Below are 144179 nucleotides of genomic sequence, written 5' to 3' on the forward strand. Positions count from 1 at the left end.
GTCACGTTTTTTTAACAACTTCCTAGACGCCATGCTCCAGCACATACACCAGCACATCTACATGCCTAGGGACAACCAGGAAATGCAGCATAACAAAACTCAATTCTAACAGATTGAGGGATTCCACCAAGTTACCAGCTGCATAGATGGGACCCATGAGCCCATATGTCCCCATCCCGTCTAGAATACATATTTCGGAACCGTAAGATCACACATTCCACGAACACACAAGTTGTGTGCAATGCTCAGAACATCATCACAGACCTTGTAGCTAGGTACCCAGGGAGCATGCATGGCTCATTTATATTCAGGCACAGTGGTATTTACCAGTTACTAGAAAGAGACAACTTTGATGAAGGACTCATATTAGGTGATTGAATGGCTGTGCACATAAATGTTTAGTTGTAAATACGTAGAACTTCATGTTTTTTAACCCACATATGTGTCTCTAAAGATGACAGTGCATATGCCCTGCATCCTTGGATCATGACACCCTACTTGACTCCCAACACTTCCCAGTAAAGGCTCCACAACATGGCACATAGCTGCACAAGGACTGTGACTGAACGTATATTTGTCCTCCTTAAGATACGTTTCCGGTATCTACACAAGAGTGGGGGAGCCTGGCAGTATTGAACCTGAAACAGTGTGCAAGATAGTGGGAGCCTACGCAATATTGCACAACATAGCCTTTAGGTATGAACACATGTAGAGGTTTCTGGATCTGAATCTGAAGAGGATAGCCCAGCTCCATCTACGCAACAGCCAGTCAAAGGAAGCAGAGCAGCAGCGGGGAGAAGGCGCAGGCACCACATAGCAGGGCATTATTTTGCACTGTAAGAAATCTACATGTACCCACTACCCTCCAAGAATGACAAAAACAACTATTGTTATTAAATGCCAATAGGCAACACTTTAATATAAGTGTTGGCAAAAACAGGGCTGGACACCTGGTCCATCATAGTGCAACGCAAGATGTGCTTGCATGGGTTGTGCGGTTATGTCCCCGCATGGGGGAACATAAAGGAAAAAACAAAACAGGCACAATATCAGTCTGCAGTCACCTTTTAGCACTTTGTCCACCATATGGGGTGCCAGATGTAGTAGGTGCTGACTGGCGGCTGCTGCTGCATTGAAGGACACGTGGCTCAGCAGCAGACACACTCCTCAAGCTAGACAGCTCACAGATGCTGCCTCACCTGCAGCACCACTGGCAATGCTGGCAGTTTCTATTGCCTCTACTGCTGCAGTAATCTGTAATCTGATGCAGTCCTCTGGCCACATTGCCACTGAAGTGGCCCATCTCCACCTGCAGGGCCAGCATGCATCTTCTGTGTTTCGTCATTTCCAGGGCTAGCCTGCCAATTGCCTTGGTGGGGGCATCCATTCTTGTAGCACGGCTGTGCTCACGGTGCCTTAACAGGTGTCTGTCTTCTGCCATCTCCCTGCAGAGTTGGTCAAGTGAGCCATTGATGGCAGACAATTTTGTATTGAGGTCTTACTGGTTGGCAGACATCTGCAGGATGAAATTATCAAACCCCTGGGATATTTTGTGGCTAATAATGCACATTTGTTTGTTTTGCAGGTGCTGAACCCTCAACATGGCCTGCTCTATGTTTCCAGACTGGAAGTCGGTTCCTCTCTGGGAGCATGCAGCCTGCAGTGTCTTCTGGCACCTTTCCGCCCTTTGGGTTGGACGCAGATGCTGTACCCTGGTCATGGGGATGCGTAGAGGGGTGGTTTGATGTGGATCTGCTTGACACCCAATTTCGGCTGCATGGGATGGAGTAACAGCTGCACTGCTATGGGCCAGCGATGATGCAGGTAGACTCTTGGGCACATCACCCTGCCCTTCCTCCAGCAAAGACTCAGACTGGTCCTCTCCCTCTTCCCATTCCCCTTCCTGTGTTTCTCCAGGTGCATCTATTTGGAAAATGGGACATAGAATAAAAAGAATGCGTGGGACACTGGCTCATTTGTTTTGATACAGTATGAGTGGAGTGGAGAGGTGTGGAGTGGTGCAGAGTGGAGTATTCATGGTGTGGTAGCACACTAATATTACAAAAGAGGCCCAGCTAAAAGAACTACCACAGGATGGACAAGAAAAAGGATTTTCCTGTTAGAAAAACTCTCACACACCAGGGTTAGCCCTTGGTGGCATGCTTCATCATTGAATTTCTTCCCATTCCGCTACAGACCGGGACGTGCTGCGACGTACAGGATACGTGGGAGCACTGATGTACTCTCATCAGTGTGAATCACAGGAGGGATGGGAGTGGTGGAGTCTTGGGTGAGTTAAAAATACCTGTCTCCTAGTACTTCCAAGGATTTAATGGATCTCTTGGAGGCGTTATGATTTAAAAAGGGCTGCGGAAGTGGGGGATGTAATGTACCTAACTTCCTAGTCTACATGTTTCGGAACCTTACCCCTAGGACCAAGGTGGACTCCCTGGTGCCACTCCTTGTTTGACTACCTCTAATGAAAGCATACATAATACATGCTCTGTGACGTGGTGCAAATCACCTTACTAATGTGGTGTCATAAGATAATACTAATCGTTTATGGTGTCCGTCTGTCTGAAAAGTTTCAGACCCCAGGGAGGTGAGCATTAGGTACAGAGCGGGAGTGTCAATATGAGGAAAGTGTGATTGCAAGCACACACGCCTCCCAGAGGAGCTATGATATGAGAATCCAAATACTACTGAGTATCAATGACGGACACCAAGTATCCAGCAAGATTGTCAAACAAATACTCTCACTTTGAAGTCAGAGAAAGAAAAGTAAACAAGTGCCCTTCGAAGACAGCACCTGACATTTGACCTCAGTCTTTGAATGCACAGCAAATGTCACGAGATAAAAACAAGAAGGCCTGTTAACTGAAGGTGAGTTCATGGAAGAATACAGAAAACATGATTCAGGCAACGGGAGGGACAAACTGAACCAGGGGAGCCTAGAGCAAATAAAGCCAACAAATGGAAAGCCAGAAAGTGTGAGTTATAAACCACAAAGCTAATGTTAACCAATGAGTGGAATACATTTCTACATCAACTTTCTGAAAGTCCCCAAGATGCCATTAGCAAACCAGACAGCTGTGCTGACTGGTTGGCTGTGAACTAATGAAACTTAAGCATTTCATTTTTTTTATCTTTAAAGCATTATGTTTACCTTTAAGGAAAATAGGCTGTATTTAAAAAAAAAGTTGTTATATTAAAAACCAATCACAGACATGGTGACTGACTGCAGCAGGCCACCATCCCTGTGATGGCTGCAATTTCTAATGGCTTGTGAACTGCACCCCACCTAATTACTAATATTTATGAGGTAGGATGATTTGCTACCCATTAGGAATCACTAAATGAAAAGCAATGTGTTTCATACATTAGGAATAGCAATTTCCTAATTCTGATTCTAATAAAATTGCTTCACACCAGCCCCCAGCAATACAAAAATTTGTGCCCCCCCATCTCAACCTCACTTTTGGAGGGCCGAATTGGCCATTCATCCCATCTGCATTTCCCAGGGTGCTGGAGTTATTGGCTTTTGAAAGCCCATGACTGCTGCTGGCATCTCTATCACTTACTCCAGCTTTCTGAGATAACCGTTTGAGGGTGAGATCTTGAGACAGTGGAAGGGAGAGATAGTGGAAAATAAACCTTCACACCACTGACGTGGTGTTACCAGTTACCAGCCACTACTGGACTCAATCAATCAATCAATAATCAATAATTTATTATTAAAGCGCGCTATGTACCCGTTAGGGTTTCGAGGCGCTGGGGGGGGGGGTGCTGCTATCGTTTGAAGAGCCATGTCTTGAGGAGTCTCCTGAAGGTGAGGAGGTCCTGGGTCTGGCGCAGTGAGGTCGGGAGTGAGTTCCAGGTTTTGGCGGCGAGGTAGGAGAAGGATCTGCCGCCAGAGGTCTTGCGCTGGATTCGGGGGACGATGGCGAGGGCAAGGTTGGCAGAGCGTAGTTGACGTGAGGGAACGTAGAAGTTGAGTTTGGTGTTCAGGTAGGCGGGTCCGGTGTCGTGTAGAGCCTTGTGTGCGTGGGTGAGAAGTTTAAAGGTGATCCTCTTGTCCACGGGGAGCCAGTGGAGGTCCTTCAGGTGAGGGGAGATGTGACATCGGCGGGGTATGTCGAGGATCAGGCGGGCGGATGCGTTCTGGATGCGTTGGAGTCGTTTGATGTCTTTTGTTGGGATGCCTGTGTAGAGAGCGTTGCCGTAGTCGAGTCTGCTACTGACGAGGGCTTGGGTCACTGTCTTTCTGGTTCCTGTTGGAATCCACTTGAAGATCCTGCGGAGCATTCGGAGGGTGTTAAAACAGGAGGATGAGACTGCGTTGACCTGTTTGGACATGGTGAGGGTGGACTCAATGTTGGTGGTGCCATGCGCAAGTCAGCAAGGACATGTAAATCCCGATTTTACTTAATTGAATACTTTTGGTGCTGTATTACAGAAAGGCCACACTGTCCACGTGCATCTCAGCAAGGGAACATAAATCCCAATTTAATTTAATCCTTTTGGTGCTGTATTACAGAAAGACAACACTGTCCCTCCTTGCTTAGCAGTGCACCTTTAATTTGGTGCATTAGATGTAAGCAGGGATAATTAATCCTAATATTGATGATGTGTGGCCCCCACGCAGACGGGAACGTGTGGATGGCGTGGGGCAGCATATTAGTGTAGAACATAGAGGCTGTGTGAAGCAGCCGCTCATTCTTTCCCGTGCATGTGGCACCCACCTGCACTTAAAAGGTGAATAGTGAGTGACTGCACCCACCTGAAGAGGGATGTCCGGGGGGTACATGGAACCCTCTTTCCCCCTCCAGAAGGATGCCCTTGGGGGGCACACTGACTGTATCACCTTTTTGTGGCACACACTCTGTGTGCTTCCTAACAGTCGCAGGCAAAGAGGCAAACAATGTTTCTCTCATTTGCATGGGGCCATGTCCCATGCAAATGAGGTAATGCCCCCTTGAGATAGCGCCATGCTACATGTCGCATTGCCAATGCTGTCTGCATCATAGAAGAGGTGCACAAGCATTCGAGGCCCTAGAAGGACTGCACACGCATTCAAGGCCCTCCAGGAATACAACAGTGACTCAGGGGTGCAGACAATAGGCGCACATGCCTATTGAGCCCACGGGGCCCTGTATGTCAGAAGACCCTTTGGAGCACAGTGTACAGCCCATCATGATTTGCACTACAACAACAATTTCAGCACGAGGATCTGCACAGTGCACATCAATCCGGACCTGCAGAATCCTTCGTAATTGAACTATCATGGCCTCATCACAACTCTCCCAATCTATTCCAGTCCTGATGGGCACGGATACCTTGAGCCAGATTTGCAAAAGGTAAGTTTACACTCACCTGCACATTCACGTGTAGATTTTCTGCTACACGTAGGTGTAAATTTCAACTTTTTTGCTAGTACCATTTCTAGTGGAGATTTATAGCTAGATGTAGACTTTAGAGTCTCGGCCACCTCAAATGAGGGAGTGGACTCTCCCAGGGGCGGCTCCTCTGCAATGGCGGAGGGGGGTTGCCCCCCGGCTAAGAGCCAGAAGATAAAAAACAAAACCATAGCTTGCTATGGTTTTATTTTTTATCTGCTGGTTCAGCCAGCCGTGCGGGGGGGAGGGCAGGGCTGGGCCTCAGGAGGTGGGGGGGGGGGAGGAGGAGAGAGTGCACCCAAGTGTGCATTTGGCCAGCTGTCTGAGGCTGACCAAAACACATACCCCAGGGCTGTGTCTTAGCGGCAGTCCAAGCCGCTTAGACCAATCCTGATGCTGCTTTCATGCTAGATTTAGCATGAAAGCAGCGCAAGGATTGCTGGGGAGCCTGTGCTGGTGTCCAGTGAATGCTGGGACACCAGAAGTGGAGGGAGGCGGCAGGAAGAGTCAGCGACGAGAACTGTAAGTGTTTTATTTTTTGTTTTGTTTCCCCTGTCCCAGTCGTCCCCTACCCTTGACATTTGCGACAGCCACCGCTGGACTCTCCTACAACTGATAATACGTGTGTAACGTTACTATTAGTAACTCTCCACTTGTGTGTAGAGATCGCCATACAGAAAAGAGAGGCAGAGCTCTCCGTCCGTAGGTTTGTGAATTGCATGCCTTTTTAGTATGTGAAGTAGTACTAGTTACTGGAGTACTACTTTTACATACTCCAAAATGCCATTTGTGAATCAAGTGCCATGGCTTCCCAGCAGTGGTAAACATGCCTTACATCTGACCTGCTCCGTGCGTCAGTGCTGAAACTTTAACAGAGCTTTATCAATGTACATCTAACCCGTTGTGTACCTTTCCCAGGCGCTCATAACTCCACCGATGTACCTCAAACCTCACCTGCAGGACTCCTTATATTTAATTAAGGGAGACCCACACACAGCTCTAAGCATCTCATTCCTAATCTGCAGAAGAGCCTCTCCTTTTCCAGTACCTAAGCACAGAAGTGGCAGCTCCACAAATGCACCTCTAACCTCACCTGGAGTACCACATACTGCCTCAGCACTGAAACCAAAACACTCAACACTGGCATGCAATACTACTCAAGGGCAGAAATCAGAGCACAGATTTATCAGTGCTCTCATGGCTCTCTCAATGTAACTCAAATTTTAGCTGAGGAGCAGCTGCTGGTCAATCATTGTCCATCAAAGCACCTCAGTCCTAACTTGCAGAATCCCCCTTTTTCCATTATGGAAACCCTGGGGCTGCAGCTCTGTCAGAGCTCCCACATCCACTTGGTCAATAAGTAAATTCACATATAGTTTTCCAAAATACTAAAACTTTCAGCTTGGTGATTATAGGGCGGTTGGATGACTATAAGGGGTTGTCCGCAGAGCCTGGCTGCAGGCAAAGACCCTGCGGCCAACCCCCGCCACGCCTGGCTAAAGGCCATGCGTGGCGGTGGTTGAATTAATGTATTGTAATTCAAATTACTCAACTTGCGGAAGCTAAAGCTACCCTGCTATTGCAACACTGGGTACACACAGCTCTACATAGCAACATTATCTTGATCTGTAGCACATCTGTTAATCCAACATTGGATACACACAACTATAAAAAGCAACCATATCCTTATCTACAGTACATCTATTTCTCCGGCTTTGGATATGCGCAGCTCCAGAAACAGTGCTTAATTTGTAAATAAAAAGTTGCTGGTGCCCAAAGCCCTCTTCTTAAACACGCGGCAGCTGCAATTAAATGTGCGAACACGGAATACTGAGGCAGCGTAATCCTGAAGCCATCTCGGGCCTTTTCAATCCATTTACGGCCACTCCCTGCCCCTTCAGCTCACTCCTGCAGCTTTCTGCTTTCTTCTTTGTGACGCTTTTCCATTTTTCTCTTCCTCTGTCTTTCCCAAACGTGTCTTTTGCTGGCAGCAAATGCTTGAGGCAGGAGACTAAGCGCCGGCCCACAAAAATAAGTGCCTGTGCTCCGCACCGGAAACAGCAAGCACAAATTAAGCACTGTCCAGAGAGCACCCCTATCCTGAGCTGTAGCGCATCTGTCAATCCAGCTTTGGATAGACACTGTTCTACCAAGCAGCACTATCCGGATCTGTATCACATTTACTACCACAGCTTTGAATACATGCAGCTCTATAAAGCACCCCTATCCCGATCTGTGCCGTGTCTGCATCTCCAGCTTTGGATACACACAGCTCTACAACGCACTTCATCCTGATCTGTAGCGCGTCTACTACCTCAGCTTTGGGTATGCACAACTCTACAAAACCACTTTTATCCTGATCTGTAGCACGTCTACACCTCCAGCTTTGGATACATACAGATCTGCTAATGCACCTCACTCTTGACCTGCAGCACATTAACTACACCTGCAATGGGAAAGCATAGCTCTATCAATGCACTCCAATCATGATGTGCAGCACAACTGCTATTCCTGCACACAGCTCCACCGATGCACCTCAGACCTGACATGCATTACCTCTGCTACAAAACTTTGAATACACATGTCCATAACAGATGCTGGCTGACAGCAACCCTATTCGATTGGTGTTAAGAATGGCAAAGAGGGGCTAGGACAAAACAATTGTGTCTCACTTCCTGGCCTTGTAATGCCAGGACCTGCATCTAGTGCTACCGCTGAATGACACAAAGCAACTATGTCTCACCTGTGTCACTGTGGCCAGGATATACACCCAGTACTACTACAAAAGCACCTGAAATGATTAAAGCTACCATGTTAGTGAAGAAAAAGATACTTACCTGTAACTACAGTACTTCTGTGTTGGTACACTTCATAAGTTCATATGAGACTGTGAGACTATTGAAAACATATCTGCATATTTCCTATGCTTACAAGATGGTACCTGGCCACAGGGGGTGAGGATTACGGCCTTTTGACCCATTAGCCGGGATGAAACTAGTCAAAATGATGTTGCGGGGATCCTGGAGGAAATAGTGCATGTGATCTATGAAAGACACCAACACTGGAAAATGGAAATCAGTGAAAAGTAGTGTTTTCTTTGTGATGAGGAAACCATAAAGAAAAAAGTCTCTCTGATTTTGAGATCCTGATGGCATTGCATTACAAGCTTCTACACTCATCTTTGAAATAGTCAAAAGGTATTCCTCAAGACACCATTAGCCAGAATTAAAGGAAGAAGAAAGACTAGAGAGGGGAGGAGTAAAAGAGAACAACAAGAGCACACAACAGAAAGCAGTAAAGAGCAAGATCAAGAGAGCAAGGAATTAAGGACCGAGGGGCCGTTTTTAAGAAGCCCCTAGCGCCACCTTACACCAAATTAGTGCAATTTTGTTTTACGCTAATGTGGCGTTAGGTTAGCAAAACGCCACTCCATATTTACAAAGTGGGGCAATGAACTCACTGAACCACTTTGTAAACCCTTGTGCCACATTATGCCTGCATAATGTATGCAAGGGGGGCGTTCCAGCATTAGGAGGCCCAGAAAAGCGGCACAGTGGAATCTATGAGATTACACTGCACCATTTTTAGCTTCATTTTTAACGTCTGCCTAAGGCAGGCACTAAAATGATACTCCCATTGTTTTCAATGGGCCTCCTTTAACTTTGCAGGATTAGCGTCAAACTTTTTGGTGCTAATCCTGCAAAGCACCAAACTAGATGCTAGTTCCCTAATGTGCACCATAGTACGCCGTATCATAAATATGGCGCATACATGGTGGCGTTAGGGAGCGCAATGGGGTGTAAGAAAAGTAGCGCATCATGACATGATGCGCCACTTTTCATAAATCTGGCCCTAAGAGAGAGAGAGAGAGAGAGAGAGAGAGAAAGGTTGAACACTGATAAAAAAAACACTTATACAGGGAAAAAAAGTGAAGAGAGGGAAAGGGAAAGAAACATATAGAGAGAAGTAAAGAGAAAAGAGATATGGGGAGCCAAAGACACCTAGGAACTGGCTGAGAAAAAGTAACAGGCAAAAAGCTAGAGTTTGGGAATTCAGGAAAAAGAAGAAAAGAAAAAAACAATCAAGAAATAGAAACAAACTATAAATAGAAGAGAAATAGACACATGGAAAAAAAGAAACTGGAAATATAGGGAAGACAAACAGGGGAAGGGAATGGGAATACATCAGAAAGAAGAACAAAGGTTGACAGAAGAAGGAAAGTAAGACAAAGAAATGAAAGAAAAGAGAGAAAGAAAATCTAAGTGGTCAAAGGACAAAAAATCAAACCAAAGACGAGGAGAATGAAAAATGAAGAAATAAAGAGAGGCAGAGACATAGAGAGACTGGAGAGAAAACGACAAAGACAACAGAGTGGTAAGAAGAACAAACAGAAACAAGCAGAGGAAGAAAAACGGCACGGTGTAAACGATAAGCAATGAAAGAGGGGAAGCAGTCAGAACGAAACGAAAATACAGTTTAAAAGTAAGAAAAACAACATTAAAAATAATGGCAAATTGCAATAAAGCAACAAAGCGCACACGTGAAAAAAGACAGACAGAAGGATAAAACGAGAAAAATAGTAGAATAATCGTTATTAACACAAACATATCCGTGTCCTCTTGACCTCCTTTGCCTGCTATTATAACAGCTTGAGAGAGAAAAGTAAAGCCAAGGAAAGAGGCAGGGCGGAGGAGAGAGACGGAGACAGAAAATGATAGAGGGATGATTTGTTTTCTGTATTTGGGCGTCTGCAGCCTAAGTGAAGTCCCGGCGTCCCGAGTGACACAGTGTGATCCCGAGTTCACTGCCGGGTTACGTCAAGTTCAGTGAAGGGCCTCGAAAGACCCTTCAACAAAACATGTCCATTCATTTAGTCGTAAAAAAACCCTGAAAAGCATGAAGCCAAACTTTGCCACAGCCCCTCTTTTTGTGGAATTTCTTGGCACCGGGGGAGAGGCGAAAAGAACATGTGCAGGATTTGGCGCAGTGATGCTGGGAGTTAACACCCCACCCACCCACGCACACACACACACACTCCAACTCCTGGAAGAACAGTCGGGGGCGTAGCTGGGCACAGGTGCTTTCATGCGGGGATTGTGAGATTTCAGCCCTATTTCACCAGGAATTTTTACATACACAGACAACAAAAGCACACCCACTTCTTTATTTTTTAAGCCCTCAAAAGTGTTGGCTATTTTACAAATATTGGCCCATATTTATACCTTTTTAGCGCTGCATTTGCGTCATTTTTTTGACACAAAAGCGGCGCAAAGTTACAAAATACAATTGTATTTTGTAAGTTTACTCCGCTTTTGCGTTAAAAAGCGGGGCAAATGCGGCACTAATAAAGTATAAATATGGGCCATTGTGTTTTTATTTCTTAGTACTCCAACAAATTGGCATCCCCATCCCTTTCCACTGCCCCACAGGCCCCTCTCATGCACCTGCTTATCGTTTAATGTATTTAAACATCATATGCCAGCCTGATTGTTGAAAAATCTGATGTTCACACCCCCACAATCTTACCTTCTAAGCTACACCCCTGAAACGGTATTAAGATACATAGACATGGAGGGCACATTTGTGGGAATAAATGTAGCACACTATCAGGGGCGTAGACTCAGGGGGGGTGCTTGGGGTGTTACAAACCCCCAATCAGTGTATTCTGTTGTAAAAAGTTGGGTACAGGTGCTTTAAGTCGGGTATGGTGAAGTATCTATCGGATTTCATTTAGGATTTTTACATGCACAAGCAGATAAAAAAAACATGCACACAAGCTCTCTGTTTTAATGGTCTTAAGAAATGGTTATATTACAAAATATTAATTTCTAAGTAATCTTCAAAATCCGCATTCTTCTCCCTTCCTGCTGCTCTTTACGGCCCCCTACTGCCCTGCTTCTCATATAATATATTTTAACTAGGCTGATTATTGGGAAATCTGAAGCTCACACCCCCCAAATCTGACTGACCAAGCCACACCCCTGCACCCTAACATGTAACGCTGCTATAGGGTGTCACACGCTCACATGTTAGTTGTGGGAATCCCACTCTGTCCCCACTCTGCATGGAGTGTGGAGTTCCAAAAAACTCTTTGAAGTGATGTGGAGCACAGTTTTTTCTCACGCTTATGATCGCCAATGTTAAATTGGCAAGCGCGAGAGAGAGAAACGGCTGAGTTGGCGAGCATGAGCAAGATTTCTTAACGTGAGTGGTCGCGGTAGGCCGCGAACGCTCTCAATAAGAAAGCTGCCGCTCGAGTAGAAAATGTACTCGAGCAGCAGAAAAAGGTTAGCACCCTCTGGCGCTCCGCGTGATGCAGTTCGCGCTGATTTTACAGCACGGGAGAAACTCCTTCGCTTAAAATCAGTGCGAACAGCACGACTTACCCAAACTCCACCACTCGCAGAACTCCACGTAGCAAGAAAGAGGTTTTTTTTACACTTTGCAGAGTTCCACCGAGCAGAACTCAGTGAACTCCACTCTGGGCTGATACATATGGGCATGGAGAGCTCCCTCTGTCCTAAGATTAATAGATGACTCTACATAAGTCATGGGAAGCCCACTCTGTTCTAATATCAATAGATGACACACATGTGGTATGAAAAGCTCACTCTGTCCTAAGGTCTCTGGATGATTCCATGCACAGCAGTGGAAGCTCATTCTGTCTTAGGTCACCAATTCCCTCCCTTTCAGGCATGCAAAGCTCAACTCACTCTGTTTTAAGGTTACCAGAACACTGTATGTCATGCATGTGCTATTGTGTCTTGGAAGTGGCATTCTGGATCCAGCATATCAGAGGAAATCATAAACCGTGTATCACTCAGATGCGTAATGCAAAAAGAAAGGGCCCACTGTATAATGTGATGAGGGTCCTCCGATTCTCCCATATCACACAGATATTCATTGCCCTTGGTCTGAATGAGACTCCCCTTGAAGGGCTGGGAGACCCTGAATGGTTAGGGCTCCACTTCCGAGCCACAAGGGCTGCAGGGTCCTGTGTTGCACCCCTGATCATACTTTAGAGCAAAAATAGGACTGTACAAGGCCAGGTTTAGGGCAATGTGACTGGTGGTGAGCTTAGGGCGGGTACGGGGGATGGGAACGCTGTGTTTTGAAATATATTATGGGTTTAAAAACACCTCCTGCAGAGTTACTTGCATGGCCAGCAATTTTCAGGCAACAACAAAAATGTTAAGTTAATTCTGGTGATTAATGTACCCCCTGGAAAGGGATGCAGTTTTGCCACTGTGTTACATTTTAGATCCTGAGTTAGTGCTTCTGGAAACCAGTGGCGGCCAGTGATTCAAGCAGAGGGGCGTGCGAGTCACTAACGAACACACATAGTCACATTCACCCATCTACATGCACATTCACCCATACCCATCCATTCACAATTGCACACACACAAACCCACCATTTACAAGTACATACGCTCACATCCATTCACAGCACGGACATACAAATACACAAACATTCATACAGAGACACATACATGCACACACTAAATAATAAAAAAAACACAGAACAAACAAAGCCGCAGCAGTGATTTTAGGTGGTGGGAGTGAATCCTCATTGGTTCGTGGAGGATTGGGCTGCCGCTCTCTCTCAACAGCTGACCTTATTATGGGTCAGTCAGTGAAAGGAGTCAGCAGTCCCTTACTTGTCACAGAGTGGGATGTGGTCAGTGAAGCTGCTGTCAATAACCCCAGCACTTCAGGGATTAAAAGTGAAGAGTCAAGGTCCGAGATTATCTGTGATGTGCCCCCTCATGAGGGAAAGGACCTTCTAGTGCTTTGCCGTGCTGAGGAGGTCACGCCCACAGGGCTGTGAAATCTTCAGCCTGAAAAAAAGTTCAGCTGAGGCAGCCAGAGGCCTGCACATTTAGCGCATGTACAGCACCTGGTTGTCTGACCTCACCATGAACAGCGTTTGTCAGACTGAGGTTCGCTCAGCCTAACAGACACACTTAATGTTTGCAAAAAAGTGGGAGGGCCGGACAAGCCACAACTTCTGTACAACAAGCACTCCTATCATATATTGCCTATAAGTATGGATGATATCTGACTCCTATACCTTGTAGTCCTCTTTGTCTTATGTAAAATTTCCTATACACTGATTTACACAAATATGATTAATTGTCTCTGTATATTGTGTGTGTGTGATGTAAAGTGCTCGGACACCCTACACTGGTTTGAGTAGCGCTATAAAACAAAAGAAACACATGTGAGAGAGAGGTATGGAAAGATGAGGGGCATTGTTGTAAGGTGGTAGTGAGGGAATATGTAGAGGAGTTCACTAGGGGGCGCCAACGATGATTGTTGCACCAGGCACTACCAGTGCTAAAGCCTGATCAGGGACTGAGTGAACTGCTGCCACCCACAATGGGACAACCCTGGACAACTTTGGTTTTCTGTTTGCAACATACAAACATCTCAGTACCACACGTTTCGGTTCTTTCAGAAGTTTGATGGTTGCCAAGGGAAAGGCCATAAAAATAACATACTCTCCCCGCCCATGTCCCATTTTCCATATGACAATGAGTGAGCCGAGCAAGGTTGGCCCTCGTTACAAGGGTTGCTGCCCCCTTGAGGAAATCTGAAAATGATATGGCAAAATGGTGCAGTTTTGCAGCTCAGTTCTCAATTCTATGTCAGGACCGGAGGCTCCGATTATGCTTTCTCTTTCTTTACTTATACAGCAGCCAATGAAATACAAGTAACAGAAAAAACTACAATACCCAGGACACCTAATATCCTGTCACATGGTCCAATCACCTTCCATGTCCTTGCTATAAGTCCTTTGACCTATGAAGTCACTTCCTCTTTCTTTGCTGCTTCGCAGCAGATAAGTACATGATTATTTTCTCTCCGACATTATTGATGTTTTATGAGTGTTATTGCTTGTGTATTTGTGTTTCTGAAGCGTCGCGATTCAGCGCGCTGTTACTGTAGTAGTTTAAGCGCTCTCGCGCTTTGTCTTATGGGCGTTTTGCCAAACTTTGTTAGCCCGATATTATTGTGGAGCGGGAGCTGGACTGCCCTCGAGCCGTCTGTTTTCCATTTTTAGTGCGCACGCATTTCGAGCCGGTTTCTTTCTGTTTCAGAAATCGATCGACTCGTGTGTGCTGCGTGCTCGTTTGGGTCTCCTTTTCCCTTCTAACAAATTGCTCTCTGACGCCCAGCAGCCTGAAAGCTGACTGGGTTGTAAAATAAGTACCAGGCTTCTGCCTAGAGTGTCTTTCAGGTCGCTCCCTCCACACTTTATTTCAGGGGCTCCTTTTTTCCTGACCTGAACTTGGGGTTTTTGCACTCCCCCAATTGGTATCTGCAAGCAAATAGTTTTAAATAATTTTCTAAACAAAGTTATTACTACTTCACCACATCATGGCTCAATGGGATGAACATGAAGCCAAATACTACCCAGAGGAGCTGGGCAATCAACTTGAAGTTGATCTGGTGGAAGCCCTTGATACCAGGGTCCAACAATCAGTCAATGATGCATTAGTGAGAGCTCTAGGCCCATTCTCTGGGCAAATATTTGATCTCGCTCGATCACAAGCTTGGTCTCAGGGACAACCAGAGCCAAAAAAGGTAAAAGATAAAGCAAAAAATCTGGAACCAGGTGCAGAGGTCAGTGCTATCCACGCTGACGCTTTTGAGAAACTGCAGAAAAAACGCAGTGGTGAACATAATTATAGTTAGAAAAAAAGGAACTCCCCTTTCTACCTCCTCCTCTGATAAAACCTCCTCTTCAGACGACTCAGATGCTTCTGACGAACCGATTCCGAGTAAGAAAAGCAAGAAAATGCCCCCCCCCATCCCAAGTCCTGGACTTTGACCCTACAGAAATTATTCACCCTAGATCTTCTAATTGGCTTCCCCCTCCAGAAGTACCACAGTATGTCCAATCCAACTTACGTAAAAGTTTTGATAAAGAGGTTAGGTCGCGTCTGAAAGCGGAGTGCCCCAGACCTGATCTGGAGGGTAAAGTTTCTGAGACTCCAGAGATAGACCCCACTATGGTCACTTTTATGAAGAAGTTCGCTAAGGATCCTAAAAAAGGTTTAGACCGCTCATGGCGTAGCTGCCAAGACAAACTACTGGACCTGTCCGGTCCTTTGACCAAGATCCTGGAACTGGCATATATAGCCAAGGAATCTGGTACCCCGGTGGACACCGATGTCCTTTTCGGGTGGGCACAAAGAGCAGTGTGTCTGTTAGGAAATTCCAACTGTGCCATTTCGGCAGAACGAAGGAAATCAGTGCTTATGAGCATTGATCCCAAGCTATTGGATCTTGCATCCTCAGAGGCGGGACCTTCGGCTGAAGGACTACTCTTTGGATCCTCATTCATCAAGGACTTAGCAAAGTTCTGCTCCACTTTTACTTCCCTGGACAAAGCACAAATGTCACTCAAAAAAGTTTTCAAGCGAGGCCTTTTTGGCAGGGCCGGTCATTTCGGAGGACGTATGTCCGGCCGCAGCTCCTTTAACAGTCCCCAAAACTACTACCCTAGAGGCAGAGGTGGTTGGTACGGAGAACAAGATTCCACCTTCTATCCCACCAGACACAGAGGTGGTCGTCCCCACTTCCGCAGAGGTCAGCGCAGGGGGCAGCAAGGAGCCATCCAAGATTCAAGTTTCACAGGTGAGCATTATTCATTATTCTCAGGTCAAACTTGGGGGCAGAATTGCATCTTGGTTAATAAATTGGAAATGGATATCCAGAGATCCGTGGATTCTTCAAACAGTAGAGGGATTTCGTCTAGAGTTTGTCAGTACCCCCAAACAACTCTTCCCTCCTTTACAAATGTGTTTTTCCCAAACAAATCAAGATTTTATAGACAAAGAAGTCTATAGACAAAGGAGCCGTACAATTTGCCTCCCCTCATCCTTTCGGTTTCCTCAGTCCTATTTCTGTAGTAGACAAAAAGGGAGGAGGTCATCATCTAGTCTTGAATCTAAAGGATTTCAACCAGTGGATACTATACAGGCATTTCAAGATGGAGGGTATCCACATGCTAAGAGACATCCTGTTAGAAGGGGATTGGATGGTGCGTCTGGATCTAAAAGATGCCTATCTCTCAATTCCAAATTTTCCTCCGCACCGGAGGTTTCTGCAATTTCAATGGAAGGGTCAATGTCTAGAATTCCTTGCACTCCCATTCGGTCTATCGTCAGCCCCTTGGTGCTTCACGAAGTTACTGAGACCAGTGATGGAATATCTCAGAACCAAAGGAGTCAGATTGATTATATATCTGGACGATATTCTACTGATGGCTCAGTCCCCTCAAGTCCTAATCTTGCACTTGGATTGGACCATCAGTCTCCTACAAGATTTAGGTTTCCTGATCAATGTACAGAAGTCGTTGTTGAAACCTTCTCAGATAGTAGAGTTTCTGGGATTCCAGATAAATTCCATTTTATGCCAACTTCTTCTTCCCTCTCAGAAGATTCCCAACATCAAGAGGGAATTGAGATCAATCTTGACATCTCAGACTGTATCATTGAGGACCATAGCCAGGGTAGTGGGCTTATTAGCTTCATCTATTCAGGCGATTTTCCCTGCTCCACTACATTATCGGGCACTTCAGAGGCTCAAGATCAGACACTTACAACAGGGTCTGAGCTACTCAGAACAAATTCCGTTGACTACCGAAGTAAGATCGGAAATTCAATGGTGGCTTCATCACATAGAAGCGTGGAATGGCAGAGCGATCTTCGGCTCTCGCCCGGAAGTAGTGACAGAATCCGATGCCAGCAGATGGGGGTGGGGGGGCTCGCTGCAACTCCCTAGTGACGGGGGGCAGATGGTCAGAATGGGAACAATCCCTTCACATCAATTGCTTGGAGCTTTTAGCGGGATCTTTTGCTATAAAGAGCCTCTCCCTGCAGAAAACAGATTGTTGCATACTACTACGGATGGACAATGTTTCGGCAGTGAGGTATGTCAACAAGTTGGGAGGCACGAAGTCCAGAATTCTGGCGGAGATTGCCAAAGATTTCTGGCATTTTTGCCTAACTAAGCGTTTAGTGGTCATAGCGGAATATTTACCTGGGGACCAGAATGTCATAGCAGATTGGAACTCCAGGTACCTATCAGACTCCAGCGATTGGAAGTTGGATCCTCTGATTTTTGCCCGGATAGTTCAGGAATGGGGCAATTGCGAAGTGGACCTATTTGCCTCTCGTCTCAATTGCCAGATTCAAAAGTTTTACAATTGGCGTCCAGACCCTTAGGCTCTAAAGACAGATGCTTTTCTGCAGGACTGGTCCCAGTTTCGGGGTTATGCGTTTCCTCCATTTCTGATGATTGCCAGGGTCCTGGCTCAAGTGCGGAGACAGAAAACAGAGATTGTTCTGGTGACTCCGTTCTGGAGAGCACAACCTTGGTTCCCCAGTGCTCTACATTTAGCTTCTGCCTCTCCTCTTCTGATTCCTCCTCGTCCAAATCTTCTTTTGAGTCCAGAGGGCCTTCAACATCCTCTGATCTTGTCAGGGAAGTTGACACTTCTAGTTTGGTTAATTTCAGGTCGAGATGGAATACCCCAGATGTTTTGCAACAAGCTGCGGACTTCATTAAACAAGCCTGGGCCAGTAGTACCCATAAGAGATATGATTCAGCCTGGCGCAGATGGTCTAGTTGGTGTGATGGAAGGGGTGCCAATCCAGTGGAAGCACATATTGACTTGATTGTTAATTTTCTAGCAGAATTAGCCAGCTCGGGATTGGCCTACCGGACGGTCAATAATTTTAGATCTGCCATTTCAGCAGGACATTCACAGCTAGAAGGTAAACCCATTGGTGAACATCCATTAATTTGTAAACTTTTGAGGGATATACGTCTTTCTAAACCACCTCAGGCTAAATATACCGTTTTATGGGATGGTAATATTATATTAAAATTCCTTGATTCGTGGCCTGCCAACAGATATTTATCTCGTAAACAGATTTCAGCTAAGTTAACCACGCTGTTATGCCTTGTCTCTTGTAAAAGAGTATCGGACGTCAGAGCTTTAGATTTAGCAGGTAGAACTTTTTCACCGGAAGGAGTCTCCTTTTCAGTGACAAGAAGAACCAAAACGAATTGCAGGTCAGTATCATATCCGATTTATACAGAAAATTCAAAATTATGTGTGGTTCAATGTTTGAAAGATTATGAAATTGTCACAGAAGAATTTCGACAGGATTCTAAAGGTCAATTATTAATTGCTTTACAAAAGCCTTTTAAACCCGTTTCCTCAGCTACTTTAGCTAGATGGATGAGATGGTTGATGAGTGAAGCAGGTATTGATACCTCTATTGTTGGGGCCCATTCTGCTAGAGGAGCTATGGCTTCAAAATCATTTGCCTTAGGTTCTCGATTAGAGGACATAATGAAAGCTGCAGATTGGTCTTCAGAAAATACTTTTCGTAAGTTTTATCATAAACCTGTATTGGATGTTGCTAGTGTGGTGATGGAACAGCTTTAACTAGCATAATCGGAGCCTCCGGTCCTGACATAGAATAAAAGAAATTCTAGCTATTGCGTCAAGAATTTTCAATTCTATTAAGGACACGGAGGCGAGGATTAACCCTCCCTTATTATATTTATGCAATATTTATTATCAATTAGTATCTATATCTGATGTGATATTGTCATTTAACCCCCCCATTATATGCATTTATAAAGTTTGAGATAACGTATATTTTATGAGATATTACCTACCTGTTTATTGTTACAGCTTCTGATCAGAAGGATGCCTGAAAGTCGTAACTTCAAGGGAAGTTTGAGTTATGTGTTCTACTGGTTGTTCCCCGGCATGGAGCCTTTCAAGTTTCGGTTCTTCAGTATGGAGAAGAAGTTTATGACACTGGATTCGGGCTGGCGTAAGAAGTTTGCGTTTTCAAGTTGACATTATCTATTTGAACAAAGAAAGAGGAAGTGACTTCATAGGTCAAAGGACTTATAGCAAGGACATGGATGGTGATTGGACCATGTGGCAGGATATTAGGTGTACTGGGTACTGGGTATTGTAGTTTTTTCTGTTACTTGTATTTCATTGGCTGCTGTTTAAGTAAGTGAAGAAAGAGAAAGCATAATCCTCGCCTCCGTGTCCTTAATAGAATTGAAAATTCTTGACGCAATAGCTAGAATTTTTTTTATTCTTTTTTCCAACCAGTTAGTGATTTTCAGTAGATGTGTATGTCCACTAATGAAATACTCGCATTCATGGAAGGCTGCCTACCGACCTTGGTCCGAGGTATGGGAGGGATCACTCTCTCTAAAGAACATTTTGAAACAATGGGGCAACACTGTGCGGTGTACACAATCATTTTCAAATAAATTGTCAAAAAGTTGTGAGAGGGCACTCTTTCCCAAAAAAAGGCTTCCTTCGACGTCCTAGGGATAGTGGGATGGAAGGTTTGTATCATTCCATCTGCAATTCTTTTCATCTGTCTCTCTTGTTTTTTTTATCTTGCTTTCGACATGTCTTTTCACCTTCCAATGTTCTTCCTTTTTTGTTGTTTTTCATTTTTGTATTACCGATAATAGCTAATAATTCCCTTTAAGGTTGCAATGTATATATTAACATTTGTGTGGAATTTCGCTACGATTAATTAGAAGTGCTTCAGTCACAACACTCCTCCTCTTAACAATTTAGGGAATGAACCATATCTTGAACCATTTTAACTGTTCAGGGCCTCCCTTACATAGGACACTCCCTTAGCCACACTCTGTCCTTGCTCTTTTGTGTTCTACACCCCATCAACGGTGCTTTGTAACCTGTGTATCCGTTCTGAGTATCTCCTTTGGCCGTACTGTCCCCATCCTTGGCAGCACTCTGCAAAATAATTGGCCACTCCCAGGCTCTCCATACTACTTAAGCAGAAAATTGTGATTTGCCAATGTGACCTACTATTTTTAGGTCTCGCCACTGCTAGCGCTTGAGCTCTCGCTTACGAGAAATATTACATACACAAAAGGCGCTTGCAGCCCACCCATTAGTTACTATTGGATGGCTTGATCATCACTTCCATTTCCTTGCTTCTCATTGGTAAACGCATGGGTGCTTCACTTCCTTTTTGTGCGTTTCTCTCTTTGCTGGAACATGAACCAAGTAAGGATTACTTACTTTTCCTTCCGCTGATCCTGCTCCGATTGAGTATTTTTTTGTTTCCTCTTCATTGTTGCTTCCTACTGCCCTCCCCACCTCCTGCTGCTTCACTGTTTGACGTGCTTCCCCCCACTGCTTCCCTCATCACTGCTGCTTGCCCTGTATATCTATCTATCTATCTATCTATCTATCTATCTATCTATCTATCTATCTATCTATCTATCTATCTATCTATCTATCTATCTATCTATCTATCTAACTATCTATCTATCCAGGAAAGAAGTTTCTTTCTTGGATATTTAATTTTCTTGTGACTCATTGTATCCTTTGGGATCCAGATTTTTTTCCTGTGATCCTTCTTCTTCCAGATTATATATATATATATATATATATATATATATATATATATATATACACACATATATATATATTTATATATATATATAGAGAGAGAGAGAGCAAAAGGAAGCAGACCTGTGTGACTCGATTTCATTGTCACATATCGAACAACAGGATTGATTTATTTTCAGCAAAACCTGCTAAATGTACTTTGAATTCACCCACTGGGGTTACAAAATGTGCAATATTGTGATGTTTGACTACAGCAATTTGAAAGGGATGTAAAGTGGAGACGCAAATATCAATTGTGGGACTGCTGTTACCAGGATGCACTTCGGAACTCACTAAGAGACTCACCGAAGGCAACAGTAGTATTTAACAGAGTAAACAGGTGCCTGCAATTATCTGCTGAACTTGAACATTTGGCCTGGGATCAAGGACGGTGATGTCTGAAAAGCGTAAGGCTTCAAGATATGAGAAAGAATTCACTGTATGTTGCTGGGTTTGCTGTTTTTCTAATAAACCTGTTGAGAGTGCGCCGTTCGTCCGAGGACAACTTCGTTTATATATATATATATATATATATATATATATATATATATATATATATATTTATATATATAGCTTAGCAGTTACATAATCATTCCCACATTTCAAATTCCTTCAGAATTTTGGTCATTTTTGTTTCGCTTTGCAGTTTTATATGCTGTGTTGTATCTGTCTATGTATAGTAATTGTAGTATTATACCTTTAAATATATTGGTAGAATTTTATGAAGTAATTGTAAATTCTATGACGCAGTGGTGATCTTGTCAGTTGTGAGTTGGTTAGACTAGGAGCACCAATTGCAGTCCTTGTGTGTAGATGAGACAGTAGATGTGTTTGTTGTGAGGTTATGGGGTTATCTGTTAAATGTCAGTTTGGGACAATGAGAGAGGAGTTTATCCGTGACCAACTAATAATACAATTTAGAAGTAAGAAGATGCAGGAGACGTTATGGGCAGCAAACAATCCATCACTAAAAGATGCCATTTAGATTGCAAAGTTGGTGGAGCAATCTGCTCAAGGTATGAAAGAAAATGAGAAAAAAGAAGGTAGCAATAGTGTATCTTGTGTTAAACAAGATGATACAGAGGTACTAAATACAGGCAAAGGACATCTTAAATGCAAAAAGTAGGGTACAGTTAATTGACAAAATGTCAATAGTTCTGTGAATAACACCAAACAGACATAAAAAATGTGTAGAAGGTGTGGAAATAGTTTTCATAATGCATATTTTAACAACTGTTATGCCATTGGATAAGAGTGCAGACAATGCGGCCAAAAGGGCAATTTTTCACACATGTGTAAATCTAATCTCAAATCCAAATTAGCAGCAATAGAGGAAAATAGAGAAGAAGAACAAGAAGTAGAAAGAATTCTATGTATAACTGATGGTCAAGACGGTATAGGAAGGCGATGTAAACCAAAGGCTGCATTTAAAATGAAAGGGAAGGTAGTTAATTTTATGGTGGACTTGGGATCCTTGTACACAATTATACCTAAAGAAATGTTTGCACTGCACTAGCCCAAAGTATGCTTGATTCCTAAGGACATTAACCCGAGTGGGTACCGAGGGGAGAAAATCATCATAATAAGATATATGCCAGCAAAAATTGAGTTCCAAGAGAGATGTGTAAAAGAGAAAGTTTGTGTGGTTGAAAGGGGTGCCCTGATATTAGGATGGGAACACCAGTATGATATACATATAATTATCAACCCTAGGGCTCCCAATCAAGTTATGGTAGTGGATGAAATCACAGTGGATGAGACAGCAGGTGGATCTACTAAGACGTTTTCTGATGAGGTGGGAGAGCTCAAAAAATATGTTCACAAAATAATGGTCAAACCAGGCGCCAACCTGTTCAACATAAAGTGTGCAAAGTGCAGATCACTGCCAGACAAGAAGTTAAACAGATGTTGAAGGACATAGTTGATCACGGAATAATAGAACTCAAAGAAATATCTAGCTGGATTTCTTCCATGGGAATCACAGGAAAATCTGATGTCAGTTTCAGATTTTGTGTGGATTTGCACACTTTGAATCAGAACATCATCGCAGACAATTACCCACTACCAAACATCAATGAACTGGTGTTATCACTTAAAGGTGGTAGGTTGTTTTCTAAACTTGATCTTAGAAGTGCCTACCATCAGATAAGGTTACATAAAGATTCAAAGCATCTAACGGCGTACAACAGAACAAACAGAGTTTTTAAATTCACTAGAATGCCTTTTGGCCTTTCATCAGCAGCTAATGTGTTTCGGAGAATGATAATTCAAATCTTGAAAGAGGGTGTAGTCTACTTTCAAGATGACACCTTAGATGTTGGAGAGGGAGTTGAGGGTCACAATATATTTCTAACAAAAGTTTTCTACAAGATTGCAAAGGCAGGTTTGGCAATCAAGAAGGAAAGGTGTAACTTTTGTGTGGAAGAGGTTGAATACCTGGGGTATACATTGTGAGCCTCAGGTGTTCAACCAAAGAAAGATTTACTAGAGACAAAAGGAAAAGCTTCTGTTCATAGGGATGAGGATCAATTGAGGTAATTTCTAGGCCTAATTGAATAAAATGCAAAATTTGTAAAGAATTTTGTGGACAAGACAGAGCATATAAAAAAATTGTTGAGGAAAAGATGCAAGTATGTATGGGGTGAGGATCAACAGAAGTCATTGGAGAACATAAAACATGATATTTGTTCTGCTAAAGTGTTGACCCCTTTTGACACCAATCTCACGTCTATTTTCACAGTAGATATGAGTGCAGTAGGCGTGGGAACTGTATTATCTCAAGTTCACAAAGGGGGAAAACATTTGCTTTTGCCTCCTTCTCTTTAACCATTTCCCAAATAAATTATTTGGTTTTAAAAAAGAGAGAGTTATTGGCAGCCGTATAAGCGTAGGAGTATTTGAGTATTTACTTATGGGGTTTTCCATGATTCTATTCACAGATTATAAACCTTTGCTAAACATTTTATACCCAGGTAAAGCGGGCAAAGGGTCTGCGGGATTATCTTGTTTAGCATCCCGTTTACAGGGTTACCAATATAAATTGGAATACATACCAGTTGGAGGAATGCCCAAGCTGATGGCTTATCTGGATTACCACTACCATAGCTAGGCGTGGACAAAGCAAAGGTATAACCATTTGACAAAGAAGGGATGTTGCAAATGTTTATGATTTGTTGGAATGGAGTCAAGGAGCAATTGGAGAACAACAGTGGTTGAAGGCATGGAAAAAGAAGAAGTCTATAGCAGGTGTTGAGGATAATTTCTAAAGGGTGTTGGTGAGCAAGTTCTGTACCACTACCCAGAAGACCACATGTCAAAATAGATGATGGAATATCAATGTATGATGGCGAAGTCAAATCAAGAGGGGATAAATTCATACCCCCAGAGGATTTAAGATTTAAACTCTTCAAAAGGCCATTTAAGGCAAACCCTGACAAGCAAAAGATTGTGTGAGAATTTTTGGTGGCCGGGTCTGACCGAATGGTTGGAGAGATGTAAGGAATGTAAAGAGGTTGAGAAATTGAGAGAATCAATCAGTAATGGGTTCAATTGCCCATCCAGGTTTACCTTGGCATATAGTGTGTATGGATTTTATTGGGCCCATGGGAGGAGTTGCATCTAAGCTGAGGTTTTCACTATCATTGAGGATGTATATTCCAGATGGCTAGTGGTGAAATGTACATGAGAGATGAACAACTAAGAACATGATCAAGGTGTTGGATTAAGTATTTAAAGAAGAAGGTTATCCTGCAGAACTCATCACATATAATGAAACTCAATGAACATCTGATGAAATGAAGTGATATCTGAAATTTTGCAGCATACTACACTCATGCACCTCATTGTACAACCCCCAGGCTAATGGTGCTGCTGAGAGGGCAAATTGCATGTTAAAGGGAGTAATACAAATGGCTGTGGAAAGGAGGGGTGATGTCAAACACATAGTGAATGATTTAGTATGGGCATATCGGACAACAGAAAGCAGCATAGCAAAGAAAATCCCCTTCGGTGTCATGAGGAGGCAAAAGGCCAACACCAAGACGTCACCTGCCTGGAGGAAGGTTTTGAGTAGGTAGGAGGGTTATGAGAATACCAGTAAGAACAATGGGAAAAATGGGAAAAAAATGAAGGTGGGTGATTCAGTCAAAGTGAAGTCTGTGTGCATTGAAGGTAGCCTAACAAAATTTTCAATTGGTCAATTTAGAGCAAAAGAAGTACATGGATTGTTTGTAGTCTTGGAGAATGATGAATGGTGGAATATGAGAAGAGTAGTATTGTATGAGAGGGAATGAAACCAGAGTAGCAGGAGTCAGAAGTAGAGAATTGCAGCAGTTTCATGTTAATGGATGATGGAGACATATTGGATGGAAAGAGTGTCATACACCAAGGTCTTGAAGAAAGGGAGGAAGGTAGAGTCAATGATCAAGGAAATTAAGGAAACAATGAGCAGAGGATGAGAAGTCAAATGTCATTAAGGCCCCAAATACCACCTAGATATGTGCATGACTACGTAGGTAGTGTATACTTTGAACATCTTAGAGTGCCATTAACATTATTTCATATCTCTCAGTGTCTTTCTATACTGTATATTGCATTTAAGTATTACTTCAGTTCTGTAAAGGTAAGAAGATGTGTCTTTGCTATTTATGTATAGTAATTGTAGTTATTGTACCTTTAATTACAGTATTAGAATGTTATGAAGTAATTGTAAGCTCTATGACGAAGTTTTTCTTGGGATAGTCAGTTGTGAGTTGGCTAGACTGGGAAGACCGACAGCAGTCCTATGTGTGTCCTAATAAACTTATCTGTTAAACCTCTCCACTGGATTGTGAAGTCCTATCACAATAATGTTGCTTTGCAGTATTATATAGTGTGAATTTGACCTGAATGTATTGGAACACTTTGCATGCGTGGCAGTTACATCACACAATTGCAAATTCATTTTTGTAGGCACGGGGACAGTAAGTTATTTGTCCAAAATCACAGGCTCTTGAGCCGAAGCCAAGACTTGAACCTGGTTCCCCAGCTTCAAAGTCGGCAATTCTGGCTGTTAATTCACAACCTCTCTCCCAGGTATTGCTCCAGCAGATCACTGGTTACAGCTATGCTGAAAGTATAGGCAAGAAAATGGCAACAGTTACGTTATTTTACACTGTTACCACCTCTAACATACAAAGTATACATAAACAATCAGAATACCATATGCCTCTTTAAGCGTTACTTTTAGCCATGCTACACAGCCACATTGTTAAAAAAAACATTAGCAAAGCCAGCAGCTCTCGCGTATGCGAGACCTATTGGCTTTGCCAATGCTTGTTTGATATGCGGGCCCATTTTTCATCTTACGCTGACCTTGCTTCATTACCCTTTCTTTTATGTAGATTACATTTGGAAGATCTTTCATGTTTTCCAGGCCCTGAGGAGATGAGAATAACTCATCATTCTGGGATTTGTAGTCTGTCTTTTTTATCCCACTATTAAATACCAGCTTGGAGTCTCAGAAATCAATGAAAACATAACCTGGAAGAGCTACTAATGCGAGGGCCCAGGAAACGTGAGAGCCCTTTGTTAGATTTCTGATTCAGTCAATGATTTCCACCAAGTGGATATAGTGCAGCAATTCAATGTTTTTCTTGCACATCCTCCTTTTTGGCATTCCAGCCCTAAACACAGGAGAAGAGCTCCCAAGTTTCCCAGTCACATCCATGAGTAGGTTGTCCAGTCCAGGTTTTAAAATGTTGCATTCTAGGTTTTGTAGTTCTATGTGCCCATTTTTTGTAGTTTTATATAGCACAAACTTGGCCCAAGAGCACTAGATGCATTACATTAACACCAAATTATATTACACAAAGTCAGGTTCATTTTTTTCCCAGGCACGGTGAGATTATGTAATTTGACCAGAATTACAGGATGTTGAGCCAGTGCTGGATTGAAACCTGGTTCCTCAGTTCCAGAGTCAGAAGCTCTGGCCCTTAGGCCACATCTCCACCTCATTGCAAAATAAGGGGTTCAAATCCCGGAAACCAAAGCAAAAACATGAACTGGATGAGCTACTCATGCAAGGGAAATACGAAATGAGACTGCAATTGATGTGCATATTCTCCTTGTCCCTACTCCCTAAACATGAACACCTTATAGCACTTTGAATACTGAGAGATATAGGCAGGGCCACTGGAATTATGCAGCAGGGAAGCACCAAATTATGTTCAAAGTTGACTAAATTATGCAGCAAAAAAGGGAAATTGTGTGGCATAAGGCATCACTTTTTATATTATCAATTCATTATTTTGTCATTTTTACACATGTTAATACTGTCTGGGCAAGATTTCACCTCATTAGCATCCGTTTCCCAAACAAATACAGAAAACACACTGGAAAGATGACCAGTTAAGCTTTGCAAAGGGCCTTCCACTGCATGCGAACAAAGGGAGACACTTTTTTTTTAGTAACCTTTTATCTTTTTGTCTTTGAAACTATTTTTTGTTAAAATCTGCTGATTATGCAGCAGATGATGTATTATGTGGCAAATGCGGTAAATCCATCATTATGCAAAAAAAAAGCTGCCGCAGCGGAATCGCATAATACCAGTGGCCTTAGCTATACGCCTAGCAAACATTCACAAAGCAGAAAGAAGGAGATATAAAGAAAAAAATAGGGGGGGGGGGGGTTCAAAATTGGGAGTCTCCCTCCCGAATCGGGTCTCTTGGCATGTATACCATAGATACAACGGAAAAAACAAACTCAGAAGCCCAGTATGCAATACGTCTGTAACTTGAAAGTACGATCAGGAAAAAGGTGTTTTTCGTGACAGGGCCAGGTAATGCAGTGATTTACGTGGGCAGGTACTGTATCAAGAAGAAAGTGATTTTCGTTACGAAAACAGTAAAAAAAAAACTGCCACTAATGCAGTGCTTTAAATGGAATGGTGCCGTCAGGCTCTGAGCACCGAAGCTTCTTTCATTTTTAAAGGGAAAATACTCGCACTTCACAGCGGAGGTCCAATACTTTTAAGAGGAGCACTTGGCAGTAGCAAACAAGCACATTTCAAGCACTGATAGACATATGTGCGATTGCAACACTCCGTTCAGACAATGCAAAGATGAAATTAAGAAAAAGAAATACTCCCCCCCACCCCCGCCCGCCGTGTCCTGGACAAACGACGTCAGGTGTGCGTCTGAGCCTCGGCTCGTGCGTGTGGATGATACAATAATGCACTTTCTGCTACTTGTTGTCGCTGTGCCGCGGCGGGTTCAAGCATCAGTGCTTTGAAATGATCAGTTCTTAGAAATCACCTGCAAAACGGGCCTCTCGGCAAAGCTGTCGCTCTGCTGCCACCTGCTGCCGCTGCGTCAGGCACGTGCACCCCCGGGGCTTTCAAGGCACACCGTCTCGGTGTCAGGACTTCCAGAGCTTGCACAGCGGCGTAACGAAACGTGAGGGGGGCCCTCTGGAAAGTACATGGAGGGGACCCCTTCCTGGGCCAAGTCAGGAGCTCTCAGGCCAGGGGTCTGCCCAGGGGCGGCTCCTTCGCTATGGGGAAGGAGCGTCGCTCAGCTAGTCAAGAGCCAGGAGATGAAAAATACAGGGGTAATTGCACTATTGTTTTATTATTCATCTGCTGGCTCAGCCAGCAGTACAGGGAGGGGCGGGGCAGGACCATGGGAGGGGGGGAGGAGAGAGTGCACCTAAGTGCGCATGTGTGTTTGGCTGGCCGCCTCAGGCTGGCCAAACACACATCAGGCTGGCCAAACACACATGCGCAGTTAGGTTTTTCCAGACCTGATGTGTTGAACAGCCAGGCTGGAGAAACCGCTCAGACCCCAGGGATGTGTCTGAGCGGCAGTCACTGCTCCTCAGACCAATCTTGATGCTGCTTTCATGCTATGTTTAGCATGAAAGCAGCACCAGGATTGCTGGGGAGCCTGTGCTAGTGTCCCAGTGAATGCTGGGACCCCACACGGAGGGAAGAGGAGCGAGGCGGCAGGAGACAAAGACAGCAGTAAGGTAAGTTTATTATATTTTATTTTTTTATTTTCCCCTTTCCGTCTCCGTTTCCTCATCCTGCACCTCCCCTTGAGATTTGCGGTGGCCACTGCTGGTGTACTGTGCAGAGAGAGCATCTCTGGAGCTCCCATCACTCAGTGGGCCGTGGGGGCTAATGTCACGTCACTGCCTCTCTGTAGAGCGCACAGAGCAACAGCCACTTATTCAGTTCCAATTGTGATTCTGTGTAAATGTGTGTGAAGGATGTAAATAGTTGTCAAAAATACTGACAAGAGAAAAATAAAAGAAAATACAGGGTTTAGAGGTGCGCTGTGTGTTTGGGGGTGTGATTAAAACACTCTGAAGATCACTACAACAGCCTCCACAGGTCTCACAGTTACAGAAGCGAAGCATTTTCACTTCTAATTATTTACAACAAAATCATTGCTGGTACTCATTTGCCTTTAAGAGCTAACGATCATTAACCAGGCCAATAGTCCAGGCTGCGTTTAAGGTACGCCACTTATTATGTTATATATCTGTATACAATAACAGAAAGCTCAGAGAGGAGCGAAAATACTGGGCACACTATCAAAATCACAGAAATTTAGTTTATTTCTTTAAGTCAAACCCTTAATTACATAGGCCACACCCACTTCAGACAGACACCCCTCCCCCACATCACTCTTTGCATTCCACTTAAAGCCTTGGTCAGGAGCCTCAGGGAGGAACCTCAGAGAACTGGCTGCATCTTTCTGTACTAGGCTGGTCGGCACACCTTCCTCTGCAAATATGAGCTGTTTCTCGATAGTATGTGAAGTCATTTATAGCGCCCAGCAGCGGCGCGTCAGTTTTTCTACCTTTTTCCTGACGTGAAGCGTATCTGTCATTCTGAACAAAAGTCAGCCTGACAGATACTCTTCTGGTTCAGGTCAGGCAGCCAGGAACTGGACATGCTCTAAATGCGCAGCCTTCTGGCTCCCTGAGCTCAACTTTGCTGGGCTGAAGAAGTCACAGCCCAGTGGGTGGGACCTCTTCAACCTAACAAGGGTTCCCCGAGGCCCTCCTCTCATGACCAGAAGGAACATCACTGATTGCTTTGGAACTGTGTGCTTCAGTTTTAAGTCCTAAAGCACCCAGGGCGGAGTGTCAAGCAGATACCTCATCACAGAGTGGGGTGGGGTCAACTGTCCCACTGACCCCATCCCACTCTGTGACAAGCTGGGACTGCTGCCTTCCCTCATTGGCTGACCTGAAGAAGTCCTAACCATCCTGGGACCTCTGAGACTTCTCTGTCGGAGCTGCTGGATTTTTTTTTTTTTTAATGTTTGGTGCGTGCATGTGTGTATGAATGTAAGTGTATCTGTTAGTGAGTGTTGTGAGTGGATGTGTGAGTGCATGTGTGAATGAATGGGTGTGAGTGAGGTGTATGTGTACAGGTATAACCTACACCCTCCCCTGATCCCTTCCCTCTTAAAATTAATGGCAGCCCCTGATAGAGACTCCCAGATGCCTTAATCCGCTCCAGTGGAGTCAAGTGGATTTCGTTTCTCAGTTAAAATATGCATTCTTTTTTTTTTACAGAGCACAAAATGCAAAGCCAACCAGTTAAATGTGTATATTTAGTAGTATATGTTTGTAAAACTCAAACACACACCAGGTCTGCTTTTAATTATTTTAGGTTTTCTCAAAACAAAGAAGGGTGTTTGATGTATTTCTTCCATGATTGTGTTGTATGATACATTCTTGATTATATTGTTAATTCTATATCTACACTAAATTATACTGACTCTGTTTTCCTTGCATTTAGCCCATGAAAATTTTGGCGACTTTACAGATGCTATCATTTTTACCATTGATAAAAGACGTAAAATCTCCATGATTGGCCCACACTTGTGTATGACCTAATATATTTTTTTTTACACAGGTGAAGTAGTGTATCCTTTAGAGTTATTTTTACACAGGTTAAGGGAGTGGCTACTTTGGAGTTACTTTTCCAGGAGTAACAGGACTGCTTGACAGTGGTGTAATGAAATTTGAGCCCCCCCCTCTTGCAAGGAACATGAATGCAGTCAGGAGCTCTCAGGCCAAGGGCCCACCACCCGTGCACACTGTGCTGAGTGAGCCCCCTGGAGGATGGGGTCCCCCCACACCAGGGGCCCTGTGGGGGCTATTGTTACATCTGTGGCTTGGCGCAGACGGGCCCACTTTCAGCCTGAGGAGCATATTTACAAGCCATGTGCGCCACTGATGTGTCACTTTTTTGTGACGCACTGGCGGAGCATAGGGCAGGCCTATATCTCCAAGGCCACGCAAAGCCACTTTGTGTGACTTTTCATTGCCTTGTAGATATGGTGTAAGGCAACGGAGCGCAAGTTGCTGCGTTGCCTTATACAGCATCAGGGAGGCATTCCATGGGTGTTGCGGTGGGTTTTCCCACACAACACCCACAGATTTTCACACATTCCCAGATTTACAAGAATCTATAAACCTTGGAATGCGTCAAAAGTGTACGCCTCCCCAGGGGACGCACAACAAGGAAAAATATCTTTCCATGTGGTGCTGGGCAGCGCAGCAAGGTTACTTGCTGCGCTGCCCTGCGTCATGGGGCCTGTAAATATGCACCTAAGTTTATAAGTATCTGTAAGATATGGGACAGCAGGGCTCCGTCACCGCATTCTTCAGGGGGGGGGGGTCAGCATGTTTCATTACACCACTACCTCTCATGTGTATCATACACGGTGATGCAGTTGTAACTTGGAAGTAGAGGTGGGTGTGCCAACAAATTAGCAGGATCAGCTGAGCCAGATCCAAGACAAGGGTCTGGCTCGGCTCGTAAGGCAAGGCAGTTGTCATGTAAACCCTGTAAATGGCTCAGATTCTTATAGAGCAACATTATAGTCTATTACATCAAGCACAATAGGTTTTGTACAACTGGTATTCTGAACTCACATATTTGAAAGCGCTTTCATAAACCATGATTCTGAAAAAGGATATTTGGTGAAATAAATATTTACTTGAGATCAGACAATTCAAACAGGGAATCCACAATTTATGCAGGTTTTCTGTTTTCATTTTGTACAAATCACCCACTAAATGGGTATCTATTTGTCTCTTGATTGTTCTGTTAATGCTTTATTTTTATCTCTTTGTGCACTTTATATGTAGTGTGAACACCACCCAAAGTTATCTTAGCACTTTACATGAGCACCATTTACATTACACAAGGTCACGTTCATTTGTTATGGGCACGGGGAGATTATCTGATTTGCAAAGAAGCACAAGATGTTGAACCGATGCAGAGACTTGAATCTCATTTCTAGCGCCAAAGTCGGTAGCTCTGGTCGTAATGCCACATCCTGGGTACAGGGAGGATGGCAGGTAGAAGCCACTTGAAAAGTTCAGCTCATTATGGGCTTGAGGTTTCAACAGAACCTTGAGCTGAGCTAGAACCAGACTTCAGACTCGAGCTTGGCTCACACTTTCAGTGGCTTTCCCACCTCTTGTTGGAAGCATGTGATAGAGAAAAGCCAATGAGCAATAGGGACAGTGTTTGACTGGCATAAGAGACACAGTGGGAAACCTGCGGTAAGCTGCTATTTATATCTCCCCAAGATAGTGCATGCACTGTCACTTCGAGACCTTTCATTTTCTAACAGTGCACTCATAGAACGCCCTTTGCTTACCATTGGTTGGCTTCATTGTCAATATCAGTTGCTTGCTTCTTGGTCAGCTGCCATAAGCTTCCCTCCTCTTTGTGTGTTTGTCCCTCCCCTAGAGCATAGATGCCTTTGTTTGTGTCCCTTCACTATTTTTTTAGGAGTTACTTTTTTGTGTTTATGCATTCAACCACTGTGTGTGTTTTTTTCAGCTGGCTCCCTTGTGTATTTCTCCCAATCTGTGTTCCTCCTTCCCACATCTGTGTTGCTTCCAAACAGCTGCCCTTCCTCATCTGTGTTGCTTGCCCCCACTCAGCATCCCTCCTTCTCTTGTTGTCTGTTTTTTGCTTGCCTTCACCGGTCCTCCCTACTTCTGTTGTTGTCCGTGTTGTTGCTTCCCCCAGCCCCTCCTTCCATTGTCAGTCAGCTTGCTCCTCTCCCACCCTCCATTGCCCATTGACTTGCTCCTACATCCTCCTTCCCACCCCCAATTGTCCATGTTGGCCCCTAAACAGCCTCTGTTTTCCACCAGCAATAATAAAAGCAGTATGAACATCTTTTCTTTTACTTCCAGTCATGCTGCACAGTAGCTCCAGTGCTATACAACATGGCTTAAAGACATTGATAAAGCCAGTAGCTCTCTCGTAGGCAAGACCTTTTGTCTTAGCAACGCTTGCAGGGTGACTCCTGGCTGTCCAGAGGGACTCTTCACCCATCTAACCAGGAAAATAGCAGAAAGGAGCAAGCACAACTTTCTTGTAGAAAGGTGTGTAGTCCCTACCCACCACCCCTCACTCTCCTCACTCCCTAGGTACAATATCAGGCTGGTATGCGCACATTTCCAGAGCTGCTTTTCAGAAGTCACCTTTCCACTAGGATGTTGGGACTGAGTGCTCTTATGGCCTGCATTACGTTCTAATATCTGATGTCATGCATCCGACACTGAAATCCACATATTCCATACCCACGGCTCTGCTCAACACCAGCGAGGAGTATAAAGGGGACTTTTGGCGTGCTAGCTTAGGTCACCAATCTTGGTACCAGTGAACAGGGCCATGTACGATAAAACACTGGGAACGAGGCTGTGTAACCACAGGAATATGCTGAGTTTTGATTTTCCTCTGTCCACATGGCTGAATATGACAGTTGTTTGCACGCTTGACCTATCACGTTCCAGGCCATAGAGAGGGAATGTAACCTCACCCATATGACCATTAAGCAGAAATCAAACCAAACTGTGAGTGCACTGGTAGAAAGGATTACAAGGACTACTCGTTGAACCCAACAGGTCTTTGGGCAACTCACACCAGAGAGTCAGCCAAGACAACGTCACCACACAAGGATGGGCTTCAATCACATTTGGATGGCACGTGTCTGGCACAAGGTAAAACATGAACAAGCGAGTGCACAGGACATTTTGCTGTGCGTGTAAAGTTGCATGTCGATGGAGCAATGCGGAAATGCACCCCTAGAAGAGTCTAGGCTGTGACCAACTATCACTAGGACTGAATACAACTACTCCAAGCACTGTTCCATCCTAATTTGTGAAAGAGGATGAGAAAGAAATCATCTGTTGATTTCACAGTAAAATGAAATGTAGATTTATACAGCACTGCTTATCACCCGTGAAAGTCTCAAGGCGACGTCCACAGGCACAGGGAGATTAAGGCCCTCATTATGACATTGGCGGTAAATCCCACTTACCGCCATGCTGACTGCCGCCAACATACCGCCGTTCAGCGGAAATCCGTCCACCATATTATGACACACACACCAATCCGTCACTATTCAGCCACACACACAAGTCCGCCACTCCAAAGGTCAGTGATAAACTGGCGGTATCAAAACCCACACTGTTACGCCAACAGAACAACGCCCACAACATTATGACCCACAAATCACCCCGGCGGACATTCAATACGCGTTCAAATACACACACTCAAACAAAACTACACCACATTGGACAATTCAAACTATACACACCTGACACACACCACACCACTATAAAACACACACCCACATTACCCACAGCCATTTACCATTACAAACAATTGCCACAAGATAGACACCACCACCACAGACAAGACCAGAGACACACACCACCATCACCTATACACCACCCAAGCACCTCACAACACACACCCCAACACATCACCCTACACACCCTTACCCACACCAATCACACAACACCCATGGCCCCACAACAACACCCCAGATTCTCTGAGGAGGAGCTAAGGGTCATGGTGGAGGAAATCATCCTGGTAGAGCCACAGTTATTTGAAGCACAGGTGCAGCAGATATCCATTGCTAGGAAGATGGAGCTATGGCGGAGGATCGTGGACAGGGTCAACGCCGTGGGACAACACCCAAGAACAAGGGATGATATCAGGAAGAGGTGGAACAACCTACTGGGGAAGATATGTTCCATTGCAGCAAGACACCACCTAGCTGTACAGAGGACTGGCGGTGGCCCCCACAACTAACAACATGGGAGGAGCAAGTCTTGGCAATCCTGCATCCTGAGGGCCTGGCAGGAGTAGGAGGAGGACTGGACTCTGGTAAATCAACTCTCTATTACAATCACCCCCCCCACCTGCATGCCATCACATACCTCCACCCTCACCCTCAATCCCATCACTCCACCACCTCCCACACACCCCACAATCACATATCACTCATCCCAATGCCAAGCCCTGCATGCACCACCAATGCATGGACATCACTCACAGCCCTGCATGGACAACTATCACTAAAGCATGCACACTAGAGAGAATCACCTAGCCCACCACATAACAACTCACACAAGGAAAAGCTTCCAGGGCAATAACAACCATAGAGGGCAACACACCCATGCACAATATGTCACACACAGAAACAATAACACTGCATTTACATCCCCACAGGCATCCCAGCCAATGTCACCGGAGAAGAGGTGCCAGCACAATCCAGACCCCTCACAGAAGAGGCCCACAGTGATGACAGTGACTCTGCTCGTCTGGATCTGGATGTCCAACCTGGCCCATCAGGGATCTCCGGACAGTTGGTTACCCAGGCACAGTCCCACACCACCACAGAGCCTTCTCCCTCAGGAAACACCACCACAGCACCCACCCCCTGTGCCCATACCTCTGTCCACAGGACACATCAATCAGCAGTGTGTCCACCACTGGGGTCAGTGGCAGTGGGCACAAGGTTCAGGGGACAGAGACACAGGACAACAGGGAAGCTGGGAGGACTGCTGTGCGCCAGGGGGAGTACAGCCCCAGGGAACTGACTCTCCAGGAGGCACTCATCGAGATCCTGGGAGCATACCAAAATTCCCAGGATACGCTGGGCCACCAGATCATGGACAAGTTGCAGGAGAACATGCGGCTGCAGGAGGGACAGTATCAGGGGATCAGGGGATCAGGGAGGACTTGAAGGCAGGGGTGCTGGTAGACATGGCCAACACTATGAGGGAGGCAGTATCACAACAGCGGGCCCCCGCCACTAGCCAGACAACTGAACAACCTTCCACCTCCGCTGCCGCTAGTGGACAGGAGGCACCGCCACAGGACCAACAGGCCACCAGCACCCCTCCCCCTGCAAAAGGAGAACCACCCCTCAAACGTTCCCTGCAATCCAGACAGAAGCCAGAGACTATTGCCAAGCCCTCCCCCCTCACCCCAGGAAATAAGACTCTCCTGATTGTCACCCTTGTGTCCCACTGTGTCACCCTGTCCACCTTGAACTGCCATTGCTCCCCTTCCTATGCCCCTTTGGACAATGCACCTGTGCTACAAATAGACTGGACTCTACCCTGGACTTTCCTCCATCATCTCCCTAGCCCATTGCACTTCCCCCTCTTCTTCAGAGTACTGCAATAAACACACTTTGAAAAAATATGGAGTATGTCAAATGATTTAAGTATGTATTCGTTTAAGAAGGTTCAAACATTGCAGTTCAACTGTACAGTAATGTATATATAGGAAAGACCTGTAGTTTGCTGCAGTGAACACACCAGGAGCGATAGTGGGGCACCAACATCTGCAAAAAGAGTTGCCAAAGGGTACAGTGAGTGGGCATAGAAATGGGAATTCACAGCCTGGCAGTGACAATGTCAAACATAAAACTGTAATGGAAATGTGAAGTTACACTGTCTTCCCTGTGTGTCATTGGAAGTATTGACAAATCACTGCAGTTTTGTTGTCCTCATCCTCTGGCTCCTCATCTTCACTGTCCACAGGGTCCACTGCTGCCACACGGTCATCTCCAGCCTCCTCCTCCTGCAGAAAAGGCACATTGCATCTCAAGGCAAGGTTGTGCAACATACAGCATGCCACGATGATGTGGCAGACCTTCTTGGGTGAGTAGCACAGGGATCTACCTGTTAGACGGATGCACCTGAACCTGGCCTTCAGGAGGCCAAAGGTTCTCTCTATTATCCTTCTTGTTCGCCCATGTGCCTCATTGTAATGTTCCTCTTCCCTTGTCCTGGGATTCCTCACAGGGGTCAGTAGCCATGAGAGGTTGGGGTAACCAGAGTCACCTGCAAATATCGAGGGACAACTGTTAGCCACACACTGCCCGTTAGGGCCCACACTATACCCATACCCATACGCCAACATCCACTGGGTGGGAACCAGGGCTTCCTTGTTAGCCACGCCCTGTGCCTCTGGATTTGGCCCATCACATTTGGAATGCTGCTATTCCTCAGGATAAAAACATCATGCACTGACCCAGGATACTTAGCATTGACATGGGAGATGTACTGGTCCGCCAAACACACCATCTGCACATTCATCGAGTGAAAACGTTTTCGATTTCTGTAGACCTGTTCATTTTGCCGGTTTGGGACAAATGCAATATGTGTTACATCAATTGCCCCAATGATGTTGGGGATATGTCCCATTGCATAGAAGTCAGCCTTCACTGATCAAATCCTCAACCTGGGGGAAAACAATGTAGCTGCACATGCGTTTAATCAGGGGAGACAACACTCTGGTCAGCACTATTGAGAACATTGGCTGTGAAATTCCTGCTGCCAAGCCCACTGTCACTTAGAAAGTGCCAGTTGCAAAGAAATGGAGCACAGATAGGACTTGCACAAGAGGGAGGATCCCAGTGGGGTGACGGAGAGCAGATATCAGGTCAGGCTCCAGTTGGGCACACAGCTCTGTGATTGTGGCCCTGGCAAGTCTTTAGGTGAGGATAATGTGCCTGTCCTTCATTGTTGCCAAGTCCACCAGGGGTCTGTACACGGGGGGATGTCTCTATGTTTATTCAGCCGCAGCGGTTGCAGTCTAAGGGACAAAAGAGTGAGGAGACGGTCACAAACTTAACATCGGAGCCACAACATTACAATGCATGATGTGTTCATTTGTAATGGGTAAGTGGTATTTGCCCTGTATGTCCTGTTTTGAATTGTGATGCAGTTATTATCCAGGGCCTGCACCCCCCCCTGAAATGGTGTCCGCCTGTCCTGTGTGGAGGGACAGGTGGAAGTGAAGTAATTCCGCTGACGTACTGCGCCATTGCGGGAGTTGGCCGTGAACCGCCGTGCAACTTCTCATTGGATAACATTGGGCCCTATGGGTTGCAGTGGCCAATGGTGATGTATGCCAGCAGTGACGAAATGCACCGCTGTGGACGTGACCGCCATTTTCTATCTCTTCACTCACTTGCTACCTGACCTTCAACAGGAGAGGACCTACACTGCATGTGCTGCTGTGACCTGTGTCTGGAACCTACCATGGCCCGTGTGACTGGGGAAAGGGCCCCTGCCTTCACCTTGGTGGAGTTGGAGAGACTAGTGTATGGGGTCCTGCCCCAGTACAGACTGCTGTATGGGCCTCCAGACCAACGGGTGAGTACACTGTGAGCATGATACATGGGGCATGAATGCACGGAGTGGTGTGTGTGAAGGACTCGTGTAGGGGGGCGTTAGTGAATGGGCCCTGGGCAGCGTGCAGCATGTATTCTGGGGCATTTCTGTGAGTAAGGGGATGGGAACGGCTATGGTGGGCCATGACTGTAACAGGCAGGACGGTCTAACTAATACTTTCCCCTGTGTATATTTCCTCTGCAGGTCAGCGCCCATCTAAAGAAGGGTATATGGTGTGCCATCGCCACAGAAGTGCGGACCCTGGGGTTCTGCACAGGCGGAGCACCCACTGTCGGAAACGGTGGGATCACCTGAGACGCTGGGCATGGAAGATGGCGGAGGCCCAACTGGCGATGGCCTCCCAACGAGGAAGGGGTGCCCGTTGAACTCTGACCCCCCTGATAGCCCGCATACTGGTGGTGGCCTAACTGGAGCTGGATGGGCACTTGGGGGCATCACAGCAGCAACAAGGGGGTGAGTACAGTGCCCATCATTGCAACTTAAGCATGGTTGGGTGGTATCCGGGTGGGGGATGTGTGCCTGTGGGCGCCCCTAGGCCAGGCCTGACATTGCAGAGTAGGTCCCATGTTGGGCAGGGTTCTGATGTGAAATTGTTCCAACCTAGCTAGTAGGCATTCAGTACTGGGCAGGGGTGTGTGGATCCCAGGTATGATGCAGTTGGTGGTATGTGTCACTCCCCATGCCCTGGTGGCTAGCATTGTTAATGGTAGTGCAGTGCATAGTGCGTAGGGCTGTTCCTTGTGTGTGAGTGTGTTGTGTTCACCAACAGTGGTGTTTGTGCAGCCATTGACCAAGTATATCCTTTGTCTCACTCCCCCCTTTTTGTTTGGTCACCCTATCCTTATGTGCATTAGCATCATCTGGCGGAGGAGTAGAGGCACCGGTGACGGAGGGAGCTGCATCCCACAGGACCCAGGAACCAGAGTCCACCAACGGTGAGGGCACCAGTGGTATGGAGGGCGAGGGGAGCACCACGGCAGATACAGGAGGGGACAGTTCAGGCATGGATACCTCCTCCGATGGAAGCTTCCTGGTGGTGGCAAACACCTCTGTGTCCACCCCAGCTACAGCCGCCCCCCCCGTACCAGTACCACCCTCCCAGCAGCCCCTCAGCGAGTTGCCCGTGCCCGCTCACCCAGGAGGGTGGGCATCTCCTTTGCCCAAGGCACCTCAGGCCCTGCCCCAGTGATCCCTGCTGCCCTGAGTAAGGAGGCTATTGACCTCCTGAGATCCATCTCTGTAGGGCAGTCAACCATTGTGAATGCCATCCAGGGGCTGGCAGCCCAAATGCAACTAACAAATGCATTTCTGGAGGGCATTCACACTGGCTTGGTGGCCCATCAGAGATCAATCCAGGCTCTGGCCTCCTCTCTGATGGCAGCCATTGTCCCTCTTTCCACCGTCACCCCTTCAACTTCCTCTACCCAATACCATTCCCATCAACCCCATCCTATCCCAAGCACGAAGGCAGACGAGCATGCAAACAGAACAACACACAAGAGTGGCATATGCAAACACAGGCACCACACGTCCTCCCACAGGCACTCACACAAGCACCATCCAAATGCAGACATACCAACATCCACTGCCTCCACTGTGGCCCCCTTCTCCTCGTCCTCCTCCTCCCTCCCAGTTGCATCAACACTCACACCTGCATGCACTACATCCTCATCTACTACCTCCATCACAGAACCCCTATCATAACACACACCTCACTGGCAGTCACCACCCCAACAGCCATGCACACGTCCCCTTTGTCCTCTCCCACTGTGTCTGTCCCCCCCTCTCCCAAGATACGGAAATGCAAGCACTCAGACACCCAACAGCCATCCACCTCACAACAGCATCCAGCCCATGCACCTGCACCCAAACACAGCAGACAGACACCTTCTACAACCACTTCCTCTTTCTCCACTCCCAAACCTCCTCCCTCTTCCCACCCAAAGTCCCTAAGAAGCTTTTCCTCTCCACCATTGATCTCTTACCTACCCCTACCCCTCCCCGTCCTTCACGTCTGGCCGGGGTGACTAAAACCCAGGCAAGCACCTCAGCCACCCCGTCCACTGGCCCAGTAGTGTCCACAGCAACTCCTGGCGGGAAAGGATCCAGGGCACCAAGCAGCCACTCTGAAAGGGTGTCGACCCCAAGTGCTGACAGGAAGGTCAAGGTGCCACCCCCAGCTGCTGGCAAGAGGACCAAGGAGCCACCCCCAGCTGCTGCTAAGAGGACCAAGGAGCCACCACCAGCTGCTGCCAAGAGGACCAAGGAGCCACCCCCAGCCGCTACCAAGAGGACCAAGGGGCCATCCCCAGCTGCTGCCAGGAAGGGCAAGGGTCCTGGTGCTGGGACTCAGTTGGAGCCCACTCCACCAACCATGATGGTGCAGCCATCCGAGGCTGCAGGGGATGGGCAGGAGCTTCCCCCCACCACCATCAGCACCAGCAGCAGCACTACCACCACCAGTGGGCAGCCGTCCAAGGCTTCAGTGGATGGGCAGGAGCTTCCCCCTACCACGACCAGTAGCAGCAGCACCAGTGGTCAGCTGTCCGAGGCTGCAGGGGATGGGCAGGAGCTTCCCCCCCCCCACCACCACCAGCGGCACCAGTGGTCCGCCGCCCGAGGCTGCAGGAGATGGGCAGGAGCCTCCACCACCAGCACCACCAGCAGCACGACCACCAGCAGTGGTCAGCTGTCCAAGGCTGCAGGGGATGGGCTGGATCTTCCCCCCACCACCACCACCATCAGAAGCAGCACCAGTGGTCAGCCAACGGAGGCTGCAGGGGATGGGCTGGAGCTTCCCCCCACCACCACCAGCAGCAGCAGCATCACCACCACTGAGCAGCCGTCACCGTCGGCGGACAGTGTGTAGTCCTGCGTCCATGGGCTGTTGTGCAACCTGCCCCTGCAAATCCTGTGGGTATAACACCCAGCTGAGAGACTTATGACCTTGCACTCCCCAAGACCTGCATCACAGGGCACAATGCCCCCTCCAGAACCAGTGGGTATGGCACACGCTCACCCCATCCTCCCCAGGATGAAGATCACAGGGCAGATGCTTCCTTCCAGAACCAGTGGAGAAGCCATCCACTCACCCCATCCTCCCCAGGATGAAGATCACAGGACACGATGCCCCTCCAGAGCATGTGGGCAAGTCACCTACTTGAGGGCCTTGCACTCCCTAGGACAGCGCACAGGGCATGTTGCCCCCTCCAGGAGCAGTGGTGTTGTTCCATCTGACGGCTGAGGTGCCCCCCGTTCCCCGTCCCCCTGAGGTGCCTGCCTTTTTTTGACTTGATTTCCCTGCAGTGTTCTCTCCATGTTGTTGCCGGAGTCAAGTGGGGCCTGGGACTTTGTAATGTGGCCCTATGGCCCACGGACAATGAGGACTGGGCAGTATCCCTTGATTTGTAAATATGTAAATACTTTTAGATTGGATGCACATATTACTACTTTATTTATCTTATTACACTCACTTTAATCTATTTGTGTTGTCCTTGCATTATTCCTGAAGGGTACGGGGTACATATGTTATGTTACTGCATTTGGTTGTGTGTATGGTGTTGGGGTGGGGGTGTTGCGTGTTGCACGTGGATGTCACTCTCTTTTTCCTCCAACCCTCCTCTGTGTGCTAGGTGGCTGAACTCACCGTGGTCATCTTCGCCATCGTTTGTGTTCATGGTGGAGCAGGACGTAGAACAGCATTGGAAATATATGCAGATCGGGCTCCATTGCGGCCTGGTCCTTCCCTGAGTCTCCACAGGTGAGTTGTTTCCCTTCTCTGCAGTGGTTCCGCCAGGCTTTTGATGTTGTTGTTACCACACCGGAAAAGGGGGCAGTTTCCTGTGTCTTAATACAGTGGGCAGAACACTGGCTTCCGCCTGGCTGTAGGCGATATCGCCGTGGTGGCTGTTGTTTCTGCCCTGGCGGTCGGTGTGGTAAAGTGGCTGTCTAGGGGAGTTATAACAGCCATGGTCATATTGTGGCGGTAGTTACTGCCAGCCTGTTGGCGGTATTACCACCGCTTTATCACTGACCGCCTGGGTTGTAATGAGGGCCTAAGTGATTTCCCCAGAATCACAGGACATTGCGCCGACGATTGAACCTGGATCTCCGGCTCCCAAGGCAGTCGCTCTGACCTCTGCGCTACACCATCTCCCAATAATAAAGATCAAATAATCACAGTCCAAATGCAGAGTCATGGCGAATGGTTTGTAAAAGGTGACACAACAGACACAGGGATGCCAAATCCTTGTCCCAAAATAGCATAACAATACATACCAATGAAGACTCTTTGGTGCGCACATTTGAGACTTTTGTGAGAAATGAGGAGGGGTAGGTGAGGTTGAGGTTTTTCATAGATAAAGGTGAAACAAGGGCCTGAGTCACCTCTTATTCTGCTGAAGCATGAAAGTTGATGAATACTATAATATTTTGAACTGACTTTGACATCCTACAAAGTTGAGAACTTGTTTTCAGGCCTGTGGGGCTCAGTACAAGCCAGTCAGTCTTAACATCAACTTCACTATTCATCCGGTGGCACTTCACACACCTGCAAGTAGGTGGAGCAAATGCAAAAAAAAACATTAAAATGATGAGACAACAAAACAGATAGGTGGCCCTACACTCTGGGTGTGTTCAGGTCTAGATTCATACTTGTAATCTGGATCCACGTCTTCTATTGTCCAGTGTATGGGCAACTGTTTCTGGTAGCCACAGTGTCACCAGATAGGGGACTATGGGGCAGGCAAATACCTATAAGAGGCTGTCAAAGATTTAAAAAACTCATTGGTGTAGAAAGGCTGCAAGAGCTGAAGAAAAACAGGAAAGCAATAGTGAAAGTTTTCAGGAGTAAAAAGTCTGGATCAGCAAGTGGCGGAAGCAAGGAAACACAAAAAGGAACACAGCTTTGATGCGCTGCACCCTCCAACCAGACTGAAACCTTTATATAGAAAAAAAAAACAGGAAAAGTAAATGACATCAAACATCACACAACAAGAAGCACAAAGGATTGGGAAACTCCCAAAAAAATCAAGGAAGAAACAGCCATGATGGAAAAGGAAAAGAAACAGGAATGAAAACCTGAACTGGATTAGCTTTGAAAGGCAGCTGCAAAGCCTCAGGCAGGTGATTGCCATTTCGGAGCTGAAGGAGCAAGAGGCAGCAGCGAGCAGCCCAGAAGCTTGAGGGAAGGCACCCCCAGGCAAGTGGAAGTCACAGCCCACAGCTGTGGGCTTCTTGCAGAATAGCCTGAGACCGAGGAACTGCAGGGCCACGCAAAGTACCACGGTCCTTGGGTGCCCAGGCAGTAGTAATAGGGTTTTACTAATGGTAGTGACAATAAAACCTAAGCAGCACACTTCAGTTCTAATATTCCTCACCAGGCATTTGCCAAACAAGGCCATCACAATAGAAAGGCATTTAACACTCACCATTGATGACATAATGGCCTACTTTAATGGCTCAAGATTCGCTAAATTAGACGACAGTGAGTGATATAATCAACATGAACTGGATGATAGAAGTCAATAAATAAAGAGCTATAGACTCTCATGTCACTCCAATGAAGAAAGAGGCTGAGTTACGACCTTTCTTCAGCAGCCGAGGTGTTCCAAATTGCCATCTGAGACACCCTAGCGGGCTCCAGGGAGAGATGAATGTTAGTGATGGCATTTTATCAGAGAATCTCAGAATGTTAGCTCACAATGTATAACAAGAAGTGTAAATTCCTTTAAGGCAAGTTGAAATTGTTGGACAAGCTGTACAAGTAGATCCCAAAAAAAGGTTTATGGGCATGAAATCCATCCTGAAAATGTGACAGCGGCTTCCTAGGGATTGTCACATACTGTGGTCACTTTGTAGTGAATCTAGCACCACCCGTGGACCCACTGAGGGTTCTCTCCAAATCAGAACACAATAGGCATTGACTGGAAAGAGGTAAAGGCATTTTAAAACACTAAGGCCCAGATTTTAGCGGGCCTAGTGCCTCTTTGCACTACATTAGCGTATTTTTTTTTACGCTAATGTGGCCCAACAAGGCCAAAAATGCCACGCCTGATTTACAAAGTGGCGCAATGCTTGAATTGCGCCACTTCGTTACCCTTTGTGCCACAGTATACCTGCGCCAGGCATAATGTATGCAAAGGGGGCTTTCCCCCGTTAGGGGTGCCGCAAAAATGGTGCAAAGAAATCTAAGAGATTTCTTAGCATCATTTTTTCGGGCATTGTTAACGCCTGCTCAGAGCAGGCATTAAAAGAAGGCTCCCATTGGTTTCAAGGGGCCTCTGGGTGCTTTGCAGGATTGGCCTCAACATTTTTTATACTAATCCTGCAATGCGCCGAACTTACATCAAAAATTCTGGTACTAGTTCCCTAACTTACTGCCATGGTGCGCCGAAATATTAAATGAAGAGCACACATAGTGGCATTAGGGGGGCTCTAAGGGGCACAAGAAAAGTGCCGCTGCACTAGGTACAGCACCACTTTTCATAAATCTGCTTCTAAGGATGCCCTTTTGCATGGTACCATAGTGCTGTACCTGGATCCCAGTAAGACCAGTTAACTAGTGGCTGATGACAGACCCTATGGTCTGGGCACTGTCTTTAAAAAAAAAGACCAGGACATCAGGACTTCAATCACATTTGCCGAACGAGCGCTCACTGAGAGTGAGAACAGATATTTACAAATTGTGTGACAAGCCACAGCGATAAAATGTGGGTGTCAGTATTTCCATCTGTATTTATGTGGACACATTTTCCAAGTGGTGACTACCCACAAGCTGCTCAGACCTTAGTTTCATGTTACCGTCCACAAAACGCTCCTCAAACAGAAAAAATGGGCTTTGCAGCTGCAGACTGTGCCTTTCAGGTACAGCATGGGCTGTGGTCAAGAATCCAGAGTGAGACCTCACACTGGACGGACTGCAAAGCTGCAGTGGCACACGCTACGAACAATCGCATTTGGGATATTTCTTGGAGGTAATGCCCCTTTCGGACATCTGGCACTTGTTCTACCAACAGGAGAGCCGATATGCTTTTCACTCCAGGACACATGACACTTTCCCATTTAGACTACCTTTTTCTCCCCAAGACAGAAATCAATAGGGTAAGAGACGAACAAACCCTAGCCATAGCCTCTCTGACCACTTCGCAATAACTATCCGCATTTGGACAGGAGTCCGTAGAGCTCCACTACATTGGAGACTGTCGGTGTGGTCCATCCATGGCACCAAACTCACCTCCCTCAAGGGGAATCAATAGATACTTATTTTTCCCATAACTGGCAACTCTCCGAGGGGGATTTTTTTGCTATTCCACGGAGAAAACCCCCCCACAAAAAACAACACTAAGTATAGGAGATTGAAGCTCAAATAAGCTCCTTGTGAACGCAAGTCAGAAGCAACCCAGACCACAGGCTAGATAGAGAATTTGCCCATGTCTCAACTGCAGCAGATTCTACTTGTCGAGGCCAAAATAGTGTGGTTAGCTGCACAGTTATTCCTACATCAAGGGGGAAACAATCAGTAGCGGCTGCTGCCAGGAAGAAGTGGGGGTGCGGAGGGCAGCACGCAGAGCAGGGTACGCAGGGGGCAATGAAAAAATAAACTTACCTGCCGCCTCCATGTTCCACTGCTCCAGCCACCTCTCATCTTCTTTCTCCCTCCTCACCTAATCCAGATGCTGTTACACATCATGAAAGAAGCGCTGGGATTGGCCTGAGCGGGCAGAAATGCTGCTCAGGAAGGGAGTGGGATACTGCGCTTGGTCTCCACCAGGCTGTGCAACGAAGCTGGGTGGAAAGTCGAAGTGCGCATGTCAGTTTGGGCGGCCATCTGAGGCAGGCCAAACTGACATGCGCTCTTAGAAGCACCACCAGTCCTCCTCCACTTGTTGAGGTGGAGGATGTTAGCCCCCCCATGAAAGCTGAGAAATAAAGGGAAAGTAAAATATTGTTACTATCCCTTTATTTTTCTGCTTTCAGCAGCAGGGCAAAGTTCCTCTGCCATAGCAGAGGGGCTGCCCCTAGAGACAAGGCTAGTAAACTACTGCATTGTGCCTGTTCAAATAGTAGACACTGTGCCCCAATTGCATATATTATTTTACTCATTGGGCCGAAAAACTCACTTGGGATAGATCCATAGCGAGAAATTACCTCTATAGCTACGCCCATGGCAGCTCTCTGTCAGAGACCCAAATCATAATTTTGTATGAGATCTGCCACTTCAGTGCCTCTCAGACTTAGAATGGCAATCCTTGGAAGTTGGACAAGTGAGGAAAATGCCGGGCCTGAACGGGTTTCCAATCAAATTCTTCAAGACATGCATGCAGAGGCTAGGCAAACCTCTTCAGGAAGTCCTGGAGGAAGCACTAAGACAGAAACGTATACTAACCCCCAACTTCCACAAAGCTGAATAATAGTTATCCCTAAACCAGAAAGGCTACTGGATACATGCTCCTCCTTTCGTCCTATTTCTCTTCTGAATATGGAGGTCAAAAACATCACCATTTTGCTGGCTGACTAACTGCTGTGGGTTATTACCTCTCTCACTTTCTCAGATCAAGTATGCTTTATGCCCAAAAGAGCCACTCACCACAATATACAGCAAATGCGCAGTGCCATTGCCCTGGCAGATAAACTTAAAAGACCAGCAGCTATACTGCTGACAGACATAGAAAAGGCCTTCGACAGGATGGGCATAAAGATTCACCCTCCTTCATTGGCTTAACTTTGGGACCAAATTCATTGCTTATGTCAAACTCTTTTACACAAACCTGATGGCACAAGTTTGGGCGAAAACATTTGTGTCACTAACTATAGAGAGAGGGACACGTCAGGGCTGCCCACTGTGCCCACTGCTATTTGCTATTGCCATAGAACCACCAGCAGAATGAATCAGCATTGATGCACATGTGGTGGTGTTCAAGTGGGGGCTGGGTATCTCAGGCAAAATAGCCCTGTATGCAGATGATGTGATAATTTTCTTAACAGATCCTGACCGAAAAGGCCCACAGGCATTACAGATCCTTTGTATCTTTGGGGGAAAGTCTGGTCTCTCTGTTAGCCTGAAGAAGTCCTCTATATTTCCCTTAAACTTATGCACCCACAAACCTCGATGGGTCTCAAACATACCAATAGTTTTACAGAGCTTTTAAATACTTGGTAATCTATGTAACCCCTAAACCAGTGTTGGCATGGTCCAAGAATATACAACCCCTGCGGACAGACTGTCGCCTGACATGAATGTCACTTCGTGTGTCCCTTATTGGCCGCTTGCCCACTTTTAAAATGATCTTGGTAAGCAGAATTGTGTATCAGCTGCAAAACTATCTGTATCAGCTGCCAAAGTCCCTCTTTTGAAAAATACAGACCATACTCCTCAGTTTTCTATGGAATAATGGACCCTCTGGAATCACACTTAGTAAATGCTTCAAGCCCACTTCTGAGTGAGGCAGTGCAGCTGTTGATATTGAGTTATACCATAGGGTATCTCAACTGGTGGTTCTAAATGAATGGTGGTACAATACCCAAAATGACCCAGCCTATGCCACGGAGAAATGGGCACTCCAGGAACACCACCATGCAACATTTTCTGTACAACGGGAAAATGTCACCATCGCAACCCCTTGCAACACGGACTGTGCTCCAAACCTGGAAGCAGACTTTACAGGTGATAGGATGGGAATGAAGGCAGTGGTGTCACAAAACTACTTAAGAGGGCCCCCTGCAAAGTACATGAGGGGGGTCCCCCTCCCTGCCCAAAACCTACCACTTTTTCTGAGGGGGCACCCTGGAGCTCGCGGGCTCCCCGCACCACAGGGGCTGCAAGAATTTATGTTAAACCACTCATTGAAGCCTCACTGGGCAGACTCCATTATGGACGGGCTCCGTTTTGCACCATGTGGCAACACTCAAATAAATAGGACACAATAGGTATCTCCACACTTGGGATGTAATGGAGGGTACAAGACTCTAAACATACCACACCCTAGAGATTGAATATCACTTGCATTGCAGCCAATTTTACTGATATTTACAATGAAGACGTCCTCATGTCCTACATCACAGGGCTGGAAGTTCTCCCAGACTACAACTCCTTAGAAGAAAAATTACTCCTGGGAGAATTGGGGATTATAAAGTAACTCTGGACTACTACTCGCTGATCACCACATGCCCAACACCTTTTTGGTGCACCCTCAAAAATGACCAGTGGGCAGAGGCTAGGGCTTCTCCGAGATCCTCGGAGACAGCCACATGATTCATCTCCTTCAGTTAAACTATCTCCAGAGATCATACCTTATGAGAAAGAGGCTCAAGCTGATAGGAGTTATCACCTCACCCCCTTTGCCTCCACTCCAACACACGGGGGTCCTACACACCACATGGGGATATGCAAAGTTGCACTCCTACGGGGAGCGACTGCTATCACGTCTAAGCCGAGTGATAGGGCATCCACTCCCCCATGATCCTAAACTTGTTCTCCTTTATATCTCTACCGAAATTGATATAAACCGCTACAAATCAGCGTTACTCTGGCAGGGCCTCAGAAGGGGCATAGTTGGTGTGGAAAGATCAGAACCTTGGATGTGTGCTGCTTTTATGTGGTTTTTGGTGCAAGGTTGCAGGTGGTGGTGACAGTCTGCGGGTGTGTGGAATTACAATCACTCCGCCCGAGTGCGGATTCTCGCCCCGATGAGGAGATTCTGCCCTGAGTGCAGCGAGTCCACCTGGAGTTCAGAATCTGCACCTCGAGTGTGGAGAATCCACCCCGAGTGCAGACAGAAAGACACTACTCCTAAAAGCTCTTTGTGAATTTCCAAAGTTGTAAACTTTTGGTCTAAATTTAGATGAAAAGTCTAAATTTACCTTTGTGAATCAGGCCCAACATCTTTATCTGATGATATTCTACCACCATACCAAAATTGTATGCAAGAGGATTGACGATGACAAAGATGGAAGAGCTGAAGCATTCATATGGGCATAGGCATTCTCTTGTTCTTGGTTTAGAGGTGTTAGTCCAAGTGTTAATACAGTAAAAAAGTGACATTTTTGGTGCTTCTAACCCAATCGTATTTAGGACAAGATGGGATGTTCTCAGAAAAATCTTATTTTGTGTTGTGTAAGTCGGAGATCCATGAGTTTAGTTCTCCTCGTACAGGATAGGAAAATAAACCATTGATCCAGTGACTCAATCTTTATTGCATACAGTTCTGTTTCCATGCTTCTGTGCAGACCCCAAAACCAAAGCAAACCCCAATGCAGACTCATAGGCTCAGATGTACAAAACAGTTGTTTAGTTGCAAATGCTCCCATTTAGAGTTTGAGACTGAAACACTTTGTTTAGCAATGTACTAAACCCATTTTAGGAGTAGGTAACTTTTTACCGGCTCCTAAAATGGGTTTAGAAATGGATAATTAATCACTATTCGGAAGAAGCATGTTGTAGGTGTCCCTTCCAAATATTGACATCAATGGTTTAGGCCCAAAATAACGGCTGTAAACAATTGAAATGTCATCAACCCTCATGTAGGGGAAGACCCTTTCCCCTTTGTGAATGTTAAGAAAAAGTTTGCAGTGGTCCATGGGATCAATGCAAACTATTAAACAAGCAAAAAAGGTAAACTTTTCTTTTTAAATGCTGCCAGGTTGCCTTTAGGGAAAACAGGCTGCATTAAAAAATGGCTTTACTAAAATCAGATTGCAGACTTTATGGTTTTCCTGAATCCAGCAGGCTGCCATTTTTGTGATGCTATCCAATCATGATAAGTAGCAGTTCGCAAACTACATTATTAATATTCCTGAGGTAGGTTGGATTGCAACCCACTACAATTCGGATTTTTAGGAATCAAACTATTAATGCCTAGGCCGGTCCTTAAAAATCTTTACTGGTCGCAAAAAATACTGGTCACAATTTTCACTTACTTGTTTGAAACCAGATAATCAGTACATCTGGCACGTTGTTAGAATATTACTTCTTTTTCGTATCAAAAATTCCTTCCTTTCTTTTTTCTTTCTGTTCTTCATCGTTTGTGTCCATTTGTCTTTATCTGTCATTGAAGATTTATTTTCAGCCTTACTTTAAATAGTATCACTTCTTAGCAATTACTTTTCTAGGAAACAGTGCTGTGTTTTGCCACTAGATCACTTGGCTGGAATGCAGTGACAATCACTTTGAGGTCACAGCATTCCAGGCAATGTCAAGCTTCTGGGGGAGATTTGAATGTGGTCATTTATGATCCGTTCGCTGCCTGAGGAGCTTGGATAAACATGCTACGAACCTAATAAAGGTTTATGAAGAACCTTTGAAGTGAAAACCATATTCTTAACAAACAGTTTAGTTCAATCTTGTTTCTGTTGATAAATGGCTGAAATTTTCACTGGTATGATTTGTGGAACAAAATCTGTAAAGATATATATATATAAAATATATATAGATAGATAGATAGATAGATAGATAGATAGATAGATAGATAGATAGATAGATAGATATAAACAGTCTGCCACCATGTTTTGATACACACCAATCTTGGCATGGGATACACAGTGTCAATTTCTTTGACTAGATACTTAGGGGCCCATTCACAAAGGTTGAAAGAGATGAGGCAATAAGTGAGATGTGAGGTTGAGAGAAGATGTTTATAGAGAGGTGAGGATGAATGGAGTAGTGAAGTAGAGGAAGGTAGAGAGAAGTGAGTTATAGAGAGAGGTAAGATCAATATAGCCATGATATTGGGACTAACGTGAAGTATATGGGCAAAAATAACAGGCAGGTGAGATGGAAACAAAACAGTGAAAAGTAAAGGGGGGAGTTACAGTACAGATAGAGGTAAGGTAGCAAGACAGGTTAGAGGTAAGATGTAAAGGCAAGCACTGAGAGGGTTAGAAAGGGATGAGATTGAAAGAGAAAAGAAGAGAAAAGTGGCATAGAGAGATGTGTATTTGAAAGAGAGGGGTGCGGTAGAAGGAAGTGAGAAGAGAGAGGTGAGATAGGTTGTAGATATTTAGAGCTGTAGACATACCTAGAGAGGGAATAAAAGAGGGGAGACAGATAGAAGAGGTGAGCTGAAGTAAGGAGAGAGACATGAGAGAGAAAGAAGGGTGAGGAGAAAGTTATGGGTGCTAGTGAGAGATGACATAGATAACATAGAAGTAAGCAAAAGAGGGGCTGATAGAGAAGTGACGTGAGGAGAGGAACAGCAATGTAATGTTGGTGAGGTAGAGAGAACTGAGGCATAGAAGGCAAAGATGTAGAGAGAGGGAGGGAGAGAGAGATCTACAGGTGAATTAGTGAAAGGTGAGGTAGAAGGAGAGGAGAGAGGTAGGGAAAGAGAAAAACAATCTCCAAAGGGAGGTGATGAACAATTTAGAATGAGGTACAGAAGTAAAACCAGAGGTAATGAAGGGTGGGGTCAAGGAGAGGTGAGGTAGCAAGAGGTAGGTAAGGAGAAGAAGGGAGGTAAAGAGAACAGTAGAGAGTGGAGAGGTGGGGATATGTGGAGAGAGACAGACTCATCGGTAGAAGCAGCCAGAAAGACAGAAAGAGGAAGAGATGTTGAGTTAGAGAGAGATAAGAGAGAGAGAGAGAAGCAAGAGACTGAAATCACTTTATAAGAGGGGCTCCTGGAAGGTGCACCTCTCCCACAGACCCACACACAACCTGTACTCTGCACTCTTGCACCTTCAGTTACCTTAGTCTCTTTCTCCCACATTCACACAAAGACAGTGGCAAAGTGACTTCATGTCACCTGGGACAGCTTCGGTCAGACCATCAGCCTGTTACATTCTGTGATCTTTAGCTTTGCTTTTAATGTTGTACTTATGGCCACAAAGTTCACAACATTGACACAGCTGTTGTTTAAAAAGCCTAGGCAGGCTGTGGGTGTTAGGTGCTAACAGGTGGTTAACAATGTCTTGTTCATCTGCTTTATAGGAGAGTCATTGACTTTTGAGATTGAGATGATCTGAGTTGGGGGGTGCAAACATATCTATCCCAGGTGCTGAATGTCTGCTGAAACATTCTGTGGGGACAATGCGATTATTTAAGGACCTGAGACAATTTGGCAGGGAAGGTGAAAGAACGGGAACTTAGAGCAACACTGCTATTACTGTCTCCACAAACAACATTCTGTGAAAGAATACTCCTTGAGAGTAAGGATGTCCTCTGACTCACTAAAGACCTTCACTTCTGAATCAGATAATTGTAGGCTGACATAAGTCAAGAAAAAATCTACAATACCATCCTCCAAAAACTTGTCCCTCTGGAAGCTGATGACTACGTTCTTATGGATATTTACTTAGCACCCTAGCAATGAGCAATTTGAATCAAAACCTACAAGCACTAGAATAAGGCTGCCGACATGCCAAGGGGCCGACCAATGGTAGATGGGCGGAGATGTTTGGCCATGTATCACTATGTATTATTTTTTTTAAAACACATTGTATTTGATTTTGCAAATACAACATTAAGGTATAACATATCAACCATATAACAGAGGTGCTGCATGTCCCAATTTCCTTTTCTTGTGCTCCCCCGCCACCCCGCCTACGTTCCAGGTCATAATTGTTTAGAGTATCTTGGACCAATCTCATGGCTTTGAGCCCCTTTACCAGCGGATTTCAGTGTCTGTGTTGTGATGACTACTTTCTTATGCTCTGCTCACTCCCCACGCCTTTGCATATTTTGGGGGGCACACCGGGCATCATATACTGGTTGCTCCCTGTGTACGCACCAGTCCAAACCAATCTTCCCTTCTATGAATGGAGGGGAAAACTGCCTTTCAATGTCTTGTGATTTCCCTCTTGGGTGAAGGAGAAGTACAGCAGGATAGAGGTGGCCAGAGCTCTCGCTGCTGGGCAAACAGGAGCCCGCCTCCATATCACCCCACTCAAGAGGGACGTCCTCTCCAACACAGATTACCACCTGCTCTATGGTGTGATGACCTCATTGTGGTGCCAAGTAACATGTGATGAATCTAACAGTGACACCCAATGATGAATAACTGTGATACACTGCATATGTGACTATGGCTTTTGTACCAAAAACGTGTAAATTTCATGATAAGTCTGACTCTCAAGTGTCTCATTTAGACCCTTGCACTACAAGTCCCAGGATCCTTTGCAATTGAAATGGCAACTTGAGATTCCTCAGTCCAAAACAGTGGCCCATCACTGCTGGGATATTGCATTGTTAAATAGCAATAGATGATGTGCCTCCTTCCCTCACCATTAATGTTGGCATGTAGACGCAAGTGTGTAAATATGTGACAAGTTGCACAGATTCAACATGTTTTGGTTATGTCTGCTGACCTTTCTCTTTTATTGCCACATACAGCCAGAGTACAGTCACCCACTGCAGCAGAGGTCCCTACACCAGCAGGGAGGCAACTTCATGGGGCATTTCAACCCGTAACACCAAACTGATACGAAAATATGGTCAGGAGAGGGCCCAAACTCAATTGTGATCAGGCAACCCCTAGATCTAGTGCATAGAATCCATCATCATTCCCAAACCTGTGAAATGAACTAGGTTATGTTGTGCATCACAAGTGTCAACTAGAAAGTAAACTGAAACTTTGAATATCATTGTAGGCCCTGTGACGTTGTCCAGAATACTACAGCCCATAGCTATCTCTGCTACATGTATGGATGTGACATCTGATCAGGCACCATACACTGGGCAGATGCGGGACTCTGGTGAATATGAATAGTAATGACTTTACAAAATGTTCACGCTCTTACAAAGTGGCAAAATATCAGCTGTATGTGATGTGTGGCTAATCTCACTGCTGTCTCTCATCTCCGAATATACACATATGGTTCATAACAGTATACCACTTCCTAATATGTTGCCTAATGATAGGATGGCTCAAAATGGACAGTATGTGAGTAAAGTGCTTACCCATTTGCTCATAGTGGCCCTCATTTGGACCTCGGCGGTCTTTTTCAAAGACCGCCGAGGTACTGCCGGGCTGAAGACCGCCAGTGCAGGCGGTTTTCCGCCCAGCGTATCATGACTGCTGGCAGCCCTCCGCCCTTTTTTGGACGGAGAGCCGTCAGCAGCCATACTGGCGGTCGGCAGTGAAGTGGAGGCAGCTCCACCGCCACGTCATCAGAACACCGCCCACCGAATCACGTCCCAGCATTTGGTGTGGAGGTGTTCTGGTGACGGGTAGCTGGCGGTGGAGCAGCCCCCATGGATCCCGTTCCCTCCCGGAGAATCACCGGACAAGGTAAGGTGATCGTCCGTTAGGGGAGGGGGGCGGGGGGGTGTTGTGTGTTGTGTGCATGCATGGGGGTGTGGGGGTGAGTGTGTAGATGGGGTGTGTGAGTAGGTGTATGTATGCGGGGGTGTTGTGTGTATGGGAAATGTGTGCATATATGTCTGTGTGTATGTGTGCATGTATGTGTGCGTGTATGCCTGCGTGTATGTGTAGTAGTTGTGTGAGTGTGCATGTAGGGGGGTGGGGGGGTGTGCCAATGTTTTGGGGGGGTCCTGCCAACTATGGGGGGTGGTAGGGGGGTCGTGGGTTTGGGTGGAGGACTCTGGGGAGGGGAAGGGGATGGGGGAGACTCCTATCAGTGCCAGGGAACGAATTCCCTGGCACTGATAGTGCCTTCTGCCATGGATTTTGTGGCGGTACAGAACCCCACGAAATCCATGGCGGTCTGCCGGGTCGTGATACCGCCAGTGGTCTAGTGACGGCCGCCGGGCTGGAGACTGAAGTCTCCAGCCCAGCGGTCGTTACCACCCTGGCGGTTGGAGTGTAGAAGTGGCAGTTTGGCATGGCGGTAACCGCCATACTTGTAATTTCATTTTTTTTCCTGCCGGACTGTTTGCGGTATTACCACCACTTCTACACTGACCGCCAGGGTTGTAATGAAGGACATTGTCTCATATGAAGGGGGCTGTGGTTGGTAAGGTGGGAGTAGAGGAAGTGAAACATATTAATATGATGGTGAAACTGCACAATATGAAAACAGGAAAGGTGTGGATCATCCAAGCTTCTCCATTTGACCAAAATGTGTGATCCAAGACAAATGTTGATTTTCACTGTAACCCCTCTACCTCCATAATCATTTATAAGTGATGCTTGAAATACATGACTTCAAGATGTATGCGGTCCAAATCCTTATTCAGCATCATGTAAAACAGACTATGATTTTGTTCATGTATAAGGGGATAACAGGACAGGAAAAGAGGTAGACAGTACAAATGTCTGACCACCCATCCCACTGTGGTCATTGGTGTTCAAGGGGTGGGGGGGGTGGCGCGGTTTATTGAATGAAACTTTCTCAAATCCTGGTTAACATTTATACCTATGATTTGTGGGCTGCAAAGTATTGATAATATCTGATGTGTAAAGGTGAATCAGGTGTGCATGTTGAGATAAACTAACTTTGAAGAGACCACATAAAAAAATGAGGGGGTATCCAAATGTAGGTGGGGCAGGACACCCTAGTAACTTACTTCCTTTGACTATCAGTACATTTATTATACACATTTGCCTGTTAATGTGAAATCTGGTTCATGTCAGTGCTGCATTGCGTCAGCAGCTGCCCAGTGCTGTTGTTGATCAGTGGTCCAAATGTAAATGTCAGGAGGGCCCCATGCACCCCCCCCACCCACAAATTGCAGATCACTGGTTTTTACCTATGACTTACACAGGTCGAATAATTACCATCATCCTGTGCACTTAAATATGGAAATGTATGTTACAACTGCTGTCAGGACATCCTTAATGTTCCTGAAGACACCATCCAGGGGTTTGGGAGACATCCTGGCTGCAGGAGTGAAATTCACTACCATCCATCCATCAGGTAAGGGCGCCATACAGTGCTGTACACTATTGACTCCCAATTCATTCACAATAACCAAATGTCATTAGTAGATCTAGCCACTGTTGCATGGCATTTAACATTGGTGTGTAAAATGTTGCCAACATAATCAGTTATGTTTGTATCAAGTGTGCATGCTCACATGAGTCATGCAAAGCATTATGATGCTGTCACTTCCTTCTCAAGCTGTTGGCTTGAGGAAAACATCTTCTGCTACACACTCAAGGAGCCAGGTTGAGCAGCTGACATCAAGGAGGAACTCAATACAACACAGAGCTTGTCTATGAAAATGATAGAAGGCATACTGAAACTGATACGAAGTCAGCCTTTACAGTGAACACATGGAGGGGACCAAACACATCTACCTGCACCACGTCACATCCAACCTGTTGTTCCAAAACCTGCACAGATACCCCTCCCCAATCTTCAAAGACACCACTACCCTTGCACATTCTCCCCACTGCACACTGATGTCCCCCACATGTATAGCTACCAACAGCCCCTGTACAGGCACATCCCCCACCTGTACAGCCATCACCAGTCACTGTACAGTCATGCCTCTCACCTATACACCCATCACTTCCTGTAAAGGCACGTCTCCATCCTGTACACCCATCATCACCCCCTGTACGGGCACATCCCCCCATGTACAGCCACCCTCACCCCCTTTACAGGCACATCCCCCACCTGTATAGACACCCTCAACTCCTATACAAGCTCAGGCACCACACCCACACACACATCATCACCAACACGTTAAATCCACTTACTTACAGAGGTCCTCAACACCATAATTGTGATATTGCAAGAGGGATCTTGGAATACAGCAAATAGAATGAAAGACATTACACAGAGATGTGGATTTTTCAGATTATATCATGAAATTTCCTTTAAAAACAAAATACATTGGAAAGCGAGAAAGAAAATCAAATAGTATTTTAAAACAGATTGAGCAAGGGGACTTGGAGAGGGTTGGGCTAAATTAAATATAACACGTCAGGAAGCATCAGGGGAACCAGTTTATGTACAAGGGGGAAACTAAAAAATAGTCCACTGTCCAAACAATGTTCAGTAATTGGCCATCCTCACTGTCACCTTTCACAATGATGTCCAAATCCTCTGCCTCTGTGGGCAACTCTTAGCTGGCCGGGGCTGCACCGGACAATCCACGGGAGCGGACAAAATGAGGAGTATGAGGGTTAGCAGGGGAAACACAGAACGTAGATGAACCAAAAGACACAACAACAGTTGTGCTAGGCACTGAGTCAATGCAGACAAAAGGGCTGACCCCAAGGAACTGATGGAGGCACTGAGGTGAGTCATGTCTCAGAATTGTGCCTCTCAGGACATATGAACATCATTGCTGATCTCCTGTAAGGTCCGAGAGGACACATCCCCCTCAAACCTCAGGTACAAGCATCAGTTCCTGTGAGGCAGCCATAGGAATCACAGTACATGGAGGGGTCTGGGTCAAACAAGAGGGATATGGGGTGTCGGGGTCAGGTGCCTACCTCAGCTCTTCTAGGCATGGAGGGGGAGTAGTGGTAGGGGGTTAAGCTGGAGGTGCTGATGGAATTGGGGCTTCTGGAGTTAGGAAGGGGTCAGTGGCAGGCTCAAATTGCAATGGGGCCTGCCCTTGGGACACCACATCAAATTCCTATTCTTCTGGACAAGGGGGGTACCCATATTCTTCCCCCCTTGCTGGTGGTGTCTACCTCAATGTCCCTCCATTCAATGTCTGCAGCCTTCACCCAGACTGCTGATGTTACTGGTGTAGCTTGGGTCCAGGTGGGTGCATTTCCCCTGCCTTGGTCTTCATCTCACTCCTCCTCCTCACTGGTGGTATGGAGAGGTTGTACCTGCCTTCAAGCTGGGGTCCGACTTCCCTGATCCTGGTCCTGGGTTGATGTCCCTTGGGCAGCCGGGTCCACTGAAATAGAAGACAAACAATTATACTGTTAGTATACAAATAAACGAAAATCTCATGACAAGATTAGGCAAGTGCTGACGTTTCAATCTTTTGTCCTCACTGGGCAATGTTATTTTTTGGCAGGCCAAAATTATGTGTGTATTCACTGTAAAGTCCTGATATTAAACACACAATAACATCTGTCTCAAGGTTGCTCTGGATACCCCTCAATACGTACTAACCCTTACCGTCAGCATTGATGTGATGGGAGTTTCTGGACACTGAAACACTTAATTTCCTATGTTAAAGTTCACAAGTGGGGCTAGGATACAGTCAGGATAGATTTAGCCAAACCTAAAAGGAAATTTAAGACTATCTGGGAATGGGCAGTGGCAACAGTCATATGCTTACTAGCAATTGTCATCTGTTGTGTAGCGTAAGGAAGCACTGCATACCTGCAAAATAGAGTATACAGATACAAACAAGGTCTTGAATATGACCGTGTCAAAGAAGTGAGTCAAAATATATGAATATCCCTAGAGAACATCGGACAGTGTACATGCCAAGAGCCTCATTTAGCATGTAAAGCAGTGCTTAATTTGTGCTTGTTGTTTCCGGTGCGGGGCGTCGGCACGTATTTTTGAGGGCCAGCACTTATTTTTCTGCCTCAAGCATTTACTGTGAGCAAAAGACATATATGGGAAAGACGGAAGAAGAGAAAAATGAAAAAGTGTCACAAAAGGAGAAAGCAAAAAGCTGCAGGAGTGAGCTGAAGGGGCAAGGAGTGGCTGTAAATGGATTGACGAGGCCCCAGATGGCTTCAGGAGTGCACTGCCTCAGTATTCCATGTTCGCACATTTAATTGCAGCAGCCGCATGTTTAAGAGGAGAGCTTTGGGCACTGGCATCTTTTTATTTACAAATTAGGCACTGAAGTAAAGACAGGTCCATCTATGCTGTATACTGTTAAGCACATGTGCGTAGTTAGGATTTTGACCAGGAAAATAGAAATGACATATGTGCCACTGCATTAAATCTTATTATTATTTTGATTGAGACAAGTATCACCAAGTCAGGCCTTACTTCATTGACACAAAGGGGATCATTACGAACTCTGCGGTGTTTACCGCCATGTTCATGCTGGCGGTCATTTCACTGACCGCCAGCCCTCTCGAGACCCCGCCGGCCGCATAAACAACATTCTGCTGAGCCGGAAGGTGGAAACATTGTTTCACACAGCAGAATGCAGGGCCGGGACATTGCCGGCTTCTCCACATGGAGCCGCCATCAATGCCGCTGTGCGGCTGATGCAGCAGCAGCCATCGCACAGATCACTGCCCGTAAATCAGGCAGTGACATGCGCAAGGGGGCACAGCACGGGGGCCCCAGAGCACCCCTTCTGCCAGCCTTTCATCAGGGAAAGGCTGGAGGAAAAGCAGCACTGCCCTGTCGGATAATGATTTCCACCATCGTCAGGCTGCCTGTCGGCGGTAGCCTGGCGGTGGTGGAAGGCCACCTGTGGCGGTCCCTACAGCCTTCATTATTTGGCGGTTGAGACCACCATGCCAGTGGCGGTCATTACCGCCGCCACCGGCATGGCGGTATCAGCCGCCAATGTTCATAATAAGGGCCTAAATATGTCACTCAACATATAAACAAATTGACCCAAAAAAGCATGCATGAGATAGCATTCAAGCCCCAAAGCACAAACCCTTTCTTCCCCATTGGATACAACAGTTATGAGGTCTTTTGGAGCCTAGTTCTGTTATTGTAAGTGCATTTTTCTTGAAATGCAGCTAGGTGCTAATATTACTCCAGTTATGTTTACTACGCTAAAAGTCCCAGAATGCCCTCATAAAGCACCCTTTGAATTGCTCCAAGGAGACCTTGACCTCATAACTACTGTAAGCATTTGGCACCTAGGCTGAAAGCTGACAAAAACACACCCAGAAAGCATGCATGAGATAGCATTCAAGCCTCAAAACACATGCCCTTCCTTCCCTATTGGATACAACAGTTATGAGATCCTTTGGAGCCTAGTTCTGTTTTTGTGAGTGCATTTTTCTTGAAAATGCAGATAGATGCTAATATTTCCCCAGTTGTGTTTACTATACTTCAAGCCCCAGAATGCCCTCATAAAGCTTACTTTAAATTGCTCAAAAGAGAACTTAGCCTCATAAATACTGTAACCATTACAAACATAGGGTGATTGCAGACAAATAACCATGAAGTAACATCACTTTCATCCCTCACATCATACTATCAGACACATAAAGCAGTTAATATGCTTACCAGGTCTCTGTTGCTCAAGCTCCTCCAGCTGAGCATGGAAGGTCAGCCAGGCTGTTCTCAGGACCCCTCCGGTACGGTGTGATGAGTCGGGGCCTATGAGCATACTGCTGGGAGGACAGGCCCAAGAGTTCCTGGGCCTTGATATGGGCCCAGCATCGCAGGTCCTCCCACCTCTTCTTGCACATTTTGACCCGCTGATGGAAAACACCTACTACACTGCAGTATGTGGCAATGTCTTCACAAAAGCAAGTGTGCGTTGCAGTACTTAGCTGTTGTTCTGGGTCCCCATAAAGCTTATGGCACTTATCATGCCCTCTCTACTAAGATGTTTAATTCTGTCTTAGTGAAAGGGGGTGCCTCGTCACCAAGTCCCTCAGCCATGTTGGGGACAAGTAAGGTACACAGAGCAGCAGGATGTCAGAGGATCTTGTCTGCAGGTGAGGATGGCTCAGAATGACTGTAGAATGGCTGCCCAGAACCTCCTGTGCTGAACTTCCTGCTGTTTACTTCCTGTGTGTCATTTCCTGTATGAAACGGTTGTGTCCAGTCCGTGAGTGTGGAGTCTCTGCTCCATGTGCTGGGTGTATGCACACAGGCGGGGCCGCTGCACTCGGGCGGAGACTCAACGCTTCAGCAGCAAAGCTGTGATGTTATCTAGAAAATGATACACAGGTAACCAAAAGGCAGGAAAAGAACAGTATCTACTGTGTCAATGTAATGTTTTTCTGAGTCATCCTCAAAGCATATATTAGAACAAAACACTCCTACAGCTGACTTAAGCTGGGCAAACTGTATGAGGAATATGTATTATTGCTTTGCATCACATATGAACCACACAAAGTGGTACATGCATGACGCAATGCTCCATGTCAGAGATAAGAAGGCAATCCAAGCAATCCAAGCAAATCCAACTAATCCAAGCTGCACACATTGTTGTTTTACACTACAGTGCCCTGGCTTGCCGTGGTTATTTACAGACAAAACAAAAAGATTTGAACACATCCACAAATTTATAAGTCTATGTGAGCTTGGAAAAATGCAAGAGCCATACGCCTTCCCAGGTGAGGCACAGTGATGTGCCAAATCACTAATTCTCCAATGCAGCACACAGAGAAAGAAGAGGCTAAAGCCTCTCAGGTTAGTCTATGTGCAGGAAGGTGCCTCTTCCTGCACAAATGCAACTGTGCTTGCAACACAGATACCCTTGAACCACGGTACAAGTGTGCCTGCATTGGCACTAGGTACACCATTTAACCCCAGCTTAGGGGTAGAGGGCATGAATTCACTATATGCCTCAGATATGGTACTGAACTTTCCAAATTACACAGTACAGGGCATCAAGCTGACTTGCAGCACCGCATTGTGCCATCTCTCATTATATTTGCCCCAAGATCATTACACGGCCTGTCAGCCCCATGTCATGTGTATTAGGACCTTTCTCCACTGTACAGACTGACAAACAGATAACCTCTGCTAAACAATGGATAAGGTGTGCTTGTTTGAAGTGTCAGTTTTTCAAAATCTCAATGGCTTACATTTAAGTGTTCCCTATTCAGTTACAGTTCTAACTTTTCCATGTTGGGCAAAGAGTTGAATGTAAATGACTTCATGCAAAGGCATCATTCATTGTGACACGTGGGGGCAGGTTGTTGTGATTTTGGTACACTTCTGCACAGCTATCCAGCTTGCAGTGCTGGCCTATGTCCTGGTGAAATGGTAGAAAAGCAGCATATCTACAGCATGCTGTGCATTTCTGACCTTCAAACTGCAGCGATCTGGTGCCAAACAAACAACCCATGCACCATGGTGTAAGGATGTCTGCATTACATGCAGGATTGTTTTTGTGTACAAAGGCAATCCTGGGAGGCATATTCCTCTTTCTATGTGTACGGCACAATGCAGCACAATTTCACTGATGAAAAAAGAATGTGACAAAATGAGATTACTCCTTGTTGCACCTCCCTGAGCAAGCATAAGGTTTTAATGCACCCCCAAGTTTACAAGTTCTTGTGAATCTGGGTAGCCATCTAAAAGCATAGGTTTTGGGTGGGAGCATAGAATGGTTCTCTTGTGCAGAGCGAGACAACTCAGCAATTTGCACAGCCTTTCCTCACTCCATATCTATGGGGCCTTTCAAAGCCATGCAAAGTCATATGTTTGCAAGGTCTGCACCACCATTGCGTCACAGAAAGACCTACCATGAGTAGGTGGAAAGTTTAAGAGGTCCATTGTCCAGGATGATAACCCAAGTAAATTGACATGCACTCCCCTTAGGCAACAGAGTCATTTGCAAACTTGTCAGCACTTTCCACTGACATGTTCACAAAATCTGTAGCAGGGCCTGACTTTTGACTCATGAAAATATCTGTTGTTGAAAAACTATGGGCCTGATTACGACCCGCCCGCCATATTACAAGTTCCATTATATTCTATGGAACTTGTAACACGGCGGGCGGGATATCCGTCACATTTGGGATGGAGTAATCCCCCCCAGCAAGGTCGTAATCAGGCCCTATGTGTATGGTTGACAGAGAAGTCTCATAATGGAATTTATGGAAAGAGTGTTACATGTCCACCAAACATCATTGACAACAGCCTGTGCAACCAAATAAAGTCCGTAACACAACTAGTTGCTCATGGGAAAAAAAGTATCAATCAGCTGGTCACGCACCTGCATACCCTGGCACCTGTTGGGTCCAATGTCCTGGTTCCCTGGATTCAGACCTAGTTGAGGGTTCAGAGATGTGTAAACCATGATTTACTGCAATGTTGTGTAAGACACAACAGGCTACCATAACCATGCACACAACTTTGGGGGGAGGAGGGGTAAAGCAGCATGCCCCCTCTACGGTCAAGACATCTCAGACGTGACTTTAGGAGCCCAAAAGTATGCTTGATTATGGCTCTTGTTCATATGTGTGCCCTGTTGTACCTCTGCCGAGATGCAGTGATTGCACTTATGTATGGTGGGAGGAGATAAGAAGAGAATGCATATGCAGCATCACCTGAGGAAGAAAAAGTACAGATTTTGGTGCATGTCCCTATTGCACTTATTAAGTTACTGAAAGATTGAATGGTACATGCAGTGTCTGTTGGCATAAAATATGTGTAGCAAAAATAATTTACATTGTGAACGATGTGTATGTAAACAATGCTGCTCATATGCAAACTTCTCTGTAGTCTGTGTACTTACTCAGAAGCCACATGTTGCCAGATTATCCCGATGCCAGCCACCGGGCCAGAGGTGACCATCGGAACATGTAGCTCTCATGTGTACTACCGAGGAACACTGCATCAACATAAATGAAGCTGCCACTGGCATCACACACCCTGCATATTAATAGAGTGCCAGCGACGTCTGTTGCAGAAGATGTGGGCATTGTGGTGAGGTGGTTGAAGTGCCACAGGTGTGCAATCGATTGCACCAACCACAAGTCGGAAGCAGGACAAGATGTAAAAATCCTTGGCAAACCTTTTCCTTCCTGCCAGTGAGTGGGCATACATATGTACCGACACACTCCCATTAATGCAGCACAGTCCCTGACACAAGCATCAGTACTGGCTTGTGTCCGGGTTGGAGAAACCTAAATGTGCATGTGTGTTTGACCGGCCTAAGACAGCCGGCCAAACACGCAAGTGCTCTTATTTGCACTCCAACCCTCCTCCCCTCTCCTCCCTCCTGTGGCCCAACAGATAAAAAATAAAATGATAGTTAACTATTGTTTTTATTTTTCATCTGCTGGCTCTTAGCCAGGGGGGGGCGACGCTCCTCCACCATTGTGGAGGAGCCAACCCTGACTGCCAGTAAAGTACAAATTGAGGTGTGTGGAGCTGAGTGTAAGAGGTGAATTGACTGAATTATTGAGTAAGTTGTATGTTGAAAGGGTGATAGAACCCACTAGATCCTCGTTATCCTTGTAACACTTAAAAGGTACAAATAGTGAAGATGTGCATAGATTTAAGTTGCTTTAATAAGGTTATTTGGGTAGACATATATCCACAGGCCTAGAATTGATGAAATGGTAACAACTTTGGGGGAGGCCATCCAGTTTTTCTCCAAACTTGGCTTCCATCCAGAGTGCCACCTAGTGGTTTTGGAGAAGGAATCTCATCACCTAACTGCTTTTGTCGCCCATGTTGAGGTGTTTCAATTTTGAAAGATGGATTTTGGACTGGTGTCGCCTGCGGCAGTTGAAGAGTTCCATGGTTTAGTTGGACTATAGGCCTTCCAGTATGATGTTTTGATTCATGGCAAGGATGAGAAGGAACATTTGAGGTGAGTGGATGCTGTGTTGAAAGTGTTTAAGGTAAAAAGGATTAATGCTCAGAAGTGACAAGTATCTGTTTGGGTATGTAATATGAAATACTAGGGCCAAATGATCTCTGTACAAAGGATGAAACATCAGCCTGGATTACTGGAAGCCATTGAAAATGCTCCTGTACCAGTGAATCAGGATCAGTAGCTGGCATTCTTGGGAACATGATAATTTAGATACACCCTTAAACAAATTGTTAAAATATATCAAGTTTGAAGGGGAGCAAGGGTAGGTGGGGGCACTTGTGCTCATCAATGAGCCATTGCTGCAGGGTACCGTTGTTGGTTCCTACACTCCAGGCAAGAGATTGTGCAGTACTGGGGATTCAAGTAATGTGGGTATTGGTGCAGTATTGTCACAAGGCATGGATAGCAATGATCATGCCATTGCTTTTGCATCCCAAACATTGACATCACATGAACGAAAATATTTCATAATTGAGAGTGAACATTTACCGTGCACTTGGGCTGCTATTGGCATGGAACATAAATGTCAGACATGGAATATTGGTTATACTGGTTACTTCCTCTTATATAATGCCTGTTTTCTTATGGGAATGATGCTAACCTCCTGAAGGTGATCTATCCATTGCCCATTACATAAAAAGTGCCTTTTAATTATAGAATGATAGCCCTCTTCCATGTAAACGTAAGCCTGTCCACTTCTAAATCATCTATCCAATTGGACAATAACAAACCACTTATTCCAATGGTATCAAAAAGGATTTAGAGAGAACAGCAGAATCATTGAGATACCGCATATTACAGCCTGGGCACTAGAACTATACACTTCTTTCATCAACTTCAGCTCCAGTATCAAAAGAATAGACAGAAGCAAACTCTAGAACAAGTTGAGCACTTAGGGGTGTAGATCTGATATCGCTAAAAGCTATCCAGGCATTGCACTCACACCTGGATTTAGGTAAACTTGGTGGCAACACAACCCTATCAGAGAAAATACATTAAAAAGTGTACCAAACAGGGATGCGTTCCAGATGTGTTTACTCTTTACATCTCTGTTATAGCCACGGCCCTTGCCAACTCCAGAGCCTGACCACGTGAGACAGAAGTTGTATCCATCCCAGTGCTTCTGTATGCAGATGATGCACTGATCTTTGCTAAAACTCAGTGGTGGCTAGTGCGACTTAAAAGTAGCGGGCTTGAAAGACTACTCCAAAGTTCAAGGACTAAGCAAGCATGACTATTTTTTGTATACATAGCGCAAACTTGGCCCAAAAACATTGAACTGGAGCGCTTTACATGAGCACCAGTAAAATTATTCAAGATCTGATTCGTTCTTTTTAGGTATGAGGAGATTACCCAGAATCACAGGATGTTCAGCCAATGCCTGAACTTGACCTTCCCCAGTTACAAAATTGGCATAAATTCACATCCACATATTGAAAACTAAAGACTTTTGTTTCACCTGCCTTTTATGAGAAAATATCTTTACCGTGGTGACCCTGGAGCTGTGTTTCCAAACTCTCTCTGTATTTTAGACACAAGCTCTGTTTGTTAATAAGCAGAAGAAACCTGCGCTGATCTTAATTCCTTCTGAGCGCGGATCGCTGTTTTTGCTTTCCACCTGCGCAGCCAATCCAAATGCTGCTCTTTCAAATAAAGAGCCAGGGGTTCTTTCAACACTGTATGAGAATGGCCTCGGCAAAGGCTGGACCGGGGACCTCAGTGCTCCATTGGAGAACAGGGGCTGCCATCACTGTTGACCTGGCTATCTAATAAAGCACCAGTACAGAGACCTCAAAGTGCGCATGTCTATTTGTCAGTGTCCGAATACTTGCCCAGCCTGACATGCGCATTTGCCCTGTCCCTCACCTGAGCAGAGCGAGGAGGAGTGCTAAACTTCCTTCACCGACTCGGCCTTAAGTAGATATAGAGCATATGATGCTGAAATGTTATCTATTGCAGGTCTCAGTTGGCGGGTCACCGCTCAAACGCTCCAGAAGATGAACCGCCACTGCGAAAACTACTGTTGGTCTACTGTACGCTCTCCTGGGCATTGAAAGTTACTGATAGCAAATTTTGGGAACATGAAAATACTAATTTTTGGCAAGAGAAAGCATACACAAAGTAGCCGGCAAATGAATGATGAGCAGATTGCTCATGCCTCCTCTTACAAATATCTGGGGGTATGGTTGCAGCACACTAGTAGTATCACCCACGCTGAAACTGGCAAACTACAAGCCCGGACAATCAGTAAAACCTCATCTAGACTTCATTAGGGTAAAATGTATTCCATCTCTATGCACTGCTAGCCTATGGTTTTGAGGTCTTCCCAGCATTTGTAATGAACTAACAGAATGTAACCTGCTTAAACAACTTTTCACCTTCCGGAAACTTCTGACTCTGCTCTCACTGCAAGGGTGACACCCCCTCAATCTGGCGGTTGTGGGGGATGAGGGTTGGACCATTACTAGTACCCCTTGTGTGGGGGGCTGCCTTGGGATTGCCTCCCATGGATGTTGACGGTTTCACCATTGGGAAGTTTCGAACAACTGTAAGTGTGGAGACTGGTTTTAGTGCTTAAATCTTAGGCCCATGTAATTATTTCTGTTGGTGTTCAGTTTGCTTAATTTTATAAGTTAGTTGGAATTGAGTAAGCTTAGTCCGAATCAATCACAAAACTGCGTACATGTTGTTTAAAAGGAGGTATTCTTTAGTGGGTGAGAAATGTTGTGTTTACTGTTGTATTTTGTAACTAAAGACGACCCGTGTGTGATCCACGCTGGTGTAAGTATCTTGTTATTGTCTCGGTTGAATGGGGGTGAGGAAGGGACGCAACTGGGTGCCTCGTGAGCCTCTAAGGCAGTGTTGATATATAAAAAGAGCCTTAGGTCTCGACAGAAGTTACCAAACACTTGCTTTTACTATTACTAAACGTTTGTTTATCATACACTTAAACCATGTGACTGTACACTTATGGTTGGACAGCAAGCATCTGACTTGCATGCTCCAAGCGTCTGTTTGCAGTAAAGGCATACCCCTGTAGATATTTACCAGGATTGTAACTTGTAACCCACAAGCTAAGCAAGGTTCTCTGCCACAAAAACATGAATCCACAGAGCTATCTTAGATTACAAAACTATTTCCTACACCACCACACTGGACCCAGGTCTCATTGTCTCTCAGTGCATGGATGGGAGAGTTACTCTGACATGCCAAGGAAGAGCCTGCGGAAACCTGGGTGGTGTGGTGCTTCAGCGACTCAGAACATCGAGTCTTTGCGAGAAGATCTATCTCCCAACCCAAACTTTCTCAAGGTGAAGGATTCATTTGTGTCCCTCCTCCTGTGCTCTCAAAGATCAGTTAATGGGCTTGCGGCTTTGAAATTCTCTGTTATACACATGGACAGGGAAGAATAAAGTGGACACTCCTGCGGGGAACAAAAAGTGAAACTAGAAGTCCCTGTTTCTGGCTGGGTGAGTGTGTCCCGACTCCTGATCTGAGCCTGACCATGAAGACAGGTCTAGTGTGCTATCCACAGCTCGGGTAGGCCTACGCCCACCATGCATATTAGGTTATTGGGGCCATCTAGCCTGGTATGCAGTGAGTGAGGCGGGGCATGCCACACTAGTACACAATTTTAAATCACATCTACATCCTGAGTCTTACCCATGGTTGGACTAAGACAGAAAATAGCCCTGCGCACCAAAATTAAAGTAGCCCCCATCAGCGAATCAGGTAACTAAAAATGTGGCCTACAGTTGTAAATTGGGTACTTTTTTACTTGGAAAGACAAGCTGTATAGGTCTTTTGCAAGGTATAGAAGGCTGCATGCATTTGTGTTTATTGTAAGCAATGTTTGGACTAACATCAGAGAAATCAACAGGCCATGAGACAGGCCCACAAATAGACAAAAATGTGGCCCACGCATTGATATGTCAGACCAGTCCATCGGGAGCTACCTGATTGCCCTATAGGTTGGTCCTACACTTGTCTCACCCTCCAAGAAGTGACAGTAACAACCAGACCGTGACTTGACTCAAAAATTATTCCACTCCAAACACCAACCCCTCCTATGAAGATACACCCGACTTAGCCTTGCAAGCCCCTTGGTATATATGCAAAAATGTAAAGCAACGTCTGTTAAAATATATTCTATGGGCAGAATTTAGAAGGAGGGAGAAACAGCATTAACCACAGGCTAATCCAATTAGAGGCTAATTGGATCATTCTCTCCAGCTCTCGTCACCTCTTACAAATGCATGAAGCATGTGAAACCTCATCTCCTTGCTTTCACTTCAAATTAATTTTAAAGAGGCAAAAGCAGGCTTCTTCTTTTGTATCTGACAACAAAACATGTCCATTATTAAAGCACTATGGTACTTTACTAAATCCTCTGCTTAAGGATCCTTGCTGCAATATCTTGTGCAGGCCTTACCACTGGATCTCAAAAAGGGTTAGGTTTTGCTTTGTCCAGTTTGATATCATGGAAATAAAACAGTGGCCATATCAGATATACAAGTGGCTGGCGATTCAGTCAAGTGTATAAAAGCAGGGTCAGCTAATCTAAAGTCTGAATTTGATTCAAGAACATAATATCAACACATACTGAGGGTCAAAAATATAAGAAGTGGAGCACAAGTAATATTTTAGCTTCTCATGACAAGCTGTCCGGCAGAGCCCATGGGTCAAAAAAGTGGTACCTTTAATTGCGAAGTTCATGCCTAATTGGATTGTAGCAGTTTGTAATGTTTTTTATAACTATGCAGTGAAGAATTATTCACTCTGCCCAAAGCTTGACCTTGAGAAAAAAATAAAGCAACACACAATAAAATCCAAACATATTCTACTTAGCGTATTCTTGAGCAGCAAATCAAAAAGCAAATATCTGACTGCGAAAGCTGTCCAACATCAAGTCATCTAAAACTGCTGATACCTCTAGGTTTACCAGAGGAAGACAGTACTGAGTTGGTACATTTCTTCTCCAGTGAGATCCATAAAATAAGAGATAACATTGGTTAAATCGTGGCTCTATCGACTGATAAACCCAAATCTCAGCCTTAAAGTGGCTACTGGTAATTGGAGGCTTTTGAACCACTCAGCTCGGATACTTTAGATAAAATCATTTGGTTCCTTATTTAGGACAATGTAAACCCCATGCAAAGAATCTAGTGCTGACCCTGATAGCGTTGACAGCTGCTGCAATATTACTGGCCTAACCGAGACTGAAGAAATTATAAACTAAATAAAGGCATCAATGCAAACAACTTACTCAAGGACCACTATCAGTCTAGATTCAGAGCAGGTCATAGTACTGAACCATGGACCATACATGATGTTTACCAGATGCTGTGTAAGGATGAAGTAAGGGAAAAACACCTATGAGCAACGGTTAAAAACGGTGACCACAATATATCACTCAACAATATTGGGTCTGAATTTATCAAAATATAAAGTGAGAAAAACAAAATTTTGAATTTGAAAACTGGAGAATAAAATCTAGAAAAACGAAACTTATAAAAATGCAGTTAGTCAAAAAATAAAAATATTAAAACATTTAAAATGGATTCGGGGTTAAGTTTAGCTTTAAGAGATGGGATTAGGATGTCAGAGTTAAGGTTAGGGATGGACTGAAAGTGTGGACTGAGCTATGCCTAGAGGTAGGATTACAGTTAACGATGAGTTAGGGGTAAGAGATGGGGTTATAATAAAGGCAAACACCATGATGTGCGCTAAACTATGCTTAGTGGTAGGCTTAATGCTAGAGATGAGGTAATGGCTGATGTTAAGTTTAGGATTTGAATAGACTTACAGAGTGGGCCATACTATGCTTAGTGACAGGATTAACGCTGAGCACTGCAGGATGGTTAAAATAAACAACGCTTTCTCATACTCTAGAACAATACCTTTTATTGCTCAACAAGGATTGGTATTTGCCTCCACTTTCTTTAGTCTTTTCCTGGAGCCACTTCTATACATCTTAAAAACTCTGGCACGTAAAGGGATGGGACCCTTACTCCCTGTCACTATGCTCAGTGTATTTTGTAAAGGATGAGCTGTGTCTTTTAGTGTGACGACACTTTATGTAACTGGTATAGACCCTTTCCATTTTAATACAATCTAATTTTAGAAGGCGTAGTAATACTTATAATTTTTTTTTAAAACGTGGTCTTTGCTACCACGAATACAAGGATCATGCCTAGAGTTACTTTTTTACCATCTAGCACTCACATCAAAGGATAACTATTCAAAATATAAAACCGTGTGACTTTATGCCAATTAAAAGTAAGTAGAATGGAGCTTTATAACGTTGATCCTAATGGTAGCACTGAAAGCAACACAAGCCCAACTCCATGAAGGTCTTCATTCTGAGGTGACACATGCCATCTCCTTAAATATAGGGATTTTGCTAGATAATAAACTCAATATAGACTCATACATCAAGGCTGAGGCAAAGGCCCTGTGTATCCCCTCGGCATTCCTGTGATCCCACTTGTTTCTCTGCATGCCATCGCTATCCCAAAGGCCCTTCTTGTTTGAATAATGTTAATTCCGTTTTACATCACTTACAAATACGTACTTGCGCTAGCTAACTATTGTTCTTTGCAGTGCTTAATTTGTAAACAAAAACGTGCCGGTGCTCAAAGCCCTCCTTTTAAACACACGGCTTCTGCAATTAAATGTGGGAACACGGAATACTGAGGCAGCGTAATCCTCAAGCCACCCCGGGCCTCTTCAATCTATATAAAGCCACTCCCTGCCCCTTCAGCTCACTCTAGCAGCTTTCTGTTTTCTCCCTTTGGGACGCTTTGGTCCTCATTACAACATTGGCGGTAAAAGCCGCTCACCGCCGTGCAGAAGACCGCCAATACACCGCCGTGGAAATCCGCCACAGCTATTATGACCCACATATCGGAATCCGCCGAAATTCAGACACCCACACAAGTCCACCACACCAATGGTCAGTGATAAACTGGCGATAACAAAACCTCCACCGTCACGCCAACAGAAACACGCCCATGCTATCATGACCCACGAATCCACGCGGCGGTCTTTCAACCGCGGTATTCCATTGGCTGTACACACCGCCGCGCTCAAAATACACACACATCTCCAAAACACCGCCACATTGGACAATTCGAATTACACACACCTGATACACATACACACACCACTCCCACACACCCAACACAATATAAAACACACACCAACATCACCCACAAACCCCTATGACCCAAAATTATTGACGAAGGCCAGAGAGAGAGCACAGAATAGACAACCCCACCACACAACACCATCACCCACACAACATCCACGCACAAAACACCACACACCACTACACATCACCACACTCATCACCACATACACCACCCCGCACATCACCTACACCACCCCATGGCACGGCAAAGACACCCCAGGTTCTCCGAGGAGGAGCTCAGGGTCATGGTGGAGGAAATCGTACGGGTAGAGCCACAGCTATTTGGAGCACAGGTGCAGCACACCTCCATAGCTAGGAAGATGGAGCTATGGCGAAGAATAGTCGACAGGGTCAACGCAGTGGGACAGCACCCAAGAAATCGGGACGACATCAAGAAGAGGTGGAACGACCTACAGGGGAAGGTGCGTTCCGTGGTCTCCAGGCACAACATCGCGGTACAGCGGACTGGCGGCAGACCCCCACCTCCTCCCCCACAACTAACAACATGGGAGGAGCAGGTCTTGACCATTATGCATCCTGAGGGCCTTGGAGGAGTCGGTGGAGGAATGGACACTGGTAAGTCAAATCTTAACTATCATATCCCCCACCCTACCTGCATGCTATCACACACCCCCACCCTCACCCCATCCCCTATCACTCCAACTCCTCACTAATGTACTAATAACACAAACCACCCATCCCAACACCAAGCTCTGTATGACACAACAAAGCATGGACACCCCTCACTAAAGCATGCCCACGGCACATACCCATAACACCCCCCCAACCATCATCACACAAGCCCTCACACAGGAATGCTAGCACTGGGGTACACGCTCACCCACCCATTGCACACCATGACACACACACATGCAATAATCATACTTTTACACCCCTGCAGGACCACTACCTAACGTCACCAGACAGGAGGGTCCAGACATCTCTACCCCACCCACAGAAGAGGCCCACAGTGATGACAGCAGCTCTGGCCAACTGGATCCAGATGACCAGCCCGGGCCATCGTGGGCCTCGGGACAGTCGGTTCCCCTCACACAGGCACAGCCCAACACAGACCTTCCACCCTCTGGAAACACCAGCACAGCACCCACCCAGCGGTCCCATACCTCCGTACCCAGGACACGTCAATCAGCTGTGTGTCCACCACTACAGGGAACCCAGGATAACCCACCACCCCAACAACAACAGGGACCTGGGGACAGTGGTAGTGGGCACACGGTACAGGGGACGGAGGCACAGGAACACAGGGGAACTGGGAGGGCTGCCGTGCGACAGGGGGCGGACAGGCCAAGGGAACCCACTCTCCACGAGGCCCTGTTCTCCATCATAGGAGCATACCACCACTCCCAGGAGACGATGGCTACGGTCCTGGACAAGTTTCAGGAGACCCAGCGCATGCAGGAGGAACAGTATTTGGGCTCCAGGGAGGAACTCAGCACCATCAGCTCCGCCCTGGGCACCATCGTAGGGGTGCTGAAGGACATACAGAACACCATGAGGGACACCGTGGCACTCCAAGGGGCCCCTGACACTAGCATGGACGATGAACTGCCCCCCACCTCCGCCAGAGCTAGTGGACAGGACGCCCCACCACAGGACCACCACACCAGCACCCCACCCCCTGCAGACGGAGAACCACCCGCAAGCGGTCCCTGAGATCCAGGAACAGGACAGAGCACGATGGCAAGAACCCCGCCAAGAAATGAGACCACCCTGATTGTCATCCCACTGTCCCACTTTGTAACCCTGTCCATATTGGAACTGCCCCAGCTCCTCTTCCTCTGCCCATATGGGCAGTGCACCTGTGAGAGTAATAGACTGGACTCTGCCATGGACATTCCTCCACCATCACCCCTCACCACTTTACCACCCCCTCCAATATTTAGCACTTCAATAAACACCCTTGAACCGCAAAACAATCTGGAGACAGTCTGTGATTTAGAAAATGTGTATTAGCAATTACAGTGACAAAATCCGTTCTCAATAGTAATGTCAACATACCTATGTCACACATCACAAGTCCATGAAGGATGCAAGCAGATGACACACGTTGGTAACCACACCTGTGAAACCGTAAGGGAAATGTACAACTCAGTTACCAAATACTGGTTGAAATTGACAGACAGGATAGAGGTAGAAGTGTGAAAGTACTTGAAGTAGTCAAGAAAGTGTTCTCACCTGTGTGTCACTGGAAATATTGCTGTATGACTGAGTCCCTGTTGTCAATGTCTTCTTCCTCTGCTTCCTCCTCATCACTGTCTACAGGCTCCACAGCTGCCACAACACCGTCATCTGGACCATCCTCCTGCAGAAAAGGCACCTAGCGTCGCAAAGCAAGATTGTGAAGCATACAGCAGGCGATGATGATCTGGCACACCTTCCTTGGTGAGTAGAACAGGGAACCACCTGTCATATGGAGGCACCTGAACCTGGCCTTCAGGAGGCCGAAGGTGCGTTCGATCACCCTCCTAGTCCGCCCATGGGCCTCATTGTAGCGTTCCTCTGCCCTGGTCCTGGGATTCCTCACTGGGGTCAGTAGCCATGACAGGTTGGGGTAACCAGAGTCCCCTAATAGCCACACCCGGTGCCTCTGGAGTTGACCCATCACATCAGGGATGCTGCTATTCCGCAGGATGTAGGCGTCATGCACAGAGCCAGGGTACATAGCATTTATCTGGGAGATGTACTGGTCTGCCAAACATACCATCTGTACATTCATCGAATAATAACTCTTCCGGTTCCTGTACACCTGTTCACTCCTGTGGGGGGGGGGGGGACCAGAGCTACATGGGTCCCATCAATGGCACCTATGATGTTGGGGATATGTCCAAGGGCATAGAAGTCACCTTTAACTGTAGCCAAATCCTCCACCTGAGGGAAAACGATGTAGCTCCTCATGTGTTTCAGCAGGGTAGACAACACTCTGGACAACACGTTGGAAAACATAGGCTGGGACATCCCTGATGCTATGGCCACTCTTGTTTGAAATGACCCACTTGCAAGGAAATGGAGCACTGATAGCACCTGCACTTGAGGGGGGATTCCTGTGGGATGGCGGATTGCTGACATCAGGTCTGGCTCCAACTGGGTACACAGTTCCTGGACTGTGGCACGGTCAAACCTGTAGGTGATGATTAAATGTCGCTCCTCCATTGTCAACAGGTCCACCAGCGGTCGGTACACCGGAGGATTACGCCATCTCCTCACATGTCCCAGCTGACGGTGCCTAGGAAGGACAAAAGCGACCACAGAGTCAAGCAACTCAGAGGTATGTACCCACAGCTACACAGAACACGAAACATAATCCAAAAAGTTGTCTGTAGGAGTGTTGAGTCCAGGCCTAGGTATGTGTGACGCATTTGAAAATGAAGCCATGTGGGCCCCTGAAATGGCGGCTGCCTGACCTGTAAAGTGGGACAATGGGATGTGAGGTAACTGCGCTGGCGTTGTACACCGTCGCGGTAGGCGGTCGAAGACCGCGGCGCAATGCTGCATTGGTTAACATTGGACCCTATGGGTCCCAGGAGCCAATGAGGAAGTGCGCCGGCGGTGATGATACGCACCGCCGCGGACGTCACCGCCGCGGACGTGACCGCCATTTTCGATCTGTTGAATCACTCTATACCTGATCTTCGACTGGAGAGGACCTATACTGCAAGTGCTGCTGTGACCTCGGTCTGGAAGACACAATGGCACGTGCGTCTGGGGAAAGGGCCCCTGCCTTCACTGCACAGGAGTTGGAGAAGCTCGTGGACGGGGTCCTTCCCCAGTACACGCTACTCTACGGTCCTCCAGACCAACAGGTGAGTACATAGGGTGCAAGTTGTATGGGCTATGCCTGGGTGGAGAGGGCTGGTCGTAATAAGGAAGGGGGCAGAGTTCTGTGAGCATGAAGGACTGTGAATGCATGTGCCACATGGCAAGGGCAGGGATGTGGGCCACTCATTTCGACGGTGCAGTTGGTAATGACTTCTCTTCTTCCCCTGTCCATGTCATGTAGGTCAGCGCACACCAGAAGAAGGATATTTGGCGTGCCATCGCCAAGGACGTCCGGACCCTGGGGGTCCACCAGAGACGGAGCACCCACTGCCGTAAAAGATGGGAGGACATTCGCCGCTGGAGCAAGAAGACGGCGGCGGCTCAGCTGGGGATGGCCTCCCAACGTGGGAGGGGTGCCCGTCGCACCATGACCCCCCTGATGTTCTGGATCCTGGCGGTAGCCTACCCTGAGTTGGATGGGCACTTGAGGGCATCACAGCAGACACAAGGGGGTGAGTACACTCTCATTCAGCTGACTTTGCGTGCAGTGGAGGGGTCTGGGTGGGGGAGGAGGGCTGTGGGTTTCCCTAGGCCAGGGCAAGTTCCTTAGGCTAGGCCCCTCCGTAATGCAGGCCATGTGCCACTCCACCCCACCTCTGTAGAGTGCCAAGTACAGGTATACATGCCCCTGTGTCATTTATGTGTGCAGATATCCACCATAGCCATGTAGGCCATATCCCAGGAACTACATCTGTAGAGCCCAGCAGCGCGGCGTAGTGCAGGGGGCTGCTGTGTCTGTATTGTCCACCAACGGTAGCGGTAAGCCATGCACTCAACCTGTCTTTCTTCTGTCGTCCCCCCCCCCCCTTTTTGTGCTCTCCCTGTTCTTTTGTGCATCAGCATCATCAGGCGGAGGTACAGTGGCACCGGAGCACGAGGGGCTGCAGCCCACATGGCCATGGAGGGCCACACCACGGACTCCGAATACACCAGTGGGACGGAGGGCGAGGGGAGCTTCACGGCGGTCACCGGATCAGCAACCAGCGACACGGACTCGTCCTCCGATGGGAGCTCCCTTGTGGTGGCGGCAAAATCTGTGCCCCCCACTTCTACAGATACAGCCACCACCCCCCCTACCAGCACCGCCCTCCCAGCAGCTCCTCAGCGTGTGCCCCGTGCCCGCTCACCCAGGAGGGTGGGCATCACCTTCGCCCCAGGCACCTCAGCCCCTGTTACCTCTGCTGCCCTCAGTGAGGAGGCCATTGACCTCCTCAGGTCACTCACTGTTGGGCAGTCTACCATTGTGAATGCCATCCAGGGTGTAGAAAGGGAGTTGCAACACACTAATGCATTCCTGGAGGGCATTCATTCTGGTCAGGCTGCCCATCATCGAACCCTGCAATCTCTGGCCTCAGCACTGATGGCAGCCATTGTCCCTGTGTCTAGCCTCCCCCCTCCAACTTCCTCCACCCAGACCCAATCCCCTGTACCTCTGCCTATCCCAAGCACACCATCAGACCAGCCTGCACACACGTCAACACACAAGGGAAGCTCAGGCAAACATAGGCACCACACATCCCACAGGCACTCACACAAGCATCACCCACACACAGACACAGCAACATCCACTGCCTCCACTGTGTCCCCCTCCTCGTCGTCTCCCTCCTCCCTCCCAGTGTCGTCTACACTCTCACCTGCATGCACTACCCCTACAGCCACTAGGACTCGCACCAGCACACCCACCAGCACACCCCGCTCACCTGCACTCACCACCCCCACTACCATTTACACGTCCCCTGTGTCCTCTCCCAGTGTGTCTGTGACGCCCCCTCCCAAAGTACACAAACGCGGGCACACACCCACCCAATATCCATCCACCTCACGACAGCCTCCAGAACATGCACCTGCACCCAAATCATCCAAAGTTATACCTCCTACAACCACCTCCTCTTCCTCCACTCCCAGACCCCCTCCAGCTACCCATCCCAGTGTTCGTCAGAAACTTTTCCTGAGCAACGTTGACATCTTTCCCACCACCCCGCCCCTCCGATTCATAGGTCCCGTACTAGAACCTCAGCCAAAAGATCTCCGGTACCAGTGGTGCCTGTTAGAGGTATGTGGAGTGCACCGGGCACGGAGCCAAAGCACAGCCAGTCCCCCCTCTGTGAAGCACCAGAAGTTGGACAGTGCCCGACGGGGTAGGGGGAAGACACCAGCCGGCAAAGCCTCTCACAAGGGTCCCGGGGGGAGTGTCGACTCAGCTGTGACTCCTCCCAAGGTGGGAAAGGGGCAGAAGAAAGCGCCAAAGTCTGGGAAGAGCAGCACGGCGGAGAAGGCTGCCATCATCCCCGCTGCCCAGGAGGCCTCCGCCAGCCCCATCGTCAGTGGTCAGGAGACCACCGCCAGAGTCAGTGCCCAGGAGGGCAGTCCCATTGTCACTGGTCAGGAGACCACTGCCAGAGTCAGTGTCCAGGAGGGCAGTCCCATCGTCACTGGTCAGGAGACCACCGCCAGAGTCAGTGTCCAGGAGGGCAGTCCCATCGTCACTGGTCAGGAGACCACCGCCAGAGTCAGTGCCCAGGAGGGCCCCGGCAGCCACAGCCCCGCTGGGCAATGAGGGACCGCCATGGCAAACACCGCTGCACAGGTCAGAGACAGCAAAGTCAAGCACCGCTGAACAGGGCAAGCACCGCTGAACAGGGCCAAGACCGCCATGGCAAGCACCGCTGAACAGGTCAGAAACTGCAAAGTCAAGCACCGCTGAACAGGGCAAGCACCGCTGCACAGGTCAGAGACAGCAAAGTCAAGCACCGCTGAACAGGGCAAGCACCGCTGAACAGGGCAAAGACCGCCATGGCAAGCTCCGCTGAACAGGGCAAGCACCGCTGAACAGGGCAAAGACCGCCATGGCAAGCACTGCTGAACAGGTCAGAAACTGCAAAGTCAAGCACCGCTGAACAGGGCAAGCACCGCTGAACAGGGCAAAGACCGCCATGGCAAGCACCGCTGAACAGGTCAGAAACTGCAAAGTCAAGCACCGCTGAACAGGGCATGCACCGCTGAACAGGGCAAAGACCGCCATGGCAAGCACCGCTGAACAGGGCAAAGACCGCCATGGCAAGCACCGCTGAACAGGGCAAGCACCGCCAACTCAAGCACCGCTAGCCCATGTGCGGCAGGGGCAGTGACGGAACTGGGACCGTCACGGGGACAGTGATGCACTCTGGGCACCAGTCCCCCTCCAGAACCAGTGGAGAACAGCATCCACTCCGTCTGTCCTTAACAGGATGAAGCACTCTGGGCACCAGTCCCCCTCCAGAACAAGTGGAGACATGCATCCACTCCGTCTGTCCTTAACAGGATGAAGCACCCTGGGCACCAGTCCCCCTCCAGAACCAGTGGAGCCTGTTATCGACTTGAGAGACTGTGGCTTTGCACTCCCCAGGATAAAGCAGTGGGCAAACCACCCACTGAACAGACTTGAGAGATTATGGCTTTGCACTCCCCAGGATAAAGCAGTGGGCAAACCACCCACTGAAAAGACTTGTGAGACTGTGGCTTTGCACTCCCCAGGATGGTACAGTGGGCAAACCACCCACTGAAAAGACTTGTGAGACTGTGGCTTTGCACTCCCCAGGATGGTACAGTGGGCAAACCACCCACTTAAAAGACTTGTGAGACTGTGGCTTTGCACTCCCCAGGATGATACAGTGGGCAAACCACCCACTGAACAGACTTGAGAGACTGTGGCTTTGCACTCCCCAGGATAAAGCAGTGGGCAAACCACCCACTGAACAGACTTGAGAGACTGTGGCTTTGCACTCCCCAGGATAAAGCAGTGGGCAAACTACCCACTGAAAAGACTTGTGAGACTGTGGCTTTGCACTCCCCAGGATGGTACAGTGGGCAAACCACCCACTGAAAAGACTTGTGAGACTGTGGCTTTGCACTCCCCAGGATGGTACAGTGGGCAAACCACCCACTGAAAAGACTTGTGAGACTGTGGCTTTGCACTCCCCAGGATGGTACAGTGGGCAAACCACCCACTGAACAGACTTGAGAGACTGTGGCTTTGCACTCCCCAGGATAAAGCAGTGGGCAAACCACCCACTGAACAGACTTGAGAGACTGTGGCTTTGCACTCCCCAGGATAAAGCAGTGGGCAAACCACCCACTGAAAAGACTTGTGAGACTGTGGCTTTGCACTCCCCAGGATGGTACAGTGGGCAAACCACCCACTGAAAAGACTTGTGAGACTGTGGCTTTGCACTCCCCAGGATACATCAATGGGCATGGAGCCCCCTCGTGGATCTGGCGTGGTGCTGTCATCCGGCTGAGGTGCCCCCCTACCCTTCCCCCTGAGGTGCCTGTTGTATTTCTATCTGATGCCCCAGCAGTGTTCTCTCCGTTTTGCTCAGGTATCTAGTGTGAGCCTCGCCCATGCATTTTGGGGCCAGTGGTCCACAGACATTGAATGGTGCATACCTGCACTACTAACCGTGATGTATACCTGCACTACTAACTGTGATGTATATTTTGTTGAATGTGTATATATATCTGTATATATTAGCTTACTGTATTTTTATACATTACAATGGTTGCACTCATTTTGTTTTGTCTTTGCCTTCTTCCGGGGGGGTTGGGGGTTGTTACTGTGTTTTTTGGATATGCATTGGTGTGTGTTGTAGTGGGTGAGGGTCGGGTGGGGGTGGGGGTGTTGCGTGTGTGTGTCCCTGACTTTTGCCTCCCCCCTCCCGTATGTCGTAGGTGCAGTACTCACCGTTGTCTTCGGCGCCGGCGTTGATGGTCATCGTACAGGAGCAGGAACATTATTGCAGGAAGTATTTGGAGTTCCGGCTCCATGGTGCCCTCCTTCCTCGTGGAGTGTTTGAGGTGAGCGTTTTCCCTTTGAAATGGCTGTTTCCGCCGTGTTTTTATCCACGGTGAATCCGCCCCGGAAAAGGTGGCGGATTGGTAGGTTGTGATACTGTGGGCGGTACTTTGTCTCCCGTCTGTCTGTTGGCGGTGACCGCCGCGCTGCTTGTCTGTACCGCCGTGGCGGTCGGAGTGTTAAAGTGGCTGTCTTTGTTGGCGGTTTCCGCCACGGTCATAATTCCCTTTTTTTTTCTGACCGCCACTTTAACACCATCCCCCAGGGTTGTAATGACCCCCTTTATCTATTTTTCCCTTCCTCCGTCTTTCCCATATGTGTCTTTTGCTCGCAGTAAATGCTTGAGGCAGAAGAATAAGCCCTGGCCCGCAAAAATTGCTCAGCACCGGATACAACAAGCACAAATTAAGCACTGGTTCTTTGCCTCGGGTTCTACTACTAATGCACACCAGGGGCCTTATAGAGTTTGGCACCAAAAAATGACGGATATCCTGGCCGTCCTGTCTAAACTGTTTAGGTTTTCACTGAATTTTCCAGCTAGCAAAAAAATGGAAAATCAGCACTTTTATAAAAATCCAGCATTTTTTTTTTAAGTGCCTGCATAAGTTGTCGTTAAAAACATTAGGCTGGTCCTCCTTTTATTGGGTCTGCCCTGCGGCAATTCAAGGAGAGTGAACAATAGGATACCTGGACGGCGGAGGTGTTACATCCGCCTTTTAAACCCTTGAAGATGCACACGGCCCTCCTCATGGGCTAACAGGCTGCACCAGGGTCTCTGCTTCTGCTTACCTACCGCCTCCCCACACCCCTCCCTCTCTTCTGCGCCATCCTCGTCGCCAAATGGTGAAACACGGAGCCACAGGCAGGTGAGTGGTTAAAGCCTGTATTCAGAGGTTGTCCACCACAGCAGGACTCGACAACTCAGCGACACGGGGCAACCCACACTCCAACCGTGAACAGTCAAGGACACTCATAAATATACCATTAAAGAACTACAGTCAAGGACACTCATAAATATACCATTAAAGAACTTCTGACGGGGGAAGAACTAAACATCTCAAGGACGTCACATGATGCACATACTGCACTTTGTTTTGTGGCACCCACCACCCCTGTGCTGCCTCTTGTGTTTTTATTTTGTATAATTTTATATTGCGCCATCTCAGCCCGTGATGAAACACTTTACATGAGTACCAGTTGCATCGCACAAGGTCACGTTCTGTTTTTTAGGCATGGGTAGATTAAGCGATTTGTCCAGAATTACAGGATGTCGAGCTGGTATATCTGTCCGTCACACTACATCCACCCCTCTCCCAACAGCCCCAGATCACTCATTGCCCTCCTCTTCTCACCCAGTTTGCCCACACACGAGTCTGCTGTGACTCAGCCACTGCATTCGCCCGCTGCTGCCTGAACATCTTTGGAAGAGTGGTTCCCAGATGCCACCGTGAGCAGAGTTTCCAAAATTAGATATGTCTCTCTGGAGTCAGATACCCTCCTGTTCCGATGCGCGGACACTGCAGGGTCTTTAACTTGTCAGAGTCTCCAACAGTGACAGACCAAGGACCGAGGGGTATTTTTGTGACAGGCACATGTTCTGCTTGTCGCAAAAATATTGCAAATTTTGGGATTTGGAGATTGGAGATTACAAACCCAAAATTTGCTTTTTTTGCTGCAAAAGGTGACATCCCAGGCCGCAAGAACTTGGGGGAGGGTCTGTCCAAAGAGGGCACGAGGACATCCGCAGCTGTCCCACATCTGCCAAACTCTAACTAAGACATGGGCGTGGGAAGTGTGGGGGATGAGGGGGATGTATCCCCCCCAGATTTTGGAGGGTGGGGGACACGGGGGACGAAGGTGGGGGGACAAGGGGACAAAATAATTTCCCCTCTCACATCTATTATTCAGAGGGCCATTAGCGCACAAATGCGCTACTTATAATATCCCTGTACCGACCATCCTCCAATCTGATGGTAACAGAATGAAGGTGAGTCAAGAGGCCCCCTGCGCCCTCTACCCTTTTGTTTGTCCTGTTCACAGCTGTGGCCATTAAGGGTGCTCATGAGAACAAAGGGCACAAGGAGGAGAAAAGAGTTTTGGATGATAACTGTCTGCATCACCCGCCGGCTACAGGACGCCTTCAAGAGGAGCTGCAAGACAATGAGGAAGATCTAAAGAGAGAACAGAGTCCCACTCAGCCTGACACCTGCAGGCTAGAAAGGAGACTCTGTGAAACACAATATTTGTATTTGCCTAAGATCACACCAGTTGATGGAACAGTGAAGTCGAGACTGAGCCCAGATTTTACCTTTTCACACAACAATTTAGCTATTACAAGGGTATATTTTTCTAACATTTATGTTTAATGTTTTGTTATCTAGGTCATGAAGGGCTTGATTACAGCATGGCTAACAGGGAGAAGCCATATTTCATTATGGGCCGTTATGCCTTGCGTTATTATTTATGTTGTTGTTATCGTTACATACTTCACCATATTGAAGTATATTTTCTTCTCTATCTTTTCTTCACTCTACTCTGAAACAATTTACCCTATGCCATTGCACCCTACACCACTTTTCTCCACTCTGTGCTACTCTACGCCACTGCAATCTATGTTGTACCACTCCACTGTACACCACTCTACTCTGCAGCACTCTACACTACGCCACTGCAATCTATGCTATTCTACTCTAACCATTGTACACTACACCCCTGCACTCTGCCAGTGCACTCTTCACCACTTTACTCAAAATCAATGCACTCTATGCCAATCTACTCTGCACCACAGCACTCTATTCCACTGCTTTCAATGCCACTGTACTCTGTGCCACAGCACTCTATGGCACTCTACAATACACCACTGTACTCTGCGACCCTCTAATCTGCAACATTGCACTCTGCCACTGAACTCCACGCCACTCTACTCTGCACACTGCACTCAATGACACTGTACTGTGTCCCACTGCACTACTCTAGTCGGGCACTTCACTCTACTTTCAAATCATCTCCTCCATGCCACTGCAATCTATGCAACTCCACTCTATGCTATGCCAGTCTAATCTACCCTGCACCACTCCATTGTACCCTGCGACACTCCAATCTGCTCTGCACCGCTCTATGCTACTGCACTCTACATCACTATGCTCCACTCTGCAACAATCTACTCTTCACCACTATACCGTACTCTGCAGCAATCTACTCTATGCCACGGCACTCTATGCAACTCTATTCTACTCTGCACCACTGTACTCTAAGCCACTCTTCTCTACTCTGCATCACTCTATATCACTGCACTCTACACCAATGCATTCTATGCCACTCTACTCTACACCACTGCCCTTTATGACACTGTACTCTGCAACACTGCACTCTGCCACTGAACTATACTCCTCTCTACTCTGCACCACGGCACTCTACTCTGCATCGCTCAACTATATACCACTCTACTGCACTCTACACCAATGTACTATATGCCACTATACTCTATGTCACTCTACTCTGCATCACTGCACTCCACCACTGCACTCTACACCAGTCTACTCTACCTTGCACCACTCCACTCTACCATGCGCCGCATAACTCTATGACACAGCACTCTGAACCGCTGCAATCTATGCTGTGCCACTCCACTCTGCTCCCCTCTACCCTTCACCACTCTACGCTACTGCACTACAATCTAAACCAGTGCACTCTACACCACTTTACTCAAAACCAATGCACTCTATACCACTACACTCTACACCAATCTACTTTGCACCACTGTACTCTATGGCATTTCACTCTAGATCACCCAACTCCACTCTATGACACTTCACTCTGACATTACACTCCATGATACTAGACTCTGACACTCTATTCCATTAAACTCTAACACTTTCTCCACTCTGTAACTCTATACACAACTCCCTATATGCCACTCCATTCCACTTTACTCCACTCTATGCCACTCCACACCACTCTATGCCACTTCAGTCTACAATACTCTACTCAATGCCACTGCACAACCCTCTATGCCATTCCACTATACAACAATGTACTATGCTCAACAACACTCTACCCAACTTTCTCTGTGCCAGTTCACGTTACTTTACTTCACTCTACTCCAGTTCACTCTTTTTTATGCCTTTCCACTCTACGACACTCTGCCACTTCACTCTATGACACTCTATTACACTGTGACACTACTCCACTCTACTACTACTTTATGGCATTGGCGCTTGATTAGAGATTCAGATCTCCATTGATTGCCTTCTCACTCATATGACACATACGTCAGATTTATCTTCGCCGTTTTGGTTACAAGCACTCTGTAACCCTTTTAACTCAAGCTTAACGAAGGCTTAGGATGATACTGATACTTGTCTGGGGGATTAAAATATCGTCGGCCAAAGTACCTTGACTTGAATTTGTGATATTGTACATAAGTTAGCATAAGCATAGGTACTATGAGCTAATGACTTCTTAATTCACTGTTTGAGTCATTCATGTAAACGTCGGTGTATCAAAGCTTGTAAATCATTATTGTGGATGCTAACCTTGTAGGAAAGTAGCCTCTTTCTAGCTTGGTTATGCCCACATTTGGCCTGTTTGCCAGTGTGTTTGAGTGTGTTTACTGGGATCCTGGTAATCAGGACCCTAGTAGTTATGCTCTCTCCCTTAAATTATGGTTGTTGCATACTGGTAATCCAGTATTTCACCCACAATTGGCATACTGGTGCCCCCTTATAAGTCCCTAGTATATGGTACTTAGGTACCCAGGGCATTGGGGTTCCAGGAGATCCATAGGGAGCCCATGCAAAGGCTTCTGCAGGACTGCCATTGCAGCCTGCGTGAAAAGGTGCATGCACCCTTTCACTGCCAGTTACACTGCACCAGATCACTTATATGTCACCCCTATAGCAGTCCCTCCGGCCCTGAGGGCAGGGTGCAGAGTACCTGTGTGTGAGTGCACCCCTGCCCTAGCAGAGGTGCCCCCGTGACCTCCAGGACCATTTTCCCCGACTTCATGAGTGCGGGGATGCCATTTTACATGTGTACTGGAAATAGGTCACAACCTATTCCCAGCTACATAATGGTAACTCCGAACATAGGTACGTTTGGTATCAAACATGTTGGAATCATACCCTAAGGCTTTTGCAAGCATTGGTTGTATGATTTCATGCACTCTTGGGGCTCCTTAGAGGACCCCCAGTATTGCCATTCCAGCCTTCTGAGGTTTTCCAGGCAGCCCCAGCTGCTGCCATCTCTCAGACAGGTTTCTGCCCTCCTGTTGCTTGAGAAGCTCAAGCCCAGGAAGGCAGAACAAACGATTTCCTTTGGGAGAGGAGAGTTACACCCTCTCTCTTTGGAAATAGGTGTTACAGGCTTGGGAGGGGTAGCTTCCTTCCCCAGGCCACTGGAAAGGCTTTGAAGGGCACATTTGGTGCACTCCTTGCATAATTCAGTCTACACCGGTTCAGGTACCTCCAGTCCCTGCTCTGGCACGAAACTGGACAAAGGAAAGAGGAGTGACCACTCCCCTGTCCATCACCACCCCAGGTGTGGTGCTCAGAGCTCCTCCAGAGGGTCCCTGGGTTTTGACATCTTGGATTCCAAGTTGGCAGCGATCTCTGGGAGCATCTGAGTGGCCAGTGCCAGCAGGTGGTGTCAGAGCCGTCCCCTGATAGGTGCTTACCTGTTTAGCTGACCAATCCCCATTTCAGGGCTATTTAGGGTCTCTCCTTTGGGAGGTTCTTTAGATTCAGATTGCAAGACTCCAGCAGGAATCCTCTGCATCCTTTACTTCACCTTCTCACTGAAGAAACTGCATCTGGACCCCCCGGGAACTCCACAAACTGCAACAACGAAGCAAAGACAACTTCTACAACATTGTATGTTCAGCTCTTGCCAGCAAATGCAACTGTTTCCCGATCGTGCATCCTCAGAGGACAGCATGTCTTCAGCCTGCACCAGAAGAATGAACGAATCTCCCTTGGAGTGAAGGAGTCACTCCCCTGCTTCAGCAGGCACCTCTCTGCAACGACGACCATTTGCGTGGGTCCCCTCTCCTGATGAGTTGCATGGATCCTGCATCATGGGTGGTGGACTGAAGTGGTCCTGATTGTCCTGATGTCCTACTGTCCAACTTTGGGGGAGGTAAGAGCTTGCCTTCCCATGCAAGACAGTACCCCTGTGCACCACGTGTTTTTCAGTTGCCAAGGCTTGTTGGCATCCTTCTATGAAATTCTTTGTGCACAATGTAGCTCCGGCCCCCAGCACTCGTTCCTGCGATGCACAGCTTCCTTAATGGTTGTCAGGCGGCGTGGGATCCTTTGTTTTTGTGCTGCATGGACCTCCTTTTGCAACTCCTTTGCCCCGTGCTCGGGGACTCCTGTGTGTGCTAGATGGTCTTCTGTGGGCTCTCTGAGTTGCTGAGAGCCCCCTCTGACTCCTCCTCTTGGGTAGAGTCCACCAGGTCCCTCCTGGTCCCGGGCAGTACCATTTTCCGCTAACCGTGAGCTTTGCGTGTGCCAAGGCTTGTTGGCGGAATCCAGCGACGCAAACCAGACTGCAATCATCCATCCGGTGTGGGATATCATCTGCACCAACCAGGAACCCGCATTCATCTTCTTGGGTGCAGTACTGACTGTTGTTCTTCACCAGTGGTTCTTCTTTTGCACCTTGATTCGAGTTAGCAGGGGCTCCTGTCCTCCCTGGACTCTTCTGTGCTTCTTGGACTTAGTCCCATTCTTCCACAGGTCTTTAAGTCCAGGAATCCACCCTTTGTGTCTTGAAGTATCTTCTGGTTCTTGCATTATCTTCTTTCTCGTGTACTTGTGTGCTCTGGGAAAGTTATTGTGATTTACTCCTGCTTTCCTGGGCTCTGAGGTGGGTTCTGTTACTTACCTTTGGTGTTTTCTAATATTCCCAGCGCCCCTCTATACTCCACACTTGCCTAGGTGGGAAACTGACATTCGCATTCCACTTTCTTAGTATATGGTTTGTGTGTCCCCTAGGCCCATTTCTAACCATTGTGATTTTCACTAATTGCACTGTTTTCTAACTGTTTTTATTGCTATTGCTGCATACTAGTGTATATAATTGGTGTATTACTTACCTCCTAAGGGAGTATAGTCTCTATGGTATTTTTGGCATTTGTGTCACTAAAATAAAGTACCTTTATTTTTGGAACACTGAGTATTTTCTTTCATGTGTGTGAGTACTCTGTGACTACAGTGGTATTGCATGAGCTTTGCAGGTCTCCTAGATAAGCCTTGGCTACAGCTACCCCTAGAGAGCCTGGCTTCTAAACACTCCCTACATTTCACTAATAAGGGATAACTGGGCCTGGTATAAGGTGTAAGTACCATAGGTACCCACTACAAACCAGGCCAGCCTCCTCCAAACCACTGTACTATGTAGGTTAATTTTTACATTTTCTTGTAATTGGTGACATTGGGTCATCCAGATAACTTGTGTAATGCCCGAATACCAATCCTTCTCGATTTCCCCTGTTGATGTTTTTCCACTACATTTGATCTTTTATATTTTGATTGAATAAATGCATGAAACACTCCATTTGCATACTACTTTAATATCATTGTTTATGGGAGTGGTGTTGCATTTTATTCAAGGGACCCCTGTTCCTTTAAAGTTAGTTTACTGCTCCATTCTAGGACACTCTACTTACTCCATGACACTACACCACACCAGTCGATGACACATCATTCACCTTTATGCCATTAACTTTGAGCCATGCTGAATAATAGTCTCACTAGTGTACAGCACGGCTAAAACACATTGGCAAAGGCAATAGAACTTGCATAGGCGAGACCTATTGGCTTTGCCAAAGCTTGTTTATAAGGTATGAACTTCAAGGTGACTTGCAATATCCTTATGTACGCAGGGGGTATTTTACCCCATGTAATACATAGTCACACCACCAACTTTCCCACAAACCACTTAAAACCTTAGTGCATAGCTTCTGTCATTCCAAGCTATTAAAGTAGAGCAGAAGAAAGAAAAGCAACATTAAATTTTTTGCTTTAAACAGCTGCATTAATTATGCTCTGTGACTTGATCTGCCTTTTACCTTGGCTGCTAGCTCTGGCAGAAGGCATTGTAATGTCAGAACTCGACTGTAATAACCCTATCCGAGTCATTTTCTGATGTATTTTCTTTATAATCAGTGAATGTCTTTTCTTTATACGCAGTGACTTGGTGCATCACAAACAGCCGTTTCTAAATAAATTAGTGACTGCAGTTTATACAGAGATTAGAGAATCCATGTTTATATAGCATGTAACTCCAAGAGCAGCTTCAGTTGAAATGCTTCTTGTTATGACTGATGTGGAGCTGAGCTGCCCAAGATCACACACAGGAGTAGAAGTGTTATTAGAACTGTGGTTTCCGAGCACAGTTTACAACTGTTGTACCTAATCGCTTTTGATATCTCCAGTGCGGTTCCAATTGGCATGAGGCTAGGGGCATGATGGGTGTGGGGCGCAAAGGGTATGTTCTTCCTTTTTACCCTCCTGCCTTTATTTGCTTGGTGCATGAAGATGCAAGGTTACTCAACATGTTATTTTCACATTTGAGCTAATTACTTTGTGAATGTAAATAACAATAAAAGATACTTTCAGACTGTGAAAACATGCCTTCCTTTCTCCCTATTTCACTTCCAATATATATGATTGTGTATATTTATCAGAGCCTGCAGTTCGTAAACAACGAGCGATTTGTTTAGTGTTGATTGAAAGTCCACAAGGCTGTCCCTGTCCCCCCAGAAATATATTGTCTCCTACGCCCCTGAACTAAGACCCTCATTTTTTAAAAGCAAAGTAGAGCACCTTGTATACATTTAAACTGTTAATTATCATTATCTACAAACGAGATGTAAACTTGTGAATGGATGTACTCTTGCACTGCATGGAAAGTGCAAATGTACCTATTCTAAAGCCGTAAAGCACTGACTTCCTCTGGGATTCCATTACACCCGTGCAATATAAATACTGAAAAAATAAATATATACATGAATCGATGTATTTTATCCTAATCTAAACATAATCTTACCTAACCTAACAAGCATAGAATCATTTTAAAATTAAATCCCACCTAAAACTTACAGATCCTCATAAACCATAATAGCCCATCAGCAGAGGAGCAGTTTGAACATCAAGTTTAAGAACGGCTGAACGGACTTAGGGTCAGCAAACCCATTTTGCGATTCAGAACCACAGTGTTTGCAATAGCAAAATCCCTTTCCACATCTGGCCCTAAACAGATTGTTCACACAGGGAAAAGAAAGGTTTCTGCACAAAAATTATTCTCAAATGTTATTGTGGTAACAAAGTCATGTGGACCAAATGGCTTCATGTTATGAGCAAAGCTTCATCCATTTTTTTTTTTTTTTTTTTCCAGCCAATAGCATTAAGGATGCTTCGGCAAGTCCCAGCAGGCTTAGCATAAAGCCAACCCTGGGTAAAAGTCACACTCATGATATAGAGATGATTGACAGCCTGAAGGTTGGAATTGGCTCTTGGATGGGATTGAGTGGGGGGGGGGGGTTACGGTGTAGTTAGGTGGGACGAAGAGACAGGCATGGAGAAGGGAGAGCAAGAGGTGGGCTGACGTGAAGGGAATGGAGGGGGCACACTGACCCCTGCAAAAACAGTTTATGAATTCACCAATGGGCGTTCCTTGCGCGGCCCTTATAGTAAATACTGAGGCTTTGTGCCCTGCAGAACCCTGTATGGATAAAGTCTGGCAATAAAGTTTCTCCAGAGAAATCTGTGCAATGTATGGCAGTAGTGTACTCCACTGCACATTGTGATATATTGGTTAAGAGTATTTACATAGCGCTTACTACCCCTGGCGAGACGCTGAAGCTCTTTTGCTGCCAGATACCATGTTACCCCGTGTGAGCCAAGTGTCAGTGATTTAGTTATCCATAAAAGTTAGAGTTTGTCAAGCTGTTTGCATGCAACGTCATGCATTTTACAATATGCATCTCATGTAAATGTACTGTGCAGTTCCTACTTGGAGGTTCAAATTGTGGGTTTGGAGTTATACAGGAGGCTTCGCACCGTTCGAGATGTTGACACTGCAATGACTTGCATTGGGATTTATCCCCTGTGCAATGGATGGCAAATACTCTGACTTACATCGGATGCAGATGAATACAGTAATTTGTGCTCCATAGAACCAAGTGCAAAATATGGTTATACTGTGTACTTTGCAGAACCCTGTGCCATCAATGGCAATACTGTGTGCTCCTAAGCCCCTTGTGCAATGTGTGCCAGTACTGTGGCCTCCAAAGACCCTTATGAAATGTATACTGTGTCCCCTGCAGAAGCCTGTGCACTCTATGACAACATTGTGTGCCCCGCTGAAACGTGCAATGTATATTATATGACTCAGTATTACCCTGTGTAATGTGTTCCAATGCTTTGTGCTCACCAGAACCCTGTGCAATGTATGACTTTTCCATAGAGAATGGCAATTTTGTGTTGTCTATAGAAACGTTTAGCATGTATGGAAATACTGTATAGGCCGCGGAACCCAGTACTATATACGGCAATTCTGTGCTCCCTGCAGACTTCAGGCAATGGATATCAGCCTTGTGTTTAGTACATAATGCTGTGCAATGTATAGCAGTACTTTGTGGTGCTCAGAGCCCTCTTCAATGTATAGGAAACCTGTGTGCCTTGTGCAATGTATAACAGTATGCATACGCTGCAGAATTCTATGCAATTCATGGCAATACGATAAGCCTTGCAGAATCCAGAGCAAGGTATAGCATATCAAGAACAATGTGCAATGCATGGCAACACTGTATAAGCCATTAATTCTGTGCAATGTGCAGCGTATGCGCACCACAGAATTCTGTGCAGTGTATGCCAATAGTGTGCACCTTACAGAATGCCGTGCAACGTATTGTAGTAATATGTGCCCAACAAAACCCTGCACCTGACGTCTGCCTTGATGAACTCTGCGTGATGTATAGTGTGTATACCAGAAGATCCAGTACAATGTATGGCCATACCATATACCTCGCAAAGTGCAATGTATGGCAGTATTGTGAACTGTGCAGAACTATATGCATTGTATGGCATGGTTGTTTTACTCACAGGAACATCAAAAAGAAGAGCCTATGGCAGGAAGCCAGTCGGATGGCAAGTGGGTGGGCTTTTTAGACCTCACAAAGCAAAATCTCAGTGTCAGAGGGACAGCTAGTTACACAACATCAGTTCTAAGGACCTTTAAGGTTCAAACATGTATCTGATCAGTGTGTGTGTGTCATTGTTGTGTAAGTTACTACTTTGGTGTAACTCTATAAGGCATGCTTGTCCACCCCTGGGTGACACGGGTGAACTTGGTTCAGTGCAGCAGTGATGAATGTGAAAGATAAGTTATTGTAGTATCTGTGAAGTGTGAAAGGTTCTGGCAGAATCCCAGGAGATAATTTGGGCAAGGACCTCTCCTGACAAGTGGTCAAGTGTTAGTCCTTATATACTAAATCTTATCAGAAATTGGAATTTCTGAGGTTTATGGATTTCTGACATAGATTATGTGCATCAAGGTGTGTCCCCAGGCATTTCCCTATGAACATATAAGAACTTCAATTCAGACTACACTATTTTGATTGTATGGCTGCATGTGTTCTTATTTGACCTTGACATGGTGAAGAGTAGACATTTGACCCAGATAAATGTTGCATTAAGTGTGGTATCAATGTCATCAATCGAATGACTTGACACGTTCACAGTTCTTTGAAACATACGGTCAGACAACATCTGCATGTAGTGGCAGACATGACAATGATTCTGCATAAATCAAGAAAAATGGTGACTTCCATTGTTTGACAGTTACGAGATGATGAGCTCTATTAGGCAACATAGAGCCGGGGCTTAAATAAGATGCAGTTGGCCCTGAGGGGATTTATGTCAATATACCTAATAATGTGACTGTTCAGGGTGAGAATGTGGTACCAAATACTGTGACTGATCGGGGGGGAGTGGTACACAGTACTGTCACCTTTCAAAGTGTGTGTGATTCTCAATTCTGTGACTGCTCTGGTTCTCTGTGACTCTCCATATTGTGACTGTTCAGGATGTGACTGTATACCCAATCATGTGATTGTTCAGAGTGTGTCTGCTATACCCAATACAGTGACTGTTCAGAGTTTGTGTACTACCCAATTCTGGACTGTTTGAGTGTATGTTGTACCCAATACTACGGTTCAGTATGCGTGTCTTGTACCCAATAATGTGACTGTTAAGAGTGTGTGTATACCCAATACTCGACTGTGCAGAGTGTATGCTGTACCCAATACTGTGATGGTTCAGTGTCCATGCCATATACCCATTACTGTGACAGTTCAGAGTGTGTTTGGTACCTAATACTGTGACTGTTCATGGTGTGTGTGGTACCCAAAACTGACTTGAGGCATTCACAGTTCTTAGAAAGATAAGGTGAGACAACATCTGCTTGTTGACAGCAAAGGCTGTCTTTATCAGCGGAGCTATGAAGACAGTGTTCCCCATGAAGGTCAAACAAACCTGCAGTAGCAGTCGATTGGTCTTTTTCCGGGAATCAGCTTTATCACCTGCAGGCGAGATGTAGTATCTGCGAAGTGTAAAATGTGCTGGCAGTAGGTGAGACTGTTTTTGAATCTCAGGCGATAATTTAGCCAAGGACTTATCCTGACAAGTGCTCAAGTGGTAGTCCTTATGTACTAAATCTTATCAGAAAGTGGAATTTCTGACGTAGGTGTCAGGATGTGGGTGGGATCCAATAGTTTCACCTTTCAAAGTGTATGTGGTACCCAATAATGCACTGTCCAGTATGTGTGTGTGTTACCCAGAACTGGACTGTTCAGGATGTGTGTGTTTTGTCTGTGTGCTGCCCAATATTGTGACTGTTCATTGTACATGCCAGATGCCTAATACTGTGGGCCTGATTTAGAGTTTGGCAGATGGGTTACTCTGTTACAAATGTGATGGATATCCCATCCATTGTATTACAAGTACCATTATATATACATTTGTGACGGAGTAACCCATCTGCTGAGCTCCGTATCAGGCCTTGTAACTGCTCATTGTCCATGTCATATACCCAGTACTGTGAAAGATCATTGTGTGTGTCATACACTCAATACTGTGACTGTTCATTGTGCATGCCATATACCCAACACTGTGGCTGTTCATCATGCGTGTCTATATGCAATACTGTGACTGTTCATTGAACGTCTTATATACCCAATAATGTGACTGCCCCTAGGGTGTCAACCACTGAAGGTGTGGGGTAGTACAAGTTGAGGGTGGGACTTGATCAGTGTACCCTCAGTTGTTGATACCGGCTAGGTGGGGGTTTGTGCTATGGGAAATGTGTAATGAGTGTCTCTATAAGGGTGGCTGTATTAAACAAGGGGGAGTTCCTTTTACGGACTAGGTGGTCTCACACACATGATAGTGTCATGCTTCATCATTTGACCACCTAGCCCCACCCAGGTAAGATGGTACTACCTGGGCGGACTCAACCTCTTTGTTAAAGGAACAAGAGGGAGTGTGAAATGAATCTTACTGGATAAATATCAGGGATCCAGATAGGGTTAGAATAAAATTAACATACATTTCACCTATTTCAATCAATTAAATTTAATAAAGGTGCATGCAGGTAAGGATAAAAAAGGGGGAGAGACTCAATAGAGTATTATGGGGGTCATTACAACTTTGGAGGAGGTGTTAATCTGTCCCAAAAGTGACGGTAAAGTGACGGATATACCACCAGCCGTATTATGAGTCCATTATATCCTATGGAACTCGTAATACGGCTGGTGGTATATCCGTCACATTTGGGACGGATTAACACCTCCTCCAAAGTTGTAATAACCCCCTATGTCTCTTAGAGTCCCAATACTGTGGGCCTCATTCTGACCCTGGCCCGCCAGAATACCGCTGCGCGGTCAAAAGACCGCCGCGGGTATTCTGGGTTTCCCGCTGGGCTGGCGGGCGACCGCCAGAAGGCCGCCCGCCAGCCCAGCGGGAAACACCCTTCCATGAGGATGCCGGCTCCGAATGGAGCCGGCGGAGTGGAAGGGGTGCGACGGGTGCAGTTGCATGGCAGACACTGAAAATCTTTGTGGGGCCCTGTTACGGGGGCCCCTGCAGTGCCCATGCCATTGGCATGGGCACTGCAGGGGCCCCCAGGGGCCCCACGACACCCCATACCGCCATTCTCTTCCCGGCGGCCAAAACCGCCAGGAACAGGATGGCGGTATGGGGGTCGGAATCCCCATGGCGGCACAGCAAGCTGCGCCGCCATGGAGGATTCCCCGCCGTGGTCAGAATGCCCATGGGAGCACCGCCAGCCTGTTGGCGGTGCTCCCGCGGTCGTTGGCCCTGGCGGTTTTTACCGCCAGGGTCAGAATGACCCCCTGTGACTGGTTATCGTGCATGTCATATACCCAATACTGTGACTGTTCAGCATATATATCATATACCCAGTATCATGACTGTACATTGTGCATGTGATATACCGAACACTATCACTGTTTATTGTGCGAGCCATAAACTCAATACTGCATCTGTTCAGTGTGCATGTCATATACCCAATACTGTGACTGTTCATTGTGCATATCGTATATCCAATACTGTGAATGTTCACTGCAGGAGCCATATACCCAATACTGTGACTGTTCAGTGTGCACATCATATGTGCAATACTGTGACTGTTCAGTGTGCATGTCATATACCCAATACTTTGACTGTTCACTTTTCATGTCATACACCCAATACTTTGACTGTCCCTTCTGTATGTCATATACCCAATACTGTGAATGTTCATTGTGTATGTCATATACCCAATACTGTGACTGTTCAAAGTGCCTATGACACTCAGTGCTGTGACCGTTCATTGTGCATGCCAAAAATCCAATAGTGTGCCTCTCCATTGTGCGTGCTATGTACCCAATACTGTGACTGTTCATTGTGTGTGTCATGTACTCAATACTGTGGCTGTTCAGTGTTTGAGCCATATACCCAATACTGTGGTGGTCATTACAACCGTGGCGGTCGGTGTTAAAGTGGCGGTAAGACCGCCAACAGGCCGGCGGTAAAAAATTTGCAATTACGACCGTGGCGGAAACCGCCAACAAAGACAGCCACTTTAACACTCCGACCGCCACGGCGGTACAAACAAACAGCGCGGCGGTCACCGCCAACAGACAGGCGGGAGACAATGTACCGCCCACACTATTATGACAGGCCAATCCGCCACCTTTTCCGGGGCGGATTCACAGCGGATAAAAACACGGCGGAAACAGGAATCCCGAAGGAAAAACGCTCACCTCTACACACCCCACGAGGAACGAGGACGCCATGGACCCGGAGCTTTAAATTCTACCTGCAATAGTCTTCCTGCTCCTCTACCAGGAGCACGAACGCCGGCGGCGAAGACCACGGTGAGCACTGCACCTACGACACAGGGGAGGGAGGAGGCAAAAAACAGGGACACGCAACACCCCCACCCTCACCCACTACAACACACACACTAATGCATATCAATACATCACAGTTACATCCCCTGAAACCCCCGGAAGAATGCAAAGACAATAGAAAATGAGTGTAACCTTTGTAATATATTAAAAGCAAGTAGGCAGAAATATATATATACACCATGTACATAATATATACCAAGCATAGTAGTCCAGGTAGTGCTCTAAGAAAGTCCCTGGAACACTGGGACCACACGGTATGAGTGAGGCCCACACAAGATCTCCGACCATGACGGAGAGAACACTGCAGGGGCATCAGAGAGCAACTAAACAGGCACCTCAGGGGGAGGGAAAGGGGGGGCACCGCTTGAGTGCACGATGCCAAATCCACGAGGGGGCCACATGCCCACTGTTCCATCCTGGGGAGTGCAAAGCCACAGTCTCTCAAGTCTCTACAGTGGGTGGCTTGCCCCCTGTTCAATCCTGGGGAGTGCAAAGCCGCAGTCTCTCAAGTCTCTACAGTGGGTGGTTTGCCCACTGTTCAATCCTGGGGAGTGCAAAGCCGCAGTCTCTCAAGTCTCTACAGTAGGTGGTTTGCCCACTGTTCAATCCTGGGGAGTGCAAAGCCGCAGTCTCTCAAGTCTCTACAGTGGGTGGTTTGCCCACTGTTCAATCCTGGGGAGTGCAAAGCCGCAGTCTCTCAAGTCTCTACAGTGGGAGGCTTGCCCACTGTTCAATCCTGGGGAGTGCAAAGCCGCAGTCTCTCAAGTCTCTACAGTGGGTGGTTTGCCCACTGTTCAATCCTGGGGAGTGCAAAGCCGCAGTCTCTCAAGTCTCTACCGTGGGTGGCTTGCCCACTGCCATATCCTGGGGAGTGTAAAGCCACAGTCTCACAAATGGATAACAGTCTCCACTGGTTCTGGAGGGGGCATGGTGCCCAGAGTGCTTTATTCACCCCGTGACGGACTCAGTTGCGTCAGTGCCCTTGCCGCTCATGGGCCAGCGGTGCTTGAGATGGCGGTGCCCTGTTCAGCGGTGCTTGAGATGACGGTGCCCTGTTCAGCTGTGCTTGAGTTGGCGGTGCCCTGTGCAGCGGTGCTTGAGTTGGCGGTGCCCTGTGCAGCGGTGCTTGAGTTGGCGGTGCCCTGTGCAGCGGTGCTTGAGACGGCGGTGCCCTGTGCCCTGTGCAGCGGTGCTTGAGACGGCGGTGCCCTGTTCAGCGGTGCTTGAGACGGCGGTGCCCTGTTCAGCGGTGCTTGAGTTGGCGGTGCCCTGTGCAGCGGTGCTTGAGTTGGCGGTGCCCTGTGCAGCGGTGCTTGAGACGGCGGTGCCCTGTTCAGCGTTGCTTGAGACGGCGGTGCCCTGTTCAGCGGTGCTTGAGATGGGGGTGCCCTGTGCAGCGGTGCTTGAGATTGCGGGGCCCTGTTCAGCGATGCTTGAGTTGGCGGTGCCCTGTTCAGCGGCTCTTGAGATGGCGGTCTCCATTGCAGGGTCTCAGCTGCTGGCGGTCCTTCATGGCCCAGCGGGGCTTTTGCTGGCGGTCCTTCATGGCCCAGCGGGGCTTGTGCTGGCGGTCCTTCATGGCCCAGCGGTGCTTTTGCTGGCGGTCTTGTGCTGGCGGTCCTTCATGGCCCAGCGGGGCTTGTGCTGGCGGTCCTTCATGGCCCAGCGGGGCTAGTGCTGGCGGTGGCCTCCTGGGCAGGTGGGCTGGTGCTGGCGGTGGCCTCCTGGGCAGGTGGGCTGGTGCTGGCGGTGGCCTCCTGGGCAGGTGGGCTGCTGCTGGCGGTGGCCTCCTGGGCAGGTGGGCTAGTGCTGGCAGTCCTGTCCTGGGCAGCTGGGCTTGTGCTGGAGGTGGGCTCCGGGGCATCGGGGATGATGGCGGTCTTCTCCGCCGTGCTGCTCTTCCCAGACTTGCCGGGTTTCTTGTGGCCCTTCCCCACCTTGGAAGGTGTCACAGCTGACTCCACACTCCCACCGAGACCCCTGGGAGCGGCTTTGGTGGCTGGAGACTTCCCCCTCCCCCGCCGGGCACTGGCCAACTTCTGATGCTTCACAGGTGGGGGACTGTCTGTGCTGTGGCTCCGTGCCACACTGGCTGCCCTGGTGGCCAGTGCACTCCAGATTCCGGTGACTACAGGCACCACTGGTCCCAGAGATGTTGTGGCTGAGGTGCTAGTTCGGGACCTAGTAGACGGACGGGGTGCGGAAGGTGTGGGAAAGAGGTCAAGGGTGGACAAGAAAAGTTTTGGGGACACACTGGGACGGGTAGCTGGAGGGGGTTTGAGAGTGGAGGAAGAGGTGGTGGTTGTAGGAGGTGTACGTTTGGTGACTTTGGGTGAAGGTACATGCGCTGGAGGCTGTCGTGAGGTGGATGGCTGTTGGGTGGGTTTGTGCCTGCGTTTGTGTATCTTGGGAGGGGGCGTCACAGACACACTGGGAGAGGACACAGGGGACGTGTAAATGGTAGTGGGGGTGGTGACTGCACATGAGCGGGGTGTGGTGGTGGGTGTGCTGGAGAGGGACGTAGTGGCTGTAGAGGTAGTGCATGCAGGTGTGAGTGTAGATGAGACAGGGAGGGAGGAGGGAAACGAGGAGGAGGGGGACACAGTGGAGGCAGTGGATGTTGGTGTGTCTGCATGTGTGTGATGCTTGCGTGAGTGCCTGTGGGATGTGTGGTGCTTATGTTTGCCAGAGCTTCCCTTGTGTGTTGACGTGTGTGCATGCTGGTCTGTAGGTGTGCTTGGGATAGGCTGAGGTACAGGGGATTGGGTCTGGGTGGAGGAAGTTGGAGGGGGGAGGCTAGAGACGGGGACAATGGCTGCCATCAGTGCTGAGGCCAGAGTCTGAAAAGCTTGCTGAAGGGCCACCTGACCAGAATGAATGCCCTCCAGGAATGCATTTGTTTGTTGCAACCGCCTCTCTACACCCTGGATGGCATTCAAAATGGTAGACTGCCCAACAGTGAGGGACCTGAGGAGGTCAATGGCCTCCTCACTGAGGGCAGCAGGGGTGACTGGGGCAGGGCCTGAGGTGTCTGGGGCAAAGGTGATGCCCACCCTCCTGGGTGAGCGGGCACTGGGCAAAGGCTGAGGGGCTGCTGGGAGGGCGGTGCTGGTAGGGGGGGTGGCAGCTGTACCTGTAGATGCGGGGGGCACAGATGTTGCCGCCACCACAAGGGAGCTCCCATCAGAGGACGAGTCTGTGTTGCTGGTGTCAGCTCCTGTCCCCGCCGTGGAGCTCCCCTCGCCCTCCGTCCCACTGGTGAACTCTGAGTCCGTAGTCTCGCCCTCCAGGGCCATGTGGGATGCAGCTCCCTCGTGCTCCGGTGCCACTGCTCCTCAGCCTGATGATGCTAATGCACACAAGAACAGGGAGACCACAAAAAGGGGGGGACGACAGAAGAAAGACATGTTGAGTACATGCATTACCGCTACCGTTGGCGGACACGACAGACACAGAAGCCCCCTGCACTACGCCGCGCTCTTGGGGTCCACTGTTCAATTCCTGGGAAATGGCCTACAAGGCTATGGACGACATCTGCACACATAGATGACACAGGGGCATGACTAGGTGTACTTGGCACTCTACAGAGGTGGGTTGGGGTGCCACATGGCCTGCCTTACGGAGGGGCCTTGCCTACGGAACTCGCCCTGGCCTAGGGAAACCCACAGCCCACCTCCCCCACCCAGACACCTCCACTGCGCGCAAAGTCAGCAGAATGAGAGTGTACTCAACCCCTTGTGGCTGCTGTGATGCCCTCAAGCGCCCATGCAACTCCGGGGAGGCCATCGCCAGGATCCTGAACATCAGGGGGGTCATGGTGCGACGGGCACCCCTCCCACGTTGGGAGGCCATCCCCAGCTGAGCCTCCGCCGTCTTCTTGCTCCAGCGGCGAATGTCCTCCCATCTTTTACGGCAGTGGGTGCTCCATCTGTGGTAGACCCCCAGGGTCCGGATGTCCTTGGCGATGGCACGCCAAATATCTTTTTCCTGGTGGGCGCTGACCTACATGAAACGTACAGGGGAAAAAGAGAAGTTATTACCAACTGCACCGTCAAACTGATTGGCCCCAATCCCTACCCTTGCCATGTGGCACATGCATTCACCGTCTTTCATGCACGCAGCACTCTCCCCCCCTCCTTCTTACATCCAGCCCTCTCCACACAGGCATAGCCCATACAACATGCTCCCTGTGTACTTACCTGTGTGTCTGGAGGACCGTAGAATAGCGTGTACTGGGGGAGGACCCCATCCACGAGCTTCTCCAACTCCTTCGTGCTGAAGGCAGGGGCCCTTTCCCCAGACACTCGAGCCATTGTCTCTTTCAGACCGAGGTCACAGCAGCACTTGCAGTGTAGGTCCTCTCCTGTCGAAGATCAGGTATTGAGTGATTGAACAGATAGAAAATGGCGGTCACGTCCGCAGCGGTGCGTACCGTCACCGCCGGCGTACATCGTCATTGGCTCCTGGGACCCATAGGGTCCAATGTTAACCAATGCAGCATTGCGCCGCGGTCTTCGACTGCCTACCGCGACGGTGTACAACGCCAGCGCAGTTACCTCACATCCCATTGTCCCACTTTACAGGTCAGGCAGCCGCCATTTCAGGGGCCCACATGGCTTCATTTTCAACTGCGTCACACATACCTAGGCCTGAACTCTACACACATACAGGCCGTCTTTTGTGTATGAATGGTGTTCTGTGTAAACTGTGGGTACGTACCTCTGAGTTGTTTGACTCTGTGCTCGCTGTTGTCCTTCATAGGCACCGTCCACTGGGACATGTGAGGAGATGGCGGCATCCTCCGGTGTACCGACCGTTGGTGGACCTGTCGACAATGGAGGAGCGACATGTGATTATCACATACAGGCTTGACCGTGCCACAATCCAGGAACTGTGTACCCAGTTGGAGCCAGACCTGATGTCAGCTATCCGCCATCCCACAGGAATCCTCCCTCAAGTGCAGGTGCTGTCAGTGCTCCATTTCCTTGCAAGTGGGTCTTTTCAAACAACAGTGGCCATAGCATCAGGGATGTCCCAGCCTATGTTTTCCAACGTATTGTCCAGAGTGTTGTCTGCCCTTCTGAAACACATGCAGAGCTACATTGTTTTTCCTCAGGTGGAGGATTTGCCTACAGTGAAAGGTGATTTCTATGCCCTGGGACACATCCCCAACATCATAGGTGCCATTGATGGGACCCATGTGGCTTTGGTCCCCCTCCACAGGAGTGAACAGGTGTACAGAAACCGGAAGAGTTATCATTCGATGAATGTACAGATGGTATGTTTGGTAGACCAGTACATCTCCTAGGTGAATGCCATGTTCCCCGGCTCAGTGCATGACGCCTACATCCTGCGGAATAGCAGCATCCCTTATGTGATGGGTCAACTCCAGAGGCACCGTGTGTGGCTATTAGGTGAGCACCTGGAAGCAAGTCAGTGGGAATGGTTGTCTGGGTATATCCCTCCAGGTTAGTGCGTGTCTAACAGTTGTCCCTCACCATTTGCAGGTGACTCTGGTTACCCCAACCTGTCATGGCTACTGACCCCAGTGAGAAGTCCCAGGACAAGGGCAGAGGAACGCTACAATGAGGCCCATGGGCGAACTAGGAGGGTGATCGAGCGGACCTTCGGCCTCCTGAAGGCCAGATTCCGGTGCCTCCATATGACAGGTGGATCCCTATTCTACTCACCAAAGAAGGTGTGCCAGATCATCGTGGCCTGCTGTATGCTTCACAACTTGGTTTTGCGATGACAGGTGCCTTTTCTGCAGGAGGATGGTCCAGATGGCGGTGTTGTGGCAGCTGTGGAGCCTGTGGACAGTGAAGACGAGGAAGCAGAGGAAGAAGACATGAACAACAGGGACTCAGTGATCCAGCAATATTTCCAGTGAGACACAGGTAAGAGTACAGACCTGCCTACTACATGTACTTTAACACTACTACCTCTCTACTGTCTGTCGTTATCACCCAGTGTATGGTCACTGAGTTGTCACTTTCCCTTACGATTTCACAGATGTGGGTCCCACTGTGTGACATCTGCTTAGATTCCTCATGGACTTGAGCTGTGTGACATAGGTATGTTGACAATACAACTGAAAGAGCATTTTGTCACTGTAATTGCTAATACACTATTTCGAAATCACAGACAGACTCCAGATTGTTTTGTGCTTTAAGTGTGTTTATTTAAGTGCTCAATATTGGAGGGGGTAGTGAAATGGTGAGGGGTGATGGCGGAGGAATGTCCATGGCAGAGTCCAGTCTATTAGTCTCACAGGTGCATTGCCCATATGGGCATAGGAAGTGGAGCTGGGGCAGTTTAAGTATGGACAGGGTGACAAAGTGGGACAGTAGGATGGCAATCGGGTGGTCTCATTTCTTGGCGGGGGTCTTGGCATCGTGCTCTGTCTTTGTCCTGGATCTCTGGGACCGTTTGCGGGGTGGTTCTCCCTCTGCAGGGGGTGGGGTGCTGGTGTGGAGGTCCTGTGGCGGGGCGTCCTGTCCACTAGCGCTGGCGGAGGTGGTGGTCAGTTCATCGTCCATGCTAGTGTCATGGGCCCCTTGTAGTGCCACAGTGTCCCTCCTGGTGTTGAGTACTTCCTTCAGCACCCCTACGATGGTGCCCAGGGTGGAGCTGATGGTTCTGAGTTCCTCCCTGAAGCACATATAGTGTCCCTCCTGCAGGCGCTGGGTCTCCTGAAACTTGGCCAGTACCGTTGCCATCGTGTCCTGGGAGTGGTGGTAGGCTCCCATGATGGAGGAGAGGGCCTCGTGGAGAGTGGGTTCCGTTGGCCTGTCCGCCCCCCTGGTGCACATGCGGCCCTCCCAGTTCCCCTGTGTTCCTGGGCCTCCGTCCCCTGGACCGTGTGCCCATTGCCACTGCCCCCAGGTCCCTGTTGTTGTTGGGGTGGTGGGTTATCCTGGGTTCCCTGTAGTGGTGGACACACAGCTGATTGACGTGTCCTGGGGACGGAGGTATGGGCCCGCTGGATGGGTGCTGTGCTGGTGTTTCCAGAGGGGGGAAGGTCTGTGGTGGCCTGTGACTGGGTGAGGGGAACCGACTGTCCCGAGGTCCCCGATGGGCTGGGCTGGTCATCTAGATCCAGTTGGACAAAGGTGCTGTCATCACTGTGGGCCTCTTCTGTTGGTTGTGTGGACATGTGTGGACCCTCCTGTCCGGTGACGTTGGGTAGGGGTCCTGCAGGGGTATAAAAGGATGGTTATTACATCTGTGTGTGTCATGGTGTGAAATGGGTGGGTGACCGTGTACCCCAGTACTTGCATTCCTGTGTGGGACCTTGTGTGATGATGGTTTAGGGGGTTGTATGGGTATGTGCAGTGGGCATGCTTTAGTGATGTGTGTCCATGCTTTGTTGTTGCATGCAGGGCTTGGTGTTGGGATGGGTGGTTTGTGATGTTGGGACATATGTGAGGTGTTGGGGTGCTGGGGGTGAGGGTGAGGGTGGAGGTATGTGCTGGCATGCAGGTAGGGTGGGGGATGTAATAATTAAGATTTGTCTTACCAGAGTCCATCCCTCCACCTACTCCTGCGAGGCCCTCAGGATGCAGAATCGCCAAGACCTGCTCCTCCCATGTTGTTAGTTGTGGGGTAGGAGGTGGGGGTACGCCGCCAGTCCGCTGAACCGCCAGGTGGTGTCTTGAGACCACGGAACACACCTTCCCCCGTAGGTCGTTCCACCTCTTCCTGATGTCCTCCCGATTTCCTGGGTGCTGTCCCACTGCGTTGACCCTTTACACTGTTCTTCGCCATAGCTCCATCTTCCTTGCTATTGCGGTGTCCTGAACCTGTGATCCGAATAGCTGTGGCTCTACCCGGATGCTTTCCTCCACCATGACCCTGAGCTCCTCCTCTGAGAACCTGGGGTGTCTTTGCCGTGCCATGGGGTGGTGTAGATGATGTGTGGGGTGGAGTGTGTGGTGATAAGTGTGCTGATATGTAGTGGGGTGTTGTGTGAGGTGCGTGGAAGTTCTGTGGGTGATGGTGTTGTGTGCCTGTGGATGCTGTTGTTCTTGCTGGTGCTGTCTCTCTCTGGCCTTCTTTTGGAATTTTTTGTCGTAGGGGTTTGTGGGTGATGTGGGTGTGTGTTTCATATTGTAATGGGTGTGTGGGAGTGGTGTGTGTATGTGTATCAGGTGTGTGTATTTCGAATTGTCCAATGTGGCTGTGTTTTGTAAGAGTGTGTGTATTTTGAGCGCGGCGGTGTGTACCGCCAATGGAATACCGCGGTTGAAAGACCGCTGCGTGGATTCGTGTGTCGTGATAGTGTGGGCATTTTTCTGTTGGCGTGACGGTGGAGGTTTTGTTTTCGCCAGTTTATTACTGACCTTTGGTGTGGCGGACTTGTGTGGATGTCTGAATTTTGGCGGATTCCGAAATGTGGGTCATAATAGCTGTGGCTGAATTCCACGGCTGCAGCGGTGTGTTGGCTGTCTTCTGCACGGCGGTAAGCAGCTTTTACCGCCAATGTTGCAATGAGGGCCTGTGACTGTTCAAACTGCCTATGACACCCAATACTGTGACTGTTTAGTGTACGTGTCATAGATTCAATACTGTGAGTGTTCAGTGTGTGTGTCATATACCCAACACTGCATCTGTTCAGTGTGCATGTCATTTACCCAATACTGTGACAGTTATGAGTTCCAATGACACCCAATACTGTGACTGTTAATTGAGCATGCCATGTACCCAATACTGTTACTCCTCATTGTGCGCACCATATCCCCAATACTATGACTGTTCATTGTGTGTGTCATATACCCCAATACTGTGACTTTTCATTGTGCGTGTCATGTACCCAATACTGTGACTGTTCATTGTGCGTGTCAAATACTCAGTACTACGAATAGTCAGTGTTCATGCCATATACCCAATATAAGTAACTGCTCAGAGTGCCTAAGACACTCAATACTGTGACTGTTCATTGTACATCATATATGCAATACTGTGACTGTTCAGTGTGCATGTCATATACCTAATACTGTGACTGTTCACTGTGCATGTCATGTACCCACTACTGTGACAGTTCAGAGCGCATATGACACCCATTACTGTGACTGATCAATGCGCATGCCATAAACCCATACTGTAACTGCTCATTGTGCATGCCATATACCCAATACTGCAGCTGTTCATTGTGCATGCTATATGCCCAATACTGTGACTGTTCAGTATGCATTTCAATACCCAATACTGTGACTGTTCATTGTGGGAGCCATATGCCCAATACTGTGACTGTTCATTGTGGGAGCCATATGCCCAATACTGTGAATCTTCAGTGTGCACGTCATATACACAATACCATGACTGTTCAGTGTTCATGTCACATACCCAATACTGTGACTGTTCAATGAGCATGTCATAGTCCCAATAGTGTTACTGTTCATTGTGCATGTCATACACCTAAAACTGAGGCTGTTCATTGTGTGTGTTATATACCCAATCCTGTGACTGTTTATTGTGTTGTGTGCACCATATACTCAATGCTGTGACTGTTCATTGTGTGGTTTACATACACAAATTGCATGCAAAAATTCTCAACCTGTTGTAATCCTTAAACTCCTGCATGAAAAACTGACCTTCCATCGTGTATGTTTTTTAACTCGACCTCTGCTTCTTTCTACCTACCTTCTGTCTCCCTCATCTGTATACAAGTTTCTGTCTCCCTCATCTGTATACAAATTACTCTAAAACTCTCATGCCTATCTGCCTTAAAGCACTTTTGAAACCAAAACAATAGTAATTCCAGCTAGTAATTGTGCCTCATGTAGCCCCTCTAATAATCACATCAAACAAAACAAGCCCCTACACATCATGCAAACTAACACCAATAACCAAGTGACTGATAACTAACTAGGCTCTGCATAGCGTGCTACTCACCATAAAGGGATTCAACGCCTCATCAGGGGTAGTAAGTGCTATACAAATACAATATATAACAATATATATGGCTGTTCAGTGTTCCTTCCATGTACCCAGTACTGTGACTGTTCAGAGTGCCTATGACACCCAATACTGTGACTATTCATTGTGCATACCATAAACCCAATACTGTGACTGCTTATTGTGCACGCCATCTACCTAATACTTTGACTGTTCATTGTGCTTGTCATATTCCCAATACTGTAGCTGCTCATTGTGCATGCTGTATACCCGATACTGTGACTATTCATTGTGCATGCATTGTACCTAATACGGTGGCTGTTCATTGTGCGTGCCATATACCCAATACTGTGACTGTTCATTATGCGTATCATATATTAGATACTGTGACTGTTCATTGTGTGTATCATATACCTAATACTGTGGCTGTTCATTGTGCTTGTCTAGACCCAATACTGGGACTGTTCATTATGTGTATCATACATCCGATACTGTGACTGTTCATTGTTTGTGTCATATCCCTAATACTGTGGCTGTTCATTGTGTGTGTCATATACCCAGTATGGGGGCTGTTCATTGGTGTGTCATATACCCAATACTGTGACAGTTCATTATGTGTGTCATATACTTAATACTGTGGCTGTTCAGTGTGCTTGGCATGTACCAAATACTATACTGTTCATAGTGCTTATGACACCCAATACTGTGACTGTTCATTGTGCGTGTCATATACCCAATACTGTGACTGTTCAGAGTGCTTATGACACCCAGTGCTATGACTGTTCATTGTGCATGCCATTTACCTAATAGTGTGCCTCTTTATTGTGCGTGCTCTATACTGAATACTGTGACTGTTCATTGTGTGTGTCATATACTCAATACTGCTGGTCGTGCCGTTTACCAAATATGGTGACTCTTCAGAGTGCCTATGACACCCAATACTGTCTGTTCAGTGTGCATGTCATTCACCCAATACTGTGACTGTTCATTGTGCGTGTCATATACCCAATACCGTGACAGTTCTGAATTCCTATGACACATAAAACTGAGACTTCTAATTAAAAATGCCATGTACCCAATACTGTGACTGTTCATTGTGCATGCCATATACCCATTATTACGACTGTTCATTGTGCGTGTCACATGCCCAATACTATGGCTGTTCATTGTGTGTGTCATATTCCCAATAGTGTGACTGTTCATTGTGCATGTCATACACCCAATATTGAGGTGGTTCATTGTGTGTGTCATGTACCCAATACTGTGACTGTTCATAATGTGCACCATATACTCAATACTGTGACTGTTCATTGTGTGTGTCATATATGCAGTACGATGGCTGATCAGTGTTCCTGCCATATACCTAATATTGTGACTGTTCAGAGTGCCTATGACACTCACTACTGTGACGGTTCACTGTACATGTCATATACTCAAAACTGTGACTGTTCTGTGTGCATGTCATATACCCAATACTGTCCACTGTGCATGTCATGTACCCAAAACTGTGACTGTTCAGTGTGCCTATGACACCCAATACTGTGACTGTTCATTGTGCGTAGCATAAACCCAATACTGTGACTGCTTATTGTGCATGCCATATACCTAATATTGTGACCGCTCATTGTGCTGGTCATATTCCCAATACTGTAGCTGCTCATTGTGCATGTGTATACCCGATACTGTGACTATTCATTGTGCGTATCATATATTCCATACTGTGACTGTTCGTTGTGTATGTCATATACCTAATGCTGTGGCTTTTCATTGGTGTGTCATATCCAATACTGTGACTGTTCCTTATGTGTGTGATATACCCAATACTGTGACAGTTCATTGTGCGTGTCATGTACTTAAAACTGAGACTGTTCCGTATGCTTGGCTTATACCGAATACTGTACTGTTCATAGTGCCTATGCCACCCAATACTGTGACTGTTCATTGTGCGTGTCACATCCCTAATACTGTGCCTGTTCAGTGTACCCAATTCATTGACTGTTCATTGTACGTGTCATAGACCCAATTCATTGTTCAGTGTGTCGTATACCCAATACTGTAGCTGCTCATTGTGCATGCTGTATACCCGATACTGTGACTATTCATTGTGTGCATCATATATTCCATACTGTGACTGTTCATTGTGTGTGTGTCATATACCTAATGCCGTGGCTGTTGATTGTGCTTGTCTATACCCGATACTGTGGCTATTCTTTGTTTGTGCCATATACCTATTACTGTGGCTGTTCACTGTGTGTGTCATATACCGAGCACTGTGGCTGTTCACTGTGTGTGTCATATACCGAGTACTGTGGCTGTTCATTGGTGTGTCATATCCAATACTGTGACTGTTCATTATGTGTGTTATATACTTAATACTGTGACTGTTCAGTGTGCTTGGCTCATCCCAAATACTGTACTGTTCATAGTGCTTATGATACCCAATACTGTGACTGTTCATTGTGCGTGTCATATACCCAGTAATGTGACTGTTCAATGTACCCAGTTCATTGACTGTTCAGTGTGTCATGTACCCAATTCTGTGACCGTTCAGAGTGTGTGTGAATAGGGATCAGGTGGGTATGCGTCCAGATGGTCAGTAACAGTGCGATCCTTTTGGCACACCATCAGAAAGGTTGGTCAGCTCCAGAAAAAGATCCTCAGATTGGCACAGGGTGCAAAATGAGCCGGAAAGCATTTAGGAATTCGGTTTAGTGATTGTTTTACAAAGCAATTACTTCAGCTCGTGCCCTTGAATTTACTTATGTTTTTATTAGTTAAAACAAACATTGTATTAAAAGTAGGTAGAGTCCAGCCAGATGTAAGGGATGGACCTACATCTGGAATGTTTCAATCCCTCCCATGGTATGGATGGAATTCTTCGGATTTTCGACAGCTTCTTGAATAGGCGGTAGTTGCCTTTTTCGATCCTTAGTTTCTCTGTCCCTCTGCTTCTCTGAGCCTCCGCTTTTCCGAGTCTCTGCTTTCCTGACCGTCCACATCTCTATCCCTCTGCTTCTCTGACATCTTCTTTACTGACCCTCTGCTTCACAGCCCTCCGATTCGCTGACCATGTCATCCATTTCTCTGACCCTCTGCTTCTCTAAGCCTCCACTCTGCTGTCCTGGCCCTTTGCTTCTCTTACACTTCTCTTAGCCTCAGCTCCACTGGCCCTCTGCTTCTCTGACGCTCTGCTTTCCTGGCCCTCTACTTCCCAGACCCTCTGCTTTTGTGATTACCTGCTTCTCTGGCCGCTTCCCTCTGCTTCAACAAACCCTTGCTGCCTGCCCTTATACCTGTCGGATCCTTCTATCTCTGTGCGCCTTCCTCTCTTACCCTTTAATTCTATGGCCCTCTGCTTCTCTGAAGTCTTTCTCTGCCACTCCAGCCTCTCTCATACCTGCCTCTCGGTCCTCGCCTCATCCTCCCCTGCCGGTCTCTCTGACCCTCTGACCTTCGGCCTCTGCTCCCATAAGTCATTACCAGCTGATTCTACAGCACCCTGCCTCTCTGCCTGCTTCTCTGATCCCTTATCTGACCAACCACTTCAGCAGAATATAAAATGAGAAGTCACCCGGTGTCGTAGTAAAGGACCCCTGGGCCTTAGTAAAAGCAAGGAATATGGACCCCATCACCACTTGTTGGCTAGTAAAATCCCTTCATATTCATGTTTCAGTAGGCCCCTCTGGCCTCTCGGCCCCGGTACAACAGCACCTGCTGCACTATTGATAACCACACCCCCAATGATTCCTCCCTACATTTCCAATGCTACTGCTCTGATAGTGAGTGGGTCCCCTGGTGGGTAGAGGGCTAAGGTGCGCCCCTTCACCAACCTTCAAGCGCGTGCCACAGAAGGACTACCACAAACCCGGCAAGTTTAAGTGGAGGCCTGCCCTCTGAGGCGGCTGAGGGCATGTGCTGGCACGCAGAGCTCGCCCCTTCCCCTTGGCGATGTCTTGATGAGATCGGCTGTGGCAGCGCGGGCACCCAGCTGGAAAGTACATACCAGGAACTGGGGCAGCTCGCTGGGCCCGGCGACGTTCTGGGAATCCCGCGCTCCCAGCAGCGCTCGCGCCCAGCTGCCGCCATTTCATGGAGCTTAGACTCCTTTGCAGGACAGCCAGGGTCCCAGCAGTGCCTCAGCAGGTGACGCGCGGACCACCCCCGTGCATGGTCCATGAAGGGTGGAAAGTCATTAGATGGAAAGGACCGTGGGTGAAGCAATTAGGCCCCGCTTCCCTAGGAACAATGTGCATGGAGTTTGATGAAGAAACAAAAGTTTTTTGTACTCGGTGAGATTTGGGAATTTTGAAGGTAGTACATCTTTTATGAGGCTTTCAGTGCTTAATTTGTGCTTGTTGTTTCCGGTGTGGTGCACCGACAATTATTTTTTGGGGCCGGCACTTATCTGTCTGCCTCAAGCATTTACTGCGAGCAAAAGACACATATGGGAATGACAGAGGAAGAGAAAAATGAAAAAGTGTCACAATGGGAGAAAGCAGAAAGCTGCAAGAATGAGCTGAGGGGGCAGGGAGTGGCTGTGAATGGATTGAAGAGGCCTGAGATGGCTTCAGGATTACGCTGCCTCAGTATTCTGTGTTCGCACATTTAATTGCAGCAGCTGCATGTTTAAGAGGAGGGCTTTGCGCACCAGCACCTTTTTATTTACAAATTAAGCACGGTGGCTTTCAACCCTGAGGTAGAAGGTTGGAAACAAAACAAAGTGCCTTCTGGATGGAGAGGCCATTCTCAATACCGAAGACATTTATTCCCAGATTTGCTGCGGGTTTGGACCATTGCAAAGTGAGGCAAAGAGAAACAAAGTGACGCAATGGCAGGATCGGCTTGGGATCATAATTAGGCCCGGGAACTTCCCAAAAAAGTGGTCCACATCCCTGGATCCTCCCTTTCATTGATCGCCATTTGCTTAGTTTCATCCGACTAAACTTTAGAGTAATGTTGTTAAAGTAAGCATTTGAAATCTAATAGAGATGTCAAGTTGGTGAGACTAGAAGCGCTGGAGTTTGGCCAGGCTGTTGAGGGGAAATAAAACAGCCACAGCCACATGTCTGGCTAGGGTTCTCATCTGGCTGCTTGTGTTTTTTACCAGTATGACAGGTAATGTCCTAGCTGGTACGAAAATGAAGAAAATCACCCAAAGTCAGTATGTTTAACTCTGATTATTACACACTTCAAAGCAAATGTAATGCAAAAGCACATTAAAATGTTTTCTTAAAGGTGAGTTAAACAGAGATCTAGAAAAACCACTTTCAAAGGAAATATGGATGTTTTTATTTAAAGAGTCCTTCTTATTTATCATAGCTCAGGCCTTTGCAGAATCTGTCCGTTTATATTTTGTTTGTGTGGTTTCATGTAACATGAAGTTGGCCCAAAGGCATTGGAGCGATTTACAGGAGCACTAGTTACTTTACACAAGATCAAATTCCTTGATTCGAAAGTAATTTACAGCCGCTCTATTTTTCCTCTCTTGAAAAGTTGGCCCCACAGTGAGGCCTATGCAAGTGCACACTCCCCACCAGGCCTAAAAGACACTGGGCCGAGGTAACAACATCTGCCCCCATCGAGGCCTCTGCATACTCCCTCCTCCCCTGCTCACCATGGCCAGAATGTGGAGGCACAACAGGTAGGCTTCAGGGGAAAAACTGCTGCTGGGCCAGGACAGACAATGCCCCCCCGACACCCAATTGAGGTGAGAATAGCCCAAGGGCCAGAGTAACACAGGGCCCCCAGGATGGCTCAGGTGGGAGGAGGCATGACAGAGTCTGATCCTGCCAGACTGTAAGGCTCTGTGGGGCAGTTAATGGAGCTAAAAAAGCCGGCCCATGTGTGACCCTGAGGCACCGGCCCATCGCCCAGTTCCCGAGATATTTTGCTCTGAAAAGGTGTCTTTTTCTGAGCGCAAAAAGAACTTTGTTTGTAGCAAGGGGACATTCCTGGGCAGTCAATTTGGCAGATTAGCATAAACACCCATAGGATTTGACAGAAAGCCTAATCTACTAAAACAGCCAGACCAAGCTTTGCTTCAAACTGTACCACTCCCTTGAAGCAAGCATTAAAAATGAGAAATATGTTTGTTTCACAAAGAACACCAAGCATTGCAAGTGTGTTGAAGGGCACAGCACACATCAAATGCTTGGGATCCTTGTGAGTTTGTTTAGGCGTAGGAATTTGCACTGGAAATACTTCAAGTACAAATCCTACACCGGACAGTGCACACTCATCTCTTCACAACCGTGCAAGGCTGTGCGTCACGCTAGGCAGCCTAATTAGCCAACCAGCACATGTGAGGACTGCAGCAGCTGGCCAAGCTTGGTAGATAACACTGAGCACAGCAAATTTGGTTGCTCTGCTGCATTGCATGAAAAAATAATATCTGGCCTTAGTGTTTTCCCAAAGCTGATTGCCTCCTAAATGAAGAATAGTTGGACCAGACTAAAAATGGCGTAAAGCTCTCCGGGACAGTCAAGGAGAGACCACAGGCCTCAGGACTGGACTGGAAACACACGGCAGCCTTGGCAAATTTTGTCAGACCAGCCCCTATTGGGTGCATAGCTAGCGAGCCTGACCACTACAATGTAGTGTGAAGGTTCTTCCCCCTGCACAAAAAATTGGGAAAAAATTGCAAAAACAGTGCATTCTGCACAGTTTTCATTATATATTCAATTGTATTAGCTTTTAAAGCATAGTAAATGATGACCCTACAATGCACCAGGACACATCAATCTTTAGTGGGGCTCTTCAATGATTCCCTCACCATCACCCTCCATTAGTACCTCTCATCTCTTTGTAGCCCCTCTCTCTCATGTATTTCATTTGTTTTATAGTGCCTCTCTTACCAGCATAGGGTGTTGGAGCACTTTACATCACACACACATACAGAAACAATGAATCATACGCGGGTAAATCAGTGTAGAGAAAATGTTACATAACACAAAGGGGCCTACAAGGTGTAGGATTTACTTGTCTTCCGTTCTGGTAGACATTTTGAAGAGTGCTTGGTCTGGGGAAGCATAAACTCAGGATCCAGAATGTAACACAGTGGTTACGGTTGACTTTACTAATAGTTGGATCAGTAACCGAAAAGAAAAAAAAATGCACAAAGCATTTTTTAAAGAAATCCTGAGAAAGGGGGAGCAGGACAAGGAGAGGCAAAACGGAGGAAGCAACATAAAGGAGTTGATGCAGCCGAAAGCAACACAGGGGCACAGCAAGGGAAAGCAACACAGGAGCAGCAGCAATAAGGGGGGCATAGTTAGGCACAAAAAGAATACAGAGGACAAGGAGTGGGAGAAACACAGTTCCACAGTGCGGGAAACAACATGGGGGGGCAGGTGAATATCAAGAGAGAGCAAATGTGGAGCTGTCGGGAAAAAGCACACAGGCGAGAGAGAGGGGAAAACAGAGCACCACGGAGACAGCAGGAAAACATGTGCACTCTTGTGGAGTGCTTTAACAAAAATAAAAAAGTAGCCCCCTGAAAAAGCAAACAGTGAAATGACACAGTAAGGCACCTATGCTCTAGGGTGGAACAAACACAAAAAGTGAAAAGAAAAGCAGCATAGATAACAAACAGCAATCAATAAGAAAGGTAAGCAATCCACAGACTCTCTGCTACTCTCAGATAACAATAAGTCTCGCCACAGACAACGCATGCTCTGTTTTAGGCGAGACCTGAAAAGCAAGGCCACTAAAGTGATCGCCTATTCTGTAGAGAAGACCTGGACTGAAAAACATGCACAGGAAAGCACAGTGCAAAGACTATGAATATTGTGAAGACAATTCCACATAGGGTGACCAGGCGATTAAGGTCATGTCCAGGTTTTCAGAGATGGGTGCTTGAAAATGGTGGGAGGTGATTTTTTAGCTTTCCAAAAAAGAAATAGAAGGTGTTATCAGAAAGCAAGTTCATTAACAGTCATTATACTGGCTTTAAAAATGGCATTTTGTTTGTTTTTTGAGTCTTTTCTGTATTTTTACTTTGATGAGAGCTGTCATTCTTTGTGCACGGTTGAAGTAAAATTGTAGTCCTTCTTCTATTTTTGTGAAATGTCCCGGTTTTTGGCTTTAGAATGCTGGTCACCCTAACGATGGCCAACCTGAAACCACTGCGTTATCCGCCATATCAGATCACTTGACAGCTTGCCCTTGTCACGCTCTCCCCTTGCATGTCTCCTCACTCTTGCAGTCATCTTTCTGGGGGAGGAGGGAGTCCTGGACGTTCCAGAAGCCTCTGGATGCTGATGGATTCCATGCTCGAGGCCTGGACGTCGCAGGGCTGGTCCTCCTCAATCCTCCGTCCTCACACAGCTGGACCGAGCTCCCAGACCCCAGTCACGGACAGAGCCAGCTCCGTCCCTCCGGAGCACGGGCTGGAGCCAGGCGGACATCAAAGGTGACATAGGAATCACGGGACTGGCCAGAAAGACGACATCATCCCCCCTCCGGGTGAGAGGAACAGTGGCATCTGGAAAACTTGGCATCCCCTCCCGCTCACCGAGCACGGTTCATCCAAGAGTTACCGCAGAACGCGCTCTCCGGTTACACGAACAGGCCCTCCCGGCCCACGGCCCTGGCTCCATGCTATAGGGGTTTAATCTATAGACTGAACGGTAATAGGACGAGATGGCGCTGATTGATATTTTAAAGGAACAATGTGGGAAATATTATCCCTTTACCGTTCTCCCTTTTCTGGGTTTCTTGGACCACTCACTGGCTGATGATGGCGCGTTCAGTCCCTGCCACTCTCCCCTTCTCTCCTGCTCTGTTTCTCGTGCACTCTCTCTCCCAAGTTCCATTTAGCCCTCTCTTTCTTTCGCCCTTCTTTCTCTCCGTCTCTTTCTCCTCTCGACCCTTCTTTCGCTCTCTCTGCCTCTCTCTGTCTAGTTCTCTCTCTATGTCTCTCACTGGTCTCTACACTCTGCTTATGTTGTCTGTACATCTTTCTCTCCATCTCTCCCTGTCTTTCTCTCTCTCTCTCTCTCTTTCTCGCTCTATCTAGTTCTCTCTCCTAGTCTCTCACTTGTCTCTATGCTCTGCTTGTGGTCTCTCTATATCGTTCTCTCTCTCCGTCTCTCTCTGTCTCTCATCTCTCTCTCTGTCTCTCTATCTAGGTCTCTCTCAATGTCACTCACTTGTCTCTATACTCTGCTTGGGGTCTCTGTGTATCTTTCTCTCTCTCCGTCTCTCTCTGTCGCTCCTCTCTCGAATCCCTGTCTCTCTATCTAGGTTTCTCTCCATGTCTCTCACTGGTCTCTATATTCTGTTTGTGGTGTCTGTATATCTTTCTTTCCGTCTCTCCCTGTCTCTCCTCTCTCTCTCTCTAGTTCTCTCTCCATGTCTCTCTCTTGTCTCAATACTCTGCACGTGGTCTCTGTATATCGTTTTCTCTCTTGGTCTCTCTCTGTCTCTCCTCTGACTCTCTCTCTCTCTCTCTCTCTGACTCTGTCTATCTGTCTAGTTCTCTCGCCATGTCTCTCACTTGTCTCTATACTCTGCTTGCAGTCTCTGTATATCTTTCTCTCTCTCCGTCTCTCTCTGTCGCTCCTCTCTCGAATCCCTGTCTCTCTATCTAGGTCTCTCTCCATGTCTCTCACTGGTCTCTATAATCTGCTTGTGGTGTCTGTATATCTTTCTCTCCGTCTCTCCCTGTCTCTCTCTCTCTCTCTCGCTCTATCTAGATATCTCTCCATGTCTCTCTCTTGTCTCAATACTCTGCACGTGGTCTCTGTATAGCGTTCTCTCTCGTGGTCTCTCTCTCTGTCTCTCCTCTGACTCTCAATCTCTCTCTCTCTCTGTCCAGTTCTCTCTCCATGTCTCGCACGTGTCTCTATACTCTGCTTGAGGTCTCTGTATATCTTTCTCTCCCTCTGTCTCTCCTCTCTCTCACTCTAGTTCTCTCTCCATGTCTCGCACGTGTCTCTATACTCTGCTTGCGGTCTCTGTATATCTTTCTCTCCCTCTGTCTCTCCTCTCTCTCACTCTAGTTCTCTCTCCATGTCTCGCACGTGTCTCTATACTCTGCTTGAGGTCTCTGTATATCTTTCTCTCCCTCTGTCTCTCCTCTCTCTCACTCTAGTTCTCTCTCCATGTCTCGCACGTGTCTCTATACTCTGCTTGAGGTCTCTGTATATCTTTCTCTCCCTCTGTCTCTCCTCTCTCTCACTCTAGTTCTCTCTCCATGTCTCGCACGTGTCTCTATACTCTGCTTGCGGTCTCTGTATATCTTTCTCTCCCTCTGTCTCTCCTCTCTCTCACTCTAGTTCTCTCTCCATGTCTCGCACGTGTCTCTATACTCTGCTTGAGGTCTCTGTATATCTTTCTCTCCCTCTGTCTCTCCTCTCTCTCACTCTAGTTCTCTCTCCATGTCTCGCACGTGTCTCTATACTCTGCTTGGGGTCTCTGTGTATCTTTCTCTCTCTCCGTCTCTCTCTGTCGCTCCTCTCTCGAATCCCTGTCTCTCTATCTAGGTCTCTCTCCATGTCTCTCACTGGTCTCTATAATCTGCTTGTGGTGTCTGTATATCTTTCTCTCCGTCTCTCCCTGTCTCTCTCTCTCTCTCTCTCTCGCTCTATCTAGATATCTCTCCATGTCTCTCTCTTGTGTCAATACTCTGCACGTGGTCTCTGTATAGCGTTCTCTCTCTTGGTCTCTCTCTCTGTCTCTCCTCTGACTCTCAATCTCTCTCTCTCTCTGTCCAGTTCTCTCTCCATGTCTCGCACGTGTCTCTATACTCTGCTTGAGGTCTCTGTATATCTTTCTCTCCCTCTGTCTCTCCTCTCTCTCACTCTAGTTCTCTCTCCATGTCTCGCACGTGTCTCTATACTCTGCTTGCGGTCTCTGTATATCTTTCCTTCTCTGTGTCTCTCTTCGAGTCCATCATTATCTCTCTCCATACGTATACCTGCCCTTGTCTCTGTGATTCCATGTCTCAGGGTGTGTCCGTGTATCGCTCTCTCTGTTTTTCTCACCTTATCTCGAGATGTGTCTCCACTTCTGTCTCCCCCATTTCTTTTCCCCTCACCCCGGTCTCTTTCCCTCTCTGCCCGCACTCCCCCCCGTGCCTGTATCGCTAAAGTCTCATTCCACCTCTAATCCAGTGTCCCACGAGTTCTCAATCTCTTCCCACATCACTAGATCCTGTCACTCTTTGTATTTCTCTCTTTTTCTTCACACACACTCTTTCTCCTTCTGGTTCCCTCCCTTTTTCTCTTGTACTCATATCTCTTGCTAGTCTCTCTTCTAGTATTCCTCTGTTTTACTCTTTTAAATTCCTCTCATTCTACCTTCCTGTGTTGTATTCCTCCTCATCTACCCCCACCCTCTCTGCTCGTACCCCTCTCCTCCTCTCTTTAGTCCTCTCTCTTTTTGCATTCCCACCTCCTCCCGCTCTCTTGTATTTGCCTTTGTCTCTAACTTAATTTCTCTCTCCGTCACCCTAGTAGGCCGAGTAATCTCCCTCTTTTCCTCTTTCCAGTACCAAAATGGCCACTGACATGTTTTGCTATTTCCTGTTAGCCTTAACGCCAGGGGTGCTGCATTTGGGGCTGAATGAGCTCTCATGATCCAGTTCTGCAGACACACAGGTCCATATTCATGCCAGATCCTCCTGTCACTGCCAGCACCAAATCGAGAGGCCAGCTTGCTCCCTGGATTGGAAGCAGCACACATACTACCTAGTGTTGCCAGACTGGAATAGCATTCCACCTAGAAAACAGGGCTACATGTGCATGCAAATGCGTACAGAATGTTTCATAGGGTTTATCTGTGCAGGACCCTGAAGCACTAGGCCAGCCCTGACTCCCTGGATGAGCAGAAACCGAAGTCCCATGGGGGATGTAGGAGCAGTCTGACATCCTTCTCTGCAGTGTTTATTTATGTGGCCAGTAACTTCTATAGGAAGATAATTTCCAAAGGATGTTGCAGATTGATATACATTAAGGGAATATGGGCCTGATTTAAAAAAAATGCCGCTGCATCCACTGCAGGGCCACCTTTCTTGCGCCCCTTAGAGCCCCCCTAACGCCACCATGTGTGCGCCGTATTTAATATACGGCACACCATGGCAGTAGTTAGGGAACTAGCTTTAAAAACTTTGACGCTAGTTTGGCACTTTGCAGGATTAGCATAAAAAATGTTGACGCTAATTCTGCAAAGCACATTGAGGCCCTTTATAAATAATGGTGTCCCTTCTTTTAATGCCTGCTTTGTGCAGGCGTTAAAAATGCCGCATAAATGGCGCAAATAAATCTTTTAGATTTCTTTGCGTCATTATTTCAGCCCCCTAATGGGGGACTCCCCCCTTGCATACATTATGCCTGACGCAGGCATAACGTGGTACAAGGGGTTACAAAGTGGCGCAATGCATGCATTGTGCCACTTCGTAAATCTGGCACAGCAATTTTGAAGCCTAACCCCACATTAGCTTAAAAAAATTACCCTAAAGTAGCACTAGAGCCTCTCAAATCCGGGCCTAAATGTTTCCTTACAATTGGTTGCACTATAATGATATATTGCACAGCATATAGTCATTTGTTACATTTGTACAGTGCTTAATTTTGTCCGCCAGTGGGAGACACCAGCACTTATTTTCCTGCATCAGACATTTTCCAAGGGAAGAGTGGAAAAAACAGAGAGTTCAGAAAGGTAGATGAAGGGAAAAATGACAAAACCAACACAAATGGAGAAAGCAGGAACCTGCAGGAGTGAGATTAAGGAGCAGCGCAGAGAATCCGGCACTCATTCCTTTACAAATTAAGCACTGCATTTGCACATTTGTTGAATAAACATTCAGATTCTGAGTAAATATTTTTATCCTACGTCCAGTAGAAGACCAAGATGTGTTTAGCTTGGCAAGGAGTAATTGATTATTCATTGGATTTTGACTGAGGTAAAGAAGGGGGCCTGCCTGCTTTCGATAGGCATGTCATTCCTTATCTTGAGAGCAAAACCTGAGAATGACTGAGATAATATTGAGGATGTAGAATTCATATATGTCACGCTGGGTATATTAACAACTGCCAATATACAAATCTGTATCTTTAGTTGTGATTTCTTTTTTATACCTGCTTGAAACTCTCCAAAGCCTTAGAAATAATGCACATTTATAATGCAATAATGCACATTTATAATGCAATAATGCACATTTATAATGCAATAATGCACACTTACACATATTTTAAACAAATTGCCATTTGCTCTCCCATATTTTACATTGCACATTTTACCTCAACTCTCCAAGTAATCAGAGCCTCATTCTGAAGTTGGCGCAATGAAGCGAGGATTGCAGAAATTATTAGAGTTAGCCTTTTACTCAAGAAACTTGCATCAGACTCGCAAGCTTGGTCTCCTTGCATTCTTCCCAGGAGAAAATCATGGCACCAGCTTTCATTCACTTATACTGTGAAAACATGTGTAAATGTGGCACCAAAATGAATGAAACTCAGCCGCTGGCGATGTCTCAGGGCCACATTTCAGTTCAGCTTTTTTTCCCCACTATCCCACTTTAGATAGAGACCTGCAATGTGCAAATCCCCTTGGTCCTGCTCCAACAGGAACAGTCCAGCCTCAATGCCAGCCAATGATGGATTGTCTCATTCTGCCTATCTGCCGTTTTCCTGCTCAATATTCAGCACTTTGAGTATCCATTCTGCATCCATTCTTCTGGGCTCTGTCCACCTGTACAACAGCTGGTGCTTAATTTGGGTTGGTGCTTTCCAGTGCTCGACACCAGCAATTAATTATCAGCACAGACTCTAGTGACAGTCCACCACATGGTGGCCCTGTCTGCACAGTTTTGAGATGAGCCCAACAGGGTTTAATAAGTCAATATATATTAAAAATGAACATTACCTGCCACTCACACCATTACTATAGCTTTGGACGATCTAGAATAAGATGAATTTGCACACTTGTAGGAGTGTGATGGTTAATAGTTCAATTAGTACTGCTATTAGCAGAGCTGGCACGGGGGATGAGTGGTGCAGGGTGCAGTGGCCTCCTGAGAAGGGTCATGGGCGTAAGTTTTTCTTTTTACAAATTAAGCACTGACAACAGCAAGGTCTTGTACAGTGAGCATAAGGGATTTAATAATCTGTGATAAAGAAAATGGGCTTGATTCAAATCCTGACAGAATAAATTACACCACGCCCTGGTAAAGGGACCACCTGCCAGATTTATGCATGATTGAAAATGCATTTCGTTGTTTGGTTCAGGGACCCGTCAACAAGATGGAGCCTTGCACCAAACAATTTTCTTTTTATTTCCCAAAATGGGATTTAACTAAAAAAACAAGATAATTCCCCCCTTGTCATGGGAGTCGTTTCCCATGGCCAAGGGGGCCTTATTGGGTGCGTTATTTCTTTCTTACTGTCCTTTACTGCCAGGGTTAGCCAGACAGTGATGGACAATAAAAAATGGCTATATCTCTGCCCATCCTATTTAGGCAGACATATAGAGGGTCATTCTGACCCTGGCGGCCGGTGGCCGCCAGGGCCACCGACCACGGGAGCACCGCCAACAGGCTGGCGGTGCTCCAATGAGCATTCTGACCGCGGCGGTTCAGCCGCGGTCAGAAGCGGAAAGTCAGCGGTCTCCCGCTGACTTTCCGCTGCTCATTGGAATCCTCCATGGCTGCGGAGCGCGCTCCGCAGCCATGAGGATTCTGACCCCCCCTACCGCCATCCAGTTCATGGCGGGAAAGCCGCCATGAACAGGATGGCGGTAGGGGGGGTCGCGGGGCACGGCAGGGGCCCCCGTAAGAGGGCCCCGAAAAGTATTTCAGTGTCTGCCTTGCAGACACTGAAATACGCGACGGGTGCCACTGCACCCGTCGCACCTTCCCACTCCGCCGGCTCGATTACGAGCCGGCATCCTCGTGGGAAGGTCGTTTTCCCCTGGGCTGGCGGGCGGTTTTACTGGAACCGCCCGCCAGCCCAGGGGAAAACTCGTAATACCCGCCGCGGTCTTTTGACCGCGGCGCGGTAATTTGGAGGGCGGGATCCTGGCGGGCGGCCTCCGCCGCCCGCCAGGGTCATAATGAGGCCCATAGTCAATTCACTGATTGCCCTAATTCCAAAGTAGGTTGGCCATGGCAGAGACAGAGTACTCTCCCCCCTGGCCAGACTTAAGGTCCACCTACATCCAAATCAGTTGGATGCACCACTGTGGTGGTGGAAAGCGAAAACCATCGCTGTTGCGATGGCGATCCCTGTTCTCCAACATATATATTGAGCCCAATGGTACATCTGAATCAGGCACCAAAGCAGCTTTATTACCAGCATTATCAATACACACAGCACTAGACCCATTCTTTGTTGGTGTGTCTACAAAGGCAAGGAAATCCTTTTACATCCACAGTCATGGGCAAGACTAAACACATGCATCAGTAAAGATGGCAGAACTTTTCTTTGTAGCTAAGATACAAGGATGAGTGGCAGCAATAACTTTAGCAAATTGGGCAGGATGCACTTCAAGGTAACATCAACTCATCTCATCGTCATGTTGATTCCATAATGCCACTTCCCATCAACATTTCCAAAACAAAAGCCATCAAAAAAGAACATAATTTCAGAGTTAGGCCACTGTGTATAAGTGGGATTCATTTAGGGGTTGGTGTGATGGGTGTTGAAAAGGGGAGGGCATTTAGGTTGTTCTTGCAGTTCATGAGTTTCCCAATATTGGTTCAAGAAGTCTCATTTCTAATGTCCCACCTGTCCAAAATTAGACAGGAGGTATTCTTAGGAAGAGCAAATTCTTTCTTTCCCTGCCACTCTCCTCTCTTGGCTCCTCCACCTCCTTGTCCATCTCTGCCCATAGCTCCAACCATGAAGATTGCATTTGAAGAGGTATTAATTTTGTTTCTGTGGCAATTTTTTTCTTTGCTTTCTGGGCACAATGATAAGCCACCAAAACCAATTCAAATACTGAGATTTTGCAATATTGCGTGTACCGTTGAAAACGACTCTGCAACAATAGCCACATCAGTGGCCTCCTGAGGAGTTTTAGTAGCATTGACAACATCAGCATAACAATCAAAAAGCACCCTCAAGTTGATCGAGATAATAAGCTGGTGTTTCTCTCTGTTCTCCTTACAATTATTAATTTTTTTCCAATCAGTTTTGATAGAGCACACTTCTGTTATGTCATTCGTTAGCACATCTCTAGCAGTAACCAGTGAGTTCTCATCACCTGGGACTGCTGCAGCAAACTGGCTTCTATAGCTTCATCAGTGATTTGGGTCATTAGGTAATGGGGAGACAGTGCAGCTGGTGGAAAGACCTCAATTCTGCTCCTCTTGTGACTAATTTGATATCTCACTTTTTCCTGGATGTCTTTAAGGCCTCTGACTTGAGATCCTGCTGGCAACTAAGTCCATTAAGAAAAGTCTGCATTGTTCTGGAGAAGTCTTATTTTTAGGTCACTTTCAATTTCTTTTACGATTGTTAAATTATGAAAAGTAGCTTATTCTGAAAAATACTTATTCCTGTCTTCCTAAGCGAGCTTAACCCATTCTGATATATACTTGCACATGCTCCTTCTACATTGGGTGTGCATAAAGTGGGCACATTTCCTTCTAGCCTGACATACCCACAATCTTTCTAAGAAAAAATGGTTTTAGGTTGTCCGTGGCCTAATACAGCAGGTCATCCCAGAAGTGGTAGGACAGAAAGGCAGCATCAGGATAAGGAGCTTGGCAGGTACTAGGGCAGCCCATGAAAAGAAGAAAAGAAAAGAAAAAAGAAAGTACGCATTCTCATCTGTTGTCATGATGCCCAGAGAACCTTTTCACTTGAAACATATCTGCTCACATCTCACTGGGGTTTGCAGAGGGCATGGGGCACTCAAAGTAGCCCCTCAAAAATCAGCAGCACTGATCCAAAAGGGCCTATGCTAGAAGACTCAGTCAGCCATGTCATCCTTCTTAACCTTTTGCTCTTCCAATGCTTTAAATACACATATTTAGCTTCTAATAACCTGGACCCCCCATTTATACCCAATCAATTCATTGCATTGTTTCTTGCCCAGATGTCTTTATCTCTGTAATTTATAGGATTGACTAGTTTCACGCTAAAACTATCTTTAAAAGAAGAAGCCAAGCAAGAGGACTTATTCCCATCATCTATGTGCACAGGATGTGACACCACTGGGTTTTCCATCATCTACCTGCATAGGAAGTGACATTACTCCTCCCCCTCGAAGGACCTACGTAATGGGGGCTGCAACACAGATGTGCTGCAGATGCGTGCAGCAGGTGTCACGCTGGAACTCCAGGGTTGCAGCAACAGCAAGTCCGTCTGCCCTGTCTATGCTTGGACTGCAGCCAGCATCAGGAACCCTGATCCTTCCTGCCCTACCCTACTGTGACCTTCCACGCCCTCAGCCCTGGCTGCCACTGCCCACTCTGCTGTTGCTCCATGCCACACAACATCAAGGGAGTGTTCTGCGTTTCCTGCAAGTTTTCATGCATTTATCCACACCCACTACAACTGCACCAACAGCACCCAACCTCAAAATATTTATTTGCTACAAGTTTGGTATGTTTCTAAAGATGATAAAATGATCCTGGAATTTCTTGAATTTGTATTTCCTAACAATTGCTCTCTAAATCAAGGAGAGATGTTTAATCAAATGTGCCACACAGCAATGGGTGTTAGGTTTGCAACCTTCTATGTCAACCTTTTTACAGGCTAGTTAGAGAGGAATTATACCTGGGATGAGGCTGTGCATGATGGATATAAATATGTTGAATTATGGAGCTAAGTCATTCAGAAAGGAAACTCTCGCAGTGGAACCCTTCACTCCACACCAGGACACCCACAGAATCAGAAGAAAAATACTCCCTATGGTGAGTTGATAAGACACCAGAGGAACTGCAGTGAAGAGGAAGACTATCACAGGGTTGAATCTGAAACGAAAACAGATTAAAGGATTGAGGTTACCCCACTAAAATACCTCTAGAGTCAGCCAAGAATATAAATATATATAGAGATAGTGACACTACTTAAAGACAAGGAGACCAAAAGAGAAAATAGACATGAATTAAGATGATAAATTGCGTGCTGAAAATGGAAAGCTCTATAATATTCTACAGAAACACTGGAATCTTTTAAAACTAGATAAGTATCTTAGTAAAATAATCCCTGAGAAGCCCATGGTGCCATACAGAAAGGTGGAAACATTGAAAAATATTCTGAGTCCTAGTGACACTATGAACTACTGAAAAATAATTGAATGAGAAGGCCAATGGTTGTTACTTTAGTAATAATCGTGTTTACTGCAAACATATAATGGATAAAATAAATAATTTCATAATTTTGATAAAAGTAGAAAGTTTACAATTAGAAAATTCATTATTTGAATTACCAGATTTTGTATCTGTATGGTCCTACAGATATGTGCCAAACAATATGTTGGTTCTATCATTCGCCCCATTAAAGAGAGACTAAAAAACACACATGGAGACAATAAAAAACAAGAGCAGCAAATCTCTTATTATTGAACACTTTCAAGAAGAACATTCATGTGTGAACAAGCTTGGAATTACTGTCATGGCTCACATACCAGCTCATCACTGAGGGCTAGATAGATCGCATAGACTGCAACTAAAAAAAACCTGATGGCTTTAAACTATAAGGACAGGGGACCATGGTTTACTTGGTGATAGGGAATATCACACTACATTATAATGAGCTCAAGGATGATATGGACATGGGCCATACCTGACAGACCACGGGGTATTTACGTTATAAGTATGAACATTGTCCATGCATAAAAAGAGCTCTCCTGCTCTCAGGTGAGCAGCTATCAGTAATCTTGGGATATTAATTCTAACATTGGTGAATATATTTAAATGGAGTACCTATGTGGAATAGAAAATCTCCAGGCCCAGTAGGTGCTGAAAGATCGTGAGCAGCAATAACATTTTTGATAGAGATGCAAACCACATTGGCATACTGTGTTATGGCAGATCAATTGAAACTAAGGACTGTTAAGGTGTTCGAATCCATGGTGAAACAAGATCTATATGTAACCCTACTCAAAGTCAATTGCAGAGCTGTAGCCACCGGGGTAATTTGAGGGCCGGTCCAGCCTATAATAATCTTTGTCCCCCCCAAATGACTGAGGCAACTCACACAGCATTAATCAAAAACTAAGTTTGAGTTTAGTGTATTGAAACATACTGCATTCATATTTAAATGCACAAAATCTAATCCTAAAAAAGCGTCCTGGAGTTCAGAAGGTCAATGAGCAATAAAAAATGCCTTTTTATATTGTTACATTTGCTGCATGTTCCAACACAGAGGTTATATGTCAGACAAATTGCTGCTGCTTCTTTTAATATTGTGGTGTTGTTTACTTTTTGTTCACCGACTGCAAAGTGAGAGGATTTTGTAAAGTGAACTATGTGACAATCTAACTGTAGTACAGACAGGACCACTGGAATTATGGGACAGGGAAGGCCCAAATTATGCACAAGGTTTACCAAATTGTGCAACAGGAAAACACAAATTATGATGCTTAATGTAGCACATTTTGGGATAGTATTACTCCCACTATGCAGCAGCATGTCCTGCAGTGTTTTTAGTAACTATTGATTCATTTGAGCTAGAAAAAACATTTTTTTGTTAACATCTGTCGATTATGCAGCAAATGATGGATTGGAGGGCAAATATGCAAATTCATAATTTTGTGTAAAGTGCCACAGCAGTATAACCACATAATGTCAGTGGCCCATAGGTGCAGCAAATGCATAAAGATAGACTGTAGGATGTCAACCTGTTTCTTATGCACAGAAAATGTAACTATTTGTAAATTAACTGTAAAAATATTTCAACAGCAATTATGAAAGCAAAAATGAAGCACATATATTTTTGTCATTTTTAAGTGTGATGTAAGCAAAGATTGTCACAGGATCAAAATAAATCTCAGTGATGCACAAATGATCACTATTATATTGTATTATATTGCAGCATTTGTATAACGCTTACTACTCCTTTGTGAGGCATTGAAGTTGTAACATACATGGGCAACTATGCTATATAAGGGGTGTGTGGTTGAAAGGGTGTTGCCTTTGTTTTGTGATCCTATGAGGGAAGCGTTTTCACGTTATGCATGATGACCACCAAGACAAGGTTATTGTGTTATGGGACGCTGCACATAGCAGTGGTAAATTATGAGATGTGAGAGACACCGACACACCGTTTATGGTTTTTCAATACACTTAAACTGCTCTGCAGACTACTTTATGGCATTTCTTATGATTATATTCTGCTTAGCTGATAACTGCACTGGTTTGTCCAATCAGAAATTTTGTGCATAGATGTGGGCCTGAGCTGGCATGGTTGGAGGGAGAAAAAAGTGGAGAGATCTGCTGGGCTGATGCACTGTTACTATAATCCCATATCTGGGTTTCATTGTGAGATGTAAAGACGAGGCCATAGTGTGTAGATATTTGGAACCTCCAGTCCTGAACTAGGTAAAAGTCCTCAGATTGATCCACAGTGACAGATTTCTTCAAGTATTCCATGCCCGTTAATTTAGTGATGACTTACTTAATGGTCGCACAGTACTGGTGATGGACAACCCTTGCAGGAGATACGACTTTTGTGAATGCAAGAAGTGTAAATTACACTTGGCTGGTGACCATTGAGTGTTAAAATATTAGTGTGGGTCAGAAATTGTATTTATTAAATTACAAAATTATATAATTCTCCGGTGAACTACAGGTTAGTCCTCCTTAATTTACCTGTCTGTCACAAGCAGTTTGCTGGTTAGGTGTTCCCAATCTGTGGATTGTAAATTGAAGATTGAGCTTGAGCGTGCAACTATCTTTGCAGGTTCCATTGCCGGAATGTATTGTGATGCAGTTGTTTGGCAATAGCTATGCTTTCAACAGTCTTCTGAAGTGTGTATGTTTCTGGAAGCTTTGAATACTGGCTGGTAGTTAGTTCCAGAAATGGGAGGCTTGAGAAAGCAGTGCCTCCTATGGATTTCTTATGTCAAGGTGATATGATGATATGTGGGTCAAGCTTGGAGTATAATGTCCTGTTTTGTTTTCATTGCTTGAATTTAATATGTAGGTATAGTGGTCCTTTTCCTTGGAGGCTCTGTGGTCAATGCAAAGTGCGTTGAACATAACCCTTCTTGCTGTAGGTAACCAGTGGAGTGATTGCAAGGATGAAGTCATGTGTTCTCTGGAGTGAAGGCGGAGAAAAAGTCTTGTAGCAGCATTTTGGATTAGTTGTATTTTGCATATGAGGAATGCAAGTATGCTAAGGTATAGGCTGTTTGCATAGTCATGTTTGGGAATTATGAGTGTGAGGATGCCTTGCAGTTTCAGTAGGTATTCAAGGTATGTGAGGATGCAACGTAGTGATTTCATTGTGTATAAGGCAAACAGTTTGACATAATTGACATGTAGTATAAAATATAGGTCTGACTCCATGGTTATCACTAGGTGTCTCCTGTTGGTATACTTGGAGGGACCTCATCTTCCTTTGGCCATATGTTAGTAGGCTGGCATTTTTGCACATGTCCACAGATCATAATCTCTATTTTTGCAATATTCAGCATTAGATGGTTATTCATCATCGATGTGTTTATGACGGAAGGCATTCATCAAGTTTTAAATTGTAGAGGCCTTCCAAACCATCCATTTTAAATCATTTGGGTGTCATCCACATAGCTGTAATAGGTGAGGTTGAATGATTTATTCAGGTTTAGGAAGGGGGATAGGTAGCTGTTGAATAATAGAGAGGATATGAAGGGAAGGTGGTTATGTGGATTCTGAATAATAGAGGGTATATGAGGGACCCGTGAGGGGTACCGCAGTGTTGTGAGAGAGGTGCTGATGTGAAACTTGAACCCACACTAGTTCACAGTCACCGCTGAGAGTTCAAGAATTCAATGTGCATAAGCTGAACTACCTTCTCACATTTCACGTATGTTATGACAAACAAGAATTTTTACACAACATTGAGTCATGTGGTTCTTAACCCTTTCGCTGCTGGCCTTTCCCCCAGTGCTAAGCCTTTTTTGGCTATTTGGGGTGGGTTGCACTTAGGCCTACAATACTTTTTGTCTATATAAGCTATCCACGCAAAATTAGTGTCCTTTTTTTCCAGCATCCTGTGGATTTTGAAGGTACCCAGGGTTTGTGGATTACCCTAGAGGGGACTGAGAAATTAGGCAAAATGTAGCTAAATATTTGTTTTTTTTTGCGAAGAAAGGGAAAAAATTGCTACAGAAGAAAGTGTCTGGTTTTTCCTGCAAACAGCATTAATGAAAGGTTTGCAGTGCTCAAATCACCATCTTTCCAGCTTTCAGGAACAGGCAAACTTGAATCAGAAAACCACATTTTTTTAACATAGTTTTGGCATTTTACTGGGTGATAGCCCATGTTTTCTATTTTTTGTGCTTTCAACCTCCTTTCAGTTTGTGGTGGAAACAGGTGTAAAGCCCATGATGGATCCCGAAAAACTTTACATTTCTGAAAACTAGACAAATTCTGAATTCAGCAAGGGTTCATTTATGTAGCTCCTTCAAGGTTTTCTCAAAGAAAGCAAGTATTGAAATAAAAAAATATTGAAAAGTCCTAGGAAAAAAGGAGCATTTGTGACAACATGGCCATTTGTACTTTCTAATCACAATGGCCAATTTATAATAGCTATATACCATTACATCTGCTAGACCCTTCTGGCTGTGGGGGTATATAGGGTTTGTAGGTTTTCAAAGAACTTGTGGTACCCAGGGCAAAACAGTGAGTTGTACTTTGCAATAGTTTTTCATTGTGTACCGGGTATAGAGCAACTATAAAGTATATATAATAAAATATATATATATATATATATATATATATATATATATATATATATATATATATATATATATATAAAATATATATATATAGGGCCCACGACAGGAAACAGCCCAAACGCAACATGGACACATCACATTTATCCACTGAAAACTGACTCACTTTTTGCAATGTGCCTAGCTATGGATTTTGGGCCCTAGCTCAGCCTGCACCTAGGGAAACATAGAAAACCAATGCATATTTTAAAGCCAGACACTTAAGGGAATCCAGGAAGAGGTGACTTGCAAGGCTCTCACCAGGTTGAGTTATCCCAGCAGCCCAAGCAAACCTCAAACTTTGACTAAACAAACACTGTTTCCTCACATTTCTGTGATTTCTGTGATTTCTGGAATCTGCGGGGAGCCACAAGTTTCCTTCCAAAGAGCATTCCTCTAAATCTTCTGATAAAAATGGTACCTCACTTGTGTGGGTAGACCTATGGCCAAATGTACAAAGCTATTTTGCAGTTGCAAAAAAATTTGCCTTTTGCGACCGCAAAATGACCTTGTATCATGTGCCATCCCTATTTTGCGAGTCGGTAACCAGTTACCAACTTGCAAAATAGGGATTGTGACTCGCAATTCGGAAGGGGCGTTCCCAGGGCATCGCTTCCTAATTTCAAATCGCAGGCCCATGTATGATTGTTCTGTGACTGTGAATGCAGTCGCAAAACAATCACAGTTACCACCAATTTCCAATTGGGGGAAACCCATTCGCAAACGGGAATAGGTCCTCAAGGGACCCCTTCCCCTTTGTGAATAGGGGGTCCCACGGATCACTGCCTACTCAGAAAAAATAAAACTGAAACATTTAATTTTTATTTTTGAAATGTATCCCGTTTTCTTTAAAGGAAAATGGGCTGTATTAAAAAAAACTGCTTTATTTAAGAAGCAGTCATAGACGTGGTGGTCTGCTGATCCCAGCAGACCACCATCGCTGTGAGTGCGGCCATACCCAAATGGGTCGCAAATTGCAACCTGCCTCGTGAATATTAATAAGACGGCTCCCTTGCTACCCATTTGGAAATTGCTAACAGTGTCTCAGACACTGTTGTACATACTGTTTTGCGACTTGCAATTTGCAATTTACAAAAAATCGCAAATCACGAGTTGCAAAAGAATGGCCATACATCTGGCCCCTAGTGCCCGCAAGAGGAAATGAACCAAAATGCAAAATGACACATCAAATTTTTCCACACAAACCTGACCTGTTTTTTGCAAAGTGGAAAGCTGTGATTTTTGGGTCCTAGCTCAGCCGGCACTTAGGAAAACCTAGCAAACCTGTACATTTTTTAAAATTAGACACTTAGGGAAATCCAGGATGAGGTGACTTGCATGGATCTCACCAGGCTGTTTTACCCAGAATCCCTTGCATACCTCAAACCTTGACTGAAAAAACACATTTTCCAAACCTCAAACTTTGACTGAAAAAAACACATTTTCCTGACATTTCTGTGATGGAAAGTTTTGGAAACTGCAGGGAGCCATAAACTTCTTTCCACCCAGCATTCTCCTAAGTCTTCTGATAAAAATGGTACCTCACTTATGTGGGTAGGCCTAGTTCCCGTGACAGGAAACAGCCCAAAACGCAACATGGATACATCAACATTTTCCGCTCAAAACTGACCCTTTTTTTCAAAGTAGGTAGTTGTGGTGTTTGGGCCCTGGCTCAGCCGGCACCTAAGGAAACCTTGCAAACCTGTACTTTTTTGATAACTAGAAAGCAAGAGGAATCCAGGATGGGGTGAATTGCATGGATCCAATGAGATAGTTTTAAAATTGCACATTTCCCTTACATTTCTGTGAAGGAAGCAACTGGAGCAATGCTGGGTGGTAGGAATTTTGTGGATTTCGGAATATTTTCATCACAGGAATGTGAGGAGAAATGTGTGCTTTTAGTCAGCGTTTGAGGTTTGCAGGGCATTGTGGGTAAACAAATGTTGTGAGATGCCTGTGAAGCACACCACCTGGATGTCCCCAGATGCCTAGCTTTTAGAACTGTCTGGATCTTATAGATTTTTTGCAGGTGGCAGCCTACCCAAACCCAAAAGTGCAGCCGTTCACCATTACAAGTGAGATGATACTGGGAGCTACCCAAACTCTCATGGCCCATTTGTAAAAACACCACCCAAAAGAATCAAATATCCTCTTGCTTCCCACTTGGCTGAGATGCTTTAGTCCACAGGGGAGCAGAACGACATATTCCCCGTTTTTGAGGGGGTGGGGGCATGGCCATGCCCATGCTGGGCAGCCCCCACTACTACGAATAAAAAAACACAAAAGGTAATACCTGGTGTCCAGTGGGCATTTTGCCTCCCCCTCCCGGTGGGGTAGGGCAGATGGAGGTAACTGCCCCCATCTGCCCCCAGGAGGGCCTAAAGACTGTTTCCTTTTTTTTGCTGAGGTATGGGCATATCCATGCCATGCTGGGCAGCCCCCACCTCTGCAAATAAAAAAATTAAAAGTAATCCCTGATGTCAAGTGGGGGGGGGGGTAGGTGGGGGTAATTGCCCCCATCTGCCACCCGGAGGGGGGCAGAAAGACTGTTTACCCATTTTTATGGTGGTGGGGGCATGGCCATGCCCATGCTGGGCAGCCCCACCCCCTTCAAAGTAAAAGTAAACCCCAGCGTCTAGTGGGCTTTCTGGTCCACTTGGGAGGGGGGGGCAGAAAGACTGTTTTCCTTTTTGGGGGGTAGGGCCATGGCCACCCCTACAAATAAAAAAACAAAAAGTAATCTTTAGAGTATAGTGAGCTTTCTGCCCCAAGGGGCCCAGGTGGGGGTAATTGCCCCCCATGGGACCCCTGGGGGGCAGAAAGACTGTGTCCCTTTTTTGGCAGGGTAAGGCTATGTCTATGCTAGGCAGCCCCCACTGCTACAAATACAAAAAATGAATCCCTGGTGTCTAGTGGTTATCTGCCCCCCTTAGGGGCAGATTGGCCAGAAAATATGGCCAATCTACTCCCGGGGGGGAAGGGGGGGAGGTGTGGGTGGAAACGGCCATAATAATGTCCCCAAATTGTGTTATAAAAAAATTACTGGTATTGCTGATCTGCCGCCTGGGAGGCAGAAAACAGCCAAAATATTGCCCCGTAATGGGGAGCGAACCTTTCCCAGGGACCACTCCCTGACATATATTTATAAACATCCTTGTGGTCTAATGGTTTTCTGCCCTCCCCTAAAAATAAAGCCAATATTCCCCTAGGAGGGGTAGAAAATGGCCAAAATATGTCCCCAGTCTTGGGGAGTGGCCCTTGCCAAAGGGGCTGCTCCCTGCAACTAAAATAAACCCCTGGTGTCTAATGGAGTGGATCCCTGCTTGGGGATCACCCTCCTTCAGCGACCCCGAAGCAGAGATCCACTTGGCAAAGGTACCATTGGAAAGTGGAAATTCTCCCCTTTCTAATGATTCCTCCCCATCTGAATTGGTCCTCAGGGGGATGTGACAGCCCCCCAGGTACTGAAGCACTGAAAGCAAAATGAGTCGATTGGCTCATTTCACTTTTACCTTCATTGAAATGACGTCAGAGCGACAAGCACGCTGATCGTCACTTCAGTTAAAAAAGCGAAATAGCCTCGGGAGCTAGGAAAGATCTTCCGCAGCTCCCAAGGCTATTTTCAGTTTGAGGATATCCCTCTGGTACTGTCGTAGTTGAACTCTTGCTCCTAGGAGAGACTGATGGTTTAGGGATGACAGCACTTTTGTTTGTAGGCGATTAGGCCAATCTGTCGACCTAACCCTTCCGGCTCATAAGCAGTACCTCACCGATATACCCAAACAATAAAAGGTGATTTCTGGCAGCCTTTACGCATGGATTCTAGAGTGGGACATCTCAGGGGAGTCGTGGTGGAACGGAGAATACTCTTTCCTCTCTTCTCAGTTATAAGTCTCAGTCACACACGGGCAATAAAGGAGATGCAGAAGAGTCTTTAACAGTTTTATTAAAAAGACTGAAATCTAATGTAAAATGCATGAGCTGCAATGATTAGGACAATGAACAATGCAAGAAGCAAAATTGTGAAGATGAGAGTCGTGAATACAAAGACCCCCACCATCTTGCAATAAACATGACTTAAAATATCTCTAAAACCCTAGCGTAGAGAACCTAATCTCTAATCTAAAGAGAGCTAGGTTTGATACAACGAATCTGCCAGTACCAGGTCCATGAAAACCACCCCCCAACCCTCATTACCTTGGAATGAGGTCTGTAGGGCAGACTTCGTGGTGACAGGAAGGCTGAATCTGCATCAAGACGACGTGCAGCATAGATGAGGTTGATAGCATCTGGTAGGAATACCTCTGATAACCTTGTCTGCGTGAGATGTAGTTATACTGATCTTGTAGGACCCCTGACACAGGATTGTTCCAAAACTATAGATAGGGGCATGCTTGTGGCGTCAATTATATAAACATTTCCCTCCAAAAGTACATTATCTTCCTGTCACACGTAAGTGGGAAGGGGACATGATGTAAATAAAAAAATAAATAGGCTAAAACAGAGCAAGATAAGTAGGTTTAAAGTCACTGGGGACTGGGGCACAGGCCTGCAAGCCAGAAGGCTAAGCTAAACTCCTGAGAGCCATTAAAACTAAATATGATCCACTACAGTGCCTGCATCAGAGGGATTTTCTGCTCGTTTGCAGAGGATGGCTCAAAGCTGTCATTGGCAGACGAGCACCGTGACTGAGGACGGCTCCGAGCCGTCCTCAGCACAGAAGCGGTTAAGCCAGCAACTTTAATGACCTTACCTACTCCTGATACATAAGTGGTTGTAACTACCTAATCCTACTAGCCATTCAGAAACTATGTCCATTCAGGAAACTCCAGATTCAAATATGGCAATGTTCTTTGGTCAGCTTATTGTGGAGGGGCAGAGTCATTATAAGGAACTACTTACATTTTACTGACACTGCTCCAAGCTACACTGGCCTGTTATGCAATATAGCTCAGTGTATCTGCTGTAGAGATCTTTATTTTCTTTGCAGGTGCCAGATGGGTTGTTAGGTTAAGGCACCTGCTGCAGAGGGCTGCAAACACCCTAACTAGCAGTAGTGTAAATCTGAAATCAGACAATGCAGCCTGTCATGCCACAAGGGGATGCTATAACAGATTATCTATCTTTTCACAAATAATGTAATTTCTAGACAACCCTGCCAAAGTCAACAAGCTGAGGATTCCTCTCCTTGACTCAAATATTGTGGAAACCATAAATGGGGCATATCTGGCTGAAAACATTTGCATTATAATTGACTTCTCTAGATCTTTGAAGAACATTGGCCAACATTTTCTGATGTTCATACATTGTAATTTAAGACATGTGTGAAGTATGAATCTGCTTTTTGAAATTTGTTGACTCCTTTGAAATTCTCTTTTATCTTTATTTCATTGATGATCATAGTAAATAAATTGCTTTCTAATAGCATTTTTATTGGGAGAATAATAGGAACGCCAGGTGGTAGGAATTTTGTAGATGTTCACAGATTGTGGAATTGTCCTTCAAAGATATTAGGAAAATCTGAGATTTTGCCAAAGTTTGGTACTTGCTGGGCATTCTGGTTAATAAAAGATAATGGGAGCCACACCTACCCAGTCTACCTTAGTTGCCTTGTTTTGAGGAATGTCTGAGCTTGGCAGGTTTCTCTGGGTGCTGACCGTGCCCTGGTCTAAATGCTGCAGCTACCCACATTTCCACAAAGGGTCACTTTTCAAGGCAAAATCTTGGTGTTTCCTTGTGTCTTAGGGGGCTTAGGGAACCTTTTCTTTCACAGGTGATACCCCAGTCTCACAAGTAGGGTACTGTTGCTATCGGGAGCAGTGTAAGAACACTGTGTGGTAGGACATTTGTGGATCCCCGCAGATTGCATTAGCACAGTCTGCTTTCACTTTTGTTTTGTTGTGTAATGTCAGCGCACACAGTGTGCTGAGCAATACAGCAAACAAAAAAGTCAAGCTTGGGACTCATGGGAAGCATTTCCCTCATGTCTTGACTTTGATTTTGGAACAGAAAATGTTTCTGGCATTTTTGCCAGAAACATTTTCTTTTCCATTACTGTGAATGACCCATTGAAGCCTAGTAGACCGCACTGTGAAGGAAAAGGAATAGGAAAATAGGTGCAGCAGCAAACAGAAAGGGGAGTGGGGGAAACATTGAGAGAGGCAGCAAGGGCAACAATTGTGGAAGGGGAGAGAATTAAGTGAGAGGGGGAGCCTAAAGGAGCAAAATGAGCACTAGATACATGTAGAGAAAAGATAATTGGAGATTGTAAGCGGAATTTATAGGTTATCATGTGTTGGCAAAAAAACTTTGTCCAATGTGATTTCAATGCACAAATGTGCATTTTATTTTCTAAAAGAGATCGTAGTGTATGATTCAAAAATCTCCTTGCATAGTGATCTTCAAAGTCCTAATTAAATCTAACCTTTGTTACTTGGTCCACATTGCATTTAGTAAATTGCTTAAAGCTCCCTTGTTATTAGTACAACATGATGCCTTCTCTTTAAATGGATATCAGCCATGTCTAAGTTTGCTGGTATAGTTGCCAGAAAGTGCAGCCTACTTGCTGAAAAGTCCAAATTCTATTAAGGAGGTGATTTAGCTTTCTAATATACTTTTAATTATGGCAATCGCTTAACTGTTTCATAACATGAAGCATGACTTTTATCTGCACCTTTAGTAATGCTGAACAATAACTCCTCAAGTAAATATTTTACATTTCTAGTACACAGGGCAGTGCCCATGCTTTCTATATTTCCCATTTAGAAAAGTGCATGCTCATCCAAGCAACGTTAGCCACATAGAGGGTGCAACCTTGATGATTCCATGCAAGAAGTCTCTGCATATGAAAGATTGGAGAATGCCCATTATTCCTGAAGTGGAAGACTCTGCAGCTTCCAAATGGGAGGTATCAAGCAAGCTGCATCCAAGAGAGATGTTATCACAGAGCAGAATTCTAGATGCAAAGTGTTCAACCACCACTCAGACCATTATTGGCAGTGCTGCTGTCTTACCATTTACGGCTCCTCTAAATGAAGATGGAACTTTTATCCTCAGCCAGGTCTCAAATGGACCCATCCTGGGCTCACCATGCCTACCTGTCTTGCTGGTAGATGTCTAACAAAAGAGTCTCTTTTGTACAACACATTTCGCACAACCTGCCTGTAACTATGAAGGGTGTCTACCAATGTCGGAGCCTGCTTCAAAACCATGCAGTTTTGACTGGTGCTTTGATCATTTGTACTTGAACTATCCATCTTTTGTCACAACCTTCGTGTGAAATTCATTGTGGGACCATAAAGACTTACCCTGTAAAATGACATGTAAATTATATTTAGTTTTCACCACTGTTGCACACCTAGAAGGTTTCAAACACACTGTTGACCATTAATTTCCCCAAATGTTCTTGATGGCTATGCGCCAAGATCTCTGTAAAGTTATTTTAAATTAGTAGTGAGTTAAATTAACACTTCAGAAGTTGGCGGAATTTGGAAATGACACACTGTACAAAGCATGTGAAGTTTCTTAACTTTACGTAAGGTAAGGTTTATCCCATCAGTGTGATGATTATCTTACGTAGAATGTGGCAGGTAGGACATCCTTCAGCAAATTGTTGAGTGTGGAGGCTGCACATTTACCATTTGGGAGTAAGGACTCTGAGTTGAGTTTAAAAAAAAAAACTTCATAAGATCTGCATTTCACAATGCTTAAACAGTTTAGGAAATACACAAAGTTCCGGTTCAGCATACTTTACTAATTTACACCCCTCTACTTCAAATCACATTTAACTGTTAGAATTTAGAGTTGGATTGTGGAAAGTTGACTGAGTGTTCTTTAATATGTACCCTAAAAATACACTTATTCCTTCACGTTGAATCACAAGGTATGCACCTGAATATAAAAATCAGATTGTCGATGGCACAGAACATCAAGGATAGAATATCGAATCTAAAATATTGTGAGGTAAGTATAGATTTGTATACCTTACTCCACATGGATGTGCCTACACAATGCCTATATCTTCATGGTATTTAGATGCGGAGTTAGGTAGGAGTAGTACATCTATATCATCCTATGTGCACTTACCATTCCATAGTCTGTCCTTGAATATTTGTGTAACAGTTATTCTAGGGGATCGATATTTAGTTGTACAACTAGTATTCGGGAATCAATTGACCAATAGAGCACAGCTTTAATGTTTGGTCATGCCCCCTTAAAAATATACGTCTGGCTAGGGCCTGGTTAATTGAATAATTATAATTGTTTTCCTATTGAACTCACGTCAAAGGGTTATCTTTAAATGTATTGAAATGTACCTGTCAGTGATTTGGGGATGTTAATACCAACATTTGGTGAACATATTTAAATGGAGAACATATGTAGAATAGAAACCCTCTAAGCCCCGCAGGCCCTGAAAAATTATGATATAGTTATTGATAGGAAAGTAAACCATAGATACAGTGCTACGGTGGATGTTCATGAATTGAGGACTGTTAGGAAGTTTGAATCCCTGGTGAACCAGGATGTGAATGTGGTCATTATGAGTCATAGTTAATTGTATAATTATGTTTCCTATTAAATAAAAGGTGTTTTTTATGTATTGGAGTGTATGGAACCATCATTCGAAAATCAAGGGCTTCCTATGCTATCAAAATATGTTTAGGTCAATTGAACATGATGTAGGTGGATGTCATCACATGGAATTGTGAGGCCTGCTGAGATGGAACTAAGGCATGTTTATCTGAATGCAAAGAAAACATTGGTGATTGATAAGCTTCTGACAGGACTATAGTTTTTAGGTTGGGCGCACAAATGCTCTGGCCTGTTGTAATGTATCTGTGGGATTTTAACCATGCCCACTGCACACCCATCACTATCACTCGTTCATGGGCTTGCCTATAAAAAATCCTTTGTTATCCTTGGTAAATGCTTTACATTTGTCCCTCCCTGGGGCAGTTGTGTTACCCCCTTGGCCAAAGACCCTGTTACATGGATAATAGCATGTTTGCCGTTACGTTTGACTGTGAGCAAACTTCTTTTTCCTTTTGTGTCTCTCCTTCACGCTCATGCTCATGGTGGCCATGGCACTTTGAATCGGCTCGTTTATGTCAATTGTTTTACTTTTTATGTTCAATCTACGTGGCAAGAAAAGTGCATTTAGGAATTTACAATGCTTACAGCTCTAAATCGAGTAAACGTGAGACCCATTGCATTGCAAAAGCTTGTTTTTAATACTAAATAAATAGGAGGATGAGTGCAAGTTACACATGAATAAGGACAGAGTTTTTCTGATGCTTTTGATATTACATTACGAATATTTGATGAATCGATAATTGCTCTGAATTAGATGGGTCTTGGCGAATATTATCGTATTTGTAACGTGCCTTAAGTATTTACATTCACTGAACTCATAGCTTTGGCGCAAAATAGAGTCGTGAAATGATGTCGGACGCTGCGGTAGACGAATGCAGCATAAAAGGTAGACGTAATTGTTCAGGAAATGTTTGTCAGGTGTGGACCAGATCCCGAACGTTCTTTGGTCAGTGCCGGAGCCGTGGCATTATGTTGGCAGGGAAGGGGCTCTGGACATGATTAAGTTGATGATGTCTGTTAATGAAGCAGCTAGGGTGAACTCGGTGAGAGGGAATTAAAAATGTGATTTATATTTCAGTATATTTCCAGTTGGTGTGGTGGGTCATAAGATGGATACGCTTGTTTTCAGCGAACCACGCAGTGATGTGTGATTACTGCTCGAGGGCTAGGAATTGAGTGAATGTCAGTCGTGTCATTCAGGAAATGAAATGTGAAAGCTGAATGAATTAGCTGTTCATGATTAACTGAGATGGTGTTTTTTTTTCACAAGTTGACATGCATGCTTTAATTGTGATCGCGATAAGGGGACCTTTGTTTGGCACAGTGCATGAACATCTCTTTTGGTATGTCCCAGGCCTTCTAGATTTATGGCATGTGAGCAGAGGAAAATGTAATGAGCTGAGAAGAAAAGGGAAAATTAAGTTATGTGATCGGTGACAAGTTAGTTGATCTGCAACTGAAGGAGAATTAATTGTAAGGTGAGATGAGAGGTGCATATATGAATGAAGGGCTTTAATGAAGTCTAAATAAGATAGGCTTAGCACGATGCTCAGATGTGAAGGAAAACAAAAAAGAAAACAAGGAGCCATTTTCTAAAATTGTTGGCACAGGAAATGTCTGATGAAACAAGACAACTGCCTTGCCTCTTGAGTTATTAATAAAAGTGCCACAACAAAAATGGTATGGTTCACTAATTTTAATAAAGGCCACTCAGAGCAGTGATATAATTTAAGGTGCTAAAGTGAAACAATCCATAATATACCTTCTTTTATATACATGTTCCTACCTCAGCTATAAAAAACAGTGGTAGTCACTGACACGTGCAGAAGAGTGGGGTGTCCAGGCTGTTCCCTTCCGCCTCCACAACACTGCTTTTCCAGCCAGGATGCAACACAGATGGGGCTGAAGAGAATTATGGATCCTGCGGTCACTGCCTCACTACCACTGTCCTATTTGTGCTTGCCGCGAGGCAGGAGATGCTATGGTGTTGGGAGCATAGTTTGCAGTCTCAAGATCCATGCACTCCTGCTGCCCACACCCAGACAGTTGTGAGTGTGGCTTGGCAGAATGGGCATGGTCTCTTTCATTGTGCCGGCTGTGATTACAGTGACTTGGCCTGAGAAACATGCTGCATACTGACAACCTCGCCAGTGGCCGCCAGGATACCCTCGTGGGTGATAGTGCACTCTACAAATCTGAATAACATATCATTTTTTTCCCCAAAATAGGGGTCCTGCTCTAATAAAATCTACTAAACTCCATGTACACTCTTGTTGTGTGAGATGCATATGTGTATATATTGTTTTGAGTGGAGATCAAAATTATTTTTAAAACAAGTAACTAGTTGTAATTGAAACAGATCATTCTATCCATAAACAAATTCCAAGTCCGACTCTATGTTCTCATCATTTTATGCTCGTCGTTGAACAGGTTTAAAATGAATTGCTGTTTCAGTAATTCACAAATATTATTTTTTCAGAACCGTCTCTATATCACATAACAAAGAGTATAGTCACAGAAAACACTGAGCACACCTACTGCAACAATGTGTCCCAAAAATACAGTCAACAAGTGTTTTGTGGTTTACTACTACTTTCCCAAGCCTTCATTTGGATTAAGATGGATTGTAGTGATTAAGAAACATCATTAATTTTCTATAAATCAAACAGTACACATGATGAGGCTGTGGACATAAGAGGGGTGCCTGTGATATTGTAACTTTATCGGTACCGCATGTGCCTTCTGGGTTCCTCTGGTACCACATGAGCCTCCTGGCATAGACTGGCTAGTTTCCCATTGTATCAATGGACCAGCCTATGGGTATCTTTGTTGCACATAGCCCTAACAGTAATCTATTTTTTGTGATGAAGTTGATCATGACAGCGATCAAGTGGAGGTAGGCTGTTTGGTCACTTTAAGGTGACTAAGAGGGGTTGTTGCTGGTGCTGAATGCCCCCTATGAGGTATCAGACTGCTTGTCCTATGGGTGACATCTTTTTTTAAATCACTTCCTTTTATCAGTTCATGTTCTTATGTTTCAGCAACACCAACCTTTTTAGGTGTTTTTCTCAAAGGGTTTAATGTTTTTCATATGGACCAATTGGCCCCAAGTACCACGATTTCCAACTGGCACCCCTTGGTGCACTGGTTTGCAGAAAAAATGTGCAGTATTTATTGGAGTTGGTATTTGGTTTTGTGATTTTGAGAAGGTGGTAGCAGGTGGTGGTAAAAAAGAAGGCTGACTCTGACAGAATGCACTTCCTAAATGTCACTCTCCACATGGAAAATGTGTGGCTCATCTTACTGACTGCCAACTGTGATTTTTAGAACCTTTCTTTTGCCTTGTCACTTGGGTTGGGTTGGCTTTGAGTGCCCACTCAATCTCGCCCTCAACTTACGGCTGGCATAGGTTACCATGAAAGGACAAAATGGCATAGATGATGTGTTTGATGTGAAAGCTGCACAATGTCCTGCTGTGCCGCAAGCCCAACATCCTGGACTGCTTCTACCTCAGGACGATCAAGTATATCAGACTCTAGTTCCTGTTGAGTTTGCTGGGAATACTCTATTTGCTGCGACAATTCCAGCTCAGTCTCACTGTTTTCGTCGATGGCAGCAGTCACTGCAACACTTAGAGACATGTGCTTTGTTTTTGGTGGTAGTGGGACTGACGTTTTATCAGGAGGTGATCCCAAATTTTCCTGCCTAGAAGAGGATGTAACAGGCACACACATTGTGCATATCTGTAGAAAAAGGAAGACGTTTTTATGTCAATGTTCTTTCCAGTGCTGGTGAAAGACTTCTCTCTGGCCGCCTCCTTGGACGAGCATGTTTCTTGCAGTCCACCTTTCTGTCATAGCAGAGAGGTTTATGGATTCTGGTGTCAGGTAATTCACAGACTTGTCTCTATCTCGTCCACCTTCAGGCAATAAATTAATAAGAAGAAAGATAGAATTGTCCACTCCAATAAATTCAATGCATGCGATCATAACATTAATACCCATGTGTAAGATAATTAGTACAAAAATATTAAAAAATATTCTTCACCACTAAAAACAGCCTTTGTACTGCCAGATGGTACAGTAAGTCTGACATATGTCCACTCCAAAACAACCACAGAGCCCATGTTAAAGAGAAGGAGATAATAAATATATGTTACCCCTCTAGGTCCTATGGGACCCATTTGATAGCAGGAGAGGCTGACAAAATTGATTACATAAATTACAAATATTAAACATGGCCCAGAGAATGCAATTGCCTTTTCAGAAAATGTAAAAACATGCTAACAAAAGATAAATATTATCTGGTGACCCTTCTGGACTCACTCATGGGGGGACCCTAATGATAGCAATGGGGAGGCTGGCAAACATCAATTAAATTATTTAAAAATATTAACCACAGACTGCAAAAGCAACAATTAGGCCTCAAACACAAAACACAGGGCATGTTTATATAAAGAAAAAATATGCAAAGTATCCGTGGGCTCCTAAAGGGTTGTAACATACATTGTTATCATTAGAAGGTAGTGTGCTTTCATCTTACACTTAGCACTATGATGGCTGGAGCTTGTATTTAAGGTCAAACAAATACCACTGCCATGCTATCAGACAACTTCTCCTAAATAATGAATTTATTATGGTGTTTGTTCTTCTGTGGTTGCCATGCGTGAGATTATGCTCAGTACAGCAGGGTGTGGTTGGTTATGTGGCAAGGCAATGACCAAGGCTATAATGGATCTGTTTATTATAACAAAAAGTTCTGGTAAAGTCAGTGGGACTGCCTTATTTATTGTGAAAAGGATATGTTAAACTCACTAGACATTTAAAGGTGGATTATTATCATTCTAATAAAATCTGCAGAGATGCATCTTGTTACATGAAATCTCACAGTTTACCATAGTAGACCAGGATTTTGGTACTTGTTAATCTCTCTGACAAACTGTTGGCATAGAAGATGTCAGGAAGCCATCTCTGGTGCGCAAAATGCCTATGTGCAAAATCCCACATGTCACCAAGATACTATGGTTACTCCCTCACTTGCCCGTTGACGCCTTCCCAAACTGATCAGCAATGTGGCAACAGCTTTTCCAATGACAGTAGAATTGAGGTACAGTGCATGAAGGCAATGGCAGAGATGAATGCATGGCAGTTAAGAAAGCAAGATTAGTTTCCACTGTATACAAATTTCCTTACTCCATGATTCCCATAGACATCCAATGCTGAAGTGTTACAGCCCTGAATGCTTCAGGGGGACCCATTCATGGGTGGTGCTACCTTTTGCAAAGATTGGCAGACCTTTGCGGTTAGGGATGCAGCAATCGGACATTTGACGGCTCTTTGTGGCTGGGAATGCACTGATCTGCGTTTCGGCAGCCCTTTGTGGTTGGGGCTGTGCCGGAAACTCTTGCGAGAGCCCCTGTGATCTCAGCAGCCATCTTGGGGACCTCCCAGTATTTAAACCCTGCCCAGGAAGTGCTTGATGCTTTGCACTGAGTTTCCTGTTTAGATAGAGTGTCTGGTCAATTTCTCTGGCACTCGGAGGGGATTTAAGGCCTCTTGCAGTCTGCTGGACCAGGCGCTGATCTCCAGCGATTCAGATAAGTGACCCTTTGTTGCCTAAACTCCGTTGGAGAAGGAACTTGCCCAATACTGGGTGTTTATAGCAAATGGCAGAGCACGAACAATTACCTGGTGGAGTTTTATATGTGCTAACATTTTCTGGGACTGTGATAGATACGATTGCGGGAAGCACAGCCTTCAATACTCCCTTGTATTGGTGCTCCACCTTTCACTACTCCCCAGTAGTCAGAAACACTGTAGTTTATCTGGGATTTCCGATGACTGGTGATTTCCATTCTTAGGGGCATATTTATGAGAAAGTGGCACATCGGTCTCAATGCGCCACTTCCCTTGCGTTGCCCTTGCCACACCTAACAACCCCATGGTTGCACAGTATTTACAATACGGCTCACTGTGGCAGTCATTACCACAACAGCATCAGAATTTTTGACGCTGTTGTGACGCTTTGCTGCACTAGCATCAAACATTTTTACACTAATGCAGCAAACCACATGGAAGCCCATTGATATTAATGGGTGAGTCATTTTAACGCCTGCCTTGAGCAGGCATTAAAAATGACAAAAAAATGGCGCAGTGAAATCTAGCAAATTCCACTGAACCATTTTTTGGGGCCTCCCTGCATCGGAACGCCCGTCTTGCATACATTATGCCTGGCGCAGGCATAATGTGGCGCAAGGGGTTCAAATGTTGTGCAATGTATGCATTGCACCACTTTTTAAATCTGGAGTGGGGGAAAGACCACCTTGGCGTCAAAAAAATCATGGCGCAAGGGACATTTATATATGCCCCTTAGATTGGACAACTGTGATACTTTTGGGAATTTCATTTGTAGAGCAGAGTGTGCATTCTGTTTTTTAAATTTGTTAGTGCTCATCTGCTCCAGTTGGTCACCAAAAAACATGGTTGCAGGAAACAGGATCTATAACAACCTTGTACTTACTGTTGTTTCAGTTTCCCGTCTCTCACTAACATATGCCCTCTTGCCAGTAGTGATACTCCTGGTGCAATTTCAGGCGCTTTGATCCTATCACATGCAGTGTTGGAGGGGAAAGATGGAAAGGTGCTAAATGTTCATTTGCATCAGTAGATCTGAGAAATGTATAATCTTTAACCAAACAGCATGATGTATAAAACTAGGTTTGTCCTGCTTTCACAGTATTATGCATGGAACAGAGTAAAGGACAATGT

The sequence above is a fragment of the Pleurodeles waltl genome, chromosome 6 (genome assembly GCF_031143425.1).
Source record: "Pleurodeles waltl isolate 20211129_DDA chromosome 6, aPleWal1.hap1.20221129, whole genome shotgun sequence".
NCBI classification, from domain to species: Eukaryota; Metazoa; Chordata; class Amphibia; order Caudata; family Salamandridae; genus Pleurodeles; species Pleurodeles waltl.